Source organism: Rhododendron vialii, chromosome 1a, assembly GCF_030253575.1.
Source record: "Rhododendron vialii isolate Sample 1 chromosome 1a, ASM3025357v1".
NCBI lineage: Eukaryota > Viridiplantae > Streptophyta > Magnoliopsida > Ericales > Ericaceae > Rhododendron > Rhododendron vialii.
Genome location: NC_080557.1, coordinates 44,090,039 through 44,234,217, shown reverse-complemented (window position 1 = coordinate 44,234,217; position 144,179 = coordinate 44,090,039). Strand labels below are relative to the sequence as shown.

Below are 144,179 nucleotides of genomic sequence, written 5' to 3'. Positions count from 1 at the left end.
GGCCACCGACCCCGTGTGGGGTCCACTCCGGGCCCCGCACGAATGATCCGAGCCGCTCAATAATTTAAAAAAAAAAAACTGAGTGGGCCATGTGAGAAATAAGCTCAATCCAATGTGTGTACGTGCTCGATCCGAGCCGTTCCAAAATCAGATGATCCGAGCCGTTCAAAAATAAAAGTTTGGAACGAGCATGTACACACATCGGATTGAGCTTATTTCTCTCATGGCCCACTCGGTTTTTTTAAAAAAAATTATTGAGCGGCTCGGATCATTCGTGCGGGGCCCGGAGTGGACCCCACACGCGGTCGGTGACTGTAGCACTGCTGTTTACAAAAACCAAAATTACAGCCTACGCAGTCAACTAGTATTTGTGTACGCCCGCAGCTCCCCTACCGCAACACTCAATTTTACAGTCCGTCTCAGTAATTAATGAGGTATGAATTTTAAAAAAAAAATCTTTCCAGGAAGAGTTTCTTCTTCTTTAAAATTTAGATCATCCGAAACATTTTTGGATAGTGAGATTGATAGTGATGGAGAGAGGTAAACAGAGCAGATAGTAACCGGACAGTAAATTGGATATATTTTTCAATCAGTAATGCTTCAATAGATCTTGTTTGACAAATCTTGTTAGTATGATTGACATTTTCCGGATTTTGTCAAAACCATTGAAGTCTGTATTGTTCTTTTTTCATTTGGGTTTGGGAGAGAGTTTTTATTTTATCTTGTCTAGATACTCCGCCCGGTGAATGAAGAAATATTGAGAAGCTCTTGCTTTGAAGGATGCTCAGATTATGTTCGAAAGAGGTATATGCATTCATATGCATTTAGTGTAATATTTTCCATGCATCTCTTCTAAGTTTTATGCATAAACTTCAATACAGTAACCACGCCTTTTAATGCCATGGCATTAGTTTTCTCTGTTTGCATTGATGGGTGATGGAGAAAATTTTCTAAGGCATGAGAAAAGCTTTGCTGGCCTTGCTTGAACGAAGAAAATTTTTCTTAAGGCATTAAAGGGATCAGAACCGTGTGCCAGCGGGGCACTCTTGTAGCGCGGTAGCACTCGTTAGCGACCTAAGAGTGCTAGAGCTCTCCGGTGGCGCTATTCAAAGTGTTCTTGATTTTTTATTTAGTTTTAAATGCCAGATTTTGAAGGGCGCTCACGGAGCGCCTTGGTAGCGCGCTAGCGCTAGCTCGCGTGCTAAGAGCGCCGCTGGAGCGCGCTAGCACCAGCCGTGTCCATCCCTTATTGGCTAGCTCTAGGTTTTTGTTCCAACCATTATATATGCCGAATTTCTCTTCTGGTAGGGTAACCCACTCTTGCATTAGCCCACTTTAGAGAGAGAAAATCAATTTCACTCATATCTCTTGTGTGCTTATGCATTTGAGATGATCTAAATTGAGTATTTGATCATCCTTTGTCATCCTAGAGAAATACTCTAATATTCAATGTATTCTCTCTAGGTTGATTTGTTTTTTTCACAAAAACTTCATCTCCTTTTTAAATCCATACATTGTTGCCTATGACTCTATATGGCCGAATGATTCTGGAGCCGGCTTGACCCGGAGATCGAGGTGGTGAACTCGTGGTGGCACTACAACACACGAGAGACTTGTAGCGAGGATTTAGTTTCCTAGCTAAAAAACTGATTTCCTCGCAAAATGTATTTGCGAGAAAAAATTTCCTCACCCGTTTTCCTCGCAAAAAGAATTTGCGAGAAAAAAAATTTCCTCGCTTATTCTAACCCAATTAGCGAGGAAATTTTTCCTCGCTAGACTAATTTTTTCCTCGCCAATTATAGTTTAGGCGAGGAAATTTTTCCTTGCTAAAACTCTGGAAACTAAAAATAGATAGTTCTCCAGCTCATTTGCTTCCGCGCGAATTTGAACCGTGGCCTCCTGTATGGAGGCATTCACTCCATCCATCACACCAACTTCCTTTTCATCTCAAACCTTTGCCTTTTTTATATATAAACATTTTGTACATCTTTTCACCTCTCTAAATTTGTTTCTTTAAACATTTCTCTCTAATTTTAGTCCCTTCGTAGTGTTTCTTTAAACTTGTTTTTTTAAATCATTAACATTATTCACTTTTATTGAAATTTTTTATAATTTAATGTTTTGTTATACTCCCTCCGTCCCTTTTTAAGTGTCATGCTTCGTAACTCCAACTTATTAAAAAGACATCATCATTACACCTTTCACATCAACTTTTTCCTCCACTTTCCCTACTTACCCATCATCATTACACTTTTATTCACTAACTTTTCAAAATGAAATATACTTTTAGGGACAAAATAGACAATGCACCAACTTTTACCCCCTTAACTTTACAAAATGGACAATTATTAAGGAACAACCAAAAATAGAATACTGGACACAAAAAAATGGATGAATGGAGTATATCTTTAATAAATCTTTATACCTTTCTAAATTTGTTTATTTTATACTTCGTTTTAATTCTCTCTAAGTTTAGTAACCTTTTGTAGTGCCTAAATTAGTTTGAGCCCTTTAAATTTCTGCAAATACGATATTTTTTTTGGTGGGTTAATATGTTCTTACTGTGTATATGCGCCCATAACAATTTTAACTCAACTACAACATTACAATAGTAATAATTTTTTATGTTTCTTTTTAAATAGGGTTAACCTTACATATTTTGAAAATAGATTAGTGATATTTTGAAAATACATTTCGCAATTATTAAGTACTTTATCTTTTGTTTAGCTTTTCATTAATTTTTTTTTGTATGAATTAATAATCAGTTATCTCTACGAAAAGCAATCCATATATCCCATGCATTCTTTTTCTGAAAAACACATCATTCATCCACAAACTTATAATCCCTAGCTATGTCCAATCCTTTTTTTGGGTTTATAACAGTCAAAAGAACAATACGATGGAATTGATGAATGCACTCTGTTACCTAGAGTGTTCTATTCCTTGGGTATTTATATACAAATGCGGTTACAAGTGAAAAGCTTTACAAAATATATTGCAAATGATAAAATATAACCACTGAAATGGCTAACATTATTAGGACTTCTTTTCTTGATCAATTGATTTGCACTTATTGGTTGACATCCCCCCGCAAGCTGATGGTCGAGGCATGACCTTCAGATTGAAACGCAACGTCCGATGCGGGAAGACGCAAGTCCTTTTGTGTAAAAATATCGGCAATTTGATCCCTGGTGCTAATATATTGGACGGTTGAATCACCCCGAGCGACTTAAAAATCTTTGTATTCAAACAATAAATTTTAGTAGAATTTGAACATACTGACATTGTTAACAATTAATTTCAGTTGGGGAAAAGTGAATTCATATAATTCGTGTGAAACATATTTTTTATTTCATCAATTCAATGCGATTGGCGAGGAAACTATTTTTTTCCATTTATCACTTTTTTATTTTAATAAATTTGCTAATGATATAGAACTATGTAGTTGATTATCCCTTACCATCGTGATATTAAAGATACATGAACATAATTAATAATGACTTACATATAAAAAATTTAATGAGTCCTAAAAAAGGTGACAAAATATTTTTCGCCAAAAGGTTACATTTAGCAAGGAAAACAGATTTTCTCGCAAAAGGGTTACATTTGGCGAGGAAATTATTATTTCCTCGCTAAATGTAACTTTTTAGCGATGAAATTGAATTTCCTCGCAGATTGTGTACTTTTAGCGACGAAATCTCTTTTCCTCGCCATATTTTGTCGCAATAGGCCTTCCGTGTTGTAGTGTGGCTATGGAATCAAGAAGGGGCTCGGAGAGCTATATCAAAGAGCGGAGTTAGGTGTCATAAGAGGCTTGTGGGTAATTCCTAATGTGTATTCTCTTTGTAAACCTTTTGATTTATAGCATTTTGGTAGATTAGGCCGTGGTTTTATGCTTATGGTGAGTTTACCCTAAGTAGTTTCCACATATATCCTTGCGTTCGAGTTCTTTAGTTTTATTGCTATTGTCTTTAGTTGTTGAATTGATAGAATAGCATGAAACTTGATTAATGGATTAAGATAGGAGGTTACATGAATTTTAATCGATCGTCCTATTCACCCCCCCTCTAGGACTCTTTTGGTGCTTAGTATAATTTCAAATCTCAATTAGTATTACTCTATTAAACAAAATTTTCAAAATTACCTATAACATTACAGACTAGAAATATAATTAATTGAACAGTGGCACGAAGTCCGAAAAAGAACTAAAAAATTGGGACGGAGGGTTATTGAGCGGATATTAGAAAACTACTGAACTTGATATTTTGCCAAAATTTGATTTTCGAACCTGCCAAGTCTCTCAAACGAGTTCCTAGGGTAACCAGAGAAACTTAATTGATGAATCTACGGAATTCTTGCAAAGAAGAATTTCCACCAACAAAACTACTATAAAGTAGCTGTTACCCAAATTATGCAACCTAGAGGGGGGGTGAATAGGATTGCTAGTAATAATTACCAATAAAAATTTATCTCTAACAATATATGCAAACAATAAGTATGCAATCAAAATAGAGAGATAGAGAGATAAAACCCGTTTATAGTGGTTCGGTCCGGATTTGTCCACGGTCCGGCCCTACTCCACTTCTCCTCAAGCAATTACTTGAAGGTTAGACTAATCTTTAAAAGATTACAACTTGTAAGTCTTGCGGGTGCTTACAAGAACCGAATGCCTCTAGCTTTCCCGAGGAGCTAGCACAACCGCAAGAATTTTCTCCGAAAACTTCTCAAAAACAATAACACCCAAATTCCAACCCGAATTTGGTCTTCTAAGCTTTCAAGTGTTTGACTCAAACACTCACTTAGGAAATACAAGTATGTGAAGAAGGTATGAAAATTATCGCTCACGACTTGTACAAATTTTCTCTCAAGAATAATATGAAAGTGGAAGAACAATGAGAATTTTTGGCTTTGATCTTTTGAGAATTTGCTCTTGCAATAATATGGAATGTTGTAGCTTGTGTATGTACTCATTAATGAGTTCTTGATGCCTTATATAGCCATCCATATGCTTCCTAGCCGTTGGAAACTAGCCGTTGGAACTAGCCGTTGGAAACTAGCCGTTGGAAACTAGCCGTTTGAAACTAGCCGTTTGAAACTAGCCGTTGGAAACTAGCCGTTTGAAACTAGCCGTTGGAAACTAGCCGTTTGATAGAATGGTCATCCGGGTGGTCGTCCGGTTGTCACAGCTTTCTGTTCAGACAGCCGGCTTGTCAGCCGGTTCGTCAACCTGTGGCTCACAATTTCATCTAAATAAATCGTTAAAGCATGTATTGAGCTCAATAAAGTCTTTGTAAATATAAATCATGAATCCAAGAGACTTTATGCTATATTTCAAGGTCACGAAAATATTTAATTCGGGAATCGACTTTTCGATAATTTTGTATTTGCCGAATAAAAATATCATTGAATTAATCATCAAAATAATTAATAGAGATGCATATAAATTTTCACAAATTATAATGCATACATTTTTCAACAATCTCCCCCTTTTTGATGATGACACAAAATGATAGTTTTTATTCAAGTAGGAGTTATGCCAATCTCCCCCTTAATACATGCACCAAAGCAGTTATCTATGATCAACGAGTAATAGCAATAATCATCAGATCATAGCAAGCAATTTTTTAAATTTGCCCAAAATGGCAAGATAGATCAATTAAAACTTGGCTTTTTCTCCCCCTGTGACATCATAAAAAAAAAACTAAAAAGAGAAAAACAATAGGGCCATGGTTCCAGCACCATGCCGCTCTTGCCCTGTAGCACTCTATCTTCGTTCATTGAGAGCTTGGCGTCCTTGATTTTCGTATTCTCGAATAATGGCTGCTACAACGGCAGCTATAATGCCAATCCAATACCACAGAGTATCCACATTTACATTCCATCCGAACCATGGTGGTATTCTCATGGTAAGTAACGCACACAGCAGAATGAAGATAAAGAGTTGCATCCAAATGGTTTGGATAAACAACCTGAACTCTGCTCGTTCGGCATCTCTTTCGTAAAACTCAAACGGTAACCCTTGCGGTATGTTTGCCATTGCTTGATGAGAGATTTAGGCCGAGAGAGAAGGAAAGATAGATAGATGAAGAGATAGAGAGAGTGTTGTTGAATTTATAGAGTATGAGAGAAGTGTTTGAGGATAAGGGATAGAGATGCGGCGCCGAATAGAGATAGGATAGGGGCGGTGCCGAATAGAGATAGGATAGGGGTGGCGCCGAATAGAGATAGGATAGGGGTGGCGCCGAAAAGAACAAGAATAGGGGAAGAAAATTGTGTTCGGGTGTTTATTGTTGTGTCCCCTTAATACATGCTCCCCCTAAAAGAGAGCTTTTTAAAGAATGCGAGGGGTATTACCGAGAATGATTATCCCTGCAAGCTTAGAGACAAGAAATTCATATCGGCGAAGTATATAAGAGACAATTTAAGCACTAAGCCATGAAGTTCATACAAACTAAGTGTAACAGACTTAATAAATCAGAGTTAGCAACGCAAAAGCTTGAATAAGTCTCAACCTCACGGTTGTCCGGTTGGACATCCGCTTGGACATCCGACTGACAAATGCAGGTTAAGTCCAGAAAACGTTTAAGAGGAGTAGCATTAAAGACCATAAAACTGATTTTCTGCATACCAAACACAGGAAAATGAAACATATGATAAAATGTTTGGAGGGTGATTTCTTTATCAAGATCATTTGTACTCTCCATCAAGTATGATATTTACGAATTCAATCAACTCAACATTGAATCCAAAAAAAAACTTTTGACATCAAGAACACAACTTTTTCATAAATGATTAGACATGCCGAGTTCTCGTCGAATGAAACAAAATTGTTCTTCACCAAGGGGTTTTGTGAAAATGTCCGCCAATTGCTTGTCGGTACTAATAAAGTTAAGTTCAATATCCCCTTTTTGAACATGATCTCTTATAAAATGATGTCTAATCTCAATATGTTTTGTTCGAGAATGTTGAATTGGATTCTTGGTTAAGCTAATTGCACTAGTATTATCACATTTAATAGGAATATGATCATATTGCAAATTGAAATCCTCCATTTGTTGTTTGATCCACAATATTTGGGCACAACAACTTCCGGCCGCTACATATTCCGCCTCGGCGGTAGATAGAGCTACGGAATTTTGTTTCTTGCTATGCCAAGACACTAGAGAGTGCCCTAGAAATTGGCAAGTCCCACTTGTACTTTTACGATCAACTTTGAAACCTCCAAAATCCGCATCTGAATAACCAATTAAATCAAATGCAACTCCACGTGGATAAAACAATCCTAAGTCATGAGAACCGGCAACATATTTAAAAATACGTTTAATAGCTTTTAAATGCGATTCTTTAGGACATGATTGAAATCTAGCACACATGCAGACACTAAACATTATATCAGGTCTACTTGCCGTGAGATAAAGTAATGAGCCGATCATACCTCGATACATCTTTTCATTGACGGCCTTACCATTCTCATCTTTGTCTAGCTTAGTTGATGTGCTCATTGGTGTGCTCGTTGGCTTTGATCCTTCCATGCCAAACTTCTTAATAAGTTCTTTCGCATACTTGGCTTGGTTGATTAGGATCCCCTCATTAGTTTGCTTGATTTGAAGTCCGAGGAAGAAGTTAAGCTCCCCCATCATACTCATTTCAAATTCACCTTGCATACACTTAGCAAACTCTTTGCACATATTATCATTAGTGGCACCAAAGACAATATCATCAACATATATTTGAATAATGAGCATATCTTTACCTTTGGCTTTAATGAAAAGAGTAGTATCAATTTTTCCACGAGTAAAGCCATTGTCAAGCAAGAATGAACTAAGTCTATCATACCATGCACGTGGTGCTTGCTTCAAACCATATAAAGCTTTTGAGAGTTTAAAAACATGATCGGGGTATACATGATCTTCAAAGCCGGGAGGTTGTTTGACATAAACTTGTTCATTTATGAACCCATTCAAAAATGCACTTTTCACATCCATTTGATAAAGCTTGAAATTTTTGAAAGATGCAAAGGCAAGTAATATGCGAATAGCCTCTAATCTAGCTACCGGTGCAAAAGTTTCTTCAAAATCAATACCTTCTTCTTGATTATAACCTTGAGCAACAAGTCTAGCTTTATTCCTAACAATATTTCCGGATTCATCTAGCTTGTTACGAAAAACCCATTTAGTACCTATTATAGTGTGATCAAGAGGCTTAGGTACTAATGCCCAAACTTTATTCCTTTCAAATTGATTTAACTCATCTTGCATGGCCAAAATCCAATTTTCATCATCTTGAGCTTCCGGAAAGTTTTTAGGCTCAATTTGAGAAACAAAAGCTTGATTTTCACAAAAATTTCTATGAGACGAGCGAGTGGTTACCCCTTTCGAAACTTCTCCAAGAATCAAGTCCTTTGGATGGTTTTGCACGAATCTCCAATCCTTGGAAAGATCTTGGTTGTCTCCCATGGCATCTTGAGGTTGATTAATAACTTCATCTTCTTTGATTTGAGAGCTTTCTACTTGAGTATCACCATCAACTTTTTCTTGAATTTTCAAGTCATGAATCTTATGTGTAATCTCTAAGTCATCATTATCAACAACATCCTTAGTAGCACAAGGATTAGATTCATCAAAGGAAACGTGAATAGATTCTTCAACAAGATTAGTGCGCTTATTATAAATTCTATATGCTTTGCTAGTAAGAGAGTAACCAATAAAGATGCCTTCATCCGATTTTGAATCAAATTTACCCAAGTTATCTTTTCCATTGTTTAATACATAACATTTACAACCGAAGGCATGAAAGTAATTAATGTTGGGTATTCTACCATTCCAAAGCTCATAAGGAGTTTTCTTGAGGATAGGCCTAATTAAAACTCGATTCAAAATATAGCATGAGGTATTAACGGCTTCCGCCCAAAAATATTTTGGCAAAGAGTTTTCACAAAGCATAGTGCGGGCCATTTCTTCCAAAGTACGATTTTTTCTCTCTACTACTCCATTTTGTTGAGGAGTACGAGGTACGGAAAAGTTATGACCAATACCATGTTCATCACAAAACTTTTCATATAAAGAATTGTCAAGTTCTTTTCCATGATCCGTACGAATGTTAGAAATAACAAAGCCTTTTTCATTTTGAACTCTTCTACAAAGTTTAGTGAAATTAGGATAAGCCTCATTCTTATGAGCTAGGAACATCACCCATGTATATCTAGAGAAATCATCAACAACAACAAGACAATAATAGTTTCCACAAAGACTTGGAGAGCGAGTTGGTCCAAACAAATCCATATGAAGTAATTGCAAAGGTCTAGTAGTTGAGACAACATTTTTGGACTTAAAAGAAACCTTGGTTTGTTTTCCTTGTTGGCAAGGACCACAAAGTCTATCTTTTTCAAATTTGATTTTAGGAAGACCTTTTACCAAATTTTTTCTAGAGAGTTTTGAAATAGCATCCATACTTGCATGTCCTAGGCGCCTATGCCAAAGCCAACTATTTTCACTCAAAGCGGAAAAACATTTTATATCACAATTACTTAAATCATTGAGATTAAAAACATATACATTTTCAAATCTTTGTCCAACGAAGAGTGTCTTGTTGCTTTTGTCATTTTCAATGATACATTTGGATTTTTCAAAGATAACACGATTTCCTCTATCACATAATTGACTTATGCTAAGAAGATTGTGTTTTAAACCATTAACAAGTAAAACATCTTCAATAATAGGAGAATTACCTATATTGCCGATTCCTATGATTTTACCTTTGTTGTTGTCTCCAAATGTGACATGTCCACCATCTTTAGACGAAAGAGAATTGAAAGCCCTCTTGTCACCGGTCATGTGTCTTGAACATCCACTATCAAGGTACCAACTTCCTTCCTTGAGAGAACTTTTGAAGCATACCTACAATAGCACATCAATTCTTGACTTTTGGTACCCAAATCATCTTGGGTCCTTGAAGGTTAGCATTGATACGGTTCTTAGGAACCCAGACCTTTTTTGCATTAGAAGATGAGTATCCTTTCATAGGACAAGTAGGAGAAATATGACCAATTTTACCACAATAATGACATGTCAATTTAGAATGGCTAGAAGGAGGAACATCTTTTCCAAAAAGATTTTTGTGTTGAGTGGGATTATAACCAATTCCGGCCTTGTGAAAAGAAACCATTTGTTTTCCAAGAAGAATGTCTAAACTTTCTTTTCCATTAGTGAGTTTTGAAAGAGAATTAGTTAAATCATTAATTTGTTTTTCTAAAGATTCGTTTTTGGAAGTATCCTTCAAATACTCTTTTTCTTTTTCCAAAGAGGTTCTTAAACTTTCATTTTCTTCCTCCAAAATATCTTTCTCTTCAATTAAATCATCTATTTCTAGTGAAAGATCTTTAGCAACCTTTTTAAGAAATTTGTTTTTAGAAACAACCTTTTCAAATTCTACTTTCAACTCTTTATAGGCAATAAATAATTCATCAAAGGAATAGGATGAGTCGAGATCTACCTCGTTTTCTTCGATGGCCATGAAACACAAGTTAGCGACCTCTTGTTGCTCATCGTCCTCATCGGAGCTACTATCGTCACTATTGTCCCATGCGGCCATCATAGCTCTCTTTTTGTCCTTCTTTGAATATTTTTTTGCATATGGACATTCACTTTTGATGTGGCCGGGCTTCTTGCACTCGTAGCAAATGATTGGATCCTTTTTACTATTTTCTTCTTTGCCTCCATCTTTTCTTGAAAATCCTCTGCCTTTGTGAGATGATCTATTTTTGAGGAGTTTCTTGAACGTTTTTGTGATGAGCGCCATTTCATCATCCTCACTTTCGTTGCTTGAATCCTCATTGCTTTTTGATTTGCTTGTTGTACTTTTGAAGGCAAGATCCTTAACTTTCTTCTCTTTTTCACCCTTGAGGTTGTGATGCATTTCCTCCGTCATGAGAGATCCCATGAGCTTGTCCATCGTGTATGTTGAGAAATCTTTGGATTGTAGGATGATGGAGGTGGTAGTGTCCCAATTGGTTGGCATGGAACGGAGCACCTTCCTTGTCATTTCGGATTGACTGTAAATCTTTCCAAGAGCTTTTAAACCGTTAGTAATACTAGCAAATCTAGCAAACATTTGAGATATAGATTCATCCGGTTTCATTTTGAAGAGCTCATAGCTATGCACAAGAATATCAATTTTGGACTCCTTAACTTGACTATCTCCTTCATGTGACATTTCTAACTTATCCCATATTTCTTTAGCCGATTCACATGCGGAAACACAATCATATTCATTGGGAGTAATAGCACAAAAAAGAAGGTTCATAGCTCTATAGTTCTTTTCTATTGAAGCCTTTTCCAAATGACTCCACTCATAATCTAGTTTAGGCATAGTCTCTTCTCCAACTTTCTTAGTAGGAATAATGGGACCATTTTTGATAATTTTCCATAGATCATAATCCGTGGATTGAATAAAGATCATCATTCTATTTTTCCAATGAGAGTAATTTTCTCCGGTGAACAAGGGAGGTCTATTGGACGATTGACCTTCGATACAAGAAACATTACTAGTGGTTGCCATGGATCTTAACTCTTAGATGGTTAAATCTACAAACAAGAGCCGAGGCTCTGATACCAATTGTTACCCAAATTATGCAACCTAGAGGGGGGGTGAATAGGATTGCTAGTAATAATTACCAATAAAAATTTATCTCTAACAATATATGCAAACAATAAGTATGCAATCAAAATAGAGAGATAGAGAGATAAAACCCGTTTATAGTGGTTCGGTCCGGATTTGTCCACGGTCCGGCCCTACTCCACTTCTCCTCAAGCAATTACTTGAAGGTTAGACTAATCTTTAAAAGATTACAACTTGTAAGTCTTGCGGGTGCTTACAAGAACCGAATGCCTCTAGCTTTCCCGAGGAGCTAGCACAACCGCAAGAATTTTCTCCGAAAACTTCTCAAAAACAATAACACCCAAATTCCAACCCGAATTTGGTCTTCTAAGCTTTCAAGTGTTTGACTCAAACACTCACTTAGGAAATACAAGTATGTGAAGAAGGTATGAAAATTATCGCTCACGACTTGTACAAATTTTCTCTCAAGAATAATATGAAAGTGGAAGAACAATGAGAATTTTTGGCTTTGATCTTTTGAGAATTTGCTCTTGCAATAATATGGAATGTTGTAGCTTGTGTATGTACTCATTAATGAGTTCTTGATGCCTTATATAGCCATCCATATGCTTCCTAGCCGTTGGAAACTAGCCGTTGGAACTAGCCGTTGGAAACTAGCCGTTGGAAACTAGCCGTTTGAAACTAGCCGTTTGAAACTAGCCGTTGGAAACTAGCCGTTTGAAACTAGCCGTTGGAAACTAGCCGTTTGATAGAATGGTCATCCGGGTGGTCGTCCGGTTGTCACAGCTTTCTGTTCAGACAGCCGGCTTGTCAGCCGGTTCGTCAACCTGTGGCTCACAATTTCATCTAAATAAATCGTTAAAGCATGTATTGAGCTCAATAAAGTCTTTGTAAATATAAATCATGAATCCAAGAGACTTTATGCTATATTTCAAGGTCACGAAAATATTTAATTCGGGAATCGACTTTTCGATAATTTTGTATTTGCCGAATAAAAATATCATTGAATTAATCATCAAAATAATTAATAGAGATGCATATAAATTTTCACAAATTATAATGCATACATTTTTCAACAGTAGCCTTGGGAAGTAATTTTAATTCTCAATTGCCCTTATCCTTTTAATCTTTGTAATATTACGGAAATTAATAAAACTATCTTTTGCCGATAAAAAAAAAATTTTAAAACTACTATAACAAACACATTTGGACAAAGAAATTGTTTTTCTAAAATCCAAGTATGCAACTCCCTTTGCAGTGTTTTTCCTTTATGCTCCTATTTTTTAGTTAAGCCATTCAGCAACTCACAAACTCTAACAAGAAAACCCGAATTGACAGTCATTGCACATGAATACCAAGTCAGAAACTTATCCTTTCCTGTATTGATATATCAGAGGCTGGGGTTTCCCCTGAGCTAGCAGGATGTAGGCGAAAGCAAGATATTTCCTTTGACCACAAAAAAAAGATATTTCTACCTTCATAAAGCAAATAGTTAGATACTCAAAATCAGATTTGACCCAATTTGTCCTCGCTGTAGTATAGTGGAAGAATCAATTGCGCATGTCATTTTTTAGTGTGAGGCTACAATCAAAGTATGGATTCACTCTCCATTTCGGCTAAGACCTGAGAAGCTACTCGAGTGCAGGCACATGGTTGATTGGTGGGAATGCATCTACGATCATATCACGCAGTTTTGTCTGCCTTCTCCTTTTTTAGGTATAGTTTTACTTTACTGTTGGTGGATTTGGCGAGCAAGGAATGACTTTATTTTCAATGGAAAAATTTGGGCAACGGATGCTGTTAGTAGGAAAGCGCAAGGGGATTTTTATGAATTCAAGAACGCAAATATTAGGGTCCCCCATCCCCCCTCGAGTCCCTCTCCCCTGGGAACCTTGGTATGGCAGCGACCTGAGAGGAATGTGCTGAAGATAAACATCGATGCGGCGGTTTACAGGAGTTCAAGTACTATTGGCACAGGGGCAGTGGCTCGAAGGGATGATGGTCGAGTTATTGGTGTTTTTCTGGCTCTTCATGCTGGGATCAACTCGTCTAGAATTGCAGAGGTTTTGGCCATTCGGAATGGGTTGAATTTGGGGATTGCTCTAAAATGTCCTAAGGTGCTTATTGAATCGGACGCGGAGGCGATTGTGAGAAAATGCGATGATGGTCAAGACCCTCTCTCCGATATTGCAGTAGTCATTCATGATTGCTTAGTCTTGAAGAACTCATTCAGTTTATATGGTTAAACGTGATTATAACAGGGCTGCACATTATTGTGCTCAGAAAGCCCTCTCCGATGGCATATCCGGTCTGTGGACGTCCATTTTACCTCCATGAGGTTTGCATCTCTCTAATATTTAGGCTCTGCCTATCAGATGAATAAAATTATTCTCACCTTTTGTCAAAAAAAGAAGAAGAAGATATAATACGGTAATGCGAATATTTCTCAAATGCGCGTATTTTTATCTGAAGATCGAAAGTAAATTAAACGTCAACTTAAAGCCTATGCACCAATGAAATTGTGAGCTTTTGAATGAATTTGTATTTGATACGGTAATTAAAATGGCTACTGTTGAACTTCTTGATGGGCGTGACCTTTCAATCTCCAAAATGGCTACTGTTGAGCTTCAATATCGTGATCACATTGTTTTTTTCCCTGCAATTTGCAATAATCGCGACAAAAGAACGATATGGAGGAGCCAAACCAATCCCATCATCCTCTCATCCAGGTGGCTGAGATATGGAGGGGGACTTTTCCGATCCAGTCCCATCATCCTCTCATCCGGATGGGTGAGCCATGGAGGGGGCTATGTCTGCACGCAATTGGCAATCGGGACCTCGAGGATAAAACAAAAACATTACAATCTAAAAAAGTGGCTTCCAAATTAGGAAAATGGAGGCGTAGAGGAGAGCTTGGTGGTGAGACCGAAGCTTGCCAATTTTGGGACTAAAAGATAACTAACCAATCTCTATCCATTGCAAGAGTACAAAAGTAAAACAGCTAGCTTTTGCAGGGGCAAATTAAGGCCCCTTGCCACACAATATTATGTGGCCAAAACGGAGGCTAATATATGTGTGGTTGTAATTCGCATTGGGCCAGCCTGCCCCACAATTTGAGGTAGGGCCGAAAGGGTATGTAATATGGATGAGACATCACATCACTGGAATTGGTTTTTAGGGCTAATGTTTTTTTTTTTTTTAAAGTATTTGTTTTTTAATTTATGAGATATATTATTTTCTCATAATACATCACCTTTAATTCATGAAATAAATGCTTGTTTGAAAACAGTAGTGCTTCAGGTACAGCAAACTTCATACATCAGTCACGTACAGATTCATTTTGTGCCCGTCTTAGGTCCCATAAAGATGATCGGAGCCGCTCGTTTTTGTGGGACCCGAGACGGGTGCAAAATGATGAATCTGTGCGCAGCTGCTGTACAAGGTTTGCTGCACCCCTGACATTTCTGATTTAAACAAATAATTATTTATTTTCCTTAGCGAAACGAGGCCTTAGTATGAAAGGTTTGAATGTAATTGCATCCACGACTTTTGGAGGACCATATCACCCAAACGGGAGACCAAAGCTCTGCCAACTTTCAAGTTCGGACAATTACGTAGACCCCATGCGGACAACTACTCGTAACAATGAATTAGGTATACGTCAAGCACCTCGTTTAATTCTGAGGCTCTGAAGGTAATGATTGAACATAATTTCGAGTGGCCTCAAGATTTGGAATAGTTGACTTCCGAGAGATTCAAACATACTACCTCATGGTCGAACACTTATTACTTTCTCGTATTCACTTTGCCATATACATCTCATGTCCAAGTTGCCCTATTAATGCCCCAACCGTATGATGTGTGCAACTTAAACCTATTTATGGTCAAGAGTCATCAATCTCTATCATAAAATGTATACTAGGTTTTATTAATTACTTTGTTAACTGTAATCTATTTGAACCTGGATATATAGTTAAAAAAGAACGATATGATAAGCAATATGTTTTGTTAACCCCAAGAGGTTAGACAAGTGGTCATCTCACATCATGCCTAAGCGTGCGAAATAACTGTAAAAGAGGTGGTAGCGATTAGTCCGAGGTATGGACAAGAGACGCTGACTCCCTGCAGTGCCGAAAAGGCGCTGCAAACTGCAGCCCCCAAAATGACGTGGTTTTGGGGCAAGTTACACGCGGCCAAGCCGGAAGCTGGAAAAGTGGAAAGCGTCAGAGGGAGGAAAATTATTCAGTGCTTCTACCTTTCCAAATTCATAAGCCCGCATATTTTTCCCAACAATCCATAAATTTCTCTCTCTCTCTCAAACCCACTTCTCTTCTTTCTTTCTCCATTATTCTCTAATCTTCAATCCAATACTTTATTTGAAAGTATCAAAATACTTTATTTTATTAATAAAGTGATTTTAGAAGAAATTACTATTCCTATTTACTCAAACCACAAATCTTCTATTTTTCCCATAACTTCTCCTCTCTTTGATTTGCACCTTCAAGCCATGCACAACATAGAATTTTGTCCTCTTCCACTAGGAAAGCTCTGCCACATTGGGAAGATTTCCCATCAAGTTCCATACTTGGAAGAAAACTTGAGAGGGTAATTTTTACTAGACTTCAGCTCTTGGAGAGGAAGAACTCGGATTGTTTGATGAGAAAAAATCTGTTTTATAGATGAAAGTGTGGTATTGAAATAAATTCACCCATCAATGATGATGGTAGTTCATCTACCTGAAGTTAATAAGGATACAAATGTCATTTTAAAAGGTGAATAGTGTTATAGAAGGGATCCTCCATATTTTCTTTCATCCTCTAAATATGGAGGATCAAAATCTCATCCTCTCAAATAGAGGAGGTTTGAGAAGATGGGTTGGAAGAATTTCATACTCTCAAATGAAGGAATAAAGCATGGGTAAAAGCTCTCCCCTCCAGAAAATAACTCTCCTCTCCAAAAAATAGTTCACCGATTGTGTCTATTTTTAAGGCCTTGAAGACGACTTTCATCTTTTTTGCGAGATCAAGTTAGATTAACATTGGAATAAAGAACAAATTCGTCCATGATCAAAAAAAAAGAAGAACAAATTCGTCCAAAAAAACTAGGTTGTCCACATTTGAACAGTCAATAGTTGTCCACTCTTTTTTTGTGAGGTTCTTTTGTTGATACTGCACATGATTTGCGGAGAGAGAGATTGAGGTAATGGGTCTTCCACTCCGTTCCTAAGCTGCGATTCTTGAAACTTGAGAGTTGAGAAATTAAAAGAGGACCAGAGAGAGAGAGAGGAATGAGAAAGCAGAGCAATTTTTGTGGGTTTGGTGATTGGGTTTCAAGGGAAATGTGTTTGGAAGAGAGAGGGAAATTCGGATAAAAGAAGATGTGGACTTATAAAAATTTGGAAAAGGCAGAAGCACTAAATAATTTTTCTCCCCCCTTACGTTTTCCACTTTTCCAGCTTCTGGCTTGGCCGCGTAACTGGCCCCCAAAACAGCGTCGTTTTAGGGGCTGCAATTAGCAGCGACTTTTGGGCACTGTAGGGACTCGGCGTCCACATAAGGTGGCCCAAAATACTTTATATTAATTACAATTTAATTGAAAACACGTGCATATGGTGGCCGTAGAGAATAATAGAGCATTGTAAAAAAAAGTCCAGAACATACTCATGCAAATGATGCAAATAGCGAACACTAAAGTCATTTGATTTTGGTCCCTTTTCTAACTTTTTAAGGGTATATATATACACGTAAAAATAGCATTTCATACTCGAATGAAAAGGCATTGATCTACATCATTAGCCTTCAATGAATACATTCTTACGATTCATATTTAGACGATTTGTAAATTTTAGCAATTCATTATATGCTGACCTAATTTATAATTTTGGTTATTTTATTATTTTACAAGAAAAAAGAACGAGCAACGACTTAAAATAAACCAAATTAAATTGAGCCTTGCGTCCCAACCAAAATACTCGTCCCTGTGGACCATGTCGTCCATCACCATCTTCGTCCAAAAGCACTTGTCTTCTTATATATCCTCTTAATTTTTCTATCAATTTATTCTTACTCTTCGGCCTACTACAGGGAGCTTCGAAAGGGACTCTACGCATTGACCGTATTGTACGGTTGCGTTCGAGTTCATCGGTACCCTTCCCGTCGGTATCAGTAATGGATTCTCTCCCACTAAACACCGTTGGATAACAGTTCCAATTACGGGAGTGGATGGAGATAAGTAAATTTCCACGTGTCAGGAGACGATTGGCCGGGTGCTGATTCTTACGATACCTTGTGGTGGCCCGCTAGGTTATCCAGTCTTTGAACATGTCATGTGGTCGAGTGGGGCCCCTCTAGTTAGCGTGTTAAAAATTGGACGCGACTGACGTGGCGCTACGGGAGCCAAGATCATTTTTTGGTTTCTCGAGTTCCTCAACTACTACCAGCCACTCGTTTCTAGTTCCGCAACTACCAGCCAATATTGCTTTCAAGAGTTGGAGACCCTTTCACTCATTTGACTTTTCAACAGGGAATTCAGAATGAAAAGTTGTTTATTATTTACATTTATTTTAGGGAGACTTTCCAAAAAATCTCTTATATTTATATTTTTTGAGCTCAAAGATAAATACATTTTATAATCAAATATAAGAACAAATATGCCTATAAAAGTGCCTAAAACCCTAGGGTACCCTATGAAAGTGCTTAAAGCACTAAAACCCTGTAATAGGAAAATATACCCTAAAATCTTATAAAAGTACCTAAACATGTTTTGGCCTTATAGTTTAAAAGCTCAAAAAGTTGAAGAACATCCACTGAAAACTATTTTGCTGGCGTCCATCCCCTAAATGAAAACTATTTTACCGTTCTTATGCCTAATTTTTCTTTTATTTTTTGGAACTCATTTTTTACGGGGTTGGTTGAAAAAATTATTTTAAAATTAGTGAACATAATAAATTATTTGTGGGATACCAAAAATGGGTTCCACGAAAAAACTGTGTGTAAATCCTATGTGGGGGCAGCGGGTAGCAAATTAAAACTGTAAACAATAATGTTTGGGAGTCCTACTCATTCTAAATAGTGATTTTAGGGAGAAAATTGTTATTTGAAATAGGAATGAGATGCTCTAGTAGTCCCTTATAAGGGGCTGGACAGTCCTTTCTGGATCATTTTCAAATCTTTATTGGGATCGCGTTGATGATTGGGGCCGCTGATGTTTAATAACTTGGTCGAGAACATTAGGCACGCAATAAAACATGGTAATTGGACATCGGTTGATATATGTATTTTCAAAATATATTTGTCTTCAACAATATGGGTGTAGAAAATAGTGCAATGCTGGACAAAAATCTGTTTTTTTAGAGATAAATATTTTGAGAACTTTGTTTCGGAAAAATAAATGTGTTTTGAGAACTTGTGGGGGTTGTTTGTATAAAAATAGCACATAGTTTTGAAAGTTTAGAATTCAAGTTATGATTTCACTTATGTTTTGAGAACTTGTGGGGGTTGTTCGTATAGAAATGACGCATAGTTTTGAAAGTTTATAATTAAGTTATGATTTCACTAAGAATTCAAGATAATTAATGTGAGATTGTTTCAAATTGATTTTGGCAAAGCAAATGACTTTAAGATTGGAAATGCTTTTAAACCAAATATTTGGGAGGTAACCAAAAAAAGGATCCACGGGTGCACTACAGCATCCCCGTATAGTTATAAAATTATATGTTATAAATAAAATTGGGCCAAATAAGTAGTTGCACAGATCCAATCACACATCTTTTATATGCATGCAGGCCCTGTACATGGTGGAATCCACGTGTATGTAAGAGTTGTGTGGTTGGTCAAATGGGAACGTGCATTGAAACCTCATAAAGATGAGAAAATTTTGGGTACAGAAAGGGTATTGCCACATGGTGCCCGACACTCCATCCAAGCCATCCAATACACTTTTGAATTGCTCAAATTTAAAGAGGTAAATTTTAAATGCAAAATGTCCAAAACACCTCCCTCAAATCTGAATTGTCCAAAAATATATTGAACAACTCGAATGAAACGCCAGGCACCACGTGATAATATCCTCTCTGTGTCCAAAATTTTCTCAACAAAGATGGTTAAACCCATAAAGGACTAGAAAGCAACATGCCACATGGGTTAGATAGACTGACTTAGTCAGAGTCAAAAAGGTAAAAGAGTAAAAGCCAAAAGATTGTTAATCCATAAATAGATAATAATAAAAAAAGAAGAAGAGCAGAATCAAGATAAAAATAATCATTCTCATCTGAGTCATCTCTATAAAGCCCAAAACACACACTCCTATCACAAGCAGCGCTTTCTGCTTTGAAACCGAAGCAGCCATGGCCGCCGCCTCCATCAAAAGCAACAATAATAAGATCTCTCTTGCCATGGAGAGGACCGGCCAATGGTAATTCAAACATCAGATTTATATATATAGTACTATAAAAGAAACTCAGCCAAATCACGTTAAATTTCCTTCAAGTTTCAACAATTAACAAAATGATTAATGAAATGTTCTTTCACTAATCATTTGCAGGGTTTTCTCTCAAGATATTCCAACTGACGTCGTGGTCGAAGTGGGTGAAGTCGGTTTTAATCTTCACAAGGTAAGAGTCCTAGTTTGAATTTATCTTTCTCGGCAGTTTTTCAGATTCGAAACTATTCGACCGGCTTATTTCTGGAGATTCATATTCGAAATTGACAAGAATATTAAAAAAAGACAAATAAAATGAAACGGAAGAAGTATTTTCTCGTAAAAGAACCTGTTTTTTTTTTTTAATCCAAGCATTGAAGGGAGGAAGGATTTATCTTCTTTGAACGACTGTTTTATTTTCAAAATCAATTGTATAAAAAGTTTTTATGCCACCAAACAGAGCATAATCTCTGTTTCAAGATTTACGAACCGATCGCATAAATCCAAACAAGCGTTGACACGATTTAACGTTACGCAGTTCATGCTAGTAGCAAAGAGCAACTACGTAAGGAAACTGATACTCGAGTCCAAAGTACCGGATTTAGCAAGGATCGATCTCTCCGACATCCCCGGCGGAGTCGAAATCTTCGAGAAGGCAGCGAAATTCTGCTACGGAGTCAACTTCGAGATCACGGTACACAACGTCGCCGCCCTCCGTTGTGCTGCGGACTATCTGCAGATGACGGACAAATACTCCGACGGCAACCTTGCAGGACGAACCGAGGATTTTCTCACCCAAGCCGCCTTGACCAGCCTCTCCGGCGCTGTTGTCGTGTTGAAGTCGTGCGAAGATCTTCTTCCCGTTGCTGAAGATCTCAAAATTGTTCAGAGAAGTGTCGATGTTGCAACCGTTAAGGTAACCATTTATGTTGATTCGTTGAGGAGAGAAATACTTATTTCCGGAGCAGCCGGAAACAACTTGTTTACAGCAACAGTACATCGCGACCGTCCAAAACACTTTTGGATGATCCGGATTTTAACATCCAGGCCGTTCAAAATATTTTTAGACGGTCGCAATTGAGCGCTGTAAACTCTTGTTTATGGCTGCTCCGGAAATAAGATTTTCTCCGTTGAGGAATGATAGGAACTAGAATTCTTTCACATGTTTGGATAGCAAATGATGTGGGTAAGGTGAAAATAAGTGGTGAGATTCATTGAGTTTGTTGGGGGGAAAATGATGAGAAGCAGTGTACTCTAGAAATATACTACAGCATGATTTTAAACGCAAACACCACATGTAATGAATGTGCACATAAGTGGTGAGATTCATTGAGTTTGTTGGGGGAGGGGGAGGAAATGATGAGAAGCAGATTAGATTGGTTGACTCTAGAAATATACTACAGCATGATTTAAAAGCAAACACCACATGTAATGAATGTGCACAGATTTAGACACAAATATATGATTTGTGTATAACCGTCTGATGCATGAGGGCATATCATATGACTGAGCATTTGGCGAATTTGGTGAAATTTGTGTCTAGGTCTGCGCACATCTATCTCGTTCGTAGCATTTTCTACTTTTTAATCACACCAACCACGGGGAAATTGACTAGGACTTAGGATTTGTCTCTTTCTTTATATATCTCAAGTTCGAAACTTATTAATAGTTGTTATCAATCCATATAGAGACGTTCCACATAAAACTTCACTTCTGCTTCAACTCTTTTTCCAAGAATTAATCGAGATGCGTAAAAAGAGATGCTCTGAGTTACCAAAGAATAAACTTGTCTGCATGAAAACAGCTGCCTTTTGGTGCATGTCTTCTAAACTCTAAAGTATTCACGGCGATTGGTTGTGTACTCTAGAAATATACTACAGCATGATTTAAATGCAAACACCACATGTAATGAATGTGAATAAATTTAGACACAAATATATGATTTGTGTATAACCGTCTGATGCATGAGGGCATATCATACAACTGAGCATCTGGCGAATTTGGTGAAATTTGTGTCTAGATCTGCGCACATCTATCTCGTTTGTAGCATTTTCTACTTTTTTAATCGCACCAACCACGGGGAAATTGACTAGGACTTAGAATTTGTCTCTTTCTTTATATATCTCAAGTTCGAAACTTATTAATAGTTGTTATCAATCCATATAGAGACATTCCACATAAAACTTCAACTCTTTTTCTAAAAATTAATCGAGATGCGTAAAAAGAGAAGTTACCAAAGAATAAACTTGCCTGCATGAAAACAGCTGCCTTTTGGTGCATGTCTTCTAAACTCTAAAGTATTCACGGCGATTCCCACCAATTTTCCACTGATTGATTCCTTTCCACAGGCTTGTAACGAGGCCAACTTCCCAAGCCGATCGCCACCAAACTGGTGGACGGAAGAACTCTCGATCCTCCCCATGCCCTTCTTCGAAAAGATCATCCAAGCCATGAAATCGCGCGGCGCCAAGCCCCTAACTCTCGCCACCGCCATCATCACCTACGCCGAAAGATCCCTCGCGTCCCTATCCCCACAGCACCTCTCCTCCGCCCCGCTCCGCCAGCAATCCTCGAATCCCGCCCACAAACAACTCGTGGAATCCATCGTCAAACTCCTGCCCCCGGACAAAACCGCCCTCCCCATCAACTTCCTCTGCCGCCTCCTCCGCACCGGGACCCTCCTCCGAGCCTCGCCCGGATCGAAAGCCGAGCTCGAGAAGCGGGTCTCGGCGGTTATGGAGCACGCGACGGTCGACGACCTGCTGGTCCTGTCATTCACGAGCGACGGGGAGAGCTTGTTGGACTTGGAGAGCGTGAGGAGGGTCGTGTCGGGGTTCGTAGAGAAGGAGAAGAGCGTGGCGGTTTTTAACGCCGGGGATTTCGAGGAGGTGTGCTCGGCGGCGATGCAGAGGGTGGCGAAGACGGTGGATGCGTATCTGGGGGAGGTTGCGACGTGCGGGGAGCTGAGTATTTCGAAGTTTAACGGGATTGCGAATTTGGTGCCCAAGGCGGCGAGGAAGGTTGATGATGATCTTTACAGAGGCATTGATATCTATCTGAAGGTAAGCTAATCGAGTTAATAAGGTTTCTGCTCTCTGTCATTACTTCCCTATATATTGGTTTGCCTAATTTTATATCGGATATTGAAGTTTGAATTTTGGGAACTTTTTTACTTTTGGTAAAAAAGTTGGATCGTGCGCATTCAAAAGTATTTTGAATGGTCAAATTTTGAAACAATTTTTCCATGTTCTCCAAGAAAGTTTTTTTTTTAAATTAGGATTATTGATTGCCGAAACGAACGGGTGAGATTTGCCGCCGCCGTGAACTTATTTAAAAAAAAAAACCGTAAATAAAGTATCTCTTTTTTGTGTAGTTGTTGCTGTATAGTTTGTAAAGTAATTAAGAGGTTATGTAAAAACTCAAAGTCAAGTTTTCTATACCAAAAAATGCTTATACCTCTCTGTACTTGTGCAATTTGAGTCGCAAGATTACACAAAAGTATCAATTTCAGTTGGTGAGATATCTTTTGCAATTCTGCAGCTGAAATTGTACGGGAGTAGAGAAAGAAACACTTTTTGGTAGGAATGGTACGTGTAAGATTTTCAAGCTTTTAATTTTAGGATTAACTTGTTTTGAGATTTCTTAGCTCGTATTCGTTTAAGATTAACTATATTGGAGTTCAATAGAGAACAATTATCGATGGTTACTTACTTTGAAGTGATATATTTAGCCAGTCCCAGGCCCGCGTAAATACAAGAGCTGTACGTTTTTAGCAAATGAACTGTGAGATCTTATATTTGTTAGACACCGCGGGAGACGATGTCAAATCAATAACGATAGTAAAAATTTATGTACTCGATCATAATTGATGAGAGATTTTTTAGTGTCGAGTGGGTAAATTTGTTGAAATACGTATTCACGTTCATAATTCATTTGAGCTCATCCACACGAGGAATTGATCTTACTGCCGCAGGCCCATCCGAACCTAGACGAGATCGAGCGGGAAAAGGTCTGCAGCGCAATGGACCCACTCAAACTCTCCTACGAAGCAAGAGTCCACGCTTCACAAAACAAACGCCTACCCTTACAAATCACCCTCCACGCCCTCTACTACGACGAGCTCAAGCTGAGGAGCGGGTCTGATCTCGGTCACAACACCACGAAAGACGCTCCGACAACTCGAGCCCAGGTCCAGGCCGACGTGTCATTGATCAAAGAGAACGAGGACTTGCGCGCCGAGCTACTGAGGATGAAGATGTTGGTCACCGAGGTGCATCAGGGCAAGAACCAGCAGGGGAGCTCCTCCTCTGCCACCAAGGGCGGCGGCGGTGGCCCACGACGGTCGACGTTCTTTTCGTCGGTGTCGAAGAAGCTGGGGAAGTTGAATCCGTTCAAGAACGGGTCCAAAGATACGTCTAGCATTGAGGACGTCGTGGATATTACCAAGCCTAGAAAAAGGAGGTTCTCTATTTCTTAGGGGAGGGAAAAGTTTGTTGAATTTGTGTAAAAAAAAAAAAAAATTTGGATTTTCAGTTTTAATTTGTGTCAAAGTGTGTGATTTCTTTTTCATCCTTGCTTTGTGGGGTGTTTTGTGACATAGTACATCTTTTTCGAATAGTGTGTATAGGATCCATATATACTTAATTTTACGAGGCAAATTCTTGTTCGGTCATCGAGGTTAAAATTGGAAAACTCTCAATTTCTTCTCAGTTTTTTCCATTAAACATGGGTATTTGCAACAGTAGTTCATGAGTTGATTACTCTATTAGATACAGTCTAGGTAAAATCTGTGAGAAAATCCAGGTACACAGTTTAAAAATGATCAGTACTTCTCTCCAAACAATAAAAAAGGGATTAAAATTAGTATTTGCTAGCTGTGACATTCTAGCATTTTTCTTTATTACTGGGGTGATATACGAGCCGAAGCAAATAGTTGATCAAGTTTGAGATTTGATAACTTAACGAGTTTCAAAAATAAGTTCAAGCTAGCTTAGTTTGTTTATAAGACGAGCCAATCGCAAACAAGCTATAATCAAGCCAAACACAAGCCGATTCCAAGTAGCTTGAATTTTTGTTATACATAATAAGCTGAGTGAGCTGAGTAGTAGCTTGTTCAAGCTTGGATTGAAATCTTAACGAGCTTCAAAAAAATATTCAAGCTTGGTTTGTTTATATTCAAACTAATCTTGAACAAGCTTTTAACTAAGGAGCGAACACGAGCTCAGATTTGAGTAGCTTGATTAATTCGTTTAGAAGCCCTACTGGTGATTTTGTTCATAGTATCCGTTTACGTGTGTAAAATCAGCCCACAAGGCTCCATGTTCGCAACCATATGGCCCTAGACAAGGCCTGGAAAAGCCCACAACAGTTGGGCCGTTTTTTCATAACCTCCTACGATGCCAATTCCACCATTGAGTTTGTTCTAAATGTCACTTCCATTAATGGTAAATGTATTTTGTAAAAAATGGACCTAGTGGTAATTAAATATTCTATCTTACCTTAATAGGAAATACTTTTTATTTTCTGTACCTAATGGTAATAATCCCATTGTTCTTTTTAGCTAGTTCCTGAAGTTCTAATGGAATAATAGCTTCTTTCTACAAATACTATTTGAAGAGTAAAAACAAAAGCATAAACAAATCTCTGATTTCCGCCCCTTAACTAATAAATTTTCAATTCAAACAAAAAATGAATTCTAGAAAAGAAAAAAAAAACAGCCAGGAGGCCTGTGAGCGCGACACGTGTCCCTTGTGAGGAGGCCTACCAGCGCGACACTTGTCCCTCCATTCTATACGATTGATTGAAATGAAGAACTTTTTTTTCCCTCTTGTGCCAAATCAAGATATGGTAAAACTTTAATTATGATTGCTCTCACATAATGATTTCCCTCACGGTTATGGTAATCTATACGGCAAAATTTGAATTCAAAATCTACATGGTAATCTATAAGGAAGTCCTAAGAGCATCCGCAATGGTACTAATCAAAATCAATAATCAAAATGTGTCACGTCAGCATTTGATTATCTATGTAGTCCATAATCAAACTTAACAACATCTACCTCCACATTGGTTATTTTTGTATCCTAACAAAAAAAACCCCCACAATACACAATGCACATTTGTCGAATCGCAAACGAGTTTTAATCACGCACCTGACCACACCAAATTATTCGTCTCGATGAGACGATTCCAATATGGGGTGTTTTTGAGTTATTGAGTTTTGAGTTTAATTGTTGAGTTTGGTTATTGAGTTTTGGTTATTGATAAAAGTTGTTATGTTTGATTATGGAATGGGTGGAATTTGGTTATTTACTAAAAAACTTGTAACTTTGCTTATTACAATGTGGGGTATTTTTTGAGTATTGTTATTAAATTTGCTTATTTACATCCATTTGCTTATGACAAATGCGGATGCACTAATGCTATAATCTGGCAAAATTTGAATTCAAAATAATGAAGGCACGGTTACGGTAATCTGCTTATTATCTCCATAAGTAATGAGAGAGAAAGCGTTGTGGTGAGAGGAGAGAGAGGATTTCAATTCGAACCGTCCAAAAATATATTGGATTGCCCGGATGTGCCAAACGGGTATCACGTGAGAAATACCTACCCGGCACCAAAAAATCTCTCCACTTTATGTAATGCAATCACACCCAATATATATCCTTTCCCGGGATTCCTGATTGCCAACATTTCCATTACAGAAAGTCTAAGAAGCACGATACTGACCCACGACTCAAATCAGGACAGGCCAGAAAATAATTGGGTGTTGAAGGAACATCTACGTGTAAGGCATTAAGGTAATTACAGTGCAGACCAATATTTTCAAAGGTTTTAAGACTAATTGCAGTAGCTTATATATATTTCACCAGAATTTCTAGATATTCACAGTTAGAACCCCTTTGAATTTCTTTGTGTTTCCGATTTCTATTATTCATATTCCTGCCTTTTATTTACACAGTACCCCAGAGTAAAAATTGGTATCAAGTCAAAAGTATCCCACCATGATGGACAGCAACCCTGTCATCACATGGGTCAACACTTTAAGTGATTTGGATGTATTCACCGAAAGCAGAGAAATAATCAACCACTTTTACTGTTTCAACCACTCTTCACCAGCCAGAGAAATAATGAGTTCAGCTACTTTTGGATATCTGTCTTTGTAACAATAATAGAGAGACTTCTTTATTCAAAGGAAAGTTGAAGGATGTGACGATGCAAGCCAGTGATCACGCGACATCCACTATTCTCTTTGAAAAACCGGATCTCTTTTCTTAGAAGGTTAACGGTCATTCTATTTCTAAGTCTATAAATAGGGTTGAGTCTTTCAGTTGTACTCACGACTCTCCTAACACTTGAACACTTGCTATCTATAAGCATTTGTTGCATTTGTAATTGGTCGAGTCAATCTTCAACAGTAGAGCATTTGATCTTTGTAATTAGCAGTTTGCAGTAATAATATTGTAAGTTTCTTTTCAGTTCTTCATTGTTCTTTAGGGACTTCCGAAAGGGAACACCCCCATGATCATAAATAAGTTGAATATTGTATGAATTATATGTCTGTATTACCCAAAGATTTTAATCCAGTTTTGATTATCACCAGTATTTAAAATTCAAAATTTTAAAGAAGTAATGACTTCAGGCCTTTAAACCATAAAGCCTTCTTGAGTCTTAAACCCGTTTTACCAGAGAGTGGTGTTGAGGGAACATAGTATTCGGAGGTAGATTAAGAAGGAAAGTAAGGAATTCCTTTGAAAAGATTTTGACACACAAAATAAAGTGATAATGAAAAGAAAGATTAATTAATGGGTAATCAAATATATCATTCCATTTACAATATCCAGTCTATTTTAAACAGTTTATCTGAGTTTATCTGGATCATGTGGTGGTAAGTACCGAATAGGATTCACAAATATTTGGTTATAAGCTTATATCTTTGCATGCATGAACAAAGAAGAACATATCTTGATTTACATTCGTAGATTGGAAGAAGAAATATTTACTCAAAACCTTTTAATAAATAGGCTTCTAAATACAGCTTTATATACAAACAAACCTAGATCTAGTACCACTCTTACTAAATTCATAGGGAAAGAACAAGATAAGCTTAGAAATTTAGAGCAACAATTAGCTGAAGCACAAAGGCAATATCTTAGAGCAAAACCATTTCAGAATTAGGATTGAACTGTAATTATAAGAAGTAGTAGAGAAAAGAGTAATTAGTACATATAGATGCACCACGTGTAACTAAATTACACCACACAGAATAATAACTTGAACCGTGATCATGGATTGGAGCATGATCTGATGTCCTGGTCCGTTGCATCACTCTTTCCATTAAGCCATACTTGCTACCTAATGGAGTAAAGGGCCCCCCCTTTCTTTTTCTCGTTACTTTTCTTTTTAAAAAGGCAGAAGATGGGGATTGATAGCCGGGTCGATCCATCTTCGCCATAATACAACTTGCTGTAATCGATCTCCTTTTTTTTTTTCCTTTCCAAAACGCTCTCTCAATTACAAAAGATTTCGATTTCCTTCCCCTTCCTAAACAGACACTCTAGATATAAATTAAAAATAAATTACAACTCGATAGAAACGGATACTATTAAATATGTGTTTTGTTGTAAAATTTATCAACACATAGACACTATAGCCCGTGGTCCTAACAAGTATAAACGATCCTTCATAGGCAACCAAAATACCGGGCAGCAGCTACGATTTCAACAATGAAGAAGCCATCGATTGGATTGGATCGTAACGCATGAATGATCACAAACACAGGATTCTCAAGCTGGGCCCTGTATTACAATGAATGTCCCGTGTATAAAAAAAAAATTTAAAAATCATGAATTGGCAAGAGCAAGAACTACAGGGATCTTTATGCACAAAAACAGAAAAAGAGGCAACTACAAGAGATGCCAAAAAAAAAATTCGACGAAAGGAAATATAGAAAGAAATAGATTTAAAAAAAAAAGAAGAAGCTCAAATTGTGATCCTCGATGGACACCAATTAATAATAATATCCAACAAAACAACAATCAGAAAATAGCTTCACAGAAGAAGTAATACTATCTCAGACTCTACTAAAATAGAACCCAAATGAAAGAAAACCCAGTGAGCCCTACACTTCCTTGTTGGCACCCCCCCTGATGGGAATAATAACATGTGCACCATTACGTACGCAGCTCGACAGAAAATTAAATAAAAAAAATTTAAAAGGAATGGATTCAAATGACAAACTAAAAAATTTAAGATCCTTCATACACCAATAATACTGTAGTAACATCCCACAACATCAAAAATGGGTTCAGCACATATTCAACAATTAAAAATATTCAACCCATACAACCATAACAAACAAATGAAAATTGTTTCCCAGTGAAACAAAACAAAACCCTAATTAGAGAAAACCCCGTGAGCATCTCAGAAGGTGGATGCTTCATCCGTTCCCTTGTAATTGAGGATCATATCTTCAATATAGTCCATATATTGCTCCTTAAATTCTAGCTGTAAAATTCAACAAGAACACACGGTATTAAAAATCAAAGAAAATAAGGATAAACCTATCTTACACGAGTTTTGCATGATGCCAATACCATGCAAAACCACGTATCTTATACTAGTTTTTCAGATATTGCTCCTTTAATTTTTGTTGATGAATTAAAGGCGGAGAATAATGTGGCAGCAGGGTTCGATTTAGTAAATTGAACTCTTTTTAAGGTTTTGCAACTTCAAACCTATTTTATTTTTTTCTCGAGGATATTTTTGTTCCTGTGGCATATTAAGTTCTAATTTTGTGTGATGTGATGTCTGTTAAGGAGCGACTGGTGGACTATCTTGATGAGATGATCCTCAATTACGAGGGACCGGTGAGGAGCTCAAGGAATGTCGCTCAGCTTTCCTTTGGGAACAACCACAGATGTGTCTTTGGATGCTCAGAACTTGGTAAACAAAATGCTGATGTTGTAGCTGCATTGGCGACAGAGAATACAGGAGCTTTAAAATCAGAGGTCAAGCGGATTGAGTGGATGGTAAGGATTACATTTGGTGATTATGAACTCTCCTATTCTCAGTGAGTCCTCAACATGAGTGACATTGTGTTTTTATTTTCTTTGCTAAGGCCATCCACAGTGGTATAATCAAATGCCAATTATTTTTAAAGTTAACAATGTTGGTGCAAAAGATTACTCACAATGGTATAATCAAACTTAGCAACATTCTTAGAAATAATCAAATTTTGGGCTTTGAATAACCAAAACTAACAACCTTTTTCAATAATCAAATTTGTGGATCCTACACCACATAAGTTAACTAGTTCCAAAATTTGTATACATACGTGTTTCAACTAGTATTTTCTTCTTTCCTTCTTCGCCCACTCTTTTTTTTCTGGTTAAAAAAATAAAATTGAAGAATAAAATTTTTATGTAGCCAAGCTTTTTCGCTACTCTATATCTTTTTCACTTCGCCAACAAATTATTTCTCTTTCTTTTCCTCCAAAAGTGAAACTCATATCTCTCGATCATCTACAATTCAATCTATCGTCGTCGGATTAAGGTGTTTCACTCTTCTTTCCTGTTTCTACTACCCACCCAAAAAAAAAAAAAGAAAAAAATCATAATAGGAGGGAAGGAAGTCACCGATTTTTTTTTCAAAATTAAGAGAGGGAATCGATATATTTTAACTCATAAAAAACGTAAATGGAGGGAAGTGAATGACGGGAAACAGGGGGAGAGAGAATGAAATTGTAGTGGACCCCATATTTTGATTATGGACTGGAAGTGACCATAGTGAAGCTTAACATTGTTAAGCTTAGCAACCTCTTAAGTGAATAATCAAAAGCTGATGTATCAACTTTTGGTTATTCTTTTTTGATTATACCGCTGTGGATGGCCTAAGAGGACTGTATTTTACCCTCTTCCTCAATGGAGTATTTGAGGTGTATTCAACTGGGTTTAGGTATGTGAATTGTGAGGGGGGAAAACAAAGGAAGATAAATTAGTGTTTATGATATAATTCTTAGGGCTCTAAGGTACACAAATCGCGGTATTGAGATACATAACAGTATTGGTGATACGGCCATATATTGGCCGATATTTGGCAAACCCTTGAAATATCTTTAAGGCTCTTCTTGTTTATCCTTATTTCTTTCCTTTTTTCCTTTTTCAAATGTCGTATGGATGCGCTTCTTGTTTATCCTTATTTCTTTCCTTTTTGTGGAGAAGAAAAGTATTTGTATTACACTTGAACTCAAACTTCTTCTTTTTTTGAGCTTGGTACAAAATAGTTAGAACCATCCCTATTTATACTACATCATGGAAGGTTCTAGTACAAAGATATTTTCATACAAGATAAACTTTGAGATAATTCTAGAATTACACATGTGACTAAGTCTAAAAAAAAAACTCTTAGATATTTCATAATTCCCATGTATTTAATCACTTGCTTTCATAGTTTCCATTTTACGTGTGTAAGTTCAGCCGACAAGGCTCCATGTTCGCAACTACATGGCCCTAGACCAGGCTTGGAAAAGCCCACAATAGTTGGGCCATTTTTGTAGTCCCTGAAGTTCTGATGCAATAGCTTTTTTTTTTTTTTTTTGATCCTCGATGCAATAGCTTCTTTATACCAATATTTGAAGAGTAAAAACAAAAGCATAAACAACTCTCGGATTTCCTCCCCTTAACTAATAAATTTTCATTTTAAACGAAAAATGAATTCTTGAAAAGAAAAAGAAAAAGAAAACAGTAAGAGTACAAAGGTAATAAGTTTTTTTTTAAAACATAAGAAATGATTTATTATCACAAGCTAAACGGCACTAATACGATAATTCATCCCAATGACAAAATTCGACAAATCTAAGAAAAACAACCTACCTTTGGTAGATATACACTTCATAGTGAAATGTCAAAAGAACTAACTAGCGTCTATCATCTTGACATAAGCATTAAGGTCTCCAACACAAGTTACGAAACAGATCGAAAACAAGTTCGGCAATAATGTAAGTTGTAGAAAAACGCAATTAGCCCCCAAAGATCATCTGGGTTCAAAACAAAGTTTGAATCCCTGTAATGCACAAATAAATTGAGGCAAAGGGAGTACTTTTTTGCTCTTGTTGTGCAGTGTAAGTGAATTTGTGACAAAACTAAAATGAGTACTGGCAGATAGTATATGCTCAGTACGCGGCTCTTTCGTAAAGATAACGAAGAAAAGAAAGATTAGAAAGAAAGAAAAAAGAGTCAAGAAAAAGGCTTAAAAGATTAAATAAATAAATAAATAAAGTCTTAGCAAACCAATTTCAATTGATCGATACTCGGTCCACTCGACAGTGCATGTCTGACCAAAGAAAATCAATCCTTTTCAAAAAGAAAAGGTATAAATTTTCTGCCTTGCAATTGTACCATTCTTTGGTGAGCGAAATTTTTGCTTTTTATGTTTTTGAACAACTTTTGCTAGAAGAGCAAAAACACAAAAGTGTCACGCGTTGGGAAATTTTACAGTAGCCTATATTTAAGGAGAAGGGAATAAAATGTGAGACGTAAACCATCAAGGTATAAGAAATAATCAACTCCCAAAACACATTCTTCGCACCTGGCGAGATTCAAATCCTATGTCTCCTTACTTAGAAGGAGCTCAAATCATTGGTGCCGAAAATGTTTCTGTACCTCTATTCTTTTGTACGATTCACCCCCCGCAGCATTGCATAAAAATCTCTCATTAGTAAGAGAACTTCTGTGCGATTTTGCTTTCAACATTGGACAAGTACAGAGTTACAAATAGAAATTGGCGCAAGTTACCTGATGCCTAGGAGAGGTAGCAACTAGCAAGTGCCGCAAGTGGAGAACTTTACGAAGCACCAAAATAAAAAGTGTCAGGTGGAGTAAAGCACGGAATAAAGTTTGTGGAATGCTTACAACCCGGGAATCTTGTAGTGAGCAATTTTGTAGTGCGTAGTTTGAGTCGTTCATCTCGACAATCAATGGTTCAGATATGTTTGTTAACTCTTACCGGTAAGACTATACTTTGATAGGTAAAAGTTAATAACGAATCTGAACCATCAATTGGGGAAACGAATAGTCCGAATGATCACTGCACCACTATAATGACTTGCTCACTACAGAATCTCCGAGTCCCGGAATGTTTGAGTGAGACTGGGAAGTCTACATGGTTGGGTGGACCCCTTCCTTGGATGCCCAGAGTCATAGACACAAGGATTGACACTACACTAACAAACATTACTGGGAAATTTTGTGAGGAAAAGTCCAAGGCAATCAAAGAGCAATCTTTGACAATATGTCAACAAGGCTTCTCTCAGGTCAAATTTTGTGGCCTAACCTGATTGAATCGTTCATCTGTTAGGTTTTTAAATCACCCGTCAATTTTCAATTACCAAAAATTATAATCACCCTGAAAGAAAAATGAGTATTGTAAAAATCACACTTCTCTATTTTTGCATGTAATACATATGTGATCAGTTCATTGGCATTTAATGTTCATTTGGCAATTAGTGTGTTGGGTGATATGCCTGACAAGGACTTATCAAAGATGAACGATTCAAACCATCAAAAGGGACACGAGATGAAAGCTGTTCGACCATTACTCAAAATATAATTTGACAAATGGGGAAAAAAGATCGATTCATTGGTGTATATAATTTATTCTCTTAGAAATATAGATAAACAGAAAAAAAGGAAGGGAATTGGTTGACTCAACGTTACAATCGAAATTTAAATATGTGGATTCTTCCAGCTAGGAAATCAAAGACATGAGATTTGCTGCTTCATTTTTTCGGACTTTGGGTTGGTGCTGTGTACTGCACCGTGCTGCGCACTTCCGAGTCGTCGGATTGTGAATTCGACAGCTCAGATCTCATTTCGTCAACCAACGATCGAGAGCCATTCACTGCCGATATGAAATCTGAGCTGTCGGATGTACGATCCAACGGCTCGGAGGTGCGCAATATGGTGTTGCGCACACCACTGCACACCACTATTCCCAATTCCTTTTTTTCTGCTTATTAGACCATCATGGTGTACGAGATTTGTTAATTAGGATAGGAAAACAGGAGACCCAACTCCCGGAGATTGATTATTAGCTCAAGAAATTTCAAATAACAACACACTTTCTGACTTTCAGCATATAGTAATGGAAAAAATCTATGGTATCCCCTCTCACGGTATGACTCAAACATAACCATATTGTTGAAATTTGTCCCACATCGGTTAATTATCTCCTCCAAAACTAGTATATGAGACTGGGCAGCCTCTCCACTCTTTGCCAATTGGTTTGAAGTTGGATGTTGTTACATGGTATTAGAGCGGGGCCCGTTCCGCCCCACATTTATTTTGTATATACTTAATTTTAAATATTATTAATAATTATTTGTGTATAACTACTTATAATCTTAATAATTTTGATTTAATTTGATAAAAAAAAATAGGTAATTTTACATTCTTATTTTTCAATTTATTTCCTAAGTAAAAAATAAGCACGTGACAGTTGAAGTAACCTAAAAAAAAAAATTGATCGGTATATTTTAACTGCATTAGGCTAGAATCATTTCAATGTACAAATGTAAGATATTGAAAAGCAAAAAAACTTATGATATATTCAAATTAAAAATATATGTCTATTAACCCGACTCTCGAGACCAAAATTCTGACTCGCTGCCAGGTGTTGGTTCATTACAATTGCTCGGATACGGCGTTAAAAGTTGTTGGCTCATTTATTGCTGCGCTTTACCTACACTTGAGTACCGGTTTCGTCTTTTTTTTTTTTTGGTTACGGAATACTATTTCATTGAACGTTATGGATTAATCGTTTGAGGAGAAATTAAAAAAAATACTCCTTCCGTTGCAATTTAATTATTCCTCATTTTATTTTAACCGGCTAAAAAATGAGTTATATCTTTAAATTTGTAATGGATTTTATATCGGATATGGATCTTGTTTGATAGATCTTGATTAGTTCTATAATACTCCCTCCGTCCCTAAATAAGTGTTCGGGCCGCAAAACTAGGCTTTATAAAATATGCATATTTTTTATTAAAAAATTTAATTTTTTTTCACAATCTAATAAAACTCATTGTTATCTATTGATTTGTGAAAAAAATTAATTTTTTTAACGAAACAAATGCTTCTTTTTTAAGGCCTAGTTTTGCGCACCGGACACTTATTTAGGGACGGAGGGAGTACAATATTTTCGAAATCACATAAAAACATTACAAAATAATTAATTGAAAGTGACACGAACTCCCAAAAAGAACAATTAAATTGGGACGGAGGGAGTAAAATTTATGCCAAACAATAACATAAAAAAAAATTTCACAGAAGACTAAGACCCCGTTCCGAAAACCGAAATAAGTACTTAGGAGTATTTTTTAAGAAGGCAATTTCAAGTTCAAAAATCATGTGTTTACGTAAATAAATTTCCTATCAATATGGATCTTGTTTGATAGATCTCATTGAGATTTTTTATACGGTGAAAAAAAATTGAAAAATAATTTTTCATTTATATTCTTTTTGAGTTTGAAAATGTGAAATAAGTACTTATTTTTTAAAAAGATGTTCTGGAACGGAGCCTAAGACCATGTTTCCACTAACAAATTTGGACAACAAATTATGACATTTTAGCTTATTGTTTATACTAAGCAATAAGTTATTGCTTAGTGAAAAGAACTTGACATTTGGAAACAACTTTTTTGGCCCCGTTCCGGAAACCTTCTTAAAAAATAAGTACTTATTTTAGAACTTTTCAAAGAAAAATAAGAAGGATCATTTTACAAAACCCAAATAAAAAGTTTATTTCACATTTTCAAACTCAAAAATAACGTAAATGAAAAAAAAATTCAATTTTTTTTGCACCGTATTAAAGATCTCAATGAGATCTATCAAACAAGATCCATATTGATAAGAAAATTATTTGCATAAGCACGTGATTTTTGAGCTTGAAATTACCTTCTTAAAAAATAAGGAGTTGTGCTATGAGTAATGGGCACCGAGGAGGGAAATCGTACCGACGGCCGCTTCGGGCCGTCTCCGGCCACCAGACGGCCGATCCGAGCCATCCAAAAATTCTAAAAAAAAAATCGAGGGGGCCTATGCGGGAATTAACAGCATCCGAGATGTGTAGGATGCTTGATCCGAGCACCCATATTTCTTGTATCCTACACACCTCGGATGCCGTTAATTCCCGCGTAGGTCCCCTCGGTTTTTTTTTATAGAATTTTTGGACGGCTCGGATCGGCTGTCCCATCCAGTGGCCGGAGACGGCCCGGCGCAACTGTTGGTACGATTTCCCTCCCCGGTGCCCATTGGTACCTATATAAATTTTGAAAAAATAAGTACCTTCTTCCTATTTTTGTGGAACAAACCTTATTATTGAACAAAAAATAAGTTCTTATTCACGTTCTGGAACGAGCCTTTATTGGTCACTGGAAACAACTAACGACTTGTCAACAACAAGCTTTTTCTCAAAACTTATTGTTACAGGAAACACCCCCTTAAAGAAGCTGAAAAAGTATTTTATGGTCTTTTTGTTCTTTGTTTTTTTTTTTTTTGGGATTTCTTTTTTAATTTCGGCCTGTACTTTTTATACTTTTTGATTCCTCTCCTCAAGACAAATATTGATTTAAAACAATTTGGCCAAAAATGCTAACAAAATTTACTAAACATAAAAAATACTATATTGTATTTAAAAAATAATATAATCAATTAAGGAAAAAAAACCCTCTCCCTAAAAGAGCTTGGGCTTGGCAATGGGTAATGTGAACCTTGGGTCCATTCTCCCCAAAAAGATGCTCTAAAAATGTTCAGTATATAAATGTAATTTATGAGTTTAAATTCTATCCACCTCAAGTGGTTTCCAACACCACCCTTTGTGGGCCCCGTCGTGCATATATTGCAGTAATCTGAACCGTTCATATTGTTGGACCCGCAGAGCAATTTATATCAAAAAAATTCAGGTTTTATCAGACATTGATAGATATATAAAAAATTGAAGTTTGGTTTATAAAATAGACAATAGATAAGTTTAAAGGTAAATTATCTATGACAGCCTATTTTATAAACTAAAACTTAAATTTTTGATGTACTGATCGATGTTGGATCAATCTGATTTTTTGTTCGGATGTATCATTCTACAGGGCCCTACAAAATAAATGATTCAGATTATTGCAAAAAATGCACAATGGGACCCGCTATACTAAAAACTTTTATACTATAAATAAATTATAAGTTCTACATGATTGATTTATGTGATAAATATGTTCTACACAAAGCGTCAGTTACCATTTTGAGATTTTTTTTCTCTATTTTTTATGATAAAAAGCAACGTTTATATAGAGATACGTTGCCCTAAAAGTGAAGATAAATAGGAATAGATTTATTATAAGAAATGATCTGATGGCCAAAAATTTAACAGAAATTAATCTAACGACTGTAAAAATTACTTTCACTTATATGTCTAAACATTTTTAACAGAAATCGTTGTGTTTTATAATATAGATATTGGTTGGTCGATGAGAATGAGAATCTGGCGCAAACGTCCAAGGAACAAACAGCCAACAGGATGAAAGGGAAACATATGCTAGTGTGCAAAACAGCAAACTTGAAGAATGAGACCGATTGAAAGAAACAAGGCATTTACTATTACTCTAAATTACTGTTTGAAAATTTAAAAAAAAAATCTACAGTACACACTCAAATAGGATCGTCTGTACCACTTTCCTTACAGAATATTAATTAGTAAATGTCATTGAACAGCTAGGGTTGAGCAGCTTCAGACTCAGCTCGTGTCAACTCATTTAGTAATTGAGTTGAGTTTGAGACTTTGAGTTTAAGTTTTCGGCATTCGTTTATGAATAGAACCGGCTCGACTTATTTAAACATGGAGCTGATCACTCAAATAATACAAAGCCCGGCTCGGCCGGGCCAACAACTAAAACTCTCGATAAAGCACCAATCACTAATTATCTTTCTTAGACTGCGGGATCAATTTTCTGTGCCGTTTGTGTCAATGGTAGAGGGACTATATACTGGGCAAAGTGAAGGTTACTTATGTTCAACAATTTTAAACACAAGGCAAGTCCGAGGGCAGTGGAAACTGTAGAGTTGGGCCCACCGTGCATTTAAAATTGTAATCTGAACCGTTTATCTCGTATAGTTCACAGAACAGTAAATTTCGAAAAAAAATATTAATTTGATTAAACATTGATAACTATATGAAAAATTGAACTTTGAGTTTATATGATGGACGGTTTGTTTCTGTTAATTATTTTAAAGCTAAATTGTCATGTCCATTTTATAAGCGGTCTTTCTATATTGTCAGCCCACAAAGCTGACAATAAGCACACAAGAAAACAAGAAAAACACGTATTTTGTGTACTTTTTACACATTTGTTATTGTCGGCACGAAAAGAACAATAAGGTTAGTTTTTGGCATGAGATCGACTAATGAATAATTGAGGCAACATCTAACAAATTTTACCAATAATAATTATCCTTTGGATCGCCAAATCTTTAATTACCTTTTAGTCATGCATGTTATTGGAAAACATTTTCCAATCCAAATAAACTACAGGAAATAGTACTTAACGCTATTTAAATATCAGTTATCCTATCATGTTATTCTCTTTTATTTTTTTGGTAACTTATGTTTTCTGGGTCAATTTACGTGCAATTTTTTTTTTTGGGTAAACGTTGTGCGTTAAATCGTATTTAAGATGTACTTTGCCCCATTTGAATCATCATCTAAGAAAGATAAAATTGGAATTTACAAATAAATATGTAGGCCATCAGCTACACATGAGTGATCTTGCGCTAGAGCATTCACGCATTTGATTTCATCGTCCGCGCCTCAAATGTCACCAATATGCACCTGCAATCCTTCATGAAGCTGGTAAGAGTGTCATTTTCTGTGATTGGTGGCTCCAACAATTGAATAGCAGCTAGCGAATCCAGCACAAGTTATAGATTACGCTCGATCCAGAGGAATCAATTGCACCGTCTATCAAGCTAGAGGGATCAATTGCACCGTCTATCAAGTGATTCTGGTAAAAATTCAGGACGAACTACCAATATAATTGGACCCAAGAATACTTGATGTTGCTTTTAATGTTGCCTTCAAGAAGAAAAAAAGCTACGAGAATTATGAAGTCATAGAAAAGGATAATGACAGCTGATGACTTTGCTTCTTTGAGTTTCACACAAGAGCTAGTTTTATTTCCGGGGATCCTGCACCTCTGCACTGCAAGGTTTGTAGTGCAACACGCCACTCTGAGTACCGTTCATTTTAACAATCAACGATTCAGATTTAAAATAAAACTCTTCCACTCTTCCTGTCTTCCATAGAATATATAGTTTTTTTTTTTTTTAAATCAGACCATTAAAAATACTTTAGAACTGCTTCAATATGCCTTGCAAGTCTCCAACCTTGTAGTGCACCTCTTTCACTACAGGTTTCCGATTCCCGTTGAGGATGGGTTTGAATTAAAAAGTCAAGTGACTTACTCCCTTTGTCCCAAATTCTTGGTCCCATACAGTCTTATGTGTAATTTTCAATTGCCTATATCTCTCAATGTATATTATTTTTTATGTTTTTGAAAATATTGTTTTATAGAAATAATTGAAATTTATAAACAAGATTCATATTGCATATTTTAAACAATATACATTGAAAGATATAAGCCATTGAAAATTGCACGTAAAATCGTAGAAGACCAAGAATTTGGGACGGAGGGAGTATTTTTTTGTCTCTATTCTTTTTTTTTTGCCTGTTTGTTTTACGTCAAATTTATTTGACTTATTGATTTGTTTCAACAAGAGGAAGTTGAAAAATAAAAAATTATGATCGAAACTCATATGTTTTTGAATAAAGACAAAAATAAGTCAAAAAGATAACTTTTTTTTAATTCTTATTTTTGTCTTTTTTTAAAAAAATTATGAGTTTAATTAATTTTTTATAATTTTTCAATTCCTCTCGCCAAGATGAATCAATAAGTCACAAAAATTTAACGCAAAACTAACAAATGCGATTTAAAAAAAAAAAAAACAAAAAATAATTAAGTTACTATTTAACCTTTTAAAGCCAAATCCACCCTTAGTTCAAGAGTCGAGCTTCGTGGAAGATTTGAAAAGGGGAAATCATGATTAATCGAAAGACAGTATCATTGAGAGAGGGCACTACTGCAGCTTTAGCATGGAGACATCTCTCTCTTCCTGAGGTCCACGACATGCCTAAAAAAATCGAAAATAACACTTTGGTGGACTGCTTTCTGTAAAGTCGAATTGGAGTTCTTTTTATCATAAATTTTTTTATTTTTTATTTTTTATGTAAAAGTGTGTTAGCCAAAAAGTTGTTCCACTTTACGTGGGGTAGAAAGATTTGTAATTTACACTACGCAAAAAAAGAAAAGAAAAGAAAGATTAGTAATTTGGGTTCCAGAAAAGGGAGTGGTTGGGAAATTTGTGAGGGTGGTTTGTCAAATTTCTTGGAGAGTTCCAACCTAGTAAAATCAAATGACAACAGGTGGAGTACCTTTTAGATTTTATTAACCAAGTTCGGGTGGCTTGAATGAGCGATGTGAGATAAAGTCTAACACTCACCCTCACGTGCAGTCCGAATGCACGTGGAGGTATCAGGTATGAATTGAGGAGACCAGGAGATTTGCTCAGGCGCCGAAGACTCGATCACGTGAGATGAGGCCACCTAAGACCCAACTGTGATGCCATGTTAGATTTCTTGGAAGGTTTCAACCTTAAACCAATTGGCTATAGCCTATAGGTAGAGTTGCCTCTAGATTTTATTAACCAAGCTCGGGTGACTTAGATGAGTGATGTGTAATAAAGTCTAGCAGTGGTTAAACTTATTTTTCTTATTAATTTCTTGAATTTACACACTTTTATTGCACATAAATGAAGTTTTATTTTATTTGTCCAAAAAAGGTCAAAGTCAACAGCAAAGAAAGAATGAAATGTGAGGAAAACCATTTGTACTCCGTATCTTCTGCGCACGTGCTCATGCGGTCGTTTCACTCGAAGATCATCACGAGAGAGGGGTCTTTTTTTTTTTTTTTCCAAAACGGATAACACCTGATCAAGGTTGATTTGTTACGCATGCAAGCCCAAGTTTGAACATTTTTTGAAGCTCAGCAAGTTTTACCTCGAACAACCTATTACTCGACTTGTTCTACTTATATTGTCTAAATAATTTAAGATACTCGAGATTAGTTCGTATTCGGCTTGATTAATGCTCCTTTGAAATCGGCCCACCTCATAATTAAACTATGCTCGAACATTTTGTTAAAGCTGTATTCAAATAATTAGATTAACCACCTACTTGGCTCGTTTATCACGTTTACTCCCAAGGGCATATTAAGCATGTACTACTTTGTATGGTTTTTGTGTACAAATACACAACAACAACAACAACAACAACAACAAAAAAGCAAAGAATTCAGGTAGGAGAAAAGTCAAAGAAAATAGAGTGCTGGACATTCATTGACTAGTTGGAGGGGAAGTACTCCCTCCGTCTCCATTCTCTTGTTCATTGTCCTATCTCAACCGAATAAAAAATTAATTATAATTTTTAATTGATAATATTGTTTATATGTAATATGAATCTTGTTTGATAGATTTTATTAAGCTCTTTTAAACGATATTTTCAAAATCACCTAAAAGATTATACATTGCAAAATATATTCAATTGAAAAGTGGCACGAACTTCCAAAAGTGACTAAACAATTGGGACAGAGCGAGTAATTTGATCTTGGATTTTCGCGGAATCAGAAACCCTGTAGTGCAGGGCATGTAGGGCGTATCACAGCCATCCGCTTTTTCTCGAAAAAAGTTTCGCTTGAATCCGAACCGTTGAAAACACTCACGGACGGCTAAGATTGCCCTGCAGGATCCCGGGTCCAATTTTTTGCACCCTCTTCTATCATTTGATTTAAATTTTTGCTAACATAAACCTATAAAATTTTCTCCTCAAATACGAAAATTGAATTCAGGATAATTTGATAATTTTTGTAACAAAGTTACCCTTTAGACTTTAACGTAGTAGTTTCCTAGTTTGAACTTTGATGGGATTTTGATGACAGATGACAGAGGAACTTTTCAAATAGGGTCAAACATAAAGAATTATTGAGCTTTAAAGAAGTCTCGTTGAAAGAGATTCAAAGTTTAAAATTTTGAATCTTTTATAATGTCTTGTTCTTTTTCATTTTCAAAAAGAATTTTTTTAAAAATTCCTCCTAAATTTTTTTTACTTTTAATATTTCTCTTTTTATCTCTCTCTACTTATTACTCCTACTATTTTTCAAATTTTTTTTCAAAACACAAACCAATCAAAGCATACGCAAACACTAAATATTACTCCTTCCTAGTAGTAGTAATAAATAACATAGAATAAATTAAACTTAAGGTTAAATAAACCAAAGTTTGGAGAAATCGCAACCCCCCGCCGGCACGCCTCTCTATCTAATGTGACAATGGTTTTTCAACTCTAATTCATTACTTTGAATAAATTTTACTATAAAGAATTGCGATAAGATATCTTCGTGATCTTATTCATATCTCTCCATAGATACATGACGATTTTATATCAGTACTATATTTTTCACTTTTCACATGTTTTAATAGTATATTCGAAACAAGTACTTTTAACGGTCCACGCGTTACGGTAAAAAAATTAACTTGATCGAATCAACCAAATATAATTAGTCGACTGGATTTTGTACAGTATATGTAATGCTGTCCGTGATGCATTTGAAATTGTTTTTTTGTTTTCCTTTTGCTGTCGCATTTGAAATTGTAAGCCTTTCGAAAAAGAAAAATTCTAAAATCAGCCCAATGGGCTGACAATAATGAGTGTGTGAATGTGTATTAAAGAGTATAAAAAATACATAGAAATACGTATTTTTATTGCCTTCTAGTGTGATTATGCTATGTGGTTACTTTAAACTTTAATATCATAACTCTTAAAAAAGAAAAGAAAAATCTAAAATCAGCTCACTGGGCTGACAATAAAAAGTGTGAGTGTATATTAAAAAGTGTAAAAAAAATATAAAAATATATGTTTTCCTTATTCTATTGTGTGCTTATTGTCAATCTACTGGGCTGACAATACAACGACCGAAAAAGAAAAAAAGGAAAAAAGATAGATCATCTCTCTCTCTCTCTCTACAACACTCACTCCATGGTCCCTCCGTTCATCTCTCTTGGTTTTTGTCTCAAACTCACCTTCGCCTTGCCCTTTTTCCCTTGGAAAATTATCCTTCATCTTCTTCCTTAACTGATTCTTCCTTAACAGACAGACAGGTCTCTATATGCTTAGATATTTGCGTTTTGTTACTGTATGCTGGGAATCCTTACTTCTGACGCAAACGAAGTAGCCAGTTTTCAGCGGGAATGTAGGGTTATTATTATACTTTCGGATCCGCAGACGCATTTTTTAAAGAAAATGTGGATTGGGTTTTAATTGAGGAAGTAGCTTCAATGGCGACTCCGTAGCTCAGCATTTCGACGGTTTCAAAGCAATCTATAAGGAAGGCTAAGCCGCTGGACATGGTCGGGATTTTTCAAGGTTTGCTTGCTTCAATACTGCATTTCCCTCTTTGCTAGGTTTATGAATCTGTGTTTGTTTGTGCACTTGAATGCTAAGTACAAGTTTATTTGTATGGTAGAGCATCTCCAGCACTTGGACTTTTGTTTTCTCAAATTTGTGCAAAATTTTTTACGAAAGCTTCATATGGTAAATACCTTTATTAATTGAAAAGTTGAAAATTTCAAATTTTTTTTCCTTCAAAATTTGGGTAATATTTTTTTTGAATTTTCCTTGATTTCAGTAAAATTCAATCTGGTATAGGTTTGAATCAAGGATTTGAGTGGATTTTGAGAGGTTTCTACTAGAGTGTTTTTAGAGGGCTAAAGATGGTCCATGAAGTAGTTAAAGTGTGTGTAAGCTGATTTAGGAATTATTCGAGATCCGCGTAAGTTGGCCCATGCAACCAAGATTTTTGTAAGGGTTGGGGTCCTTGGGGATGCTCTTTTATAGAGTTTTAAAGCTTTGTTTGGACAGATCTGAACTAGGGACATTTTCCGCCCATATTGTTCTTAACAGCTCAATTGATAGGAATGAAAGGATTAAAAGATGATTCTGAATTGATGTTTAGGGAATTGATTTTCTTAGACTAGTGTCTGGAAAAATGTTGGTTTGTAGGAGTTAGATAGGATATAGAGGTTGAAGTAATACAGAGAATTCTATCATGCAATTTGCACTTCTTGATTGCTTTTGCATAATGCAACTATCCCACTATGGTTGTTGTTCAACTGCTTGAACCAATCCGAAATTTAAGATGCATCTTGAAGTTTTGATTCGGTAAAATTGTCTATCCTCTATAGATATTAATGGTTCGGGATGTAAGAGCAATCATCTGCTGTTTTGGTTATGGAGAATTTGAATTAGTCCTTCTCTCTAGATTGAGCAGAGGGTTATTTTTATTTTTTTTTGAACAACTTCAGGATGACATGGTATTTGGTGGTTGTTTTCAGAAACTTTGTCTAATCGACGGACTTCGAAACATGTTTTCTATAATTGTTTTGAGAATAGCCTACCTGGAGAACACACATCAAAAAGTTGTTTCCAAATTTCCGAAAGTTATTTTGCTACAAATAAATATGAAAACGTCGATTTTTAAATTAAAAACAGTTAGCTTATAAGTGTTCTAAAAAAATGATTCTGAAACATCAATCGGAAACAAGGACAACTGGCACAAACCAATAAGTTATTGGTAATCAGTCTCTCAATTTTCAATAGCAATATCAGAGAATTGTGAAAGTGTCGTGTCATGTATTTCACTTAAAATTGTATGTAGAGCTGTCCTGTTTATTTTATTTCTTTCATTTCTGCGGGGGAAGGGTTTGCTTGGAAGGTGATAAGAAAAGATTTTGTGCCTTAGCCTTTTCCTTCTGAGATGCCTTTGCCTCTTGCTTTTGGGTTTGATTGCTGTCTTTTCCTTTTCAAACTTTTTTTTAAGTTAATGGATACCACGGAAAGAGAGATAAAATGTGCTGCCTTATCTTAGAAAAAAGATGAGAAAATACTTCATTAAAGTAAAAGATGGTTCAGCACTCTCACTGCTTTTATTAATTCCATTTTTCAGCCCTGCCCTGCCCTGCTAATCTGACGCATGTTACACTAGTGCCCATTTCGATAGGGATTCAAATTCATATTCTACAAATAGATATATACACATACTAAATATTCTATATCCTCTTTTTTTAAGTGCAATTGTCCATCTATGAGAACCTAACTTTTTGTATATTATAGTTGTTCAGAAGCCTGGAGCTGTATAAAGTCCTAGAGGTATATGAATATACTAATTTTGTGTCATTGTTGGGCGGCTGTCTTAACGGTTTTCTGTAGTTGTCTTCCAAACGCGGACTAGTCTCTGGCATTGACTAAACTGCTAACTTAAAAGAATAAAGCTGGATATACTAGTATAATATGTTAAACAATTAAACATACATGAAACTTGGTTTTTTAAGATTCTATTTTCTGTTTCCATTGTGTGGCTAATGTGAAGCAGACTGATATGCATTAACTAAGATATCAACAGCTATAGATCTTTGGCAAGTATGACCATATTTTGATGGCGTAGTCCCTTTGAAGAGAAAGCTGATTTTTTCACATTTACATTCATAAGAGGTTGCTTGTATAAAAATGTTTCCAGTTCTGCCCTCCTTGAAATCCGTACTAGAGCATTGTCAGGAACCTTTGTGGTTTTACTTCTGATTCTGGACATTAAGAGGTTGTTATTGCTACAATTCATGCTTGTGAGAGAATAAGTAGAAGCTAATTTTTCATTTCCTCAAGATCAATACTAATTTATTCCTTTTCTATTCGAGTATCTCATTTTGTTTTATGTTAGTCACTGAACCAGGAAAAAAGCAAGGCCCACACCAAGTCCAGTCGCCAAAGCCTCGTTGTGAACAACCCCAGATGAAAATCTGCGTTGCTTTTCCTCTTCTCAGTTCCATATTCGTCATTGTTACTCTTCTTCCTTTAACTCTTGCCGACCTCAAGTCAGATAAAAAAGCTCTTCTTGCCTTTGCTGCTACTGTCCCTCATGGACGGAATTTCCACTGGAATCCTGCTAGAAATGTTTGCTTTTGGTTTGGCATCACTTGCAATTCAAATGGTACCCGTGTGATTTTCGTTCGACTTCCTGGTTGTGGACTAATGGGTCCTCTCCAAGAAAACACTCTTGGAAAGTTAGATGCCTTACAGGTTCTCAGTCTTCGTTCCAATGCTCTCAATGGAGGTATTCCTTTTGATATTTCCTCCCTCCCTTCCCTAAAGCGCTTGTTCCTTCAACATAACAACTTCTCTGCTGCTATGCCAACCTCCTTTTCTCCCGAACTTAATGTGTTGGATCTCTCGTTCAATTCCTTCACGGGCAGCATTCCGCTAACAATTCAGAATCTGACCCGGCTCACTGTATTGAACCTTCAAAACAACTCCCTTTCTGGACCCATTCCCAATGTCACCCTGCCACTCAAAACTTTGAATTTAAGCTACAATCATCTTAATGGCTCAATTCCATCTTCCCTCAAGAATTTCCCCATTTCTTCATTTGTTGGAAACTCTTTCTTATGCGGCCTGCCTCTAAATCCTTGCTCTCCTGTACTGCCTCCAACTTCTCCTTCTCCTTCTCCTTCCCCAGCAAACTTTTCTCCACCCCCATTCCCTTCAGAGTCTCGAAAGAAACTCTCTAAAGTAGCTATTATTGCCATTATAGCTGGAGGGTCTGTGGTTCTGTTACTTATTGCTCTAATCTTATTATTATGCTGTTTGAAGAAAAATGATAATGGGGCCAGCAGTGTGTTGAAAGGAAAGGCCTCTGTTGGTGGAAGGAGTGAGAAGCCCATGGATTTTGGTAGTGGGGTGCAGGAGCCTGAAAAAAACAAGCTAGTTTTCTTTGAAGGGTCGCCTTATAGTTTTGATCTTGAGGATTTATTGAGGGCTTCAGCTGAGGTACTTGGTAAGGGAAGTTATGGGACTGCCTATAAGGCTGTCTTGGAGGAGTCAACCACAGTGGTGGTAAAACGGTTGAAAGAAGTTGCAGTGGGGAAGAAGGAGTTTGAACAACAGATGGAGATTATAGGGAGCGTTGGGCAGCACCCAAATGTTCTGCCGCTCCAGGCTTATTATTACTCGAAAGATGAGAAGCTCTTGGTTTCTGATTACGTCCAGGGTGGCAACTTGTATACGCTCTTGCATGGTATGCACTTTCTCCTCTTCTTCCTTTTTCTGAACTTTATAAAATTTTATGTTTCACTTAGTGTAAGCATGGGCTGCCAAGATGATAATGCAAGTTGAGGATTGGGAGTAGTTACTCTGTAAATTAGCATCGTATCTAGCCTTAACCGTTCGAGTAAATTGATAGCAGGGACCTTACCTTATAATATGGTTTTTTGAGTTGGCTGGGTGAGAATGTAGCTCCAAGCAAGGCTTGCATTTTTTTTTTCCCGTTGCATTACAATCGGATTCCGCTTGATTGTATTTAATTGCATTAAATAATATTTCATACAATAGAATCAAATAAAAAACGGGTTTTTAAGTATAAACAGAACTTCTTTTAATTATTCAGATGCACCAACTCGACGAGTTAGGAATCACATCGGTATCTTCAACTCGTGTCCTAGCTCATCTGAGAGCTAGATTTGCTTCAACTATTTGTCTCTTGCCTTCAGATATTTTTTTATTTTTTTTTCTAGTTAACCCCTCATCACCCCTAATTGGTAATAGCACGGGATTCATCCTCAGTGATAGCTTTATTCTCCCCAACCCCCAATGCCCCCCTATAGGAAAACACTTGCATCTTTTTCTAAAGGCTGCGATTTGATCCCTCTGGTGTGGTATTCAAATGAGAACATGGTAAAGGATATAGGGATCGTACATTCAAGACATGTATTTCGTAATGCTTTGCTGGTCTATATCTTGTTACTTGTACTCCAGAGTCAGGACCCTGATACACATAAATTCTGACGTGCATATCAGAGCAAAACATTTAACTAGACTGATCGAGCTAAGACTAAATATTTTTGTGTTGGGAAGGAACAACTGCATTTGGAAACCTCAGAAGGTTGTAGGTTAGTGGAGTAGTGAAATCATCTTGCACTTTTGCATTGACACATACATAGAATTAAAATAAGATTTACCGTCAGTCTGCCTGAATCTGCAATATTACTCGGGTAAAAGTTTATTTCCCAATAATCTGTTATGCTAAATTGATCCATCCTATAAAACCACAGGAAATAGGGATGATGCCAGAAGAACTCCCCTAGATTGGGAATCAAGAGTCAAGATTTCCCTTGGGGTCGCCAAGGGAATTGCCCACATCCATTCTGTCGGCGGTCCAAAATTCAGTCATGGAAATATCAAGTCCTCAAACATCCTCCTCAACCAAGACACCAACGCTTATGTCTCCGATTTCGGCCTTTCCCCATTAATGAACTTCCTGCCCACTCCATCACGACACGCTGGTTATCGTGCTCCTGAAGTAGCTGAAACACGAAAACAAACTCACAAATCTGACGTGTACAGTTTCGGAGTCCTACTGCTTGAGATGTTGACTGGAAAACAACCGATCCAATCTCCCGCGCGCGACGACATGGTGGACCTACCTAGGTGGGTCCAGTCAGTCGTGAGGGAGGAGTGGACGGCTGAGGTTTTCGACATGGAGTTGATGAGGTACCAGAATATTGAAGAGGATATGGTGCAGATGTTGCAGATTGGGATGTCTTGTATAGCGAAGGCCCCGGATAACCGACCAAGTATGGAAGAGGTTGTTAGGATGATTGAAGAGATCCGGCTATCCGACTCGGAGAATCGGCCATCTTCAGAAGAGAACAAATCCAAGGACTCTAATGTGCAGACCCCTTGATTATCTGAGTGTTGTTCCTTTCATTCTTACCCAGTCGTCAGAATTTTTTTTCAGGTAAGCCCAGAAGCTGGAATAAGCCTACATGGTGAGTAAAGTAAGGTTTCTTCACTCCAAAGCCTACATACATGTTTGGCTTCAGACAGTGATTCTGTTCAAATTGTGTTATTTTTCTTAGCAATTTTTGGTGAATATCTATTTCACAGCCATCCTGATTTGATGATGTAAACACTTTTCCCCCCCAAAAGTTAATACCGATGCAATGCTCATTTTAAGCTGTCTTTCAAAGTTAAGCTATTGAGAAGTTTGATTGCTTAGATATTGCGCTTCAATTGCGGACTTGTAGTGTAGGACTCAAAAAACAAAACAATGACAAGCATCTATTTTCAGAGAGATTATTTCGTACTCCAGCAGCAATGCTCCTCCCTCTCACAAAATCTAGACCAAGTGCCGGCCTGCCTGCCGGGTAAATAGGTATGTCCACGGAGTGACGCAATGTCGATTGGTAGCCTCAGAGCATATACTAATTCTCGAAGAAACAGAAAGACAACCTTAGATAATCCTATGTGGTGGTGTTGATGCTAAAAGAGAATCTTGTATGATGTTATTATGATCGGCAGATACGACACGGATAAGGACACTTAACCTAAACTATTAACTATTTACCTCTTCAAAACCACAACCCGAAAATCGTTTTATTTAATCCATGATTTGAAAAGAAATAGTTTTACATCCTGCCGTTGTCTCGCATAAACTCATGTGAGTCTTTTACTCAATGGTGACCTAATTTTTTTAAAATTATATATACATGGGTAGAAATCAAATCGTAACTTCCACTACATTTTATTTGAAAACTTTTCAAACTTATATTAGAATAAAAAAAATATTATACGGTTTTACAAACTATCCAGATAGAGGTAACGTGATATTTCTAGAAAACTGGTCGAGAGAATGGACCTGAACACAATTAAAATGTGTAACAATCTTTTCTTTAATTAATTTATCATTTCATTATGATTGGCAGAATAATGTAAAATTAACAAAAGTCAAATCAGAGTTAATAAACGGATTAGTTATAGGAGAGACGCGCGTGAGTTATTTTGGAGAGGACCTAGTGGGACATTGCACTTTGGCAACAAAGACTTGGTGGGCTATAGACTTCAAAAGTAGGACCGGCCCGTCATTTTCTCTTAGTTATATTATATATATATTATCAACCGAATAGAGGATCCGAATTTGGCCCGAACCTCTTGGAGTCGGGTTGGGGGTAACGTATATATAAAGGCAGGGTTGCCGTTAATCCTACGTCAATTGCTTTACTTTATTATCTAGAACCAGGCTGGCCTGCCCTCTCTCAATGATAATCTATTATACTTGCCTCTGAATCATCTCTCTCTCTCTCTCTCTCTCTCTCTCCATCGCCAAAAATCAATCATCAGCTATCCTTGCCCTCTCTCCATCAGGTATCCTCCTCTGACCTCTCTTTTTCTCTCTCTCTATATACCTATTTTCGTTAAAGATATGCACAGCCTGTACTTTTTATTTACTGTATGCTTATATGGATTAGTTTTTTTTTTCCCCCCCCTCTGACGAGATAACGAGATCTCGGAAATTGTTGTTGACTGTTTACCTGATCATCCTCTGTTTGTGACCTACGGTTTTTGGATCGATTGGTATCGGTGTGTTTCTGCAGAGCAGTTAGTTCTACCAAGCAGAGGCGGAGCCAGAATTATTGATTAATGAAGTTAAATTTCTTGTAGTGTATAACATATTTTACCAATGTAATATATGTGTGTATGTTTGTATTAAAGCGGTATAAGATTACAAGTATTTGAATTACATTGACCAGGACATAAGCCCACAATCATACTGAGCCCAACTGAAAGTCTATTAAGGGAACAAATAATTAAACAAATAACCTAATTCAGGGAAAAAATTGTTGGGAAAAATTCGGCATATACAGAAAATCCAGAGAACAATTTCATTGATAATGTAACAATTACATAATTGAAACAAAATACAAATACAAAACAGATTGAAACAGTCGAGATAAAATGTAAGTACGAGATACAAACAAATTTCTGAACATCGAACCGAGTCCTGTGTAATACCACAGTCTCCTTAAGAAAGATTCGCCGCCTACCTTGGGTGTTGTAGGAACTTGCTTGACGTCTTCCTCCCAGGGTTGGCTCAGCTAAACCGCAAGCTGTCGGAACACCACCGTCGACCGCCTTGGCGAACTGAACGACTGTCTGCCTTTCTCTCTCAAAGAACAATTATCAGACTATCTCAGGAATGTTGTGAATTTGCTTGTGTTCCTCCAAAACGTGATGCATCAATTTATAGGCAAATGGAGATCTTCACAAATGTTGGTATTGAATGGACCCATTCAATATGAGTAACCCCCAAATGAAATCAGCCATCAATAGGAGGAATATTGCAGCCATCAAGGAGAAGAATAATGCTGCCATCAAGGTGGAGGGATTACGGGAGTTACAGCTGCACACATCAATACGTCTATTGATTGTGGTGTGTCATACAACGAACCCGGGACTGGTTGCCTTGGGAGGCCCTCCAAAAATCCCGATTTCATTCATCCGAAATTCTATAAATTTCCAACAAAAATAATTAATGTTTGCTTTAGCAAGAATTAATCTTGACCTCTCCTAAGATGGAGTGTACAAGGGTGGCCAGCTGAGCTAGCTCCAGTTGATTTACCAATGAAATATTTGAGAGCCTTATTTTTTCGAACTAGTTATGTATAGTAGTCATTGATATGGTATCACTTGGGGCTTGTTCGTTTTGGGTACTCAAAACTACTGCGCACGGTCCCCAATAAATATTTTCTATCGATCTCTCTCCCGTCATTACACTTTAAAACTTCCCTCAAAACACAAACTGAACAGGTTTTGACTTCGCCCTAATGTAACAAAATATGTATACATGCATAAGATAAGCGATGCACGTATATATATAGACATATGTGTGTTTATAACTTTATACGTGTCATTGTGTGTGGTAATTTGATGTATAAAAGACAAGAAATGGTTTCACAATATACACAGGCAAGGTATCATTCAGTCCATTCGGTTGCAAAGTTGGTTCTTCACAATTTGCATGGCCACAAATGCTATCTGTATCACATTAAGTAAAAAAGACTGGGAAAGACTTGAAATGTATGGAGCATAAGTATTTTTATTTGAATGGGGGCGCGTAGGGCAATTTGGCAGTTTTTTTTTTTTTTAAACTTTTGTGAGTGTGTCTGGGCAACATTATTAATTTGTGGGGGTTTATTTTGCAAATTAATGCTGAACCTAAAGAACCAACAATGAATCTGAAAGAGACTCATTGTTGATTTCCAAGATCTCCGGAGTGTATTGGACCTTGTTTCCTCTCATATCTCCTCCTTGTGTAGGCATTTCAGTGAGGTAGATCACATCTTTGATTGAGCTCATAGGAGTGTATTGTATTTATGGCATCGAAACGTATATCGAAGGAGCTCAAGGATTTACAGAAGGACCCTCCTACATCATGCAGTGCCGGTATATTATTTGAACAACTTGTATTATTTGGGTGTCTTCTTTTGCTGATACTCTTTGTGGTTTGTGAGGAAGTGATTTGGAGATATAACTTTCTTGTCTAATTTTCACAGGTCCTGTGGCTGAAGACATGTTCCATTGGCAAGCAACGATTATGGGACCTTCTGAGAGCCCGTACGCTGGAGGCGTGTTTCTGGTTTCTATTCACTTTCCTCCTGACTATCCTTTTAAGCCCCCTAAGGTATATTTTTTCCACTCATTTGGTGTTTTATCACATTTAGTAGTTTAGCATTTGTGCAGTTAATGCTACTTGCCTTTACATGTTTGAAGTGTAATAGGTGTTAAGGATCACCATTGTGTCTGTAATCATTTTACACTGCCGACATTATCGCCTTCGTATTGCAAGTTAAGATTTCCCATCCTAATGATCCCATTACCCTGTCTATATCATCTTTGAGACAAAGTAAGCTGCCCCTGACAAAGGAGTAAGATCCAGAGTGAAAGCCAAGCCTTGGACTGCCTGATTTCAACATTTTTGTCAACCCTGTGATTGCGATTCTGTTTCTCATTTTTGAAGTTATTGTGACAAAAGAAAGACTCTGGTATGGAAAGCATTTTGTGCATTATACTAGTAGAGAAACTGAGATTTACAAAAGAATTAAAGACCTTTTCTTTTTAAAGTAAAGAATTGCAGACCTTGTACAAAGAAAGGTTGTTTCTTCTTTTGGTTGAACAATTTTTGCCTCACATGTTTTGATGAGAAGATTGGAATTTCCTATTTCTATCAAGTGCCAGGATAATCAAAGGATATGCCCATCCCAGTTTAACACTCCAACTCTTTTGCAAGCTGTGCATTGTAGAAGGCATGCATATGTCGTGCAAATGATACTTCTACTTTATGTGGAATATATATGGGTCCAGGATGATAATGCTTGTGACATTATATGTCGCTCAATTAAAAGCTACACATATAATCTGTTCAATTTTTGTGAGATTTGAGAAGGATGATGAAGTTAATATGACAGGTGGCATTCAGGACAAAGGTCTTCCACCCAAACGTTAATAGTAATGGAAGTATTTGTCTCGATATTCTGAAAGAACAATGGAGTCCAGCATTAACCATATCCAAGGTTTGGTCCATCTACCATCTAGTATTTTGAAAATTCCATATGTTTTGTTTTCACTTCTTTATGCCATTAATAATTATAGAAACTTTAGTCATTGCATATTGTAGTACATAGCTTGAAATAGTTGCATGGGCCTCGTATGTATGAAACACCAGTATTTGCTAAATCAAACTGCAAAATCATTTTTTGCCCAGGAACTACAATATCATTGACACAAGTAGTTAGGAAGAGCACTTGGGCCCTTGCTAGTGGATGGTGAGATTAGTCCCCAAAGATTAGTAGAGGTGTGCGCAAACTGGTATGGGCACTCTAAGTTATCAAAACACTAACTGTTAAATTATGCTTACCGTCGGGCTTAGAGATGCCCATATTCCTTTAGTCTCTTAATGTTCTTCTAACAATATTTCGTTTTATGCGTCGTTTTGTTGAGTTTAGGTCCCTCAACTGACCATTGGAATGAGGAGTTAGGGTAGCATAAAGCAAAATCTGATCTATATGTGTTTGTTGGTTAGGCACCCTTCGTGTAGCTCTCGTCTACTATACACTGCATTTGACTTACACTTCAACGATTTTTGTAATGATTGTGGATAGCTTTCCCATTACCGGGGATAGACAGTCATAAGAAGGGATTAAAGGAATCCTTGCCAGTGGGGTGAGTGCTGTAGGAGCAACTCCACAATGCTCCTTCCATGTGTACGTGCATGTAAGAACCCAACCAACTAGACAGTGGTGTGGCCAGGATTATGTATCAAATGGGGGCACTATGAAACAAGAACTCCAACAATAGCCAAGCTCCGACAACAATTGGCGAGGCGACGTTGGCTTGTGTTTTGTGGCACGGCGTTATAAACAAATGGAACTTTCAGGCTTGTGTGGATAGTTATTTTTTCACCCACCTAAAGAGTAGGTGAATATTACTCAAATTTGCTTAGTCCACCCTTGGTCTTTACTTTGATAATCACAAACATTTGTTTTTCTAGGACTTGATTTTTAAATAGTTCAAGCAAAAATTAGTTAATTTGTATATCACGAAGTATTTGATCGAATAACACTTGTCTTACTTTAGAATTTTGGTTAAAATTTCACACAAAAAATTGGATGATTTGATCATGCATTTACAAATGTGCTATTAATAGGATTTTTTGGAGGAGTGATTAAAAACTTAAGGCTTATAAAATAACGGTTCAGATAATTGAAGTGGAATTCGGTATGAATCCCAAATAAAGTAGGCATTGTTCATCCTATTTTTAAGTGAGTGAACAAAACATCATTGGGTATGGAGTGTTTGTGCGAGTGAATTTGCCTAAATAATAAGTTTAATTAAAGTAAAAACAAAAACGAAAAAATCAAAAACTGCAGTGGGGGCACGTGCCCCCACTAGTCTCATATTACCTCCACCGCTGCAACTAGAGGCGAGAAAATTGGGTGTTCTAGCTCCTTCCATGTATGATCCCGACCAACTAGAGGCGGGAAAATTGGGTGTTCTAGCACGAGGTCCTGTTTGAATGCCAACTACGCTTTGGTCATGGGTCCTATTCCCTTGCTGGAGTGTGTTGGGGTATCCAACATGACACAGGTACTTCATACCCGTTGAAGAGGCCACGTAAATGGCCGCCATTTCATTCCTTTTCTAAAAGTTGATATTTATTCTGTAAGGAGAATTCTGTTAAACTGAACTTTCTGCAGGTCCTGTTGTCCATATGTTCCCTATTGACGGACCCCAACCCCGATGACCCACTCGTGCCTGAAATAGCTCACATGTACAAGACAGACAGGAACAAATATGAGGCCACTGCTCGCAGCTGGACACAAAAGTATGCCATGGGATAATGATGGTAAAATGAACCACCCTTGCTCTTCTAAAGATTATGCAACCATTGTGCTTCGGCTGATAGAATAAAAAGTGTTCGTAAGGACGTTTGTTTAACTAACCTCGTAGACTTAAAACTCTCCAAGCAAGTTGGATCCCTTAATTTGTGAATATTGATTCTTGGATATTGGAAATGAGGGCAAAGAAAAATACGCCGTAATGATGCTTCTGCTTGTTGTTTTAAAGTGAACTTCTGCTTGTTTGAAATTTTTCTGGATGCTTGTAATGATGAAACAACCGCTGTGTCTCATGAGTACTAGGCACACCTAGGTAGCAGATACTATCAACCTAGGTGAAGCCTGCCTAAGTTGGCTGGCTCATCAATTTTCGAGTACGTCTGTGAAATAATATGGGATCTACGATCGAAAGATTGAATAAGGGGTTGTTCAGATAAAGAAATAAGCCTAGCTGTCCTGCCAAAAATGAGCCAACTTAAGCTACAGTGGTTCGGCTAAAAAGGCAACCGAAAAAAGGCAAGTGAAATTACCAAAATGCCCTGCCTATTTGTCTTCCTCTGGCTTCCCAACAGCGGGGGTATTTTTGGAACACCAGGATGGGGTCCGGGGAGGGTGAGTGTGTCAGACAAAGAAAAGCAAATGCCACTTTGGGAAAGAAGCCATTAAAGCCAACCTTGAGCCTTAGAGGTTGGCGGGAAAGCCAAGTTGGCTCATTTTCGGTAGGACAGCCAGGCTTATTTCTTTATCCGAACAACCCCTAATACTTCTTGTCTCGGACTCTATGAGGAAATTATAGATTCTCTCCGATAACCCGAATTTTTCAACCCGAGTTAAGAAAGATTTCCGTAATTTTGTGTTGCGGGTAAAGTACTTGCAAGTAAAAAGGCGTACATTTATGTGGATCTCTTGAGCTTATGGGCAAAAAATGAGCATTCGGACTGTTTTTGCCACTTATGAGCAGTGTTCACAAGAGCAAGACGGGTTCCATGTCTTACAATGTTCAAGCAACATTCTTGTCGGAAGGATTTTTTAGGAGGCTCGGACACCTACGGAACATCCCTGTAGGCTCAGTTTCTTTTTATCGCGATTAGGGAAAATGACGGCTAATGACGTATTTTGATAATTAATGCCTACCGATAACAACACAAGAGAGTCTGACACCGTGTCGAAAAACAGTCATGATTCACCAGAATGCACATAGAGCTGTGTTTGGAGGTTTATGTTTCCTTTCACGGGAATGATGAGTTTTGTATACTGATTCTCCAAATGATCGCATGGATGGTCTGGAAGTTGAGGCGGTTTCGCCTTTTACAGTGATCTATGCTCGAGGGTTCAATCCCGTCCTAACGAGACCTGTTACCGGTATTGTGTCATTTGTTCTCCCTCCCTATGATATTGAAATCACACCCTTTTCAGGGTATATATCAGACTGGAATACCATTGAGTTTTCCATTCGTACGTAACAAATGCTTCGAATATGTGGTTCATTTATGCTAATCTACATGTGTGAACTTAACGGGGTGGGGGGGGGGGGGGGAAATATATCGACATGTATGGTTGGATAAGAAGAGCGCGAAACCAAAGGGCAGCTTTTGAGACACTGCAGAGTGGCTCCTGTTGTTACCTTGGTATCTGATTTTATTGGTTTAAGAGCATCCACGGCCCCGTTTGATAACAGTGATAGATGTATGGGATTCGTAAGGAGATAAGATTAAGATTGGAATTGGCAATGAGAAGGGATTGTTAATGAGAAATGATTGATAATGAGTATGTTTGTTTGAGATGAGATTATTAATATCATGTTTGTTTGAGATGGGATTAGATGATAGGATTGGATTGATAGAAGGAATTGATAATGAGAAGGAGTTGAGATTGAACTACGAATACCAAATCCCACGGGGTATTGCTAATATCCCCTATGGAGCTCACTACTCATCCCAACGAAGTAATAATCTGGTTATCAAACAGGGATTTGGGAAGCTCTTGAAATTGATAGTCCAATCCTAAGGCATAGTCCGGTTATAAAACGGGGCCGGATCGCTTCTTCTCATCTGGGGTTACAATAGCGAGCAAATGTCCAAAACTCTGAGTTCATCAGTCACGCTACGGATTTGTACCAAAATAAAATTGCTACAGTCACTAGGCTATTCCAACGAGGCACTATTCATGGTCTAAATAGTATTTTATTATTTTTTTACTCCATGAGGCACTATTCATGTCAACTGGATCTGATTTGGCTTTGATTGGAGCTCCGTTGAAGGTCTTGATTTCGTTCACCAACGGCATGGCCTTCACAGCCTTCGACGCCGGCAAAGGGTCTTCTTTGATCGATTGGTCAGACAACGGGGGGATTTCTTCGGACGAGTACATCGTTGGTATTGATCGATCGATGCCTTTGACGTCGGCAACGGGCCTTCTTTAATTGACGGCATCGTTGGGGTTTGTTTGTTGGTCTTCCGTCGTGAGAGAGAGTGTGGAATAGATTTTGTTGGTTTTGTTTTTTTAGAATAAAGAAATAATTTATTTAGCGGGATAACTTTAATATAGAGAGTCTGATGCAGTTGACATTTTAAAAGTGAGTAGCTAAAGTAATAAAATGAATTTTTAAAGCGTAATATTGTCCAAAATTTAGAAAGACCGGTGCGAATGCTCTAAATGAAAAGTTTTTGGCCAGTGCTAGTAGGTTCATATCGTTGATCTTTTGGGTCAGTTGAGGTCACTTGCGGGAAGATCCTAACCTGTGCAACTCAACCGTTAAATTAGAGTAACTGTACGTTAGTAGATTACTACGGCTCCGGGTCGTGCACAACTAAGGGTCATCATTTGGCCCGAAGGCCCGCGGCCCGCCTTAAGCCCGCCCGGCCCATAGGGTTTTTATCCGGCCTGAGCCCGTGAAACGGACGGGCCGGCCCAGTCCATAGTTTGTCATGGGCGGGCTCGGGCCTATGAATTTGTACTCGGCCCGCCCGTAGGCCGGGCCTGTGAGCCCGCCCGGTAGCCCGCCCGTGGTACCCGTCCAAAAGCCCGCCCACGGGCCCGCCCAGTAGCCCCAAATCCCACAAAATCCTTTCTTTTTTCCCTTGCCCAAGAAAATTTAAGCCCGCCCGGTGGCCCGCCCGCTTTTTGGCCCGCTAGCCCGGCAATTGGGTTAGCTCGTGGGCCGGGCTTGGGCTTCAATTTATAGTAGGTAGCCCGGCCCGCTCGGCCCGGAAAAAAGAAAAAGCCCGATCGGTCCGGCCCGTGGGCGGGCTTGGGTAGTGCCTTGGCAAACTGGGCCGGCCCGGCCGGGCCCGATGATGACCCTTATGCACAACCTCTTTACGTGTTGTGTGAGTATTATTTTTGTTGGTCCAAGTTTTCACTCATCTTTCTATTCGGACACGGTGTAAATTCTTTAGTTGTAGCACCAGCGAATCCACGGTCCACCGAAGGACAAGGGGGCATGTGACCCCTGAAATTTCTGACACTTACACTCTTACCCCTATTTAATAGTATCGCCCATTTAACGCCCCAAAACTTTGTGCTTGCTTAAATTCTCGTACATTGTTTAAGACTTTCTAAACCAAACCAAATCGAGCCTTATGTCCCAATCACTTAAAGTTGGCTATATAAATCATTTTCCTCCATTGAGCTCTGTCAATGGCCACTTGTTCACACAAACCCATTATATTCATATATTTGCACACCACAATATATAATGTCAATTTAGGTCTACTTCTCCTCGTAGCATTGTTACCCAACAATATCCTATCATCTCTCTTAACTGCTGTATCTCCTGGTCTACAATAGACAAGGCTAACCCATCTTAGCTCCCTCAACTTCTCCTCTACAGGTGTTATACCTACTATCTCACAAACCGTTTCATTTCTAATCTTGTCTCTTCTAGTCTTATTTCCGCTGTACTCATTTTGCTCACATGTTATTTCTTAATAAGCCAAGATTCTGTCTCGTAAAATATCACTGGTCTGATGACAGTTCTATAGAATTTTTCCTTCAATTTTGTAAGTACCATTTTATCATATAGTACATTAGTAGCGCTCTTTCACTTGAGTCACCTCACTTAGATCCTATGGGCCACATCATCGGCAATCTCTCCATTTCCACTAATAATCGGGCCTAAGTGCCTAAAATGATCACTCGTTGGTATCTCCTGGTCTTAAATCATCATTTTTTTTCATGCGTACTGCTAGTACCACTAAATTTGCACATCATATACTCAATCTTACTCCTACTTATCTGAAAACCCTTTGACTCTCATGCTTCCTCCAAATTTCTAGTTTCGTATTAACACGTCTAGTGATTTTATCAACGAGTACAATGTAATCTACAAACACCATACACCATGAGATATCATCCTGAAATTATCTAGCCAATTCATCTGTAACTAAGTTAAAACAACCCCAAAATTTAAATTCTCTTGTCAGTGAGGATACTGAGGCCCCGTTCCAGAAACCTTCTTAAAAAATAAGAAACTTATTTCACATTTTCAAACTCAAAAATAAAGTAAATAAAAAATATTTTTTTAATTTTTTTTGCATCGTATAAAATATCTCATCGAGATCTTCCAAACAAGATCCATATTGAATATTTTTAGATTTCAATAAGCCCATAATTTTTAAGCTTGAAATTGCCTTTTTAAAAAATAAAGACTTATTTTTTGTTCCGGAACGGAGCCTGACTCTCCTCTCTCTCATTATGTCTCCCTCTTTAATTTCCAAGTAAAAGCAACGATTTTGGATTTCGGTTGATACATGATGAATTTGCTCCTTTTCAAAACGAGTAACCTAAGATTAGGCTTTTGATCAGTCACTTTGTGAGTTTAGGCTCCGTTTCGGAAACGAAAATAAATATTTATTTTTTAAGAAGGTAATTTCAAGCACAAAAATTATGTGCTTATGTAAATAATTTTCTTATCAATATGGATCTTATTTAATAGATCTCATTGAGATCTTTAATACGGTGCAAAAAAATTTGAAAAATTATTTTTCATTTACATTATTTTTGAATTTAAAAATATAAAATAAATACTTATTTTTTAAAAAGGTGTTCTGGAACGGGGTCTTAATCTACTTCTTACATGCTTTTGATGAGCATATCATGTCACGACGGTCCTGTTCAGTTTTTGGAGTTTGAGAGAGATTTTTGAAAACAATAAACAAAAAGAGAGGGAAAAAAAATTACGCTTACTCTAATGGGTGCCATTACGCGTCGGATAAAGACCGAATAAAGCAACAACAATTGAGCAAGAAATGTCAGTCGGGGCTACTTTTGGAAGAAAAGTACCCTCATGTGTCGGTGTTGCACCAAATTTGTGGGGAAAACGCCAATTACCCCTCCACTTTTCTTACTATTACATAACCTTCTTCTTTTTCATAAAACCTTGTCCTTTTCACCTTTTCCAAGTACTGCACGAACTGCTTCTCCTTTTTCCAGGAATTTTTTTTGAAAACTAGTAGTACTAATACTTAAGTCGAGTTTGGCCCAAATTATTCATTGTATATGAGTACCTATTTTATGCGGATATCTGGTTAATTTTACATCAAATTTACTCATTATTTATTTATTTCGAATAGATTGATCTAAAATATTAAGAACGCGGCTTGCAAACAAATTTTTACTCCCTCTTTCATATCTCACTTTATATAGTTTTAGTGATCCAATGTTTGGTTAGTTTAGGCACACCTCAACTAATACCAGGACAAATCCCACTGTCCAATAGCAGAAGCCCCAATTACAGCAGGAGTAAATGCCTTGTATGACCTAATCTCAAAAGAATTGATAACATCTGAGAGATTTTGAACTTGAGATCTTAAAGGGAGTAAATTCTACGTCTCAAGCATTGACCACCAGGCCAGTCCCTTGGGATTTGCTATTTGGCACTTTTACTCTTATGATGTTTGTATGAATAATAATTATATATATAAATGAATAATTTTATGTTCGTCTCAACTATGCTTGTTTGTTATTTCCTATTTTCACCGTCATATAAAGATTGGGGTATATGGCAACTCTTATTCTTTTTCAAACCAAAAAGAAAGGCAGTGATAAGCTCAAGCAATATTAAAAAAGAATATTTTAGAATGCATACATGGTAATGAGAGAGAGCTTCATTACACTTTTACTTATTAAATTTTTTTAAATGGAATCTATTTTTGGGGCAAAATGAAAAATGTATCAAATTTTACCCACTAATTTTATAAAATGGATACTTATAAAGAGACAATTCAAAATAGAATACTGGACTCTAAAAGAGAGATGGAAAGAGTATTTTAGATTGGTCTACTTGAAAAAAATTAAATAAAAAAGTATTTGTTTAGCTTTTTGGTATCTTTACTTTTCAAAACTATTTGTTTAGCTTTTCGTTGTAACTTTTAGGGTTAATGAACTAAAAAAAAAGTATAAAAAATTGGATCGATATTGAAAAATTCAAATAAGACGGCATTTTAGATAAATAAGACAACTTTTTGATTATACTTTTTCGTCTTTAGTAAACTTTTTTTTGCTTTTGGTTTGGTCACAATTTTGTACTTTTTAGACTCCTTTCATCTAGACGAATGATTAGTCCAAAAAATATAATGTAAATCTAACAAAATTTTAAAAATGAACATAATACACAAAATGAAAAAAATAATTAAGTTTACAAGAGCGCAACCTAAGGCCTCATTTCCACCAACAAAAAATACTAAAAATTTAACTCATTTTATCATCTCGTTTCCACTAACAAAAAAGTTTTAGCATTTTATTATTTCGTTTTCACTTACAAAAAAGTTGTCAACAAAAATTGTTTTTGCTACAGTAACTCAACTCACAAACTTATCAACAATTTATTCACTATCGAAAATACCTCACAATTTTTCAACCACAAATAAAAATCTATAAATTTTTCACTACTAGAAACACCCAAGTATAATACAAAAACTCTTTTCCTGAGTATAGGAGAAGTTCGTGCCGTATTTGGAAAGGGTGAAAAGGACAAGGTTTTATGAAAAAAGAGGAAGGTTATGTAATAGTTAGAAAAGTGGAGGGGTTATTGACGTTTTTCCTACAAATTTGCAGCAACCCCTGATGAGTAGACTTTTCCTCCGATGGTAGCTCTGACCGACATTTCCTGCACAATTGTTTTGGCCTTATTTGGCCTTTACCCGATGCATCATGGCACCCGTTAGAATTAGAGTTGGACAACATATACGAAACACGATAATAAGATATTAATCAGACACGAAGTTAGCGGGTTATGATTGAATATTTCTGACACAAAACACAAAAATGACACGACTAGAGAACACGAATTCTAAAATAGGTCGGGTTCGGGTTAAACGCGCGAGACACGACATTAACAAAACCAACACGGTTATTAATTTATGTCACCTATTAACACAAACATATATATATATATATGGTATATCTGTAATTCTATATAGAGTTGGGCAACGGACACGATAATGCAACACCAATCGGACACGAAAGTTAACCGGTTAGGATTGAGCATTTCTGACACGAAAATGACACGACTCGAGAAATACGAATTTAAATGATTCGGGTTCGGGTCGGTGGTTTGCGACACGAACCCGATTGGCACGACCCGACACAACGTGTTACCTGGTCTAGCTAGAATAACCTGTTTTGGCTTTATTCGGCCTTTACCCGGTGCATCATGGCACCCGCGAGGACAAAAACAAAAATATACGGAGAGAATTGATGGGTGGATAAAATTCTCTTCTGCTAATGAATATCTTCCTTTAGCTAAACTTGAGTATTTTGTGACTGAATATTAACGTGCTTCAGCGTGGAAAAATATAGTCTAAATTACGATGAGTATGTTCTCCTCTCCTGAGTGAAATTTCTGAATCCGCCAATACAGGTATCTGTTCAGATATTCGTATGACTATCTTGATCTGTTTGATTTTACGATCATTGAAGTTGTCCCTATATTGGAAAAAGGAGAAATATAAAAACCCACGAGAAAAATCCAAGGAAATATCTGTGGAAATCAGATTCCGTCTTCTTGCATCCTCTCTGCCACAAATTTCCGAGCAGAAAAGTCTGACTTGGATATTTTCCTTTCCTGGATACTGTTGGTGTACCGTGAAATGGGATTTTCAGAGAATTTAGGCCCCGTTCCGCAACACAAAATAAGAACTTATTTTTTAAGAAGGTAATTTCAAGTTCAAAAATGATAAGTTTATTAAAATCTAAAAATATGCAATATGGATCTTGTTTGAAAGATCTCAATGAGATCTTTAATATGGTGCAAAAAAAATTAAAAAATTATTTTTCATTTGCATTATTTTTTAGTTTGAAAATGTGAAATAAGTACTTATTTTTTAAGAAAGTGTTCTGGAACGGGCTCTTATTGTGCGTGGCTGGAATCATCGCCATGTGTCTATCGTGTACTCCTATCTTGGATGAGAAACATATTTGTTTGATGTTGGAGTTGGACCCATTATATATAAAGGCTGGTACATAGTATCCAACTCTCTATTTTCTGGGATGGATCCGGGATCCTGTAACGAGCAAGTCATTATTAGGGTGCAGTAATCATCCGGGCTGTTTATTTTCTCAATCGGTGGTTTGGATTCATTGTTAATTTTTACCAATCAAATAATACTTTTACTGATAATAAATAAACAAACATATATGATATCTGTATTATTGATTGTTGAATGAACGACTCGGATTGCGCAGAGTCGATTTGCAGCTTAGCAATATACGTACTGTGTTTACCAAAAAAAAAAAAAAAAAAAAAATATACGTACTGTTATATGAAGGCTGGCAACTTGGCAAGTTTAGTGGGGGGTTTGATATCTTTCTTCTCATTATAAAATCTGACAATGACAGTTGAGTTTGAATGGCTATATACAGCTTGTGAGGTTTGTCTTTAATTAAAGTGGGTCCAGCCCCAGTTTTTTTTTTTTTTCCACGGCGATATACATCAGCGGGAGCAGTGGGGGTGTTAGAGTTAGCACGGAGAGAACAAAAGCTATCTATAGCCCTGATTCCTTAAAGGATTTGCCCTCTGTGGGGCTCGAACCCAAAATCTTCCACAAAAGAAAAACAATGATTGATCAACTGCACTAAGCAGTGGTTGTCAGGTCCAGGCTGTCCAGCCCCAGTTTGATTGACAAATATGTTTATTACGTGATTAGTTAAAGTTATAGGACACGTGTTGCTAAAGAGGGCGGTGGTGAATGGTGATACTCGGAAAGTTTTGCAAGTTGCAAAGGGTGTTACTAAAATACTTCGCGACTTTTTCGCTAATCAAAAAGTTATGAATTATTCTTTGTACTCCAAAAGTATCAATTTATTTCAAAGAATTCACAAGTTGTAGATGGTAGGGCGGGTCAAAGGGAAAAATATGGAGAGTAGGAAGTTTATGCATTAGTATGAACAACTTAACAAAAGAACCCAAGTTGTAGTCAAGAATTGTCAGCGGAAGCGCCCCGCTTGGGTAGCGGTGCCCAAGCGACCCATCGGCCGCTCATCTCGTCAATCGACAACTCGGATCTTAATCCGAGCAACGGATGGTCTAGATTTTAATATACTCGAATTAGATCTAAACCGTCGATGCCGAGATGAGCGGCCAGATGGACCGCTCGGCACCGTTGCCAAGCACGGGCCCGTGCTTGGCAACATCTCCCATTCCGGAAAGGGGCCCTATTAAGATTTAATTAGTGATAATTATCATTATCAATTACTAATTACTACCATCGTTATGTTCACTTAGTTGACAAGCAAAGATTGGGAGTCCTTATCCAGTCCTCCTTAAATAATTGCCTAACCAAAATGCAGACCCCACCGGCCGGGGTCCCTTTCCTTTGCTTCTTCTTCAAGCTCAAAAAATCCCACTACGAATCTCTTACTTTTCAAAGCCTTTCTGGGTGTCCTGTTTTTTTGCCTAGCTAGCTTTTCATACGGGAAAAGCTAACCTAAATTGTTCCACTGGATCGAGTTCATGATGCGTTTATTATTATAATATTATACGATTATATTGAACGAGCAAGCTGATTTTTTACGGATGTACTTTTCTTTGTGAATCCTGCAAAGTTAACGGTCGAAATCATCTTTGATAAACTTAATTGGTTCACTAAATAAGAGAAAGAAAGTTTGATGGTTTGAGAATGAGAATGTAATTTTGAGTTCTTATAATTCCAACACTGGAGTACTTGAATTAGAAAGCTACGGGGAATTACATACTAAGTCTTCGTCTCTATATGGTTTTTAATACTGTAGGTTTTTTCTCTAATTATTACTCTCTCTATCTATCTATCTCAATGAGAGAAACTTATTTACGGAACCTCCGTGAACATCTTGTTCGCTCAATCTCGCCCGTTCATTTCGACTTTGAACGGTTCAAATTTTAATGAAACTTTTTAAGATTTTAATGAAACTTTTTTCCAAAAAAACTTGTTTAAAATCTAGACCGTTCAAAACCGGAACGGACAATCCAGATCGTGCGCCTTTGTGAATATCTTATTCATGGCTCCAACGTGAAGAAGACAATCTCTTCTCAAAATCTTTACCAAACACAACTTGTATTGTAAAAGATTGAAAAGAAAGAGTGCAAACTTCATTTTCCAAAAAAATAAAATATAATTGTGCACAGAAAAAAACAACCAAACACGTACGGCAAATTGAAAATTCCAAGCTCCCCTCTCTATATTTTCCTAATTTCCTCCATTACCTTCTCCCACCATCTCTCTCTCTATATATAGACATGCACAACTGTATCTCTACATGCTGGCAAAGCTTTGCTACTGCAGTATTGACACTCTCTCTCTCTCTCTCTCTCCCCCTCTGTATTGGGCTAAAAGATCTGATAATATTATAAGAAACGGTTTTTTGGGGGCAAACGGAGATCCATGTCCACCGGCAATTGTCCGACACCTATCCGTCGAAAAGTCGTGAGAATCATACTAACCGACGCCGACGCCACCGACTCCTCCGGTGACGACGATGACGTAAAAAGAGTAAAAAGACATGTCAAAGAGATTATATTCAAACAAACGCCCAAAAACTCAGTCACGAAGCCAAAGCAAAGCAAGAAGCGAAGTACACCAACGAGACATGACGTCACTCGCCGGCACAAGTTCAGGGGCGTGCGCCAGCGGCCCTGGGGGCGTTGGGCGGCGGAGATCCGGGACCCGACCCGGGGGAAACGGGTCTGGCTCGGGACTTACGACACGCCCGAGGAGGCGGCGACGGTGTACGACGAAGCCGCCGTTATGTTAAAGGGCAGTGACGCCGTTATCAACTTTCCCAAGGTTGACGTGACGGAGGCGGCATCTGACGTTAAGGTTGAGGGGGAAGGAATGAAGAGTGTGAAGGCCTCGTCGCCCACGTCGGTTATTTTTTACGAGGAGTTAACGCCGTTTCATGACGATATCAGTTACGGTGACGTTGATGTTTTCGGGTTTGACATCGAGACGGCTTTAAGTCTGCCGGATTCGTCGGTGTTGGAGAATACTGCGTATTACGGCGACGAGGATCTAGGCGAGTTTGACCTCGACGTCGCCGATTTCCTCGTTGAAGGCAGATAAATACGTCACGTGGGAGGTGTATTTGTGTGATGAATACAGAATACATATGCAATTATGTACACAATTATTTGCCACAACCTCGAACAGAACTGTCCATGTGGCACTGCACGATTGATAATAAAAAAACAACCATTTTGAAATTAATTTGTAACCATCAATTATGCAGTGCCACATTAGCAGTTGTGATCGGGTTATGGCTGATTGTCGTGTCCCGAGCATTATTGATACCGAATGAAACTATGCATATATGTATTGGATCCTAAGGAGGGTGGGGCCCACCTACCAAGTACCAACCAATCATGGAATGACAAGTGTGGCTTTAGAATCTGTCAAACAATGTGTACAAGTTCTGTTGTGGAGTAACGTCAGTAAAAGTGACCGATTTATAAGGCCATTTTTGTCTTTGTGTTTGGTATTTAAACGGAGGATTCATAATGGTATTTCAATGGGGAGGAGGAGACCTGATCAGAAGATGTGGACGTACTGAGAAGAGTAGGTTTTGAGACTTTGAAAAAGGAGATACTAGTAATTAATTGATGCATGATTAGCCGAAAAAAGAGTGGACCTAGTCACAGCAATTAATTATGATATACTCCATTCGTTACAAAATAAGGGATTTTTTTTGAAAAACCGTATCATTTTTAATTGTTTATATTTTTCAATGTGAGTGTAAAAAAATATGTGATATGAATCTTGTTTGACATATTTTAATTAGTTCTATTAAATAAAGTTTTTAAAATAACATAAAACTTCATAAATCGGAAGATATAAGCATTTTAAAATGACACAAAATCTAAAAAAGGTCAGTCATTTTGAAACGGAATGAGTATCTCAAGTAGATGGGGGAGGGATGGACCTAGTCACAAATGCAAATGACACGTATGATTTGGAGGGATATTGGACTAATGGGGTTATATAGTTGGGAGATTTTTTAGCACACACGAGATAGAATGATACTAGTATGTCAATGAGTTGAATTAGTACAGAATCAGATGAGAGTTGATGATCTCCATCAACTCATCTGTGTTGTATCATTTCTCACACAGCTTGTTGCTGATAATAAAAAAAAAATTTCTCACAGCTTCATATCTCTTTTATATTTGAGCGATCACGAGTGCAAGACTCAAAAGGACCAATTTTGAGGAACGCAAACATATATACATATATAAGAAAACCCGAAAGAGATCAGAACAACAAGAAAAAACAACACAACAAAATACGAATCTGTCGAAAATCTACAGCCGCAATGTTGGGGATCAATTCGTAAGCGTTGAGTTTGCACCCTCTCAACTCTATTCTCAGAGTTTGGATAAAGAATGGAAGATGCATGTACTACTAATACATACATACATGCATGTTATATTGTGAGACAGCAGGAACCAGGCATATCCCATTAATCCGACAGAGCCTAATTAAACATGTTCAAGGAAAAAGTGAATTAATTAAATAGTAAGGGATTACTAATTTGGAGAGAAGAAGGGTCAAAGAAAATTGGAGTGGTTTTTAGAAAGGAGAAAGGGATTTGGTGGGTCCTGCGGTTGGTGCCAAACCAAACAGACATGAAAAATATCAACAGAAGAAGCCTGTCTAGAAGCGCCAGCCGCTTTCCACTACTAACAATCTAGCTAACTGACTTTCAAAAAAAAAATAAAAAATCTAAGCTAGTAGTTTACAGTCCTTGTCATGTTTACTAGACTAGGTAGAAATGGTCATGAGGATGAAAAGTAATCTCTCATGGCTTTATTGGTGCTGCACTTCTTTTTCTTGGCAGGAACCAGTTATGATGGTAGAATCAGTCTCGCTTATCTCGACGAAATAGGCTGAATAGCGTGATGAAGGGACAAGTCATCCTCCAAAATAGGTTAGATATATGTTGATAATCGTCCACTGGGACTGGGGCCTGGGGGGTAATAGTACTGGTGGGTGAGTGTGATCCCCACGGCAAGGGACCAATTATTGTCTCTAATCCAAATTTACAGCCCCCACACCCTTTGGAGTTGAGCACGACTCCTGATGAGACATTTCAAAACAATGAAACATGAGACATTTCAAAACAATGAAACATATCTCCTCGATCTGTTTCATATAAGTGAGATTTTTATGTTGAAAGATGATGAAACGCTCTAGTTCAAGTGGCCCGAGGTTTGATTCGAATCGCAAAGGCAGGTCAACGGTTAAATTCCATTTCTCCGCTACTAAAATTTCGTACTACTACGTATGTCCAGTTATTACTTATGCGAACTACATGTACACAATTGACGGATTGGAAACATCAAAGAAGCGTATCGGATACGGGTACGTGTTGGATACGAGTGAATACGATTCCCTAACTAATTGAAATTTGCCAACTCGGTATCGTGAGAGCTGAGATGAACTCAGGGTCGTAGAGGTACAGGAGTGTTAGAGCAACGACGGACAGAGGCGCGCTCGAAGGATCAATTGTCAAAGATCTTAAGTTCCGGACGGTGAGCATGGGAACAAATGATATGAAAGAAAATTACTGAAAAGATAGTACATCAAATTAGCATGCTTTGATCTGTGTTCCAAACTTCCAACACCAGTACAGTTGGAATCTAGATCATGTTGACAAAACATTAGGAGATACGCTGAAAGAATCGAAAGCATTCTGACAATTTCTTCACACCCATTCAAATTGCAAGGCTCAAGTAATTTTTGAAGACCAATAACAGCTAAGTACGTAGTACTCTCTTCGTCCGATAACGATGGTAGTAGTGGAAATCAATACTCATTTTGAAAAGAGACATGCATTTATATAAAATTAAAATATTGTCCCTTTAAAAAAGTTGGAATCCCTACAAGGGACCAACATTGAGGGATCGAGGGAGTACGTTATAGTTTAGAATTCTTAGCAGTTAGTTGCGAAAAATATGTTAGCCACTACGAAAACAGATTCTATGACAGTCGTCCCATCTTGCTGAAAAGCCGCACAACACATCTGAGCATCAATTCGAAGAAACAATCACTGTGTTTGGTTCACAGTTTTAGAGTGAAAATTTTGAGTTAAAATGTAAAAACATGTGATTGGATGCCTTATCTCAAAGATGAGTGGGTCCTCCTCTTAGAAGGAAAAAAAGAGTTTGTGTATCTCTCTGTGTGCAAAGCTTCCAAAGGAAACGAAACGACTCAGAAAAAAGAAGGGGAAAAGGAAAAAGCCATATCCGTTTCTCACTCCAATCTGACCTATGATTTGCTTCTTGCCGCCGACCTCAAGTTGGTTCGAAACCAGATACGGAGGACGTTCAAAACCAGATCCGGATAGTTGAATCTCTGTCCGTTCGTCATCTTCTCCAACTCAAAGAATCTCTCATTTATTCATTTCGAAACCCAAAAGATTGTTGTTGGAGCGATTTTGTGGAATTGTTAATCTAGATTGTGAAATTTGAAATTGTATAGTGCACAGTGCAAGTGAAAGATTTGCTATAGTGCACAGTGCAAGTGAAATCGTAAATTATTTCGGATTTCAGTTGTTGTTGGTATCAATTATGAAGTCAAGACCAAGCCTTCTCAATCAATTGAAGAATTCACAAAAATAACTATAGAAAGATCCTGATTTTAAGTGTGAAAGTTCTGGGCCTTTGCTAACACTCTAAAATGGGTTTTGATCACTGTGAAAAAAGGAGTTTGGCTCCTCTCCAATCCATGAGGAACTGGAAGATCCTCCAATTCTAATCTAACAGCTAATAATATAACATTGAAGACAATCTATGTAAAGGATATGAGGATGAGCACACATAATTATTTACCCCCCACACACTTTCTCTCTCTCACCCCTCCCTCCCTCCCCCATTCACCGCCATTGACAATTTTTTTTTATGCATCAACTATTTCAACTACTGCTTCATCAGTACTCCATCTATTCCAAAATGTTTGTTTAAACCGTAAAACAACTTAAAAATTAGTAGATTTTTTTTGAAAAAAAATTCATACTTTTTAAACAAATCAAAAGATTTCATTGTACATAGTAAATTATTGAAAAAAATTGGAATTTTTATTGAAAAAGGTGTATTATTTTTAAGATCCCCTTTTAAGGATCGGACAAACATTTTGGGACAAGATGAGTAGTTCACAATTTTGCCTTCGGAAAACATGGTTGCTAACTGGTTTTTGTTGACCGTGATGATTAAAGATTTGAGAGTTAGGGTTGGGCTATCGCGGGGAAGGGGTAATGGGCATTAGCGAGGGATTTGTCCAAGGAGAGAAAAGGCGGAAAACAGTGGTGATGGCTAGTGGAGGGTTGGACGGAAATGGAGGGAAGGGGCGGTGATGTTGTCTGGAATAATGGAAGGGAAGTGAAATTATTCGATGTTTCGCTCGATGACAAAGATTAAGTGGCCATTAATAATCTTGGCCGTTAGATTTTATAGTTGCCATGTGTTGCTTTATTAATAGGACTTGAAGATCCTCCAATTCCCCTAAGATTGGAGAGGAGCTGAACTCTCAAGATGGTCCCCCTTCCCTTTGGAAGCTTTGCACAGAGAGAGAGAGAGAGAGAGAGAGAGAGAGAGGAGTAGTACTTTGAGGTGAGGGGCTTGGCCCGAGAACAAGAAACAAACGAGTTGGGTGGGTCCCATGTGAGATGATGTCATCTTTAAAGGTGTTTTTATAACTCTTTAAAATAAAAGTTAAAAAAGTTAAACCAAACACGGTGAATATTATGTGAAAAAACCGCAAACAATGAGAAGAGAAATTATTTGGAGAAAGTGTACTCGAAGAAACAAGAAATCTAAGCATGAGGCATAGGTCCACCAGCAATCCATGACTACTAAACGACGTGACTCCAATTACCAGAGCCCATAATCACCCAAATAGTTCATTATCGAAACTTTTATCCCCCAAAGTCCCAAACCCACCCATTCACCCCACAGATCGAACAACCAAAAATTGAAGAAGAAAAAAACACACACACACACATTTGAATCGAATCTACCCTCAAGGCTCGCAAAAGCTCGTTAAGATTCAATAGCAATCGACATCATGACATAGGATTATAGGAATGTTACATGACAGAGGAGAGAGGGAGAAGCTCCGTATTACTACTGATTAAGAGGTAATGAAACACAACCCTGTAACACAAGGTTTAAATAGAGGAAACCTAACCCTAAAGAATCTATGCCTTGAATAGAAAATACGATGTGATACGATTATGATACCCTAGAGAATCTCTGCACCTAATCTAAGCCCTAAATAGTAGTAAGATACAATAAGATACGATTACGATAGGAAAAGATACTTTCACAAGGAAGTCCAAACAGGAGCAATGCATGAAATGGCAATCCGTAAGAAGTGTGATATTGTGGCCCAAACACAGTTAGAACCTAGAAGGGAAAAAATGGGAGGGGATAAGGCGAGCCTAAGCCCTCACGCTCGAATTCTAAACCAGCTATTCAGGAGAGGTAAGGAAAGAAAATAGTGTATCGGGTTGCCATTCTTCGGAAGCAAGGGCTTCGAGAGAAGGCTACAAATGCTGTAAAATGAGCAGCAAGAGCTTTTGGTTCACGCTCCTTCACAGGCGATCGACCGGCTCAATACTCTAACTATGTGGACGCTGGCAAGGCTATGGAACTAACAGCTGCAGGTGCAACCAATGTGTATGGGGCCGAAATATCCGAAGGATCACAGGGTTCACAAAGTCCAGAAGGGGGAATAAAGGTTCACACGCTGTTTGATCCGTCGTCTAGCTGTCTCAGTTCATCTGTAAATAAATCTGGGCTTCGGCCTGATGTGCCATTGGTTATCCGAAGGATAGACGGATGCCCGTGTACGTCACCGAACGTTGCGTTCCTTAACCGAACGTAAAATGTATTTGAGTTCGCTTGGTGATCTTTCCAAACGCTCGGGATGCCCTCTTGTTCGGCTACGTTATTCTTCGGAAAAAACACCAGATGCTCGGAGATATATCATATGTCAGAAGTGGGCTCCACCGAGTACAGGCGATTATGGAACCTTCCAGAAATATCTTTTGATAAGTAAGCTGTCCGATCTGATATTCGAAGTGACATCTCTGAGTGAAGTGACCTTTCTGACGTCGACCCATGTCACGCCCCGCCCGCAAACGACACCCAAAGTGGGCCCGAGTCGGCGCGGCCACGTGGCGTTCCACACAAAAGACCACACCACACTCTACAACCAATCAGAATACAACTTAGCGGAAGACTTCTCACTTAAAATACAACCAAGTCAACGCCAAAACCTCAACTCACAAGTTATAAAAAATATCCCTCTCTCCAATTAATTACAAAACATGTAGTTAACTTCTAGACGAATCAGCTACACAACAATCTAACCAAGGACGTCACGCCCCGCCCGCAAACGACACCCAAAGTGGGCCCGAGTCGGCGCGGCCACGTGGCGTTCCACACAAAAGACCACACCACACTCTACAACCAATCAGAATACAACTTAGCGGAAGACTTCTCACTTAAAATACAACCAAGTCAACGCCAAAACCTCAACTCACAAGTTATAAAAAATATCCCTCTCTCCAATTAATTACAAAACATGTAGTTAACTTCTAGACGAATCAGCTACACAACAATCTAACCAAGGACATCACCCCACACGAGTCTCAGCACTCTCCAAGGCGTTGACCAGTAGTGGACCCACTCTAAGCCACCTGCTACCTGGCAGTCCAAAAAGGAAAGCCAGAGTGTGTGAGATATAGAAATGCTCAATAAAATGTCACAATACCCAAAAGAATATCAATAAGAATATTCACCACCAACATAACTGCAATACCCATATGAGTACATTAGTTATAACCACCACATCCGCCAAAACATAGCAATATTATTCAATAAACAACCACATAACAATAACGGCATGAACGTAAATCACACGAAACTCAACATAAGTACTCAATCGTATAACCACATGTATAAACACCAACATACAGTGGCACGTCTGCCACATCCCATGTACCCAAGGAATTGTGTCCCGCACACCACACTCCCATTCACCGTTAATTAGACGGCACGGCCCACGATATGGTGTGACTCACTCCACAATCCTTTCGCGGGTACAATCAACATACAACAAGCATGCATACCATTAGCTAAAACAACATATAGCATGGTATACAAATTTCCATCACATATATCCATATCAATAGCTAAACCTCGATTAGCATGATATCATTGATATATAATCACCTCCACTGCATTATTTACATATCAATAATCATATTGAAAGCTAAAACACCATTAGCAAGATATATACATACCACCATAGCAATATCTTATTGAGAAGAACCATATCAGACATACTCACCTTTCATTCGACTGGAGTATGCCAAACTTACGGTTTCGGCACCTCCTAAAAGACCGGCTCGTTACCTAGCCACAAGTTAACCCATATTAGCATATGAACATCTAGGAATGTTAAACCAAATGCTAGACTAACAAATCATAACATGCCTTCTACATTAGCTAATGGGCAAACACTACACAAAGTCACCAAAATCTCTAGAGGTGTCCGGGAGTACCCACGTATCCGGGAGACCTCATACATCTTTTCCATACTCCAAGGTACTCCAACACACCCAAATATATCAAATATAAAGACCCATAAGTGTACAATCTCAACCAAACAGCCCAACGCAACAAAACAGTAAAAACTGGTGCAAAGGCAGAATTTATGTCAACTTTAGATGCAAATCTGTTATCGCTCGGACATACCCATGATGCATGGGATGTATCGTTGGAAAGCTCTATGTGTCTAGTTTCTAACAAAACAAACGGTGTGTCATTTTGAGTCCCGAGCTAGGAGTTATGGCCATTATACCAAAGTCTGTCGCTGCTGCCAGATTCTACACGGGAATAAGTAAAATTGATTGAAAAATCATAACTCTTTCATCCTAAACCCAAAAATATTGAAACCAACACCCAAAGTTGCACCACTACAAGCCCTACGCTCAGTTAAAATCCCAGGTTCAGAAACGAGAGGAAATTAACCCAACAATCCAAAGAAAACAGTTTCGCAACCATTTTCGCACCTATCAACCAACCCAGCCTTAGAAATTCACCAAAAATTGTATACTTAACCAAATTACTTGATTCCAACGCCAATCTCTTCTTAACTTAAATATGCAGCTCCTGTAAAAGACCCAAAGCCACCCAAAATGTTCATCATGCCCAGAAAGTTAAAAGAAGACAGCCACGCACAAAATCGCACATCCAGCAAACAGCCAGTATTCAAAAATTCATAACTAATTGTGTGATTATTGGTTTTGCATGATCTTGGTACCGAAATCTTCGTATTGAAACGTACTTTTACAGTTATGAAGACACCAAAAATTGATTCCTAACAGAAAGGCCCCCAAAAGGCAGATTACCAGAACCCACGAAATTTGACCCAAAACCAAGAACTTTGTCAATTTCCTTCCAAAACTCAATCCATTGAGAATCTAACCACACAAATATAAAATTAAACATAGATTACACTTCTAGAGTACAAGAACTTACTTGTCACCGAGTTGGATCGTCGAAAACGGACCTCTCCTTCCTCCCTCCCCTTAGCCGAGACCTCCTCCTCCCTTTCTCTCCCCCTCTCTCTCTCTCTCTATGTCGGCAGAATGAGGAAATATCCTCCTGATGACTATTTAGTCACTTAGGAAGAAATCCCATATGGTCACCTCTCCTCTCAACTTATGCTCCAAACCAATAACAATTCTCCATGTAAATCACACCAAAGCCCCTCATAGAATCCAACAAATACAAATTAAACCCTAAACCTCAAAATTAAATCGAAACCCTAAATATCCTGGGACGGGTGTTACAACTCTCCCCCACTTGGAATATTTCGTCCCCGAAATAATACCCGCCACAAAGTCAACAAAAACCAACCTCACAGAGTTACCAACACCATCCCCAAAACAAACACCTTCACCAACTTACACAACTCATCCACATGTAAACAAAAACCAAACTTCAAAAAGAATAAATCCAACCTCTACCGAAATCTCACCTCAAAGAAAATAATCTCAAACATGCATACACTCAAAATTACTCAGCAACCACACAACACCCAACCTCAAACTCAATAACACCACCAAAAACAAATCTCCAACTCTTGTCAAAGCTCCACATATCCCAACACCAGTAACTTCCTTAGCAAGGACAATTCATACTTCGCACCAGCCCTATCAATCACTTCTCTCAACAACAACTAACACACAACACGGTACCCAACACACCTACATGCCAAAACCACTTTCATCATTTCACACAATTCCACCGTAGGAAATTTATAAGCTTATCCTTTAATAGGGTAAATTCCAACCAAAACTCTCAAACTCTCGTTAAAATCAATATAACGCAATCTCAACATCAGCACCAACTTAATAAACTCTCATGACTCCTATACCACCACACACTCTCAAAACATGAGTATAAACTTTCTAGGAAAATTAAGTTTTAACCTCATACTATCAATTAGCATAATCACACTACTTGATACACCAACAAACATTGATCTTGAAACAATATTATATGCATATTATATGATCATGGTCCATTAACCATTTTATCACTTAAGTACACCAAACAAGTACATCCATCACACACAAACAACACCTCAAGAAATTTGTATATACTAGTATACGATCCATCCCAACACATACTAACACGAATCAACAACCCACCTAATCTTCCTAACCTTCAACTCATCACAAAACTTACTACCATCGTATCTCAACTATCACTTAAAATTTCACATCTGACCGTAACAATCATCTATGCTTCACTTAATCTACTTCCTCTATGCATTTCCTCATAAACCCCAACGCCCTTTCCATCATTCCATCACAACCGAAATTTCAACACTGTTCCACGTCTCATTGTCAACCCAGTGCCACTCTCGAATTCTGTTCCAGAAATCCAAACTCAGTTCTGTTGTAACATGTCCCTTCAAAACAAGGTTAGTCCACAACATATATATCATTGATGGCATGCGAATATGACAATATGCAAGACATGTCGTGATTTAATAGACACATTGTCTATTTCCTCACAACACCACTGACACTCCAGTCGACTGGACTGACTTTGACACGAAGCCATAATGCATGAACATGTTATCAAATCAAACAACAATAAAGTTATACCTGTTCCATTCTCTCCGAATGGTTTTCAATAACACCAACACTCTGCCCCAGTTTCACTTCTGCGAAGTTATCCCATTTCCCATCTGACCACTGCAACTGCTTATAGGCATTGCCCATTCTCTCAACACAATTCAATCCCGACCTGATTTGTATTTCCCCAGACTTGTATCATTTCAACTTGTTAACCGAACAATCCCAACCATAGCTCACCCTTGTAGCATCCCGACATTCACAGTTACCGTTTGTAGCTGATTTCCCCCTTCTGTTTGATCTCATTCGCCCAACATGCGATTTCCAACTCACAAATTCAACCATTAAACACACTATCGCCCCTACCTACTCCACCTCCAACAACTAATACCCCAATTTTCTCATCTCATTCCTTATCGCTACATTTGACAACTAACTCATTAAAGTTTTCCAACTCATCTGTACATGGAATAAGACATAGAAATACTCACCAATACTTATCTCCCCAAAGATAACCACAATCACATACTAGTTCATATAGAACCAATAAAACCATCTTCACGTAACACTAAACCATTATGTTTCACATGTACATATACATTCATTTCGGTCATCTCCAACACCAAATATGAATTTATTTTCTATGACTATCAAATGTAGTTTCTAACATTTTCCAAAGAATATGAAACCCTTCCGTACGTGCTTTTAACTTTTCAACGATATACCACATACCACATCCATAATACCATACTAGCCATGTACGCATACACAACCAGATGCAAGTAGTATATAGATACATACTCACTACTTATTCAAATTTTCATAAGTAATGTTATAACCAAATACACCAAGCTCAACGCAACACGAAACCACTATCTGTAAGATTTTTAACTTCCACCGTATTTGATCTTTTCAACTAAACAGAAGTATTCATATCCCCTTAACATTTCTTTAGGCGTTATGCCCAGAATATTACCACACTAGATGTGTACATACCCAATAAATCCACTTCATTTAGAAAGTTTAACATTCTCTACACACGTTTAACACATTCCAAAAGTTTTCAGTTTTTACACATTTAACACTTTCCACACCATGAACGGATAACAATCATTTTAAACTTCTAGCAATACATATATCTCTATGTGAGTATCATCCTCTTAGCATGCACAAATCATACACGTACCCAATCACACACCAATGAAGCCATGCTACTGCCATACACACACACACACACCCCCTTTTTTTTTTTTTCAATATCTTTCAAAATTCACCACAAAACCCACAACTTTGACACTAACCTTCCAAATTCAAAATGAACCATCTCTAGCGCGTACCTCTCAAACTCTTAAGAATCTTCCCACCGCCAACTTACGATAACTTACGATATAGCAAGATTGACATACTACATAACAATACAACCAAGTGCATATTATGCATTGATAATACAGTAAATAAGTTTAACACAACATCTACTGTTACTTACACCCAACGTAATTCAATATTGAAAATACCTCATAACCATATCCGACAAAGTCTGAGTTCCTTGACATGCATAAGCACATACTCTCCATAACGTCATGAACCCTCCAATCCCTTTACTTCTAACACACAAAACACGGCCCACATAAGACACCGCCAGTGCCAGCACAATCTGCCATGGAAGAATTACCATTTGCTGCTCCATGAACTGAGCCATATCAATAACCTGCTTTAACAACTCAAACCACCAACAACAAACATAGTGCTAAGTATTAAATACTCCCACGATAGCCACCCACTAACTCCTTCTCGACAGTAACAACAACCTATGGTCCACTACCAACATTCCCAATCGACTCTCAACACAGAGACTAGAACGTACTAGCTTTGATACCAACCTGTCACGCCCCGCCCGCAAACGACACCCAAAGTGGGCCCGAGTCGGCGCGGCCACGTGGCGTTCCACACAAAAGACCACACCACACTCTACAACCAATCAGAATACAACTTAGCGGAAGACTTCTCACTTAAAATACAACCAAGTCAACGCCAAAACCTCAACTCACAAGTTATAAAAAATATCCCTCTCTCCAATTAATTACAAAACATGTAGTTAACTTCTAGACGAATCAGCTACACAACAATCTAACCAAGGACATCACCCAACACGAGTCTCAGCACTCTCCAAGGCGTTGACCAGTAGTGGACCCACTCTAAGCCACCTGCTACCTGGCAGTCCAAAAAGGAAAGCCAGAGTGTGTGAGATATAGAAATGCTCAATAAAATGTCACAATACCCAAAAGAATATCAATAAGAATATTCACCACCAACATAACTGCAATACCCATATGAGTACATTAGTTATAACCACCACATCCGCCAAAACATAGCAATATTATTCAATAAACAACCACATAACAATAACGGCATGAACGTAAATCACACGAAACTCAACATAAGTACTCAATCGTATAACCACATGTATAAACACCAACATACAGTGGCACGTCTGCCACATCCCATGTACCCAAGGAATTGTGTCCCGCACACCACACTCCCATTCACCGTTAATTAGACGGCACGGCCCACGATATGGTGTGACTCACTCCACAATCCTTTCGCGGGTACAATCAACATACAACAAGCATGCATACCATTAGCTAAAACAACATATAGCATGGTATACAAATTTCCATCACATATATCCATATCAATAGCTAAACCTCGATTAGCATGATATCATTGATATATAATCACCTCCACTGCATTATTTACATATCAATAATCATATTGAAAGCTAAAACACCATTAGCAAGATATATACATACCACCATAGCAATATCTTATTGAGAAGAACCATATCAGACATACTCACCTTTCATTCGACTGGAGTATGCCAAACTTACGGTTTCGGCACCTCCTAAAAGACCGGCTCGTTACCTAGCCACAAGTTAACCCATATTAGCATATGAACATCTAGGAATGTTAAACCAAATGCTAGACTAACAAATCATAACATGCCTTCTACATTAGCTAATGGGCAAACACTACACAAAGTCACCAAAATCTCTAGAGGTGTCCGGGAGTACCCACGTATCCGGGAGACCTCATACATCTTTTCCATACTCCAAGGTACTCCAACACACCCAAATATATCAAATATAAAGACCCATAAGTGTACAATCTCAACCAAACAGCCCAACGCAACAAAACAGTAAAAACTGGTGCAAAGGCAGAATTTATGTCAACTTTAGATGCAAATCTGTTATCGCTCGGACATACCCATGATGCATGGGATGTATCGTTGGAAAGCTCTATGTGTCTAGTTTCTAACAAAACAAACGGTGTGTCATTTTGAGTCCCGAGCTAGGAGTTATGGCCATTATACCAAAGTCTGTCGCTGCTGCCAGATTCTACACGGGAATAAGTAAAATTGATTGAAAAATCATAACTCTTTCATCCTAAACCCAAAAATATTGAAACCAACACCCAAAGTTGCACCACTACAAGCCCTACGCTCAGTTAAAATCCCAGGTTCAGAAACGAGAGGAAATTAACCCAACAATCCAAAGAAAACAGTTTCGCAACCATTTTCGCACCTATCAACCAACCCAGCCTTAGAAATTCACCAAAAATTGTATACTTAACCAAATTACTTGATTCCAACGCCAATCTCTTCTTAACTTAAATATGCAGCTCCTGTAAAAGACCCAAAGCCACCCAAAATGTTCATCATGCCCAGAAAGTTAAAAGAAGACAGCCACGCACAAAATCGCACATCCAGCAAACAGCCAGTATTCAAAAATTCATAACTAATTGTGTGATTATTGGTTTTGCATGATCTTGGTACCGAAATCTTCGTATTGAAACGTACTTTTACAGTTATGAAGACACCAAAAATTGATTCCTAACAGAAAGGCCCCCAAAAGGCAGATTACCAGAACCCACGAAATTTGACCCAAAACCAAGAACTTTGTCAATTTCCTTCCAAAACTCAATCCATTGAGAATCTAACCACACAAATATAAAATTAAACATAGATTACACTTCTAGAGTACAAGAACTTACTTGTCACCGAGTTGGATCGTCGAAAACGGACCTCTCCTTCCTCCCTCCCCTTAGCCGAGACCTCCTCCTCCCTTTCTCTCCCCCTCTCTCTCTCTCTCTATGTCGGCAGAATGAGGAAATATCCTCCTGATGACTATTTAGTCACTTAGGAAGAAATCCCATATGGTCACCTCTCCTCTCAACTTATGCTCCAAACCAATAACAATTCTCCATGTAAATCACACCAAAGCCCCTCATAGAATCCAACAAATACAAATTAAACCCTAAACCTCAAAATTAAATCGAAACCCTAAATATCCTGGGACGGGTGTTACAACTTCTTAAGAGTTTGAGAGGTACGCGCTAGAGATGGTTCATTTTGAATTTGGAAGGTTAGTGTCAAAGTTGTGGGTTTTGTGGTGAATTTTGAAAGATATTGAAAAAAAAAAAAAAGGGGGTGTGTGTGTGTGTGTATGGCAGTAGCATGGCTTCATTGGTGTGTGATTGGGTACGTGTATGATTTGTGCATGCTAAGAGGATGATACTCACATAGAGATATATGTATTGCTAGAAGTTTAAAATGATTGTTATCCGTTCATGGTGTGGAAAGTGTTAAATGTGTAAAAACTGAAAACTTTTGGAATGTGTTAAACGTGTGTAGAGAATGTTAAACTTTCTAAATGAAGTGGATTTATTGGGTATGTACACATCTAGTGTGGTAATATTCTGGGCATAACGCCTAAAGAAATGTTAAGGGGATATGAATACTTCTGTTTAGTTGAAAAGATCAAATACGGTGGAAGTTAAAAATCTTACAGATAGTGGTTTCGTGTTGCGTTGAGCTTGGTGTATTTGGTTATACCATTACTTATGAAAATTTGAATAAGTAGTGAGTATGTATCTATATACTACTTGCATCTGGTTGTGTATGCGTACATGGCTAGTATGGTATTATGGATGTGGTATGTGGTATATCGTTGAAAAGTTAAAAGCACGTACGGAAGGGTTTCATATTCTTTGGAAAATGTTAGAAACTACATTTGATAGTCATAGAAAATAAATTCATATTTGGTGTTGGAGATGACCGAAATGAATGTATATGTACATGTGAAACATAATGGTTTAGTGTTACGTGAAGATGGTTTTATTGGTTCTATATGAACTAGTATGTGATTGTGGTTATCTTTGGGGAGATAAGTATTGGTGAGTATTTCTATGTCTTATTCCATGTACAGATGAGTTGGAAAACTTTAATGAGTTAGTTGTCAAATGTAGCGATAAGGAATGAGATGAGAAAATTGGGGTATTAGTTGTTGGAGGTGGAGTAGGTAGGGGCGATAGTGTGTTTAATGGTTGAATTTGTGAGTTGGAAATCGCATGTTGGGCGAATGAGATCAAACAGAAGGGGGAAATCAGCTACAAACGGTAACTGTGAATGTCGGGATGCTACAAGGGTGAGCTATGGTTGGGATTGTTCGGTTAACAAGTTGAAATGATACAAGTCTGGGGAAATACAAATCAGGTCGGGATTGAATTGTGTTGAGAGAATGGGCAATGCCTATAAGCAGTTGCAGTGGTCAGATGGGAAATGGGATAACTTCGCAGAAGTGAAACTGGGGCAGAGTGTTGGTGTTATTGAAAACCATTCGGAGAGAATGGAACAGGTATAACTTTATTGTTGTTTGATTTGATAACATGTTCATGCATTATGGCTTCGTGTCAAAGTCAGTCCAGTCGACTGGAGTGTCAGTGGTGTTGTGAGGAAATAGACAATGTGTCTATTAAATCACGACATGTCTTGCATATTGTCATATTCGCATGCCATCAATGATATATATGTTGTGGACTAACCTTGTTTTGAAGGGACATGTTACAACAGAACTGAGTTTGGATTTCTGGAACAGAATTCGAGAGTGGCACTGGGTTGACAATGAGACGTGGAACAGTGTTGAAATTTCGGTTGTGATGGAATGATGGAAAGGGCGTTGGGGTTTATGAGGAAATGCATAGAGGAAGTAGATTAAGTGAAGCATAGATGATTGTTACGGTCAGATGTGAAATTTTAAGTGATAGTTGAGATACGATGGTAGTAAGTTTTGTGATGAGTTGAAGGTTAGGAAGATTAGGTGGGTTGTTGATTCGTGTTAGTATGTGTTGGGATGGATCGTATACTAGTATATACAAATTTCTTGAGGTGTTGTTTGTGTGTGATGGATGTACTTGTTTGGTGTACTTAAGTGATAAAATGGTTAATGGACCATGATCATATAATATGCATATAATATTGTTTCAAGATCAATGTTTGTTGGTGTATCAAGTAGTGTGATTATGCTAATTGATAGTATGAGGTTAAAACTTAATTTTCCTAGAAAGTTTATACTCATGTTTTGAGAGTGTGTGGTGGTATAGGAGTCATGAGAGTTTATTAAGTTGGTGCTGATGTTGAGATTGCGTTATATTGATTTTAACGAGAGTTTGAGAGTTTTGGTTGGAATTTACCCTATTAAAGGATAAGCTTATAAATTTCCTACGGTGGAATTGTGTGAAATGATGAAAGTGGTTTTGGCATGTAGGTGTGTTGGGTACCGTGTTGTGTGTTAGTTGTTGTTGAGAGAAGTGATTGATAGGGCTGGTGCGAAGTATGAATTGTCCTTGCTAAGGAAGTTACTGGTGTTGGGATATGTGGAGCTTTGACAAGAGTTGGAGATTTGTTTTTGGTGGTGTTATTGAGTTTGAGGTTGGGTGTTGTGTGGTTGCTGAGTAATTTTGAGTGTATGCATGTTTGAGATTATTTTCTTTGAGGTGAGATTTCGGTAGAGGTTGGATTTATTCTTTTTGAAGTTTGGTTTTTGTTTACATGTGGATGAGTTGTGTAAGTTGGTGAAGGTGTTTGTTTTGGGGATGGTGTTGGTAACTCTGTGAGGTTGGTTTTTGTTGACTTTGTGGCGGGTATTATTTCGGGGACGAAATATTCCAAGTGGGGGAGAGTTGTAACACCCGTCCCAGGATATTTAGGGTTTCGATTTAATTTTGAGGTTTAGGGTTTAATTTGTATTTGTTGGATTCTATGAGGGGCTTTGGTGTGATTTACATGGAGAATTGTTATTGGTTTGGAGCATAAGTTGAGAGGAGAGGTGACCATATGGGATTTCTTCCTAAGTGACTAAATAGTCATCAGGAGGATATTTCCTCATTCTGCCGACATAGAGAGAGAGAGAGAGGGGGAGAGAAAGGGAGGAGGAGGTCTCGGCTAAGGGGAGGGAGGAAGGAGAGGTCCGTTTTCGACGATCCAACTCGGTGACAAGTAAGTTCTTGTACTCTAGAAGTGTAATCTATGTTTAATTTTATATTTGTGTGGTTAGATTCTCAATGGATTGAGTTTTGGAAGGAAATTGACAAAGTTCTTGGTTTTGGGTCAAATTTCGTGGGTTCTGGTAATCTGCCTTTTGGGGGCCTTTCTGTTAGGAATCAATTTTTGGTGTCTTCATAACTGTAAAAGTACGTTTCAATACGAAGATTTCGGTACCAAGATCATGCAAAACCAATAATCACACAATTAGTTATGAATTTTTGAATACTGGCTGTTTGCTGGATGTGCGATTTTGTGCGTGGCTGTCTTCTTTTAACTTTCTGGGCATGATGAACATTTTGGGTGGCTTTGGGTCTTTTACAGGAGCTGCATATTTAAGTTAAGAAGAGATTGGCGTTGGAATCAAGTAATTTGGTTAAGTATACAATTTTTGGTGAATTTCTAAGGCTGGGTTGGTTGATAGGTGCGAAAATGGTTGCGAAACTGTTTTCTTTGGATTGTTGGGTTAATTTCCTCTCGTTTCTGAACCTGGGATTTTAACTGAGCGTAGGGCTTGTAGTGGTGCAACTTTGGGTGTTGGTTTCAATATTTTTGGGTTTAGGATGAAAGAGTTATGATTTTTCAATCAATTTTACTTATTCCCGTGTAGAATCTGGCAGCAGCGACAGACTTTGGTATAATGGCCATAACTCCTAGCTCGGGACTCAAAATGACACACCGTTTGTTTTGTTAGAAACTAGACACATAGAGCTTTCCAACGATACATCCCATGCATCATGGGTATGTCCGAGCGATAACAGATTTGCATCTAAAGTTGACATAAATTCTGCCTTTGCACCAGTTTTTACTGTTTTGTTGCGTTGGGCTGTTTGGTTGAGATTGTACACTTATGGGTCTTTATATTTGATATATTTGGGTGTGTTGGAGTACCTTGGAGTATGGAAAAGATGTATGAGGTCTCCCGGATACGTGGGTACTCCCGGACACCTCTAGAGATTTTGGTGACTTTGTGTAGTGTTTGCCCATTAGCTAATGTAGAAGGCATGTTATGATTTGTTAGTCTAGCATTTGGTTTAACATTCCTAGATGTTCATATGCTAATATGGGTTAACTTGTGGCTAGGTAACGAGCCGGTCTTTTAGGAGGTGCCGAAACCGTAAGTTTGGCATACTCCAGTCGAATGAAAGGTGAGTATGTCTGATATGGTTCTTCTCAATAAGATATTGCTATGGTGGTATGTATATATCTTGCTAATGGTGTTTTAGCTTTCAATATGATTATTGATATGTAAATAATGCAGTGGAGGTGATTATATATCAATGATATCATGCTAATCGAGGTTTAGCTATTGATATGGATATATGTGATGGAAATTTGTATACCATGCTATATGTTGTTTTAGCTAATGGTATGCATGCTTGTTGTATGTTGATTGTACCCGCGAAAGGATTGTGGAGTGAGTCACACCATATCGTGGGCCGTGCCGTCTAATTAACGGTGAATGGGAGTGTGGTGTGCGGGACACAATTCCTTGGGTACATGGGATGTGGCAGACGTGCCACTGTATGTTGGTGTTTATACATGTGGTTATACGATTGAGTACTTATGTTGAGTTTCGTGTGATTTACGTTCATGCCGTTATTGTTATGTGGTTGTTTATTGAATAATATTGCTATGTTTTGGCGGATGTGGTGGTTATAACTAATGTACTCATATGGGTATTGCAGTTATGTTGGTGGTGAATATTCTTATTGATATTCTTTTGGGTATTGTGACATTTTATTGAGCATTTCTATATCTCACACACTCTGGCTTTCCTTTTTGGACTGCCAGGTAGCAGGTGGCTTAGAGTGGGTCCACTACTGGTCGGCGCGGCCACGTGGCGTTCCACACAAAAGACCACACCACACTCTACAACCAATCAGAATACAACTTAGCGGAAGACTTCTCACTTAAAATACAACCAAGTCAACGCCAAAACCTCAACTCACAAGTTATAAAAAATATCCCTCTCTCCAATTAATTACAAAACATGTAGTTAACTTCTAGACGAATCAGCTACACAACAATCTAACCAAGGACATCACCCCACACGAGTCTCAGCACTCTCCAAGGCGTTGACCAGTAGTGGACCCACTCTAAGCCACCTGCTACCTGGCAGTCCAAAAAGGAAAGCCAGAGTGTGTGAGATATAGAAATGCTCAATAAAATGTCACAATACCCAAAAGAATATCAATAAGAATATTCACCACCAACATAACTGCAATACCCATATGAGTACATTAGTTATAACCACCACATCCGCCAAAACATAGCAATATTATTCAATAAACAACCACATAACAATAACGGCATGAACGTAAATCACACGAAACTCAACATAAGTACTCAATCGTATAACCACATGTATAAACACCAACATACAGTGGCACGTCTGCCACATCCCATGTACCCAAGGAATTGTGTCCCGCACACCACACTCCCATTCACCGTTAATTAGACGGCACGGCCCACGATATGGTGTGACTCACTCCACAATCCTTTCGCGGGTACAATCAACATACAACAAGCATGCATACCATTAGCTAAAACAACATATAGCATGGTATACAAATTTCCATCACATATATCCATATCAATAGCTAAACCTCGATTAGCATGATATCATTGATATATAATCACCTCCACTGCATTATTTACATATCAATAATCATATTGAAAGCTAAAACACCATTAGCAAGATATATACATACCACCATAGCAATATCTTATTGAGAAGAACCATATCAGACATACTCACCTTTCATTCGACTGGAGTATGCCAAACTTACGGTTTCGGCACCTCCTAAAAGACCGGCTCGTTACCTAGCCACAAGTTAACCCATATTAGCATATGAACATCTAGGAATGTTAAACCAAATGCTAGACTAACAAATCATAACATGCCTTCTACATTAGCTAATGGGCAAACACTACACAAAGTCACCAAAATCTCTAGAGGTGTCCGGGAGTACCCACGTATCCGGGAGACCTCATACATCTTTTCCATACTCCAAGGTACTCCAACACACCCAAATATATCAAATATAAAGACCCATAAGTGTACAATCTCAACCAAACAGCCCAACGCAACAAAACAGTAAAAACTGGTGCAAAGGCAGAATTTATGTCAACTTTAGATGCAAATCTGTTATCGCTCGGACATACCCATGATGCATGGGATGTATCGTTGGAAAGCTCTATGTGTCTAGTTTCTAACAAAACAAACGGTGTGTCATTTTGAGTCCCGAGCTAGGAGTTATGGCCATTATACCAAAGTCTGTCGCTGCTGCCAGATTCTACACGGGAATAAGTAAAATTGATTGAAAAATCATAACTCTTTCATCCTAAACCCAAAAATATTGAAACCAACACCCAAAGTTGCACCACTACAAGCCCTACGCTCAGTTAAAATCCCAGGTTCAGAAACGAGAGGAAATTAACCCAACAATCCAAAGAAAACAGTTTCGCAACCATTTTCGCACCTATCAACCAACCCAGCCTTAGAAATTCACCAAAAATTGTATACTTAACCAAATTACTTGATTCCAACGCCAATCTCTTCTTAACTTAAATATGCAGCTCCTGTAAAAGACCCAAAGCCACCCAAAATGTTCATCATGCCCAGAAAGTTAAAAGAAGACAGCCACGCACAAAATCGCACATCCAGCAAACAGCCAGTATTCAAAAATTCATAACTAATTGTGTGATTATTGGTTTTGCATGATCTTGGTACCGAAATCTTCGTATTGAAACGTACTTTTACAGTTATGAAGACACCAAAAATTGATTCCTAACAGAAAGGCCCCCAAAAGGCAGATTACCAGAACCCACGAAATTTGACCCAAAACCAAGAACTTTGTCAATTTCCTTCCAAAACTCAATCCATTGAGAATCTAACCACACAAATATAAAATTAAACATAGATTACACTTCTAGAGTACAAGAACTTACTTGTCACCGAGTTGGATCGTCGAAAACGGACCTCTCCTTCCTCCCTCCCCTTAGCCGAGACCTCCTCCTCCCTTTCTCTCCCCCTCTCTCTCTCTCTCTATGTCGGCAGAATGAGGAAATATCCTCCTGATGACTATTTAGTCACTTAGGAAGAAATCCCATATGGTCACCTCTCCTCTCAACTTATGCTCCAAACCAATAACAATTCTCCATGTAAATCACACCAAAGCCCCTCATAGAATCCAACAAATACAAATTAAACCCTAAACCTCAAAATTAAATCGAAACCCTAAATATCCTGGGACGGGTGTTACAACTCTCCCCCACTTGGAATATTTCGTCCCCGAAATAATACCCGCCACAAAGTCAACAAAAACCAACCTCACAAAGTTACCAACACCATCCCCAAAACAAACACCTTCACCAACTTACACAACTCATCCACATGTAAACAAAAACCAAACTTCAAAAAGAATAAATCCAACCTCTACCGAAATCTCACCTCAAAGAAAATAATCTCAAACATGCATACACTCAAAATTACTCAGCAACCACACAACACCCAACCTCAAACTCAATAACACCACCAAAAACAAATCTCCAACTCTTGTCAAAGCTCCACATATCCCAACACCAGTAACTTCCTTAGCAAGGACAATTCATACTTCGCACCAGCCCTATCAATCACTTCTCTCAACAACAACTAACACACAACACGGTACCCAACACACCTACATGCCAAAACCACTTTCATCATTTCACACAATTCCACCGTAGGAAATTTATAAGCTTATCCTTTAATAGGGTAAATTCCAACCAAAACTCTCAAACTCTCGTTAAAATCAATATAACGCAATCTCAACATCAGCACCAACTTAATAAACTCTCATGACTCCTATACCACCACACACTCTCAAAACATGAGTATAAACTTTCTAGGAAAATTAAGTTTTAACCTCATACTATCAATTAGCATAATCACACTACTTGATACACCAACAAACATTGATCTTGAAACAATATTATATGCATATTATATGATCATGGTCCATTAACCATTTTATCACTTAAGTACACCAAACAAGTACATCCATCACACACAAACAACACCTCAAGAAATTTGTATATACTAGTATACGATCCATCCCAACACATACTAACACGAATCAACAACCCACCTAATCTTCCTAACCTTCAACTCATCACAAAACTTACTACCATCGTATCTCAACTATCACTTAAAATTTCACATCTGACCGTAACAATCATCTATGCTTCACTTAATCTACTTCCTCTATGCATTTCCTCATAAACCCCAACGCCCTTTCCATCATTCCATCACAACCGAAATTTCAACACTGTTCCACGTCTCATTGTCAACCCAGTGCCACTCTCGAATTCTGTTCCAGAAATCCAAACTCAGTTCTGTTGTAACATGTCCCTTCAAAACAAGGTTAGTCCACAACATATATATCATTGATGGCATGCGAATATGACAATATGCAAGACATGTCGTGATTTAATAGACACATTGTCTATTTCCTCACAACACCACTGACACTCCAGTCGACTGGACTGACTTTGACACGAAGCCATAATGCATGAACATGTTATCAAATCAAACAACAATAAAGTTATACCTGTTCCATTCTCTCCGAATGGTTTTCAATAACACCAACACTCTGCCCCAGTTTCACTTCTGCGAAGTTATCCCATTTCCCATCTGACCACTGCAACTGCTTATAGGCATTGCCCATTCTCTCAACACAATTCAATCCCGACCTGATTTGTATTTCCCCAGACTTGTATCATTTCAACTTGTTAACCGAACAATCCCAACCATAGCTCACCCTTGTAGCATCCCGACATTCACAGTTACCGTTTGTAGCTGATTTCCCCCTTCTGTTTGATCTCATTCGCCCAACATGCGATTTCCAACTCACAAATTCAACCATTAAACACACTATCGCCCCTACCTACTCCACCTCCAACAACTAATACCCCAATTTTCTCATCTCATTCCTTATCGCTACATTTGACAACTAACTCATTAAAGTTTTCCAACTCATCTGTACATGGAATAAGACATAGAAATACTCACCAATACTTATCTCCCCAAAGATAACCACAATCACATACTAGTTCATATAGAACCAATAAAACCATCTTCACGTAACACTAAACCATTATGTTTCACATGTACATATACATTCATTTCGGTCATCTCCAACACCAAATATGAATTTATTTTCTATGACTATCAAATGTAGTTTCTAACATTTTCCAAAGAATATGAAACCCTTCCGTACGTGCTTTTAACTTTTCAACGATATACCACATACCACATCCATAATACCATACTAGCCATGTACGCATACACAACCAGATGCAAGTAGTATATAGATACATACTCACTACTTATTCAAATTTTCATAAGTAATGTTATAACCAAATACACCAAGCTCAACGCAACACGAAACCACTATCTGTAAGATTTTTAACTTCCACCGTATTTGATCTTTTCAACTAAACAGAAGTATTCATATCCCCTTAACATTTCTTTAGGCGTTATGCCCAGAATATTACCACACTAGATGTGTACATACCCAATAAATCCACTTCATTTAGAAAGTTTAACATTCTCTACACACGTTTAACACATTCCAAAAGTTTTCAGTTTTTACACATTTAACACTTTCCACACCATGAACGGATAACAATCATTTTAAACTTCTAGCAATACATATATCTCTATGTGAGTATCATCCTCTTAGCATGCACAAATCATACACGTACCCAATCACACACCAATGAAGCCATGCTACTGCCATACACACACACACACACCCCCTTTTTTTTTTTTCAATATCTTTCAAAATTCACCACAAAACCCACAACTTTGACACTAACCTTCCAAATTCAAAATGAACCATCTCTAGCGCGTACCTCTCAAACTCTTAAGAATCTTCCCACCGCCAACTTACGATAACTTACGATATAGCAAGATTGACATACTACATAACAATACAACCAAGTGCATATTATGCATTGATAATACAGTAAATAAGTTTAACACAACATCTACTGTTACTTACACCCAACGTAATTCAATATTGAAAATACCTCATAACCATATCCGACAAAGTCTGAGTTCCTTGACATGCATAAGCACATACTCTCCATAACGTCATGAACCCTCCAATCCCTTTACTTCTAACACACAAAACACGGCCCACATAAGACACCGCCAGTGCCAGCACAATCTGCCATGGAAGAATTACCATTTGCTGCTCCATGAACTGAGCCATATCAATAACCTGCTTTAACAACTCAAACCACCAACAACAAACATAGTGCTAAGTATTAAATACTCCCACGATAGCCACCCACTAACTCCTTCTCGACAGTAACAACAACCTATGGTCCACTACCAACATTCCCAATCGACTCTCAACACAGAGACTAGAACGTACTAGCTCTGATACCAACCTGTCACGCCCCGCCCGCAAACGACACCCAAAGTGGGCCCGAGTCGGCGCGGCCACGTGGCGTTCCACACAAAAGACCACACCACACTCTACAACCAATCAGAATACAACTTAGCGGAAGACTTCTCACTTAAAATACAACCAAGTCAACGCCAAAACCTCAACTCACAAGTTATAAAAAATATCCCTCTCTCCAATTAATTACAAAACATGTAGTTAACTTCTAGACGAATCAGCTACACAACAATCTAACCAAGGACATCACCCAACACGAGTCTCAGCACTCTCCAAGGCGTTGACCAGTAGTGGACCCACTCTAAGCCACCTGCTACCTGGCAGTCCAAAAAGGAAAGCCAGAGTGTGTGAGATATAGAAATGCTCAATAAAATGTCACAATACCCAAAAGAATATCAATAAGAATATTCACCACCAACATAACTGCAATACCCATATGAGTACATTAGTTATAACCACCACATCCGCCAAAACATAGCAATATTATTCAATAAACAACCACATAACAATAACGGCATGAATGTAAATCACACGAAACTCAACATAAGTACTCAATCGTATAACCACATGTATAAACACCAACATACAGTGGCACGTCTGCCACATCCCATGTACCCAAGGAATTGTGTCCCGCACACCACACTCCCATTCACCGTTAATTAGACGGCACGGCCCACGATATGGTGTGACTCACTCCACAATCCTTTCGCGGGTACAATCAACATACAACAAGCATGCATACCATTAGCTAAAACAACATATAGCATGGTATACAAATTTCCATCACATATATCCATATCAATAGCTAAACCTCGATTAGCATGATATCATTGATATATAATCACCTCCACTGCATTATTTACATATCAATAATCATATTGAAAGCTAAAACACCATTAGCAAGATATATACATACCACCATAGCAATATCTTATTGAGAAGAACCATATCAGACATACTCACCTTTCATTCGACTGGAGTATGCCAAACTTACGGTTTCGGCACCTCCTAAAAGACCGGCTCGTTACCTAGCCACAAGTTAACCCATATTAGCATATGAACATCTAGGAATGTTAAACCAAATGCTAGACTAACAAATCATAACATGCCTTCTACATTAGCTAATGGGCAAACACTACACAAAGTCACCAAAATCTCTAGAGGTGTCCGGGAGTACCCACGTATCCGGGAGACCTCATACATCTTTTCCATACTCCAAGGTACTCCAACACACCCAAATATATCAAATATAAAGACCCATAAGTGTACAATCTCAACCAAACAGCCCAACGCAACAAAACAGTAAAAACTGGTGCAAAGGCAGAATTTATGTCAACTTTAGATGCAAATCTGTTATCGCTCGGACATACCCATGATGCATGGGATGTATCGTTGGAAAGCTCTATGTGTCTAGTTTCTAACAAAACAAACGGTGTGTCATTTTGAGTCCCGAGCTAGGAGTTATGGCCATTATACCAAAGTCTGTCGCTGCTGCCAGATTCTACACGGGAATAAGTAAAATTGATTGAAAAATCATAACTCTTTCATCCTAAACCCAAAAATATTGAAACCAACACCCAAAGTTGCACCACTACAAGCCCTACGCTCAGTTAAAATCCCAGGTTCAGAAACGAGAGGAAATTAACCCAACAATCCAAAGAAAACAGTTTCGCAACCATTTTCGCACCTATCAACCAACCCAGCCTTAGAAATTCACCAAAAATTGTATACTTAACCAAATTACTTGATTCCAACGCCAATCTCTTCTTAACTTAAATATGCAGCTCCTGTAAAAGACCCAAAGCCACCCAAAATGTTCATCATGCCCAGAAAGTTAAAAGAAGACAGCCACGCACAAAATCGCACATCCAGCAAACAGCCAGTATTCAAAAATTCATAACTAATTGTGTGATTATTGGTTTTGCATGATCTTGGTACCGAAATCTTCGTATTGAAACGTACTTTTACAGTTATGAAGACACCAAAAATTGATTCCTAACAGAAAGGCCCCCAAAAGGCAGATTACCAGAACCCACGAAATTTGACCCAAAACCAAGAACTTTGTCAATTTCCTTCCAAAACTCAATCCATTGAGAATCTAACCACACAAATATAAAATTAAACATAGATTACACTTCTAGAGTACAAGAACTTACTTGTCACCGAGTTGGATCGTCGAAAACGGACCTCTCCTTCCTCCCTCCCCTTAGCCGAGACCTCCTCCTCCCTTTCTCTCCCCCTCTCTCTCTCTCTCTATGTCGGCAGAATGAGGAAATATCCTCCTGATGACTATTTAGTCACTTAGGAAGAAATCCCATATGGTCACCTCTCCTCTCAACTTATGCTCCAAACCAATAACAATTCTCCATGTAAATCACACCAAAGCCCCTCATAGAATCCAACAAATACAAATTAAACCCTAAACCTCAAAATTAAATCGAAACCCTAAATATCCTGGGACGGGTGTTACAACCCATGTGACTCTGTAAGATCTGAAAAGTGGTGCTCATTAAATGGCCCTGCTACAGGACGCTATCGGAGCATTACGCGACACGTGGAAAGTAGAGCCAACTTGCTTGCCAACTTGCTCGCCAACTTGCTCAACACTCTACTCCCTCACTTATAAATAGAAGGGTACCACCATCAAGAAGGGGGATCAAAAAAACTTCTTCAGGACCATATTCTCACCTCTTTTAGCATATTTCCGACAAAACTTCTTCTTCTTTCCCCACCTACTGACTAGTTCGTCGGAGCTTCTCCCCGGAAGAACACCCCCCTCCGGTTGTGCAGGTACATCAAGACCAACATCATCACTCACGGCTCTATACACGAAGACAGCTACACAGGAAAGATCACAAAGAAATCCTCCCCCACACAATGCATCCACAGTTTTAGGAGCTCTTGTTTTATCCGCTCTTTGGTTGTAGCTAGTACAAACCACTCACAGTTTCAGAAAGCGAAAGACAATAGAAAACAACCTGATCAAGAACGAACTTGTGAGCAGATTGGTCGCTGAGTACGCTGTCATGTAAACGAACTCAATGCAGATGAAAATTGAGTAGTTGCTTTAAAGTACAAAGTTTAGATCATTCTGCATCGTATATATGCGTAACATATCTAACCATCCCGAACTATATCTTTTGAGACACGCGACGATACAAGTCTGTGCAACGATTAGCAGTAGGATTTGCCACTGAAATTCAATGTGAAAAAACGCAAGGGCAGGGGACGCCAAACATGAACTACGAAAAAATAAAGACATAAGGCGTTTAATATTATTGCTGGCGGTACAGGTGCTCCCGTTAAAGTGTATCATGTCATTCGAAATAAAATTGAGATAAACATGAAATTCAATAGTGTCTCGAGAAGGAGTTTAAATTCGTTGTTGATCGCGCGCGTTTTCATCTTTGTCATCAATTCACACATAAACAGCAGATCAAACGTCACCAACAGGACCACGAGAGTAAACTACAGGACTGCAAGATGGGACAGAGAAATTTCATAACCACTGTTCATACGGTGGTCATGTTCATGGGTCGTAGGCTAAATTGGAGGGCTTTGACGTAGAAAAAACCAGAGTTTCCTTTCTAATTGTTTTTCTTTCCTCGTCTCGGATATAAGTTTCATGAAATTAAATTTAAAAACTTTTTCATGTTTGATTTGGGTTTTGAGATAGGCTTTTGAGAATAATGAGTGGAGAGAGAGAGAAAATTATTAAGAACTATGCGCAGAGGTTTTGAGACCCAAAACGAACAAACAATTGGATAATAGAGAGTGTACAATAGTGATCAACTGAACTAGTATTGTTGTTCGTAAAACACATTGAGTATAATGTGCACAATTGCAAAAGAATTGTGGAAAGAGGTTATGTAAAAAAAACTTGTCAATCTACAGTTTTTTTTTTTTTTACGGCAAAAGTAACATTTTATTACGGAGAAGGAGAAAGGAAAATCCAAATACACCCGAAGGCCTAAAGCTCATATATAACAAATAAAGCTCAAACACCAAATGGCCAAAAAACTGAATATTACAATTAAGCACAAGAGAAAAACTAGCCCACTTTTGTGGGCTAGGCCCAGCCTAAGAAGACCCAAAACCTAGTCCTAGTTTTCTACATATCTTCAAACGTGGCCACCATATCTCCGTCGATAACCACCCTCTGAACAGCACCACCAATAAAATGAACAGACGCCACCGGTCCAACCACACCATCAGCGGCCACCCACCGGCAAAACGACTTGTTCATGTTGGGAAGAATAGAGCAGTGAAAAAGGAGAAGAAGAGAGAAAAAAAAGGGGGGCAAATTTCACTCATACCCCCTAAGGTATTTGACAATGACAGAAAGTACCCCTCAATTTTCAAAAATGACAGAAACCTCCCCTATTTCACAGTTTGGGTTTCATTCTGTTAGTGAAATGGACGGAAAACGTACGGAAAATGAATTTTTTTATTTTATTTAGTTCTACAGCTATCTTAGGGCTCTTATTGAACGTCCTAGAGCAAAAAATTAATTATGACCCTTTTGGATAAAATGATCAGAAAAATAAGATATTCGCACCGATTCAAACGGATTAAAAATTGGAGCACTTATGTATCTTCTCTTCATTTGGTTCTATGGCTCTCTCAGGGCTCTCATTGAAAGCCTTGGGGCCAAAAATTAATTATAACCATTTTAGGATAAAATGATAAAAAAATAAAAATCTTTGCACCGATTCAAACGAATTAAAAATTGGAGCACTTAAGTATCTCCTCTTCGTTTAGTTCTACGGCTATCTTAAGGCTCTCATTGAAAATCTTAGAACTAAAAATTAATTATTGCACTTTAGGATAAAATAATCAGAAAAATAAGATTTTCGCACTGATTCAAATGGATTGAAAATTGGAGCACTTTAAGTATTTGCTCTTCATTGAAAGCCCTAAAATCAAATAAAGAGCAAAATTTTAAATGCTCCAAATTTTAATTTGTTTGAATCGGTACGAAGATTTTATTTTTTAAATTATTTTATCCTAAATGGTCATAATTAATTTTTGGCTCTAGGACTTTCAATGAGAGTCCTAAGATAGCTGTAGAACTAAATAAAATTGAAGATTTCATTTTCTGTACATTTTCCGTCCACTTTACGAACGGAACTAACGGAATGAAACCCAAACTGTGAAATAGGGGAGGTTTCTGTTATTTTTGAAAATTGAGGGGTACTTTCTGTCATTGTCAGATACCACAGGGGGTCTGAGTGAAATTTGCCCAAAAAAAAATAGAATGAATGAAAATCATCTAAATAAAAGGAAAATTTTAATCAACTAAAGACTTGATTAAAAATTTTAAAAAAAGGTTTTTATTTAATCTCTTTATAATGTATATTCTTGTTTTATCTATACTGAATATCATAAATTGGTATTTCGTGGGTAGAAAGTAAACAAGGAGAAGAGCAATACTCCCTCCGTCCTATTTTCATTGTCCATTTTTGAATTGCGTGTCATTTTTGAACTGCTTATATCTTTCAGTCTATAATATTTTTCAGAATTTTGAAAACTTTGTATTATAGAACTAATCAAGATCTATTAAACAAGATCTATATTACATAATTTTCAAGATCCACAAAAAGATATAGACAAAAAACATAAAACAGAAAAATAGAATAATGGATAATGAAAATGAGACAGAGGGAGTAATATAAATTATACCCCCGTTCCCCAAAAAATATTCAAAATGATTATTCATGCATCTAAGAAATTATCTATATCTTGTAATTTACAATGTTTTCATGATTTTAAAAATTTTGTTGAACAAAATCAAGTTAGATCTATCAAATTAGATATGCATATTGTACATAGAAAACATTAGACATTAATATATACAGTCAGGTTCCGGTGAGGGATCCTGTATTTTAACTCCCCTTCCCGATTGAATTTCGATGATTCGAGCCGCTCAAAGTGATCAGAACGTGATTTTAAGGGTCCCTCTAAGAAATCAGCAAAAAAAATGACCGGGAAGGGCTTCATCCGAGCAGTTTTCATTGAGCGGTTCAAAAAAACTGCTCGGATAAAGCCCTTCCCGGCCATTTTTTTGCTGATTTATCGCTGGGACCCTTAAAATCACGTTCTGCACACATTGAACGGTTCAGATTTTCAAAATTTGATCGAAAAATGAAAGTTCCGTATTTTAACAAAGTGATGGATCCCTCACTTGATCCGTGGTGTGGTGCATATATATATATATATCTATATAATAAAATAGAGCTGTGTTTGAATCCAAAAGATAACCAACGCTCCAGATTTATCTCTTCCTCCTGCATAAATCTCTACCCTCCATTCTACAAAATGGCATGTCCGTAAATTGATAACTTTTTTTGACCATTTTCTAATCACACATTCCCCTTCTATTTTCTATTTTGGAAGAGAATTGGGGAGTAAACGTAGGGGGTGTTCCAGATAACCTTCTTTTTTTTAAACTTCTTTTTTTTCAATTTTCAAACTCAAATATAATGAAAATGAAAAATATTTTTTTGATTTTTCTTACACCGTATAAAAGATCTCAATGAAATCTATCAAACAAGATCCATATTGGTAGAAAAATTATTTGCGTATACAGATAATTTTTGGGCTTGAAATTATTTTCCTTTTTCTAAAACCTTCCTTTTGTTTAGTTGGAACACCACCGTAATTGCTTAATTAGTGGCAAAAGCTAATTGGCCAAGACAATTGCTTAATTACAGTAGATTTTTGTTAAATCTTTCAACGAATTCTTTTAGTTATTAAATCTTTGATTTGGTGGGTAAATATTTCATCCCTTGAATCCGTATATTTTGGACCATTAGATTAGTACATATTTTTTAAACGGAATTAGTTTTTGAATTCGTATATACGGATAGTATAGCCAGCGACATATTTGAAAAGAATTAATGAAATGAAACCTAAAATACTCCTTCCGATTAAAAAGAAAACATTTGGCCCTTCTAATTAAAATTCAATTTTTATGTATCTCCAAACATTTGAAATCCCATGATTTATGGGATCGATTATAAACTGAAAAGGAGAATACGTACATATATGGAATTGATTTAGTCTATTTTAAATCCATAGATCAATAATTGAAAAGGAATCCATAGGTAATTGATTTAGCCTTTTTAAAAGGAGAATTACGTACATATCACTTGGGATATAGACAAAACTGTATATAAGGAGTTATTTCCGCCTCCTATTTAGGCATTAGGTAAAATATATAAGAAGTCCACAACTTAAAAGGAATATACCTTCTATTTAGGAATGTGTGAGTGATTGGTTCCCTGTGATTTCCTTATCACATAAGATTTAAATTTTAGAAGATTTAAACTTATCACTACGTTTTAGAAGTCCCCGTTTCTTAGAAGACCAACCTATTGTGTGCAATTGATACCTTCTATTTAGAAGTCCACATTTTTTGGGTTTGTTTGTCACATGCATAGATTTTCTATGTCCTCCAACTTCTGAACGCCCATTACCTATAGTGAGGTAAGTTCGATTTTTTTTAGTACTCACTAAAGTTCGATTTCTTTCTTGAACGATTTTTAATCATATTGGGTTTCTTTTGCCAAAAACAACTTCCTGAGCGACCATTACCGATAGTGATATAAGTTTGATTTTTTCAGTTCTCATGCAAGTTTGATTTTTTTCATGGACGAGTTTTACTCATATTGGGTTTCTTTTGCCGTAAATTAGGAGTTTCTTGACTAATTTTTTTTAGTTTTATTGCAAGGGATTCAAACATCAAAGGATTTTTTTCATTTCTCATGCAAGTTCAATTTTCATATTGGGTTTCTTTTGCCGAAAATTGGAAGGAAAAATATGAGTGTGCGAGAATTGTTTTTTTTTGACAACCTTGCATGGGTCTTTTGCGTTAATCCTAACTTTGTTGTTTATTCTACCATCTTCTTACTTTCTTTTGTTGTTTATTCTACCATCTTCTTACTTTCTATTATTTTACTATAGGAAAGATCACAAGAAATATATTTAGAGAATTCTTGCGTTGAGTTTAAATTCAAGGTACTGCAATTTTTTTTTGGATTGCTATCCTTTTTCATGTAGAGTACTCACAATGATTTTGTTGTTAAACTTATAAACGTTTTAATTAGGTTCATGGCCAATTTTATTTGTCGTTTGGAACATGCATGCTGACTCCTTCATCATTCTTTACAAAATCGATAAGGGAGGACTGGGTTTGAATCCAAAAGACAACCAACGGACCAGAATGTCCCTTCTATAAATCTAGACTGTTGGTTGTTCAAGGGTTATCATCATCACATTTTGGTAACCAGCTAATCAAAAAAAAAAAAGGATCCTTGAGATTGATTCCCTGTGATTCAGGGATTTAATTTTTTACCACATTTAAAAGGATGCATGAGATTGATTCCCTATGATTCAGGGATTTAATTTTTTACCATATTTACCAAATATTGACATTTAAACTTCTATTGATTATCACATAAATTGGAAAATAATGCTTACAGCCACATTTCCGAGTAAGAATGGATCCCTGTGATTCAGGAAATTAATGCCGAAAATTAGGGTGGTTTTCAAACGTTTTTTTTAACAGTAAGATCAAACGTTTGCTACTTCAAACTTTTCATATATATATATATTTTTTGACATAGAAAAAGAAAGAGTGTAAAACTAATTAACGCCCTATTCTTTTCTTTTTTTTTAACAGCAACACCCTATTCTTTTTTCCCTTGATAGTTGTCAAAACAACATTTTTTTGCAAGATTAACAAATGGAGTAATTGTAAACTTTTTTCTCATTTTTTTAAACTTCGTTTCATTAGAACATGTGTTGTTATTTACACTCCTTTAAACATTACCATATATGCATCGATGAAAATATTATGATGTTAACCAAACACATCGCAAACTGGAGTTTTGTGTTCCTTTTTTTTTTTGTCACTCATTTAATATTATGGGAGTCTATATATATCTTTAAAATGCTTTATGTTGTTATTTCCATGATAACTTTTGACTATTACTCTCTTTCAAATTTCAGATAACTTCTTGCGACTTAACTAATCATGGACAATCTAAGCGTCTATGGCCATGTGAGTTGACCCGTTTCATTTTATACCTTGGTCATAATAATCAAATTAATTGTTTCCTATGCGCGGATCAAAAAAAAAATTTGTTTCCTATGCATTCGGTGAATTCTTCAATTTCTTATGCAGCTCGACGGTAACTTGCAGAAAATGTAAGAACTATTTACTCAATTGCATTGCTTAATCTGATTTTATATATTTGATTCATATTTGCTTTGTTTTATTTTTTCAGTACAAAGGTTACGTGTCTTCGAGAAAAAAATGTAATTGTGGTGATTCATGATGAGTAAGAAGTTAATCGTATTTTTATGTATGGGGTATGCCTACCAATGCCATTATTACTTTACTCCCTTTATACTGTAAGGGGTCAACGAATTGATAAAAGGGATGTGGTGTCATACAATACCTTTCGAGAAAATATAATTCTCATATCAATGTGGAAGTTTGTCCTGGAATAAAATATGTTAAGTATATTCACAAGTACATCTACAAAGGTTATGATCGTACCATGATGGTGTTGAGAGATGAATAAACAAGATATAGAATTAAGGTAACTATTATTAGTCATCATTTTACTTTTACAAGAAGAAATTCTTGCTCATTAATTATTTTTTTAGGCTGTTATTCATGTTTCTAATTGTGCTTTTTGGATGAAGTAGATATGTGTTGGTACAAAAACTCTTGGGAGGCAGATGGAGAGACAAATTTCAAGACAATAAGATCTATGTTGAACACCTTTTTTTTCCCCTACGTAGTGTATCATATTTGACTCTATATAAATTTTTAGATTTTTTATGCATGTTAAAATTGGATTCTATGAATGCAATATGGTATTGGTTTTGAGTTTTGTGGTTTGGATTAATATAGTTCAGTGTGTATCCTATCAATGCAATTAACTCGGTATATGTGATTAGGATTATCATTGGTAGTGATGTACACACAGGCAGAGGCTTAACAAATAAAACTTTTTGTTGCGGAGTGCTGCAGGCATAGGTAATTAGCATATTAAAGTTTTGCAACAACAAAAATATACCGTATTTTACTTTGTTCCTACCCATTTTTTTCAACATGTCATCCATTCGCTCATTGCTCGACCCGTAGCTTTAGTTGTCTTCAAAATGTGAAGGCACGGGCATTCACTAGTATATATATTTTAGAGTTGTGAATAGTAATTTTGGACATTCTTTGTGGGATGGAGTGAATAATATAATACGGATATCAATTAGAGGTGTGAAATCACAAGGGTTTGGCTAAATAAGTCTAAAAGTGTTTTGGACAATCTCTATTTTAAAAGAACTATTTCTTGAAAGAATTTTTTTAAAATTCGGACCATTAATTATTGAGACGGACGGTAAAATTGAGTGTGGCGAAAATCCTACTGTTTTTTTAATTATCCTGTTCAATTTAATTCTAGACTATCAATTAGGGCTGTCAAAAAAAACCTGCCCGCCCGCCCCGAAAATTCAGTCTCGGACAGTTTCAAAACAGACAGTCGGTCGGGTTCGGGTTGATTATTAAGACCCGACAACTTGTCGGTCGGGTTTCAGATTAGAGGTTAGGAATATTTGATGTCGGGTCACTCCACCCGACCGAAGTTTACCCCTATAAAAGCAAAACATTAGGCATTTTGCCATTTAGGGTTCAGTGGTTCACTTCAGTCTCTCGAAGTCTCTTCTCCTCTCGACTATCGGTCTCGCCGCCGACGGCCCGACGCCCACCCCACCCTCTCATTCTCTCCGACCGGCGACCAGATCTCCGGCCATCCTCTCCTCTCCTGCTCTCGACAGTCCACTCTCCACCCAATCTCGCAGCCGATCGACAACGGCTAACTCTGCCACTCTGGTACGTCTCTCTCTCTCTGGTACGGCTAACCACTCTCTGTCTCTCTCGTTCTCTTCGATATATATATATATATATATATATATTTTTTTTTTTTTTTTGATTTAAAGATTGTCGACTGATGTAGTTTTGAACTTTTGATGATTTCATATGAACATTATGAACCCATTTGCAGTGCAATTGAACATAATAGGCTGTCTTGCTTGTGGTTAATGATTATATCTTCTGTCCTCTAGTTGCTGTTTTTTTATTTTTTATATTTTTTATTTTTTTGGGGGGGGGGGGGGGGGGGGGGGGGCCGGGTTGGAAAGTTTATGTTTGGGTAATCTGGTTTGACCATTTCTCACTCAGTACTTTGGACCACCCAAACATATGTAGTCGACAGTAGCAGTTCTTGACCATTTTTCTCACGGTTTCAATTCATGAATAATTTGATCTGTTTAAGTTAGAGCATGTCTGAATAAACGGTCTAAGAAGTTATTATGGTTCTACAGTTGGATATCTTTGAAGGAATAACATTCTTGGCATTTGTATGATTAGTCTTGTTGTCATTGTAGTTTTAATCATTTTGGACTTGTAATTGCTTGCCTAGTAGACAGTAGTGGACTGGAAATGTTATGACTGTTTGTATGGCTGCTGAAAAAACAGGGGAGGAGAGAGGCTGGTCACTGGTATGTGGCTGTGTGCCGTGTGTTTGGTCTGTTTTTTTTGCCATGTGGTTGTGTTTGGCGTCTTTTTTTTTTTGTGGCTTAATCTTGGTTGGATGTCAGTACTAGTAGTAGTAGTGGACTGGAAACCTCTTGGCATTGTTGGAAATGTCTATTTTTTTTTTTTTGCTGATGATTGAATGATGATTGCTGGAAAATTGGGCATTGAGCCATTTGTGGCTTAATCTTGGTTGGATGTCAGTACTAGTAGTAGTAGCAGACTGGAAATCTCTTGGCATTGCTGGAAATGTCTAAATTTTTTTTTGCTGATGATGAATGATGATTGCTGGAAAATTGGGCATTGAGCCTTTTGTGGCTTAATCTTGCTTGGATGTCAGCACTAGTAGTAGTAGTGGACTGGAAATCCCTTGTCATTGCATCGAATTTTTTTTTTTGCTGATGATGAATGATGATTGCTGGAAAATTGGGCATTGAGCCATTTGGCTCAATATAATTAATGAACTTTTTTTGATATGGCTTGGTGGAAGCCCAAAGGTTAATAAGGGCATTGGGCCTTGCGGCCTGCTATGGAACTTGCAAAATTAGGAGATTAACAGCCCAAAATATTTAAGGAAATGGAAAAAAATAGCCCAGAAAAATGAATACGGCCCACTGAAATGCCCCAACCTGAAGATCCGACCGAACCCGATCAAACCCGTCCGAACCCTGACCAGAAGTTCAGTATGCGTGTATACTCTTTTATGCTTCTGTATTTGTTTACAAATTTCGATATAGTTCACTGTTTCACCACGCTGAAAACATCTGTTTAATCAATGCGGCGAGTTTTTTTTTGGGTTTATCATGTTCATGGCCTGGTTATGGGTTACAATTGATAAACGATATTAGGGTTTTACATTCTTTTTTGGTTGAATTAAAGTATGAGTGCTAATGGTTAAACATAGTGTAGGTTTGGTCAAAATAATGAATCGTTGATGGGAAAAAGGGACTTTGACCAACCACCCACGGAATGACACATGGAAATGGCATGGGAGCAACACATATGTGTTCGCTGCTATAAAGAGAGCTTTAGTGCCAAATGGCGCGAGGTGGGGCCCTCGCGTTGACATGACATGCGAAGGAGGGCTTCCAAAAGATATAAATAAAATTATAACAGAAGGATAAGCGAGAACCATCGGCAGAAGGGATTGGCCCGCGTGGCGCCGGGAAGCCAAAGAGCGCGAGAGGGGCCATGATATGCAAAGATTACTTAGATATCTAGTGTGCGCCCTGGTCAAAAGGCAGGACCAAACGGTGTTTTAGCGAAGATATGATTGCCGCGGGTCACGACCTTGCTCCTACGGGAATTGAGGGAAATCTAGTGGTTTGGTGGCTAAGGAAAGGGGTCCGTCGCGGGGTGGCGCGCACCAAGCGTGCGCGAGGTGTCGTCATCCTTGCGACCTCGGGAACAGAAGGGACATGTGTCGGGATTTGATTAGGCCGCTCTGGGAACCGACTTAAGCCTAGGAGCCTATATATATAGGTCCGACATTCCCATAGAGACAGAGATAGACAGAGACAGAGACAGGCTTTTTCTAGAGATAGAATGGAGCCAAAGGAAGAATAACATTCTCCTTGGACTGATCTCACCCAATCCATCTACGAAAATCTGTCTGTGCCCCACAATGAGATAGAGACGCGCTGCCTTTGTCTCCTCTGTTCCCCTGCCCTTTCCTTCACCTCATTAGATTGTCCCTCTCTTCCCCTCTCCTTTCTAACCACCAACTAATCACACCTCTCCAGCTCACACGGGATTTATACGTCAGCTACCTAGCGCAAAACACGAACCTACGCATAGCTTTGTATAGTTTGTTTATTTGATGCTGTGGGTGGTTATGATGTCAGAATCTTCATTAACTTTTACCTTTTGATTCTCTAAATTGAAGCTGCTAGGTTTTATCGTGCTTCCCTTTATTCGGTTTTTTGGTTATTGTTTCGTCATTGTAGATTTAGAAACAATCATGGCTGATTCAGAAGGTCCAAGTGAGGTGAAGGAGGATGTGGCAGATGTAAGTTTATTTTTATTTCACTTATCCTAATTTATTCTGTTCCTTGCTCTTTTTTGGGTATGTATTTCAGTATTTGATCACAAGGTTGAAAGTGTTTTTGTGGTTTTGGTCATGCAAGAATGCACTTTTATGTGTTTCCACTGCTGCTTGCGTCCTTTTATTGCAATTAAAAAAAGGGGGCTGATTGGAATAAAATAATACGGTGTCATGTTCAGATGTTCCAAATCTAGCTTTCGAGGGTAGTTTGGTAGGATTGTTACGTGATTGTAGTTAAGATGTCTAGGTTATATCTTAACACATTATGGTCAAACATTGAATTTGAATGCTGAAAAGTTAGGATGACAGCTATTTATGTGTCATTTGAACTATATACCTCGTTGAATGTTTTCCGAGGCCGTACCCCGTGGCCTACCTGCTGGCAAGTAGAGATAGTGGAGAAGAAAGAGTTTGGATACCAAAAAGTAGTGCCAAATCAAAGATGATCAGAACAATTTTAATTACGTGAAATAGTTTATTCTCGGTGTAATCATCAAATTTAGGTACCAATGGTTTCCATTTTGTGCTGCTTGACGCACATAAATCTCTAGAATGCCTTGAACACATGCAGTTAGCCTTGTGAAACTTCCTGTATTACTTGAGTACAATGTTTCGTCATTGGTTTTAATATATGGTTATATTGCAGATTGCCCCATTTGATCCTTCTAAAAAGAAGAAAAAGAAGAAGGTTGTAATTCCGGACCCTGCAGATGACGACGTGGACAAGTTGGTTGAGAAAACTGAGAATTTGTCGGGTATATGAACTTCATGCTCTTGCATTACGGTCGAAGTTATTTACCTACCTTGTTTTACGAGCTTTAATTTGTATGCGGATCTTTAAATATAACTCATGCTTGCAGTTGCTGACGGTGTCGAGAATACCTTTTCTGGTCTGAAAAAGAAGAAGAAAAAACCTGTAAGTGCCATGTTGTCTATGTTGATCAAACTGTATCATGCGAAATGTTTGCTGATGGGCTGGTGGCCATCTTAATGTTTTTCAGGTGCAAACTGAGGTATTGAGTGATGAGAATGAAAATGTGGGGGATGATTTGGATGGTAAGAAGCTATGGTATTACCATTTGCAGTTCATTATCTGTGGGTTAAGTGGTACGTAGTGTAATGTTGTCATTGTTAAACGGAACATAACATTCTTTGTAGATCATATTGGAGAGGATGAAGAAGGAGAAGGAATTGTCTTGCAACCACAGCTACCGTGGGAAGGGAGTGACCGAGATTACGAATACGAGGAGGTAACACACCCCTTGCTTTTAGAGTTTTAGTGATAGAAATATTACTGCAGTTACATCTGTGTTCTCTTCTTTCTGAAAATCGAAGTACATTCATCTGTCTTAACTTCTTGATGTAAAATGTATAAATGGCTGGTTGCCAAGGATGATTTCTGTTACGTTCTTTTTGAGACTCGGATATAACTTGCTGGATTTGTGGGAGTTTGACAATATTCATATAACCTAACATTAGATTGGAGGAGCTCTATCTCAAGACTGATTTAATTCTGTTCACTTGTAATGCATGCAGCTTCTAGGTCGTGTGTTCAACATTCTTCGTGAGAATAATCCTGAACTTGCTGGAGATAGGCGTAGGACGGTCATGCGGCCGCCACAAGTTCTTCGTGAAGGCACAAAGAAAACTGTGTTCGTGAACTTTATGGATCTCTGCAAGACGTATGGCCGAGAACTTCTAGATTCTCATATATGTTATTCCTTTTCTAATAGTGCTTGGACTTGATGGATGTTGTGTTGTTACTTTGTCTGCGGCTAGCTCCTTTTGTCCCATGCTTGCGCAGGCGTGTTCTAATTTGAGGATTCTACTTCTCTGTCCTATAGCATACCAAACCCCTGCAAGTAAAGAGTTTGCTTTAAGAACTCACTTTTTGAGGATTACATTGTTATCATACTAGTTAAATGGTGTATTAGAACTACCAAACAGTGATGTCATACTAGCAATCCTTAAGAGAGAAAAATAAGCAGGACTGAATTAATTGTAAAATGCAATTTTGGGTTGTGAACCATAGTTTTATTAATGTTAGACAAGGAATTAAGAAAAGCTTACTCGATCATATAAGTTGAGTTGCATTCAACTGTGTTTACTGATATAGATGTTTTAAATTTTAATTTTTGCTGCTTCTTGGGCTCTGTAGGTCTCGTGGTTGCGAATGCAACTTTCCGCCATTTACTTGCCCAAAAACAGAAATAAAAAAGTGTCCTCTTCTATATCTAAGGGGATGCTGTTTCTCTAACCTCACAGATGTCCTTAACTCTAGTGGTTATTTGTGTCCTTTTTTTTGAGGGAGGGCAAGAGGGTAATTTCACCTACCAAACTCACCTAGGCAATTGCTGACTAGGGAGAGGTAGAGTGAACCCTTTAAACACACACACACAAACCCAAACTCCCGATGTGGGAGCCAGCCCATCTGACGCAGGCCCAAGAGGCTCGCCGCGAAACGCAGCACAACCTAGGTTATTTGTGTCCTTCTGGTTGTTCCTGGAATGGGTTTCTTATTACTGTACTTTTTGCTTCTGCTGGTACTCCAGGATGCATAGGCAGCCAGAACATGCCATGACATTCTTGCTGGCTGAGATGGGGACAAGCGGATCACTTGATGGACAACAAAGATTGGTTGTGAAGGGAAGATTTGCACCCAAAAATTTTGAGGGTATCCTGAGGAGATATGTCAGTAAGTTCCATCTGCGTAAATACTATGTGCGATTAAATGGTAAGATAATGCAAATTTGGGTGTAGGTTATAAGAACCAGGCCCATTTCTTGCTCAATTGGCATCTAACATTCAGCTAATCAGTGATCGCTGTGGGATTCTGTTGTGCATTCACAGTACAAAATTGTGTTTGTCGGGAGTCCTGGGATCCTTTAATTTGACAAAGTGTGTTGATTTATTGTGCAGATGAGTATGTCATTTGCAATGGTTGCAAGAGTCCAGACACCATTCTCTCAAAGGAGAACCGTCTCTTCTTCCTGAGATGCGAGAAGGTAATACAAATTATCCTTTTTCATCATGTGTAGTTTGAGCATGTGGATGGATGGAAGGCTTTGTTACTGCATTGGCTTTCTTCTTGCCCTTTTACTTGAAATGATAGCAATTTTTAGAACATGTTATTGAAGTATAAAAACTTAATTCAATTCCCTTGCCTATTTCCAGAATAACGTAGTAGTGCTAATATCCTCTTTGCTCTGACATTCCTCTCGTCCAAGTGCAATGGTGATTATATTGCTTAGTTTCTAGAATTATGTTAATAAAAGGAAAAGTGAGTTATGTTTCACGGTGTATCCAACCTTTTGTTTGGCAGTTTCCAATATTTTCAGTGTTCTTCCAGGTTGGATTTATTCGTTCAAACGGTTGGATTTGATCAATGCAACTTCTAGGTTGTTGTCTTGTTACCATGTATCCAATTGACCTTCATAGAATTGGGATGCAAAAATTTTGTTATATACCTTGTGTGCCACCCGGTTGGGTTAATCTTGCCGTGTGACATTTATCTGGATATTATATCAAAATTGCAACATGTTGAGGTGTAGCAAGTCTATTAAATCCCCCTTTTCTCAGCTAGAGTAGTGATATCTTCTTATTACTGGCATTTCTGAGGCCAATGATGTTCTAAAGATTTGCCTACATTGTCCGACTGTTAATGAACATGGTGGAGGAAAATCTGACTGTTCTGAGGCCCACGCAAAATACAACTCACTAAATCATACTTGTTGTGGTCTAAACTAAAGAGAAAGGTTGTGCTTCCGTTTGGTCTGATTTTATTCATTCCTTTCATTTGGGGTAATGGTTACCCGACTACCGGGTTGACACTCCGTTGCGATTAAGAAAATATAAACTATAGCTCATTTATGCTATCTTTTCATTGTTCTATTTCTATTGTCTTGTAGTGTGGGTCTGGGCGATCAGTTGCTCCAATCAAGGCCGGTTTTGTGGCGCGTGTGGGCCGCCGGAAGACTGGAACATGATCTGGCAGGTTATATTTCTTTTGTCATCCGAAGGTTTTTCAGACTGTTTGAGATGTCAACAACCATTGTGTTCAGCAGTGTTCATCGAAGTTGTTACTTAATTTTGGTGTTTTTGCTATGTGATGATATTCCCTTTTGTTACACTCTGCTAATGCTATGGTCGTAATTGTGCATGTGATGGTAGGTTCTTTTTGCCCAAATTTTTCGGGCTATGTTTCTTCTCTCTTTTTTTTTGTACTGTGGGCTATGTTTATTCTTGTTATTGAAAACATGGGATAAATCTGCCAAAGAAATCCTGTTCACCAAAATGAGGGATAATTGTGCCCCATGGGAATGGGAATGGTTCCACTGGTCAGTTTTATGTAGCACCTCATCAAAATTTGAGCGGGGAAAAATTCTTGTTACTCACGACAATGCTTACTGGACGAATGCAACTTCCATATATAATCCTTTTAGGGTTCCACCTGCAATTTCCCTTCTCTATTACTCCCTCTGTCCCAAAAGATGATAGCTTTTGAAATTTGTGCTATTTTTTTATTACTTATCTTTCATTTTATAATAATTTTCATGAGTTTGAAAATTTTGTATAATAGAATGAAAAACTATCAAACAAGATTCATATTTTACATATTTTTTGAAACTTATGCTGAAAGATATAAGGAATTGAAATTGACACAATTTCAAAAATTGGCATCCAATATTGAACAGAGGGGGACTATTTTTATATCTCGTGATGAAATTTCGAATCATGCTCTATTCACTTAGATTGTGCTTGGATTTTGGATTTAGGCTAATACAAATAGGAAAGAAAAGTAAAAGGTAAAGGGTCGAAAAACGGGATTGGGGTTTCTTGTAGTGCACAATTGCACTACAGCCGATTCGACCATTCATTTCGGCACAGAAGGCTTAGATTTAATCTGAGCTCCTATTGATTTGAATTGTCCATTGCCGAAATGGACCTATTCTGTAGGGCAGGCTGCCCTACAGGATACCCGGATCTGGAAAAAAGTATCCTCACAAAAACCTATTCTCTTTGTTTTTGTCCGAACAAAGCCCTATATATCCAAAATTAAAACGCAAGGTGAGCTTTCACTTTACTAGATAAAAACCCTTGGCATACATCAGGATTTTTGCACAAAAAAAGGTTCTCCGCAAAACTAGCTTCTTTTTTCAGCATCTGGCAGCTACAATATTGTATCCAAAGCCTACAAGACTTAAAAAAAAAAAAAAAAACGTTGTGCCTAGTCCTCCTTTAATGTATCCTCCTTTAATGTAAACTCACAAGCAAGCCACCTTCAGCTCGTTTTATACAATGAGAGAGTGAAATGTAAACTCACAAGCAAGCCACCTTCAGCTCGTTTTGCACTTCAAGCCCGAACCCACAAGCGATACACCTATAAATTGCAATGTTTCCTTCATCAAAATTGAGGTGAACAGAGCACATATGAGAGAGAGAGAGAGAGAGAGCATATCTTACCAATGTCATTCTTTGGGTCCTTGACCATGAGGAAGCCAGTTAATGCTCAACACAGAACTTCATCAGTCATCCCAAGCACCATCGGCCGATCCTTCAGCCTTGACCAGTGACGGAGTTATCATGTATCTATACTTGTCCTCTACCTTGATTGACGTGGGTCCCATCGAAGAGAGTCTAGACACTGCAATTGCCTCTTTCTGTGCAGCAGCTGCTTCTCTCTCCTTCCTTCTAGCAACCTAAGAATCAATAGCAGTAACGGCTTTTGAAACACATGAAAGAGAAAGAAGCATGTAACGGGAAGATGAAAAGGGCGATAACAAATAAAAAATTCACAAAAATAAACAGAAAATTGGTACAACAACAAACCAGCTCCACCCCCTCCGGAAAAACTAGAAGAACAATTAAAATGTGTCAATGAAGAGAAGTTGCACTATGGAAATTTTCAGGTGAAAAACCAAGGCAATGACTATACCTTGCCGGTTGCGAAGGCCACAGTGTTACCAGATTCAACATCTGCAATTGCTTTCTTTATTTGTGCCACAAGGAACTATAAGATGAACCAGGCCAAACAACACCACAAAAATGAATATACTAACGGAATACAAAATGAATCGGGAAAAAAGAAGAAGAAGAAGGAACTAAAAGGTGGATAAGGAAGACACCATATCACGATCAGTGCAAAATGAAGTAGCTCGTCCTGTTGATCCTGCACGCCCTGTCCTTCCAATACGGTGTACATAGTCCTCCATGGCCTGTAATTGAGGTAACCAGTGACATTTCAACAAAGTGAATCAATGGGACTCAAAGAACAGCAACAGGAAGCCAAGAAATGGATAGCAGAAAAGATTTATGACAGCGGTTTCACACTTATTTAGTTGGGGGAAAAAAAAGATCATATACAGTCTATATAACCAAGGATTTTCATGTTGGATCAGTTATTTTGTTAAATTCTTCTGATTATATTTTTTAGAGACAAGTGAATTGCTAAAATAAAATCCAAGAACCAAAAAGAACTCCAAGATCTTCAAAGAAATGGTTAGGTCCTCTTATTTTCGTATGGACTTTTGTTTGAATTCCATTTCAGGTTGGCAGATATCAAATGAGATTCGGTGAGAAGAAGATGCCCACTTGCAGCCAGATATACCTTGGGAAGATCAAGATTCAAAACATGAGCAACTCCAGTCACATCCAAACCACGAGATGCAACATCTGTGGCAACCTGCACCAAAATGAAAAAAGAAACAAAACAGAAAGAAAGAAAAAAAAAACATTAGAGATCTTTCCTTAGTCAGGTCCAAGTATTAATAAGGCGGAAAACGTGACAAGCACGACATGATACAGAAGGCTTTCAAAAAGTCAAGGAGATAGCAACTAATGATAGGATGAATGGGCAAGGTAAAACTCAAACATAGCTCAATTAGGGAAAAAGCATACAGTACAAGATTTCAAATTACCCTCGTAAGGCCTCCATTTAAACCTGCTCATTCCTCAGTGTCAAGTGCAAATGTTTATTACACTGAGATATCAAGTGTCTCCACACAATATCCCCTAGTGTCAAACATAGAAGTTCATGTCAACGCCACTATTTAAAAACTAAAAGTAACAAACCAATAATGAAATACCCATTTTGAGAAAAACTAAAATCTTATCGAAATAGTATTGGAGTTGACAGTGCTCAGGTTATGAAAACGAGGCTTAGTTTAGTTTAGTTTAGTTTGGTTATGGTGCTAAAGTTATGGCCATAATTCTGTTTGGTGAAAAATACCTTAGTTGCACGAAGCGGGGGCGGGGTGGGTGCGGGGGAATATAGAAGCTCCCAAGGTTGGGAGCGTGAGAGTAGCGTGTACATATATTATAAAAATAATATAGCATAGAGTATTCACTTTGAAAGTACAATCATTTTAAGAAGTAAAAATATGGGCCAAGTCCGCCATAAATGTAAGAAATGGGCTAGTGTTACAATATTTGATTTTCTTTTCAAGATATCATGACTTGGGCTAGATATCATGTGTTCATTGAAGATCAAATTGATCAATGAATAAAGCCAAGTGACAAATCCCTGTTTTCCTATACAAAGATCATACAAAAGCTCCCATTTTTGTAAGGTGCGAGCTCTTATCTCAATGGGAGCGGGTTCCCGCCAAGCTCCTTAGTTGGGAGTGCAAAAGCGGGCTCCCAAGGAGGGAGCGGCTCCACTTTAGGAGTTTCCTGCAACTAAGAAAAATACTAACGGAATTCTTTATATGGCCGCAATTTTCTAAGATTGGACAACTAAATGTCAAGGAAATCTGAAGCAAGTTTCCCATGGGTGCTGGCACAGCATTACGTTGATAGTGAGAAATAGCAACTGATACATCAAAAAGGGCCATCTAAGTATCTAACCAACAATCGGAATGTATTGGTGCAGCTATATGGAATACAAACTGTCAGATGCAAACCCAAGCAGTAAAGCTATTGACACTTCCAGCAATATTATAGGGGAATACCAAAATGTTTGTAGAGCCATTCCTAAAATCACGAAGGGCAGCCTCTCTTTCGCTTTGACTGCGGCCCCCGTGAAGAGCAACTGCATGCAAACCTTGTGCTACCAATGCGTCTGCAACTTCATCACACCTCGTCTGAAATAAAAACCAGATTCAAGTAATAAAACATTGAGCAAACAACTTAGAACAACAGACCACTAGATTACAAAGTTAATGACATAAAAAAAATTGAAGCAAAGACAATAAGTGCAGCCACATCGATTGCAATCAATTTGAAGCTTGAGAAACTGGTTTTTGGGAACCCAATTTTGGAGCATAGAAACCAAAAACTCAGAGAGAGAGAGAGAGAGAGAGAGAGTTATGGAGGTGCTCAGAAGGCAGTTAAAGAGTAAAGACTGTCAGAATGTTCCATAGGTGCATAGTTTGTCGGGTAAATAAACAGTAGGGAGAAAAATCTTGGGAAGAAAACAACTCCTAAAGCCAGCAAAGGAACACGCCCGTCCTATCTTATTCTAGAATTGTTAATATAAAAGTTTAGAGACCTCCGAATGTCAGTCTAGCCATAAAATTGGAACTGAACACTCGGAAATCAGAACAGATACTAAGCACGGGCTGCAATAAAGAATGCATGCTTGTATATTAAAACGAAACCATGTGGCTGCATGAACCTCTATGCAAGCAAAGAGGCTGAGTGGTGTACTGTGCTTAAACAAATTAAGGCCAAAACCATGATATTCCTATTCATGAACCTACATAGTTGATAAATATTCATTGATGAATCTACAATACCTTCCTCTCGACAAAAACAATGGTCAAAGGAAATGGGTGGCCCGATCTTTCAGCTTGAGTGGACTCCTGAACAAGAAGCGTTAGGAGCCGGTCCATCTACAAAACACCAAACAGTGACTTCGTTATAAGCTAACACTGAAGCTAATCATTCCATCTATACCAATGCTAGTATTTGGGCTATTACTTGTATCCGATATCCAAGCTTATAAATGAGCAATAATTCCCATAACCATCTAAAACTAAAATAACTAAAGCCAACTCACATTTCCAAACGCTCACCTAAATAACAAACTATTGATATGACGAGTTGAGGCTATTTTGACTAAAGTTGAACCAGCTATTCCTTAGTTTTGTAATCAATATAGTTCTTCAAAGCTCGTATACTGAAGGCCCAATTATATGGTTTTAAGCTAGCAATCTAAGACTATTTTACTTCTGAGATGCATAAAGTTGTGCGTCAAAAGAGTCAAGTACAAGTTTCCTTTCACCTTATGTAAACATCAACAGCGCAAAGACTTCAACAAAACTAAGGTCTACTGGCTAATCCACTCTGTAAAGGGAATATTTGTTAGACTAACAAAGAAACAAGATAATTCGCTACAACAACCCGGTCACTAGGGAACTTTACATGGACAGGTCCCTTTCTTAAAATGAAGTGTCCCCCTTCTGAACTGTGAAAACACAACTGCACAAGGAAACAACATAATCCAACTCGAAAACAGTAAAATATAAGAGAATAAATTCAAGTATACTAAACAAAACAAGATATATGCAGAAACAGCTAAGATGATTTCTGCAGAACACTCACTTCCTACACAAGGAAGTGGGAATGTAGTGAGTTTCAAAACTCTTAGCTTCCTTTCTGGTGTCTCCTCTCATCTTAGATTCTTAGCAACTAGATTCCCTACTATCTTCTTCTTCGCCTTGTAAATCTTCATGTTGACCAGAAAATGTCCTCATTGGTGCAGCTGTTGATCCTAATTATCAGAATTACAATGATTTCTCCAATCAAGACACGAGTTCCCAACTTCGAAGTCTACTATTTGCAGGTTAACTTGCATTTACCATTGCATGTGTGCTCCCTATATACACTCTATGACCAGTTTGTTGATGGCTTGAAATATTATCTAATTATTTTTGTTTGGAACTCTATCACCTTACTTAATCCATCGGAGTGCATTTTGTAAGCAACATGTCTGCAATTTCCGAATTTCTTAGTGTACAAACTGTCAGGCTTCTTATATATGGTATACTGTCAAGCCAAACAAAAAAACAGCAGGGGAGGGGGTGGAGTTAATAAGGTTATTCAAGATTTTCGACCAAGCAGGACTACAAGGATACACCTTTCAGACATAAACACGTGGAACACTTCTACAGAGGAGAAAGAAAAATGTACAACACCCTCTCCCCATCACACAGAATTTAAATACCAATAACGAGGATCAATGGAAACACAAAACTCGAAAGATCCAGGCATTGATTCTAAAGCGATAGAAGTATAGACAGTTTCAACATGCCCAGTAAAAACTCGAATGATGAAACTAAGATTCAGAATTTTCAACAAGGAACTATTTTCTGCTCAAGTGTCAACTGCCAAGGCACACCTTCTCATTCTCAGAAACCTTCTCCAAAAATTGGGCTACATTTGCTGTTGGGCTGCTCACCTTTCCCACCTTTACTCGCACTGGATCAGTCAGGTACTCCTGATAAATCACAAAGTAAAAGGAAGGATGAATGTGAAAAAGGCTCCTCATCATAACATCATAACACAATATAACCAAAACATTATTTAATGATGTGTTCTCAAAATGATTCCTAAAGTTGCATTACCAGAGATCATATGAATACACTTTGATGGTTCTTATCATGAAGGTTGGACCCAGTGGATAAGGCTCCCAACAGCATCTAGGAGAGATTATAAGTAGGAAGCCTTACCCTGACCATTTTCTTTTCTTCTTCTTTTTGGGTAATCTGATTCCTGCGACAAGCATCCGGGCAACAGCAATGTGGCAGATGGCACTTGCCATCGCACCAGGTCATGACCTCTTGAGAAGGGCTTGCTCATTCTAATACTAAATGCATGCAACCAATGCCCTTTACTAGTCCCTAGGTAATATACAACAAAAGATTCATGATTCAAGGGACTCCACCTGTGCAAGTGATTCAATCTCCACTGGCATGGTTGCACTAAACAACAAAGTTTGATGCTTTTCTGGAAGATTACGCATAACCTGAAACAAATTGAAATAGGAAACTAAATTTCTTCCAAAATTTCCACAACCCAACTCTAGGTAATGGGATGAGGACAAGTTGCTACTGAATATGAATCAACTCATTGGTTGCTGTTTCTTCCCGCAGATGACGGGCCTCCAACACACCATGAATTATGTAACAAAGGTGACCAGTAAAAACTATGATCATGTTGAAGAAAACAATTTCAGAAAAACAATTGAGATACCACTTACCTCTTTAATTTGTGGTTCAAAACCCATATCCAGCATTCTATCAGCCTCATCTAAAACAACATATGAAATTCTAGATAGAGAAGTGTTCCCTTGCTGTAAGTGGTCAATAAATCTTCCAGGGGTAGCAACCACTATATTCACTCCTGCTCGTAGCTCAGACCTCTATCCACGCATGCAAAACAGAAGCCCAAAAAAGAAATTAGGAGAAGTTCATTTATGGAAAAAAAAAACAATACTTGCATTAGAGATAGGAAAATAGTTGACAAAGCACAGTCAACGCGAGTGGTGCCTTGGTGAATCCCAGCTAAGCAGGCCTCACCAGGGAAATTGCATTCCATTTAGGCACTAGTGTACACAATATCTTCCCGCTTTACAGCTCGAACGTAAGAGTAAATGCGTTGTTTCACTAAATTCATGTCATCATTTCAATAATTAAATAAATTTTCTGTTCATATATCCAACGTTGCAATATAACTTTAAGCAGTTCTTATCTATTTACCGAACTCCACCACAAGATCAGTGCATGTTCCTTCAAGTGTCTGTTGATCTCTTAAGAACAAGAGAAAACCTGGCAATCTAACTAACTAACTAACTCCAAATGAGAGTGAATTCATATTTAGTTGGCTGGGCGATGGATTGCCTGGATGCTTTTAACAACTATGGACCAATTAAGAAAGGGAGAAAAAATGCGAAAAGCCATCCACTAATGTCCTTACAGCTATATGCCTAGAGCATTCTTTCCTAGATACAACAACAAAAAGTTTGCTGAAGCCATAATAATATGCACGCAAGAATATCAACTTCAATAATACTTAAGCATTTACTCTCGTGTCAAGAGAATTAAACACCAACTAAAACAAAATTATCACCAAATCAGCACCTGCTCAGCAATGTTTGTTCCACCCACAACTATTGCAGTTTTGAAGGACTCCAGAGATCTGCTAAAAGCTTTAACCTGTAAATAGAAGAGGGTATTCAAAGAGAATTCATGTCATTTTTAACCTACGAAACAGCAAATAAATGTCCATAAAGGTCCTTTCATCCATAAATGCAGAAACCAATCTGAAATGATAAGGAAGGGAAAGGATTATCAGAAAGTTATAAGGAACATCAACAACATTTGTAGACCATAAAACATAGAATCCAGAGAAAATCACGAACAGAAGCACCTGAATTTCTTTACTTGTGCCATGGAACATGATGTCCATCAATCATTTCCTTCTCAAACAAAATAATACAAGGTTGATGCAAGGATGTTTCTTTGGGACAAAAGTTACTAAACCAGGAAAAAAATAACTACTCTCTGAGGAAAACAGGTAAACAGAATCGGATGAGTTCGTATTCTCTAAATGCCCAATATTTTGGCATTACTTTCATGCTCTTAACAAACGGAGAATCCAACGGCCCAGAATCCAACGTTCAGCTAAACTTAAACAGATAATCGGGGCTATCTTAGACAAATGCTCCTAAAAAGAAAAGGAAAAGAACAAAACTCACACAATAAGGTATTGAAAACAAACTAAAATAATAGAATATGAAGGCTGAACAACTATTCACAAGACATCAACAAGAACCAAAAGATGATAGAATTAAACTATACACAGTCCGTACAACAAGAAAGAAATGGCAATTATCTTTTGTTGTTGCATGCTCTACTCGGTAAATCAGGCAAGTGATAGCGTCCAAGGCAAGGCTTATACAGACAAGACAAACCTGTCAATCCTCAAAAACTAAATAAAAAAACTAACACACCTCTTTCTCTATCTGTTGGGCAAGCTCTCTCGTTGGAGCCAATACCAATGCCAAAGGCCCATCACCACGGCGAACAGGTGGCTGAGCCAAGCAATGCTGCAACAGAGAAGACGAACTTCCTAAATTATAAGGGTATAGAACTGCCAGACATTTATATATAATAATACCAGGTAGAATATGATCAAAAGGAAATACAAGGTTCATAACTCATAAGCATTAAAGAATCGTGCAAAAACCTGTATCATAGGAATGGCGAATGCAGCAGTTTTACCACTACCAGTTTCTGCGCAACCCAGAAGATCCCTACCAGCAAGAGCAACTGGCATGGCTTGGGCCTGAATAGAAGTGGGTGTACTGTACTCATGAAAGGCAATATCCTTCATGATGCTTGAGTCCAAGCACTGAGAACCAATGGAAAAAATACCATTGTAAATAACTACGACAACAAGTAATTAATCTTATTGTCGGTGAGTTCATTATTGCCAAAAAGCAAAAGTTTACCATGTCTGTAAAGGATTCAATTGGTGGTGGTGCAGGAGAGGATTCTGAAGGTACAGCAACATCGACATTAAGCCGTAGCCGGACCTCTTGAGTCTGTAGTAAAAGGAAAAACCACAGGATAACTAACAAAACTTGTAAAATTAGATATTATAGTGAACGTCAAAACTGACCAGCGTCAGCACTCCAAAACTAGAAACAAAGCATGAAAGCAGAATATACCACTAGAAAGTATGAGCAACACTGCCAACTTCATCACTATAACAAAGATTCTACAAAACCAAACACCACTTCAGCAAGACCATTTAGTAAGGCTACCCAAATATAAAGAGAACCTCCCACTTTAACTCTGAACATAAAGAGAACAAGTATCTGTGTTTGATAGACTTCTCAAAAAAATATTAAAAAGCTATACTTATTTCAGAACACATCGAAAATTGAAAAAGAAATTCTTACATCGTATAATGTATGTCCAGAGTAAACTTATACTACTTGTTTCCGCGAACACATCATGCATTGAAACAACTCCTCCAGAGAGAATCCTATCCTTACTTCACTTTAGATCACATTTCCTACAGTCAAACTACTTTGAGCATCATTTAACTCTCTCAGATCCAAATGCCAGCCACATTCTTCCAGACAACAGCTAAAAACAATTCATACGTGTAATTTAGTTGCAAAACAATTCTGTTCGTCTAGATTAGAAACGGAATAACACTAGAACTTCTTGCTGGCACACCAACGCCAATCACTGTCACGATCATCCTGGCTCTCAATTCACTTCTCACTGCATCTTCCACACTAATCAGAACCGACAACGAATTTTCTTACAAAGAAGTAAACAGATGATTCTGATAACGAAGTTTTGTCCAACAAATAAGTAAACAGGACAGTAACAATCCAATAGCTATCGAATCAAACAGCTAGTGGAAAAAATTTAAGCACAAAACAAGGCGTAATTTTGATAACAGAATCCGTAAACCGAAGAACTCCGAGGTGCAGCAACAACTACGAATTCAACCGAAACCTACAACGAACGGATCCTCAGAGAGAACTAATAGGAAGTTGAAAGCAACGGTGAGAAGTCAATCGAACCTGTTCAGGAGTGAGAGCGAGGACGCGTTCGGAGGGCTTCCACTGCGACAAGACGGGGTCGGGCACGAGATTGACGGAGCTCCGGCGAGCCGCATTGGAGAAGACGGAAGCTGAGTTGTTGCTGTTGCTGCTGTTGTTGTTTCTGCTACTTCCGTTGGCGGCGGCGGCGGTTTTGAATTGATGAAGCTGAGAGGAGTGAGAGTTGAAACTCTGGTACTGAGTAGTGGAAGGTTCTAGGGTTGTGGAGGTGGTGGTTTTGGTGGTAGTACAGTTCCTGAGATGGGGGGGCACATAAGACATTGTTTAGAGAGAGAGAGAGAGAGAGTTGAAGATTTTTTGAGTGAAAGTTGAGTGATGAGCGAAGAAGAAGAGAAATGAGAGAGTAGTATTTGGGAAGGCAACCAGGGGATAGATGGTAGACTGGATGAAGCCTGCTAAACAGCGCCTTCCCGCAAGGGGATTGCGTAGTTTAGTAGCATATGTTCGCTCGGAATTTTTCCCATTTAGAACACGGTCCCTCGGATCTCTTCGGGTGTAACACACACAAAAAAACCGGTTCTGGTTTAAATATCAGGGCCCCGTACCGATTGAGCCCCGTGCTATAGACACAAATTCGAATACGGAAGTGTTTAATATTCTCGATCATGAATCTTGTAAAATCTACGCGCACTTGAGTGAATGTATCTGAAGTTGCGCCGGCATATTTGTGTGCAGAACAATTTTCTTTTCTTGTAAGTTATAGTCATTATTACTTCTCTTTTGTCTAAAGAGTGAAGGTGACATTTGCAAAATGAAAATGAAAATGTTGAAATTGTTTTTTTTAATGTTAATATTTTAGCGCACAAAAAGCCTTGTACCCTGCGCAACGTTCGAGTATTTGGTAAACAAAGTGTTTTGTCATTGTGCATTTTGATTTAACATAGAAATTAATAACACGCGGATGAAAACCGAAGAGAGTAATAAGAGAGATTTTCTTGCTTTTGTCTTCTATGGGTTATGAACTTTTAATGAAGTAATTAGCAAGAGACAAGTTTGTACAGTGATGTTAACGACAATCCAAATTAGGATTGACAGATTAACATCACTCGGCGTTCTCAGTGGTGTTGTTAGTAGTGAAAAATTTGTAGATTTTTATTTATGATTGAAAAGTTATTAGGTGTTTTCGGTAGCGAATAAGCAGTGGCGGCTCTAGGACTTCTCGAGAGAGTGTTAAAAAAACTTACAATATACTACCCAGTATTCTAAATGGCGCTCGTAGTTAGTCGGGCGGCGATCCATCGCTAAGCACCAAGAACACCTAGGTGCCGCCTAGCAATTCAGCATTTTTTAAAAAAATCAGAAGATTATTTTTAAGGCAATATGGACTGAAATAAAAAAGTAAAACAGACAAACACTATTATATATATATATATATATATATATATATATTAAAAATATAATTAAAAAATTAAATACTCCAATTTTCAATCCATTTAAATCGGTGTGAAGATCTTATTTTTATAATCATTTTATTGTATTACGGTCATAATTAATATATGTCTCTAGAGCTCTCATAATTAAATAAAGAGAGCCCCAGAGACAAACATTAATTATGATTCTTTAGGATAAAATGATAATAAAAAAAAAAAAATCTTCGCACCGGTTCAAATAAATTAAAAATTAGAGAACTTAATTTTTGTAGACTGTTTATACACTAAAAAATATGGTCAAAATATACATAAACAGTCTCAAATAAAGAGCATAAAGAGCCATAATTATAACATTGACCAGTGATCATTGATGTATGGATTGGGTGTTCAAAATTTGGTGAACTATATGTTCATTAATGTATGAACTAGGTGTTCAAACTATTTTAAAGCATGTGTTATCTTAAAAATTCAATATGTATTATAACAAAAATAATTTGTTTGGGGGTGGTCATGTGATCACTATGTTCAAGCTGTGGCGCCGTCACTGTGAATAAGTTATTGAAAAATGTCAAGTTGTTTCCGGCAGTGAATAAGTTGTTGATGGTTTATGAATAGAGTTACTGTAGCAAAAACAGTTTTTGTTGACAAATTTTTTGTTAGTGGAAACGAAATGTGAAAATGCTGAAAGATTTTTGTTAATAAAAACGAAATAAAAAAATACGTTAAATTTTTTATAATTTTTATTAGTGGAAACATCCCCTTTAGAACGTCCTATTGTGGGAGAAGGGCACAAACTTCCCTCCATCTTGATTAGTATTTCCCTTTTGTAGGTCACTGATAGAGTATTGAATACACTCACTTCGACCTAAACTCATTGAAGGGCCAGCCATTTGGGCCGCTCAATGGACCCATTGGCAACATTCTACTAAACAAAACAATATTTTAGACCCATGGATGTTTAGGGCTTTGTTCATCTTGGTGTGCTTGGGCTTGTTCCCATTGGACTGTAATTTTCAACCCTAGGTTGGAATCCTTCTTCCCTTTCCCCCATTAATAGTAAGTTATTTTGCTGATAAAAAACAAAAAAAAGGGCTTTCGGCTTCGAAACCCCATAAGAACCCGTGATAAAGCTCGGCTTGACTCGTTTAGTACAAAAATTTGAGCTTGAATTCGGCTCGAGCCTTAACGAGTCGAGCTTAGTTATTTATTAAAGGAGCCTCTTTAATCGACTCAAGCCTCCCTTAACAAGCCGATCTTTTTGTCGAACGAATCGAGCTCGTTTACTAAACAAGCTGAACACTCGAGCTCAAGCTCGGCTTGTTTACTAAACGAGTCGAGCTAAACGTTAATGAGTTGAGCTCGCGAGCTGCTCAGTTCATTTACAGTCTTACCCATAACCAAAGAAACCGACCCCCAAAAAAGTCGATCATATCCTTATTTGATAATGGCGATCATACGCTAAGAGCATTCGCAGGGGAATAATCAAAAGTAGATAATCAAAAGTTGTCACATCATCTTTTGATTATCTATTTAAGGAGTTGCTAAGATTAGCAATATAAAGATTCACAATGGTATAATCAAAAGAATAACCAAAACTTGCCACATCACCTTTTTAACTTATAAAAATCTGGAAATTGTGACAAAGAAAACAATTTTTTTAAAATAATTTTTAAACTAATAAAATAAGGTTATTAGAAAAAGAGAAAATAGTTTGTTGAAAACTTTGATTAAAAAAAAATAGTTTTCGGGAAAGTTAAAAAAAAAAAATTTCTGAATAGAAAAAGGTTTTTCTTTCAAAAGAATAGTTTTGAAAAAAAAAATTTTAATAAAAAAACTGTTTAAAAAAATTTGGGAAAAACAGTTTTAATAAAAAAACATGTAAAAAACTGTTTTTGCAAAAAAATAAAAACTGTTTTTAAAAGTATTTTTGTTATAAACATGTTGAAAATGAAAAAAAAATAAGGTTTTTGTGTAATAATGGTATACTTGATTGAGGAAATGTGAAGAAAATTAAATTTGATTATTTACAAAAAGTTGATAGTTTTGATTATCCAAGGGCCAAAATTTGATGAGTTGCTAAGATGTTTCTAAGTTTGGTTATTTCAATGTGAGCTCTTTTTGAGCAAATGCTGCTAACTTTATAAACTTTTTTATTTTGATTATATTAATGTGGATGCTCTAAGGAGTAGTATTATACATAATTTTAGGCCCATAGGAGGCCCTGCGAAAAGTTGAGTCCATCGTGTATCGATAACACACTGCGCGAATCATTTTTGTTCAGCGAATACGATTTCAAAGGTGCAATCAACTTCAAGCTGCCGATGTCAGATGTCTCATCAACTTGATTTTTAATTCACAATTCGACATATGCCAACACCTACAATGATAAGATAAATCTCGAGATGCCACCGAACCAAAGGTAGCGGATGTCACTTGACGCGATCAAGCCACACGCTTGATTATAGGAGAAATCACTCACTCCAAGCAATGACACACTTGCAAATACAATAAGTCTAGGGATCATGAATCCCACCCATGACGCTGACGTGGCAGGTAGGTTCCATGCCACGTCAGCAACTACCCTATTTTATTTTATTTTTTAAAAAAAAGGCTGAATTTTTTTTGTTCCCCACCTCAGATTTGATTTAGAGAGAGAGGGGAGGAGGTCACCCACCACTGACGACCCCCACCACCGCCAGGTTCACCTTCAGCGACCAACTCTTCGCCTAAATCGACGCACCACCACCGACAACAATCTCTCTCTCTCTCTCTCTCTCTCTCTCTCTCTCTCTCTCGTTGTTGTTACCCTTGGAGAAGGGAAACTTGGGGCAAGAGTTCACGACGGTTCTGTCGAGGTCGCCGACGCCGTTTTGGTCATCGTTGGAGTTGTCATGCGAGGGAGGGGTATGCCGTTGTCGATTGGGGAGGTGCGGGGGTTGTTAGGGGTTTAGGTGGAGGCAGCGACGGAGGTAGGAGGAGGAGAGGAGGGTGGACCGACAGTGGTTGTGGTAGTGGTGACGGGCGGCAACGACGTCGGATGTGGGGGTGATGGGCGGAGGGTTGGTCGCTAGTGGTGTTGGGCGTTGCCGATGGTGAGTGACCTCCTCCTCATCTCTCTCTGAATCAGATCCAGTGGCGGGAAAAAAAATTTCAGCTTTTTTTTTTTTTTTAATTTGGGTAATTGACGTGGCGTGGGACCCACCCGCCACATCAGCATCATGGGTTGGGTCATGGGTGGGATTGATGGTCCATAGACTTATTGTTGCAAATAATTCAGTAATCTACTGAACTCCCCTTCTCATTTTATTAGATCATTTATAAGCATTAAATAGATGAGATTCTTCAAGACTAATACTTCTTGACAGTGAACTCCCCTTCTCATTTTATTAGATCATTTATAAGCATTAAATAGATGAGATTCTTCAAGACTAATACTTCTTGACAGTTTTTAACAAGACTTACCACTATTAAAACAAAGACACTTCATTTGGACATTCGAAACACAACTTAGACGGTCACAACAAAAATACCAGAGGGTAACTAATACTAACACCCAGTAATGGTCTTGAATAGAAACTTGATAGACATTTTTACTAGAAACCAAAAAAGGAAATTGATATTCGCGCTCCACTTTTTACTGATGGCGCTCCACTTATTCATGAAGTTACTAATAACTTCACGTTAAAATTAGAGCGCCATCAGTAAAAGTGAAGCACGAAAATCAATTTTCTTAAAAAACACTTTTACATTAGTAAGGTAACCATTCATTTTCACATTAGCATTATTATGCTCCTGCATCACTATTCTACATAAAATTATTCAATAGTCCGGAAGGACCGCCACGTGGTGCTCCAGACCACTTCACAACCATATTTTTTTGTGGGGCTCCATGACTAAATATATGAGTTCCACGTAAATGTACGGTACTGGAGTAGTCCGGAGCACCACGTAACGGTGCTCTCGGACTACGGAATAATTACTCCTATTCTACTCATGGAACTCTAAAAATAAAAAACCCGAATTATATATTTTCTGGGTTATTAAAAAAAAAACCATTTGGAGTAACTCGTGAGCTTGACTCGACTCGTTAACGTTCGGCTCGGCTCGTTTAGTAAACGAGCTTAGCTCAAGGTAGAGCTAGCCTTGTTCGATAAAAGCTCAGTTCGTTAAGTGAGGCTCGTTTAGTAAATGACTAAGCTGGAGCTCAAATTTTTGGCTAAAGCTTGACAAAGTTCGGGTCGGGCCGTTTACCGCCCTAGTCGGACCTTTGACCTTTCCAATTAAGAATGGATAAGACAGACATAAAAGTGGTCGTGGGCGTACTTAGGTCACCATGAGTAGTCATGAGATCATGTTAATTAGCTTAAAGCCTTGGACGTGGTCCGTTTAATTATTTGTGGGAGGTAGGTGGATGGGAAGCACGCACTAGCAGCAACCAGTATTCGAGTCTCAATCCTTGGTAGTAGGTGAACCTTAGAACTGGTCTCACGTCTTTCATCTCACGCGCCCTCCGTCTCCCTTTTTCAACTCATTTAACTGAGACAAGTCGCCACCATGAAATCCACTGTCTAACCCACAGTGCAAAGGTCGGCTTCCTTCCAGTATCAGCTTCATTTGGACCCCACAGTGCCCCCGCCATTGTAAGTTCGTAACCTATTCTGTATCACCGCCATCAAACCCCACAAAAGTTTTATAGACAATCAGTTCGGTCCAATTAGATCTTTTTTACCTAAAAATCGAAACTTGATCGGCATGTACTTTTTGTAAAAAATTAAAACCTAACCAAACTAAGGTATTATTAAAACTGGCTGAATTTGTAAAAAAATGATTTGGTTCGGTCGGTCGATTCGGTTATTCGGTTAAAACTTTCATCCCTACATTGTAAGGGTTGGTAATTTGAGTGTAACTTACATATTGACCCATATAGACATGTGTTTGTCTTTTGTAGATGTGGGTTTAATTCTAAGGGATCGAATTTCAATAACTTTGATAGGTGTTTTAACAGAGTTTAACGGCATTTTCCGGCAGGAATGACAGTGTGATTTCAGAGAGTAAATGGGGCAACAGTGTGATTCGGATTGAATGTCAGGGGTGCCAGTGAAATTTACCTTAAATAATCTTATGGCTACTACTAATGTCAATTTTCGTCATTTGTTTAGCCGAGAAAATTCGCCACGTTAGCCTGCAACTATGGTATATATTTTATCTGGATTTGACGATTTGTCATCTTAGAATAAACCAACTTGAGTGGGTAGTTTAGTAGGTTACTATGACTCAAAAATTATGTTACATCGGCCCCTATAAGGGGCAGTTGAGCCAATGATTATTTAACTTCAATTAAAACCTCAATGAATTTGTTTTAATGTTAGTAGTAATATTCTACGTTTGTTTTGATTAACAAGTCGGACTGATCGATATTACACGAAATATGATCCAGAGGAACACAACTTTGTATTTATAAAATTCCAGAGAGTTGGCCCGGTGGTGAACTTAGAGGTTTTCTCCCTTCTAAGTTTCAAATTCGAAATCTTTTAGATATTATCAACTTTCGTGGAATCAAACCAAACATATAGTGCTTTGTTTCGCTTTTAATCAGGCCCCCACTAGTACACAATGAAATTAGGTTTTTCAAAATTAGTCATCATGCAAGCAAGCATCTATATATCTTATGAGTTTAATTTGAAAAATAATTTTGTAAGGTTATACTTATAAACCGTATATACACTTATCAAGTTGGTAGTGGGTTACTCAATGGGGATTTTTTAATTTAAGAAACTTGAATTTAATTTGGTCATTCAATGTTACACGCATTGCACTGATGTCAAAAACAAAACAAAAAATTAATTCACGAGACGAATATAAAATAAAACACAAATAGTAGCTTAGTACAACATGCAAAGCCCAATGCAAAATAAAATAGGTGGGTGACGGTGGTAGATAGCACGAGGGAGAGGAAAATTTACTGATTTCGAAAACAATTTTTATGCTTTGATGTCGTCAAGTCTAATGGTCGTTAACCCTAAAGGGTTGGCCTAGTAGTCAAAGACTTGAGACTTAGAAGTTTGCTTCTTTCTAAGGTTTTATATTCAAAAAATTTCATGTGCTATCAACTTATTTGGGGTCAGTTCATACAAAACTTTGTTTCACCTTTAATTGGGTTCGCGCATCAGTTGGCTCAGACACTCGAGTTATCAAAAAATAAATGTAAAAGTCTAACGGAAGTTTAGAAGGCCAAAAGTTGGGTATGGTCTCATTAGTCTTACCTTGTGCTGCGACTTTTGTACCGGTCGGTAAATGGTGTAGTTTAATTCTAGAGCAATTCTGTGAGTATAGCCCAATTGCAATGGTTCTCCATGTTCTCTGCCCGAACTTTTGAAAATGAGAGAGAGAGAGAGAGAGAGAGAGAGAGAGAGAGAGAGAGAGAGAGAGAGCAATCCATCATTCCATCTTTGATCGATCCTTGTTTACTCACATTCCATTTATAAAGAGAAAAAAGAATTAATTAGATTTAAAAAGGACAAAAATTATTGCTTTTTATGGCTGTAATTTTGGGTCAATGAGGTGGGTAAGTTTTTTGTCAAAGCCGTTGAATCTAAGAACCGAAAAAGGAAAACGTGAAAAGATCATGCAGAAATCATTTTTCGTAGTCTCACATTTAAGAACTCCCAAACTAACATACTGGATGGATACTCTGAAACTAATTAACATTGTAGGATTATTGGATGGGAAAGTCTACAATACACACCCCTTAAAATAGTGTACCATATGCACCTATTTTATGGTTCATTCATAACATTTTAACATGTTTTGTAACTTTTGTTCTAGAATTTATAACTTTTCAGCAGTACAATTCGTAACATTTTCATTATGATTTATAACATTTTGGTGTATCTCGTAACCTTTATACAATTCGTAATTTTTTAGCAATATGATTCGTAATATTTTCTGTATAATTCATAACATTTTTGGGAGTGCATATGATACACACCCAAATAAGAGGGGTGTATTGTAGCATTTCCTTGGATGTATATGGCAAATAAGTATTTAGTAGGAGTATTTAAATTTAAATTTTTTTATATGTTCAGATAATACTCTCTGGATACAACATGAGTTGAGATAGTTGTTTTTAAAGTAGCATTTTAGAAGAGTCAAACTGTAAACATATAAGGCATCTGATGTATATATGTTTTATGTGAAGGATAATTAGAAGTATATAGATTCTAGTTTTTGGAGTCGATATATCATCGTTATGTTCTTGGTTTTGACATCAATCAGCAGGACCATCTCTCTCCTCAATATTTTCAAATCATTAGCTGATTTTAAAATTTTATTTCCTACAAGAGCTACATCTTTTTATTTGTGAATGTTTGTCACAAAAGAATTTTTTTTTGGGTCACAAAAGTTTATTACTTGCTGAATAAAAGAGTAGAAAGAAAGGACTGGAGTATGAAGTAACTAGACCTCCAATTGAGTCCCTAAAATCCATGGAGTGACCTCGATCACTTCCTTACTCTTTTCATGGGCCAAAATTTGAGGATCAATCGTTGACAAAGACAAGGACTCGTGCATTATGGTGCTTCTCCATCTTTCTCCATGTTATTGCCGTTTTTGTTGGTTGACGTGCATCGTGTGGAGTCCAAATGCGTACGGTTTCGCTCGTAGTTTTTTCTGCTTTATTTCTGAGGCTACATTCTGTCGATACGGAAGTCCGTGAAGACATGAAATAATACTGTCGTTCTTATTGTCTCCTCTTCCGCGTGCCATTGCTTTAAGGGGTCGTTTGGATGGAGTATTAGCAAGGGGCATTAGTTATGCCCACTTATAAGGCCGTGGGCCCAGGGCTATGCCCTTGTTTGGGAAGCCAAATGGCTGCCGGCATTAGTTAGTCGCCCCTTTTTCAATACCGGCCAAGGGGGCATGCGGGGGTATTAGTTATCGATTGGGTTTGAGGTGTTATTAAGTTATACCCCCCAATACCCCTTGAAATTGGACAATTTTATCCCTCCTTATCCCCCTTCCCCAACCCCCTATTTGCTGGATTTTTCGATTTAACAAGAAAACAAAGAAGAAGAAGAAGAAGAAGAAATCGGAAAGAGGAAAGATGAAGTGTTCCAAATTTTAATCCGTTTGAATCGGTGGAAAGATTTTAGTTTTTTGATCATTTTATCCTAAATGACCATAATTAAATTTTGACTTTAGGGCTCTCGTTGATTAACCCTAAGAAAGTCGTAGAATCAAATATCTTTTAGAGTTAATCAACGAGAGCCATAGAGTTAAAATTTAATTATGGTCATTTAGGATAAAATGATCAGAAAACTAAAATCTTTCTACCTGTTCAAACAGATTGAAATTCGGAACACTTAATTTTTCAACCTCCTTAGACAGTTTATATATTAAAAAATATAGTTAAAAAATTAAGTTTTTCAAATTTCAATCCATTTGAACCAGTTAAAAGATTTTAGTTTTCTAATCATTTTATCCTAAATGATCATAATTAAATTTTTGACTTTAGGGCTCTCGTTGATTAGCCCTAAGAAATTCGTAGAATCAAATATCTCTTAGGGCTAATCAACGAGAGTCATAGAATCCAAATTTAATTATGACCATTTAGGATAAAATAATCAGAAAACTAAAATCTTTCCACCCGTTCAAACGGATTGAAATTTGGAACACTTAATTTTTTTAATACAAACCGAATTTTATATATAAAAAAATGTTTAATAATAATAATACTAAATTCATTAATTTAGGGACTGCACAAGGGCAATATGGTCATTTGACAGTTTTTACATCATCCACCCTTCTTTATAAACGAAGTACTATTTAATCCCCATTCTCTAATACCTCATCCAAACAACTTACTATTTAATCCTCCTCCATAAACATCACATCAATGTGGGCTCTCACTTATTAACTAATACCCCCTACTATCTTATCCCCCTTATTAACTAATACCTCCAATTCTTTACCCGCATCCAAACGGGCCGTAAATTCTAGACGTTTGCTCTTCCAATACCTTACTTTTGAATTGTAATCCCATTTGTTACCAAAATACCCCCGCTTATGTTAAAGGAATTATTCCACATTCAAGCGAGAAAATTCACATCTTTCTCTAACTTTCTTCCCCATGCGAAAGATTGTACGGGAGGAAGTCAAAATATCAGATTACCCTTACCAATTTATGACTCCAAATGTCAAAGGAAATTATTACTTTGTTTGATCAATATTGGAAACATAGGCGACTCGCAATCCTTTGTTCAAAAATATTTAGCTGCATCATGCTTCAGAATCTGTGCAATTTGAAATTCTCAAAACAATGTGGGGCTAGAAAATAGGATTTCTTAAATTAAAGTTCGGATCGAATTGTTAACCAATCTAATCCGGTATAATCCCATCTGATCCGATTAGTATTAGAATTATCTTATTAACGTTGTCAAATTCGGAACGAATTCTTTTGATTGAACCGGATTGGATCCGGTCCGTTGACCTGCCACCATTTTTCGTGCGCCGCCTGTATTTCAGATGGCAAATCCGTGTGCTGTTGCAAATCCTGGTAAGACGGAGGATGAACTTGCATTCTTATGACGTGGCAGCAACGTATTGGCCAGACGGAAGTAGTTGCCCGTTCACTCCGAACACCGAATAACAACCACGGAAGCTTGAAAGAGTATTATCAATTGCTCACTCACCAACCCGCTTACCTACTCCCATCCACCAAAATCTTTCTCCTACCTCCAACTCTCGTCGTCAAACCTAACGCCGTCAAGTACTGCCCCCCCACGCACAATCGCACACGACCACCCACTTCCCACATGCCCACACGCCACCTAACGGCGTCTCCCCGTTCAACAGAACCACTGCTCTATTGGCTAAATTTCATTTTTACTCCCTCAACTATTTAAATTTTGTTCTATTTGATCATTAATCTATCAATTAAACTCATGGAGTCCTTCAACTTTTTTTTTTTTGGGTTAGTGTACCATTTTATAACCAACCAAACTAGAAAACAAAGGGAATAAATCCCAATACAAGTACTTATACACAGAAGTATAACCTCACTACAATCTACATATGTATAAACAAAGAGAAAACAAAATTACGGGGTAGCATTCCCAAGGACTCTACTTGAGATATTCCACTAGTTACAAAGCCTTTGATTCTTAAGTGAGTTTGGGAAGTGCTTCCAAGTACAGACCCTTACCCTTATATTTTCATCAAGATGAACTAGCACTTCATTGGCACTTCTAGGCCTTCCACCAAATGCTATGGAATTCCTTTCAGTCTAGATGAAATACACTCCTTCAACTTGTCACAATGATATCCCTTTAGTACAATTGTGCATTTCCCGTATATCTATTAGACAAAAGCCACTTTTCTTGTTAAACTGTAAACAATTTGTTATTCTCGATTGTAAACATCTATTTGAGAACCCATATTTTTCCTAGTAACAACATTCATCTAGTTGCTTTTTAAAATTAACCAACGATGTTCATAACTGTATTGTTAGAAGGAAAAGAATAAAATTATGTCTAACATCATGCATGTCCATATGTATGTAGGGGTGATAAATGAGCCGAACAAGTCAAACAACTATTTGTTCAAGTTTAGTATGAAAGCTTAACGAGTTTTAAAAAATATTCAAGCTTTTGACTATGTAACAAATTGGTCTTGAATGACTTTTAGTTAAGAAATGAACACGAACTCGAACTTGAGTAGCTTGGATTGTTTATCAGTCCTACAAGAATACGGTGTAGCTTCACCTTATAGTTGGCAACGAATTTTTGAATTAACCACCAAAGCCTCAATGTCAACCTGAGTAACGGAACAGTCATCGTCGTTCAGACAGCGAATCCAAAATTTGACTAAGTGGGTATAGATTTGAAAAGTTTTAAGGACTCAATATATTTATTTGATAAACTAAGGATGAAATAGAAATAAATTGAATAGTTGAGGGAGTAAAAGCGAAATTTAGCCCATCCGTTAACCACCAGTTCCTCTTCCTACTCTCTCTATAAAATCCCCCCCTCTATCTCCGCCTAACTCAATCAACACCCGCCAGCCCTCTATCATACGCCACTCCGCCGTGCCGTGACAAACTCACGCCCCAAAATGGACCTCCTCCTACTGGAGAAAGCCCTCCTGGCCCTCTTCATAGCCATAGTCCTCGCCATCACCATTTCCAAATTCCGCGGCAAGCGGTTCAAACTCCCGCCCGGACCCATACCCGTGCCCGTATTCGGGAACTGGCTCCAGGTCGGCGACGACCTGAACCACCGCAACCTGACCGACCTAGCCAAGAAGTACGGCGAAATCCTCCTCCTCCGCATGGGCCAGCGCAACCTCGTCGTGGTCTCCTCCCCGGACCTGTCCAAGGAGGTGCTCCACACCCAAGGGGTCGAGTTCGGGTCCCGCACCCGGAACGTTGTGTTCGACATCTTCACGGGCAAGGGCCAGGACATGGTGTTCACCGTCTACGGCGAGCACTGGCGCAAGATGAGGCGGATCATGACCGTCCCGTTCTTCACCAACAAGGTGGTCCAGCAGTACCGGGCCGGGTGGGAGGACGAGGCGGGCCGGGTCGTGGAGGACGTGAGGAAGAAGCCGGAGGCGGCCACGACCGGGATCGTGCTGCGGCGGCGGTTGCAGCTGATGATGTACAACAACATGTACCGGATTATGTTCGACCGGAGGTTCGAGAGCGAGGAGGACCCACTGTTCGTGAAGCTCAAGGCGTTGAACGGGGAGAGGAGCAGGTTGGCCCAGAGCTTCGAGTATAATTACGGGGATTTTATTCCGATTCTGAGGCCGTTCCTGAGAGGATATTTGAAGATTTGCAAGGAGCTTCAGGAGAGGAGGCTGCAGCTGTTCAAGGATTACTTCGTCGATGAAAGAAAGTGAGTCTTTAATTCTTTTCCATTTATGTGCGAAATTACTTTATAAGCTGGATTATGTGGTACTAACACGGATAATGTCAAGCCGAAATACATTAACGAGGATTAGTGGAGTGTTAGTACATTGGTCAACAGGCTGTCCATAGCTCTAATCCCAAACCCGTCTCTTGTGGGACTCGAACACCGACCTCCACCGGGGAGATGAGACAAACCAATTGAGCTAGCTTGGTTTTCTCATCCAGAATTTTTTTGTTTACCGTGGCGATATTTATATGCAAATTAGACTTTCTTATTTGTTTAGGACCATATATGAATTGCAAATCAAGTCTTGTTTTGTTGTTCAGGTTTTTTTAATATATATATTTAAAATATTGCAAAGACTGAAAAGAGAATAGAGAGAGGGTTTAAGATGGAACAAAAAGGATGGAGAAGAAAGAGAAAATATATTCCAAAAAGTCGGGAAAATAGTCTCTTTAATGAGAAGACAAATTAGATAGAGATGTCTTAAATTTTGTGGGGACAAACTATTTAATTAGTAGCCAAAATCTTTTGGTGGAATAAGTTAAAATTGAAGGACATTGCAAGGGAAATTTTGGTAAACCCCGTTCTACAGTGATGACCCACGTGTACGTTTTTTACTAATGCTATTGCTTTAGCACAAAAAGACATATTTATCATGCGCATTAAAATATATTAATATCTGTAAAAACTAAAAAAGTGAGGAAGAGGAAGACCCTTTATTTTGTCAAACTTTGTGCTTTGTTTGACAATTCCATGGCAGGAGAGGTAATTGAATATTAAAACAATGGTTGACCTTATGGGAAGCCCCTAATTTTGACCTTTGTAATGGTTGTTTGTGTACAGGAAGCTAGCAAGCACCAAGAGGATGGACAACAACAGTCTGAAATGTGCCATGGATCATATTCTGGATGCACAACAGAAGGGAGAGATTAACGAAGACAACGTTCTTTACATTGTTGAGAACATTAACGTTGCTGGTAATTTTCTTGCCTGCTAATGTGCGTACGCTATTATAACGGGATCGACAAATTGAGTGTTTTGACGCTGTAGCATACCGAACTATGGCATTAACAAGATTGAATTAAAAATGATTTGCTAAAGATGGTCCATCGCCCGGGCCTGGGCCTGGTCATTGCGACCCCCTCACAGAAGGTGAGGGGGCACCCCTTCTCCCGAAGTAATGGGGCTATTTTGGATATAATTTGGTCTGTGTGAGTACTATAGGTTGTCATCTCTGTTACTACTATATGATGTCTATCTAGTCTGAATTGGGATGAATTGAGGCTGAAATACATAGGAGTACTAAACTTGGTGTCCTCTAAAATAATATGTATAAAGAACAATGTTATGTAGTTGGAACAAAAACAGAGTAAATATTCACAAATCAAGGGTATGAGGTTTATTTAGGAGGAAAGTCCACTTTCACCCCCTGTGGTTATTGTCATGTGCGGATACCCCTTTATGGTTCAAAACTGACCACATAACCTACCTGTGGTTTTGAAAATGTGCGGATAAACACCATGCCGTCATGTTTTCCATCCATATTAATGGAAGTGTATTTCACACACCTCTAGAATGTAATCTGAGTCGTTCATAATGTATTAAATAAATAATAGAGTATCTCTGTAAAAAATCATCTCGATCAGGTATTAATAACCCAGTGATCTAATTTTTAGTAAATTCAAATTTGAAATTTTAATTTCATAACAAAATCGATTTGACCATGAGCTTTTCATTTTTTGGTTGACTTGAATTTTGGCATAGACGTAGTACGCGTCAAAATTTACAATATCAACGGTTTGGATTCAATTGTTGGTATACGGGATGGTGTGGTTAGATTTAAAAAAGAAGAAGAATTAAGGGACGTGATGGGGGTATAACGGACTTTTAGTATTGTGTCCGTTAATATGGATGGAAAACATGACGGCAAGGGATCTATCCGCACATTTTCAAAACCACGGGTAGGTTATGTGGTCAATTTTGAACCATAAGGAGGGTATTTACACATGGCGATAACCACAGGGGTGAAAGTGGACTTTCCTCTTTATTTAGCTTTAGCGTTACCTTTTTCAAATGGCGGTCATGGGTTTGAGTTGAAAAACAGAATTTTCGTTAGGCTCAGATATTCAATCTTGAAAAATGGGAGCCTCGTGTATTAGGTGGCCATGGTAGTGGCGACTCATTGTGTGGATGACACCATGCGTGGACTTTTTCTTGTAAGCTTCCGAATACTTTTAGTTTACCAAATTAAGTTCCCTTCGAATTGTCAACGACTTCTTCGACCCCAAGTTGAAGCGGAGGGATCATTTAGTGCTTCTAAATTAATCCTTCATTCTTTGAAGCGTGTGGATGAGTGGGGTTTGAGCTGTCAGTCCAAACAATTTATTCATTCATATGTAGTTGCCCTGTTTTGGAAGCCAGAAACTTAAGCATAAGATAGCGTAGACGTTACTAAGTAATTCAGATATCTGGATCCTTCCATTGCTGATTAAATATTATTCTTAGGATTATGAATTAAATATTATTCTTAGGATTAAATATTATGAGGTGCATTTTTCGTATGCAGTCGTTGTAACGTAAATAATCGGGGTAAGGTACATGTACTTTTTAATCTAATTAGGGAAGAAAAGATCCGAGTCACATGTTTGGTGAATATTATCTAAGATTCATATCGTCTATACTTGATGAAAAAATTAATACAGTCCGAAAATTGGTCTTTTGCTTTGGTACTTGGGGTTCCTGAATCACTAAAAAATGCAGATATTTGTATTTCTTTAAATAGATTTGATAGAAGAGAAAGAATCACGTGTTTTGTCAATCTAACATTTATATTTCTTGTATCAGAAGAGAAAATCCATATTCAGTTAAAACTATTCTTTGTGCTTCGATCCAATGTAGGCGTCGGGTTTTGTGAGTGATTGATGCATATTCGCTTTGCGAAAAGTGACAATAAGACACAATTTACGTGATAGAAACTGCCTCTTTCGGTCCGTATCAGAAATGGAAAATAACCTAACCCAAGTCAGAAATAGGAAAGTTAGTCATAGACTTCTACTATCTATCTAGTAACTTGTATTTTTCTCACTCTTTATACGAGTTCTTGGTATTTAGGCCTAGATGGGTGGTGTTGGGACGTATGGGGGTAGGTAGACTATAAAAGATGGTTAAATTGGTGGAGCTCCACCATCCAATTGACAAATGTTGGTTGGCAAAACATCACATGTCCAACTAGTAAGATTAGGTGACGCCTAATTTATTCATGGAAAGCACATTGTCAACCAACCCATCTATCTACCCGTTTCAGCAATATTTATTTTGAACCCTGCTATTGGTACCGATCACCCATACCAATGCGATACCTACGGGTACGCGGGGTCCACTTTGGGTTTCGCATGGATGACCAGATTAATAACTTTAAAAAAAAATTCAAGTGGACTCAAGAAAAATCAACTTAATTCGATATGTGCTCGATCCACTGTATTTTCATTCAAATTTTAGAAATATGAGATAAAGTATACTATTTTTTAGTTGTGAGTTGTCCTAAGAAGTTTAAAAGGGTATTGGATGGAAAGACTTAACACCTTTATCCACCACACATTTTTGTGGGTCCAGTACTAAATGTATGGAACCCACGAGAAGGTATGGTGAAAAAGGATCCAATGTGATTTCGCATTGTTGGGTATGCTGCTAATTTTGCACTAGCAACATGTTTATTGTTCATTATAGTTATCATTGTTTTTATTTTGACATTGTTTGCGGTTATGCTAATGATCTAAATTATTTCCGATGCTGCAGCAATTGAAACGACTCTATGGTCAATAGAATGGGGCATTGCAGAGCTGGTGAACCACCCTGAAATCCAGAAGAAGCTCCGGCACGAGCTCGACAATGTGTTGGGCGGCGCCCAAATCACGGAGCCCGACATCCCAAGGCTGCCCTATCTCCAAGCCGTAGTCAAAGAGACCCTCCGCCTCCGGATGGCGATTCCACTTCTAGTTCCTCACATGAACCTCAACGATGCCAAGTTAGGTGGCTACGATATCCCAGCGGAGAGCAAAATCTTGGTTAATGCATGGTGGCTCGCCAATAACCCCGACTCCTGGAAGAAGCCTGAGGAGTTCAGGCCGGAGAGGTTCTTGGAAGAGGATGCTAAGGTTGAGGCCAATGGGAACGACTTTAGGTATGCAGATAACCTTCTTGCTCTGTAGCACTCCATACATTTGGTTTGTCTATTTGTGATAGCCATGCGTTTAACTAACTTCAACTGAATCAACAAACAGTTTAATTTCACAATTCATTATTTAAAAATTTTGAAACAAAAAAATGTAAATAAATATGAAACAGTATTATCGGAATGCACAATCAATATGAGACGGGGTTCATGTTAGTAATTAATATATTTCCGCAATTTTTTTTTTGGAAAACCATATACTACCTCCATTCTTTTTTGAAACATTAGGACTCAGTTAAGTATGCGTTGGTTGACATTTTGGGTCCCTCCACGTTTAGGTACCTTCCGTTTGGTGTTGGACGGAGAAGTTGCCCTGGAATTATCCTTGCTTTGCCGATTCTCAGCATCACTATTGGGCGTTTGGTTCAGAATTTCGAACTCTTGCCTCCCCCGGGGCAGTCTAAGCTTGATACTGCAGAGAAGGGAGGACAGTTCAGCTTGCACATTTTGAAGCACTCGACGATTGTTATGAAACCAAGATCGTTTTGAGTCTCGTCTCGTTTCTTTTGTTTCTTTTTTTTTTTTTTTGGTAATTTCTGAAGCGGGGTTTGTGGAGGAATTGGGTTGATGTGATATTATTGTTCTCTCTGTGGATCTGAAAGGATGTTTCTTGAATTTGCAATAAGTAATTGGTTGTATCTCTGTTATTATCTGTGTGTAGTCTTGTGAGTGAGAGATGAAATTCAAAGGGACTACTAGCCACAAAAGTACATGGTTCGAAACTGAAACTTGAAATATGATGGAGAGAAGAATTTAAAGTAACTAATGCCTTTATCATTGTATAGATTAACTTCATTTTGCCCACAAATTGTTTCATTAATACAGCATCCAAACACAACCTTGCTTAGACTTTGTTTTTAAAATATATAAAGAAAGAATCTGTTTTAGTTGTCCTGATTACCTTAGAAGAAACGAGAATACTCTCGAATTCTTTTTTTCTCCTTGTGAACTCGAACTCACGAGGTTGAGCAAATGTACCTGTCTTCTTGTACTTATTAAAAAAAAACCCGGTACCAGATGGGTACCACGTGGCCGTGTCCATGTGATATCCGCTCGGCATATTCGGGCCGTTAAAAAATGTATTAGAAGGTCCAGATTGAAATCCTCTCTCTTCTCTCACCTCACCACTCTCTCTCTCTCTCTCTTTTTTCTCTCCAAATCCGAGTCGTCCAAAATCGAAATGAACGGCCCGAATGTGTTGGGCCGAGCTGGAACCACATGGTACTCACTTAACACTGAAAAATTACGATGTGCTAGTCCTGGGCAATGATAATGAATAAAATATTTAGGAGTTCGCCAAATTGACTTTGTTTGATTGTCAGTTTTGAGATAAAAAAGTAATATATGTTAGCGTATTTTTTCATCTCTAGTCAAATAATAATAATTTTTTTAACATTTTAGCAACCTTTTTTACTTTTTCAATAGAGGTGCGCTATATCCATCCAAAAATAAAAAAAAAAGTTAGAAATTTACTAAAGACAAAAAATCACGAATGAGTAAACAATCAAAATATTTGGAAAGAATATTAAGGAGAGAAAACCAAAGAAAGTGAAAATTCTGGGTTTCCTAATTAAACTTTGGGATCGTTGAAACCTTTTTCCCTTGTACACTTGGCGCCCACTTCATCTTAGCATAGTCTTTACCTCCGCAGCTCACTCGTCCGTCGTTCAACCGTCTTCTCCAAATTTGAGATTCTATTAGGCTCTCGCGTTAGTTGTACTCTGTTCTCCTCTCTGTCTAAAACTCTTTCTCGATCATCTGTCGCATAATTTTACCAAAAACCAAAGGCGGTGGAGCTCTACAGCGCGAATCTCTCTCTCTCTCTCTCTCTCTCTCTCTCTCTCTCTCCGCTGAGGCTTCTGGACTGGAAAGAAAGATAAATTTCAGCATTAACTTCCACTGGTAAACAATTTCTTCGATTTTTTAACTGATGAAAACCCTAACATTGTGATTTCAATGAGATTGGTTGCTCAAGACTTGTTCTGCTTAAACTTTTCCTCGACTTAGAACACGAATTCCAATTTTCCTTTCCTCTGAGCATGTCAAAATTCAGAAACGTAGTTTAATTCTTCTGCCGTCGTGGTGCATAGGTCTGGAAATCGACCAGAGGTCTCTGAAGCGTTTGTTACTCCGCTTGGAGATTCTACAAAAAAAGAAGAAGAATGTGGTACACGTTCTTCTCCATTTGCGTTATACGAATTTCCAGTATAAAATTGAAGAAAATTCACGGCTAAAGTAACGAGGAAGTGTGCTGAACTTGTAATTATTTGTTTACTTATCTGTAATTTGTTTTTACCTTTCATGCCTTGGATTAATTTATGGCTAGATTCTCAGGTAGTGTGGAAAAAAGGTTTTACCTGTCACAATGTTACAGTGGATGGGCGGATCAAGGCGGAAAGTGACAGCTGTAAGTTTGATGTTTACTTACAAGCTATTGCTTTGGTCATTTGTGCGACTTTTTGATAATTGATCATCTGGTGAAATTGAAGAGTAATTATAAAACATGCATTCTGTTTGTTGATCGTGTGGATGTACGTCGTAAGTGGCTCGTTTCATCACTACCGTAGTTATTATAGCACTAGTAGTTATCAAAAAATCAACATATTACTATTTTCATTGGTACTTGTCTTCAAAATTTTAAAGCATTAGCATTCTTCCTTAATAATGAAACGTGTTGACCTGATAAGTTATGGCATGTTGTGGTGCTGCTGCACTTTCTTGTCTTCTTCTCGTGTAACCAAGAATGAAGAACTCCATAGTTTTATGTTTTTAAATTCAGGTTCATGTTTCATTTTTCCATCAGCAACTTAGGCTCTATGTGTTAAGTCAAGTTGTTATACCTTGTAGATTGCATTTAGTGTGATGTTGTTGAGTTTCTTACATATGAGCACCGCCTTTTTGTCTTTTGGCTTGCATGATATTCCTTGATTGTGCTGAGATGGAGAAAATTTCAGTCAAGAAAGTCGACACAGAAGAGGTACATAAGCTTGAGTTATTTTTTCTTTCTTGTAAACAATAAAGCTAACTGTGATTTACAAAAGTATTCGTTATGGCTGAAACGTTACGTCAGAATTCAGCGAAAAGTTAGATGTCATAAATTACTCCTAATTAAACTTTCAATCTACTAGGCAAAGGCAATACTTTGAGCAAAGAAAACGACAACAGCAGCAGCAGCAGGCAACTGCGTTGGAGACCTTTTCTGATGGAGTGAATATTAGTCAACATCTAGATAACAATAGATCGCTGGACATTCTTAGTTTGCTGAACTTGTCAACAGTTGTTCAATATCGCAAGTCCAGCTGCCACAGTTGTACGTCTGACTAAAATCTCTCTCTCTCTCTCTCTCTCTCTCTCTCTCTCTCTCTCTCTCACACACACACACACACACACACACACACACACGTTTAGTTTCTGTGATGTCGATTAATGTCATGGATGATTAATTGCATCTGCCGGAGATATGATATTTATTTTGCCCTCTCTTCAATTGATTCGTATCTCTCTTTTCACATTGTTTATGGGCAAATATAATGAAAAATGTCTGGATGTGATGAAACTGAAGAATGAATTGTCTTTATGCTCTAATTGTTATTAGGCAACTAAATTCAAAAATAGTACTCGTAATTGTACCTTAAGATTCCTAGGTTTTTTTTAGCAAACTTGCTCTATTTTCTTTATGTCACTGACTAAATGTTACCTTTCAAGGTTTTTTCGTGTGTAAAACCTCAACTTAGTTTGATAGTTCATTTGCCGTGTAGTAGTATGTGCGATCGTAATGTACTTAGCTTGTGGCCACTAATTGCTTATAATGAGTCCATATTTTCTAAATTTCATTAGAAATGGTAGTTCTTATACACTAAAGTCAAAGTGAAAGTAATACAAATATACAACTTAAGTAGGGATCCTTTTCTTCTTTTAGGTAGGGTTCATAAGTGTCATTCTATGTAAATATTTCCTGTTCGATGTGTTGACATCGGGCGACCTATCTAACTTTGTAAATATTTCCTATGCATTTTCATTTTAAAATAAAATAAGCAAGGGAAAACTCGAGCGGCAATGCAATGACAGAGAACTATCACATCACAACATGTCAACCAACAGTCCAAGCTGACAAAGTCACACCAGCTGACCCTGTTGAATTTGAAGAAGCAAGTAGGTCTTTCCTAACTTAAACCATTCTGTAGCTTTTACTTGGTAGCTATATCTGAACTTCGTTAGTTGATGGTATGCATGATGCTTTATGCTGAAGCAGGAAATCCACCAGTCAGTCAAGTGCAGACTGTATACCAAAAGAAGTAAGCTTCTAGGAGCCTGGACATCAAATAATTCAATACATGTACCCCTTTTCACTTATCAAGCTCAGTTCCAGTCAACAATCATTTTCCTAGCGGTTTTTTTTTTTTTTGGGATTGTATTGATTACATTACTCTTAAGATTGTATTATGTTTGTTTTGGGCTCATAAGTTGATTGAGAGTTGCCTTTCTGCATTGACTATAATATGTATAATGTAGACCCTGTTAAATTTATTGGTCTTATTGGACGCTTGAACTTTCGTTTTTGCAATTCCCTCAGGTTTCACAGGGTTTTATCTAGCGCTCCTGCCACTGAAAACAGACATTTAAATGGACATGGTGACAGAACAGATCAATTGAAGACGACTAGTGACCGCCGTAAGTAGCAACTACTCATCGATACAAGTTTTCATGTTCCCATCTTATTTGAAGTTTGTGGACTGATTAAGTCACATTTTATTGTTTCTGGTTCATTCTAAGTCATTGCAGCCTTCTATTCTATACTTCTACTTTTTTTCGCCGGTTATGGATAAATTGGAAAATTGAATTTTCTTAGTTTTCAGTGCTGTTCAATTTCTGCTTTGTTCAGAGCTATCTGTTTTTGATTTACTTGGTGATGATGGACCAAATGAAAGTCTGCAAGAAAATCCCAAACCTGAAGCCCATGTTGCATTTGCAATTGAAGGTACGGTCTTCTGATTGCATTTAATTTTTTACATTCGGATATGTTGTTTAAGTTAGCATACTTGATTTTGGAAAGTGAAAACTGATTGTTAACCACTAAAAACAATTTCCCCAACTGGCGAAACTAAACCTTCGAAACAGGGAAGTTCCATAACCTGGAAATTAGATTATTCAACTTTATGTTCAAGCCTTAATAACTTTTGATCATACCGACATGATTATCTGTACCGATTAGGCTTTCCATATTTCTTTTTTATCATGCATAAGATTGTTAAATGCCTGCTCTTCGCTCATTAGGTTTGGGTAAAGTGGAGACAGAAACACCTGTTCATTCCCCACAGCAGCCTGGCAGGTACCACTTCAAGACATTAGGAGATTGGATTCATTTTGGTCTTGAACTCATGACACTGACCTGCTCAAACTGCACTTTAGAAACTTCATGACTTCTTATACAATGGCTTGGAAAAGTTCATATACTCTTTAAGCTAGTTACAGTTGCTTCAAATGTCTCAGGTCAATGCCATACAATTTGTCTTGTTTGTGTTATCACAGATTGCCACTCTCTTATGCATAAGATGTGTTGTAGTCCTGTATCATGTCTCCAACTGCGAATCGCTAGAACCGGTTTTTCTGAAAGGCCAAAATGTTTGGATTTGATTGAATGTTCAGAACATGAGATAGCAAATGAATACCAGATGAAAAAAAAGAGTTACTTTTCTATTCCCTAGTTTATCCTTGGCATGTTCTCCTGCTGTCTTGCATCTTCTGTGATACTACGGTTGGCCATGTATAATTATCCTTGTTTGCCTAGGTCTGTGAGAGGCCATCTTGTTTAAGTATGATGCTTTGTTTGGTGAATTTGGTTTTTTCGAAACTTTTGTCTTCCCAACTCAGCATCTTACACGTATTTTGTGGTTCTTAACATGACTGTTTTATTCAGTTCTCTGGCCTTCCATGCTTCATGAAGTTTTAAGTGACTTAGCTGCAGTGTATTTTTAATAATATGAGGGCTTTAGATAGATGGCTGAATTTTACTGAAATGTGGCTTTCATTTTGGATTAACATAGAATGTTTTCATATGGTTCCTCCTCGCCTTTGGAGGTTGCAAGGCAACGTCAGTCGTCCAAGAACTTTGACGATCTGCTGTATGATCTTGAACTTGATGTGGTGAGCCTAGTACCTATAGTTGGTTTGCATAAAATTTCTGCGTGAAAATGTTTCAACAACCCAGTACATGTAGGCCTAGGTGTCTTATATGCGTGTTGAAGTGTCTGATAGGTGTGTCTAAGTGTCCTATAGGTGTAACAGTGATCTCCATTCAGTTTGCTTCCGTTTTTCTTCTGAGGGAATATTTGTCAAGACTTCTTTGAATTTGATCATTGATATGTCTTCAATAAATAAACTAGATTCAGGAACGTGAGAGTTTGAAAAAAAGTGTTGATACATAAAACTTAGAAGGAATGGCTCCATAACGGGAATTATGAAAAGTGCTGGATACAATCACCTTTTCTATCGAAGTGGATGGAAATGT

The 144,179-nt window shown here is 37.8% G+C and overlaps 8 protein-coding genes and 3 long non-coding RNA genes across 16 annotated transcripts in view; 8 read left to right on the top strand and 3 right to left on the bottom strand.

Annotated features, from left to right (window-relative positions):
- Positions 1–19,860: 19,860 nt before the first annotated feature.
- Positions 19,861–24,718, top strand: LOC131319134 (root phototropism protein 2-like). The gene is made up of 5 exons (XM_058349277.1): positions 19,861–20,028; positions 20,158–20,227; positions 20,573–20,950; positions 22,383–23,096; positions 24,008–24,718. The coding sequence occupies exons 1-5, from the start codon at positions 19,961–19,963 to the stop codon at positions 24,509–24,511; spliced, it is 1,734 nt and encodes a 577-aa protein (XP_058205260.1). The 5' UTR covers positions 19,861–19,960; the 3' UTR covers positions 24,512–24,718.
- An 18,492-nt stretch (positions 24,719–43,210) lies between these two features.
- LOC131319117 (probable inactive receptor kinase At5g58300) lies at positions 43,211–49,261 on the top strand. Of its 4 annotated transcripts, XR_009197900.1 has the most exons (4): positions 43,225–43,611; positions 45,959–47,311; positions 48,345–49,054; positions 49,094–49,261. XR_009197900.1 is itself a non-coding variant. In XM_058349256.1 (3 exons), the coding sequence occupies exons 1-3, from the start codon at positions 43,593–43,595 to the stop codon at positions 48,974–48,976; spliced, it is 1,992 nt and encodes a 663-aa protein (XP_058205239.1). In that variant the 5' UTR covers positions 43,211–43,592; the 3' UTR covers positions 48,977–49,261. The 4 variants fall into 4 exon arrangements, 3 of the variants coding, with proteins under 3 accessions (XP_058205239.1, XP_058205227.1, XP_058205249.1); XM_058349256.1 differs by having other exon boundaries at positions 43,211–43,611; positions 45,971–47,311; positions 48,345–49,261; XM_058349244.1 differs by having other exon boundaries at positions 43,211–43,611; positions 48,345–49,261.
- Positions 49,262–50,264: 1,003 nt separating this feature from the next.
- On the top strand, positions 50,265–55,669 carry LOC131319108 (ubiquitin-conjugating enzyme E2 10-like). Its single transcript, XM_058349231.1, has 5 exons — positions 50,265–50,436; positions 52,389–52,515; positions 52,626–52,753; positions 53,538–53,642; positions 55,326–55,669. Exons 2-5 carry the CDS (start codon positions 52,446–52,448, stop codon positions 55,467–55,469), a joined length of 447 nt encoding a protein of 148 aa, XP_058205214.1. The 5' UTR covers positions 50,265–50,436; positions 52,389–52,445; the 3' UTR covers positions 55,470–55,669.
- Positions 55,670–66,092: 10,423 nt separating this feature from the next.
- On the top strand, positions 66,093–67,474 carry LOC131319099 (pathogenesis-related genes transcriptional activator PTI6-like). The gene has a single exon (XM_058349221.1). It carries the CDS (start codon positions 66,326–66,328, stop codon positions 67,001–67,003), a length of 678 nt encoding a protein of 225 aa, XP_058205204.1. The 5' UTR covers positions 66,093–66,325; the 3' UTR covers positions 67,004–67,474.
- Positions 67,475–73,157: 5,683 nt separating this feature from the next.
- On the bottom strand, positions 73,158–81,370 carry LOC131319094 (uncharacterized). Its single transcript, XR_009197889.1, has 3 exons — positions 81,144–81,370; positions 75,484–80,015; positions 73,158–74,355 (listed from the first exon to the last, which is right to left on the bottom strand). It is a non-coding gene; the product is annotated as an uncharacterized LOC131319094 (long non-coding RNA).
- Positions 81,371–82,683: 1,313 nt separating this feature from the next.
- Positions 82,684–86,017, top strand: LOC131319089 (uncharacterized). The gene is made up of 2 exons (XR_009197883.1): positions 82,684–84,426; positions 85,555–86,017. It is a non-coding gene; the product is annotated as an uncharacterized LOC131319089 (long non-coding RNA).
- A 348-nt stretch (positions 86,018–86,365) lies between these two features.
- On the bottom strand, positions 86,366–94,311 carry LOC131319084 (uncharacterized). Of its 2 annotated transcripts, XR_009197880.1 has the most exons (5): positions 94,085–94,311; positions 92,892–92,956; positions 88,426–92,245; positions 87,233–87,297; positions 86,366–86,586 (listed from the first exon to the last, which is right to left on the bottom strand). It is a non-coding gene; the product is annotated as an uncharacterized LOC131319084 (long non-coding RNA). The 2 variants fall into 2 exon arrangements; XR_009197881.1 differs by having other exon boundaries at positions 86,366–87,297; positions 88,426–92,956.
- Positions 94,312–102,621: 8,310 nt separating this feature from the next.
- On the top strand, positions 102,622–109,733 carry LOC131334144 (eukaryotic translation initiation factor 2 subunit beta). 2 transcript variants are annotated; one of them, XM_058369025.1, is made up of 10 exons: positions 102,622–102,828; positions 105,477–105,538; positions 106,221–106,329; positions 106,435–106,490; positions 106,576–106,630; positions 106,733–106,824; positions 107,111–107,256; positions 108,127–108,269; positions 108,494–108,579; positions 109,483–109,733. In XM_058369025.1, the coding sequence occupies exons 2-10, from the start codon at positions 105,491–105,493 to the stop codon at positions 109,558–109,560; spliced, it is 813 nt and encodes a 270-aa protein (XP_058225008.1). In that variant the 5' UTR covers positions 102,622–102,828; positions 105,477–105,490; the 3' UTR covers positions 109,561–109,733. The 2 variants fall into 2 exon arrangements, with proteins under 2 accessions (XP_058225008.1, XP_058225016.1); XM_058369033.1 differs by having other exon boundaries at positions 102,629–102,847.
- LOC131334123 (DEAD-box ATP-dependent RNA helicase 20-like) lies at positions 109,486–120,616 on the bottom strand. Its single transcript, XM_058369006.1, has 15 exons — positions 120,120–120,616; positions 119,028–119,120; positions 118,763–118,927; positions 118,527–118,622; positions 117,655–117,729; positions 116,775–116,936; positions 116,460–116,540; positions 115,914–116,012; positions 114,310–114,405; positions 113,524–113,655; positions 112,182–112,256; positions 111,700–111,789; positions 111,510–111,584; positions 111,038–111,273; positions 109,486–110,954 (listed from the first exon to the last, which is right to left on the bottom strand). Exons 1-14 carry the CDS (start codon positions 120,417–120,419, stop codon positions 111,100–111,102), a joined length of 1,713 nt encoding a protein of 570 aa, XP_058224989.1. The 5' UTR covers positions 120,420–120,616; the 3' UTR covers positions 109,486–110,954; positions 111,038–111,099.
- Positions 120,617–132,561: 11,945 nt separating this feature from the next.
- LOC131334135 (trans-cinnamate 4-monooxygenase) lies at positions 132,562–138,318 on the top strand. Its single transcript, XM_058369013.1, has 4 exons — positions 132,562–133,422; positions 134,284–134,417; positions 137,236–137,620; positions 137,950–138,318. Exons 1-4 carry the CDS (start codon positions 132,638–132,640, stop codon positions 138,158–138,160), a joined length of 1,515 nt encoding a protein of 504 aa, XP_058224996.1. The 5' UTR covers positions 132,562–132,637; the 3' UTR covers positions 138,161–138,318.
- A 956-nt stretch (positions 138,319–139,274) lies between these two features.
- LOC131332045 (uncharacterized) overlaps positions 139,275–144,179 on the top strand; it is a 9,549-nt gene continuing 4,644 nt past the window's right edge. Inside the window, exons 1-10 of the mRNA XM_058366081.1 lie at positions 139,275–139,573; positions 139,762–140,078; positions 140,626–140,648; positions 140,800–140,981; positions 141,707–141,823; positions 141,924–141,966; positions 142,245–142,342; positions 142,554–142,649; positions 142,946–143,000; positions 143,716–143,815. Of these exons, the coding sequence (XP_058222064.1) occupies positions 140,037–140,078; positions 140,626–140,648; positions 140,800–140,981; positions 141,707–141,823; positions 141,924–141,966; positions 142,245–142,342; positions 142,554–142,649; positions 142,946–143,000; positions 143,716–143,815 (756 nt within the window). The 5' untranslated portion in view covers positions 139,275–139,573; positions 139,762–140,036. The remainder of the gene's footprint in view (positions 139,574–139,761; positions 140,079–140,625; positions 140,649–140,799; positions 140,982–141,706; positions 141,824–141,923; positions 141,967–142,244; positions 142,343–142,553; positions 142,650–142,945; positions 143,001–143,715; positions 143,816–144,179) is intronic.

Bases quoted from the DNA above. Each gene is read 5' to 3' on its own strand.
- LOC131319134 (XM_058349277.1), top strand. From the start codon at position 19,961: ATGGCCGCCGCCTCCATCAAAAGCAACAATAATAAGATCTCTCTTGCC. The intron at 20,228-20,572 runs GTAAGAGTCCTA...AACGTTACGCAG, and splicing joins TCGGTTTTAATCTTCACAAG to TTCATGCTAGTAGCAAAGAG. The intron at 20,951-22,382 runs GTAACCATTTAT...TCCTTTCCACAG, and splicing joins TCGATGTTGCAACCGTTAAG to GCTTGTAACGAGGCCAACTT.
- LOC131319117 (XM_058349244.1), top strand. The intron at 47,312-48,344 runs GTATGCACTTTC...ATAAAACCACAG, and splicing joins CTTGTATACGCTCTTGCATG to GAAATAGGGATGATGCCAGA.
- LOC131319108 (XM_058349231.1), top strand. From the start codon at position 52,446: ATGGCATCGAAACGTATATCGAAGGAGCTCAAGGATTTACAGAAGGAC. The intron at 52,516-52,625 runs GTATATTATTTG...TAATTTTCACAG, and splicing joins TCCTACATCATGCAGTGCCG to GTCCTGTGGCTGAAGACATG. The intron at 52,754-53,537 runs GTATATTTTTTC...TTAATATGACAG, and splicing joins ATCCTTTTAAGCCCCCTAAG to GTGGCATTCAGGACAAAGGT.
- LOC131319099 (XM_058349221.1), top strand. From the start codon at position 66,326: ATGTCCACCGGCAATTGTCCGACACCTATCCGTCGAAAAGTCGTGAGA.
- LOC131334144 (XM_058369025.1), top strand. From the start codon at position 105,491: ATGGCTGATTCAGAAGGTCCAAGTGAGGTGAAGGAGGATGTGGCAGAT. The intron at 106,330-106,434 runs GTATATGAACTT...TCATGCTTGCAG, and splicing joins GAAAACTGAGAATTTGTCGG to TTGCTGACGGTGTCGAGAAT. The intron at 108,270-108,493 runs GTAAGTTCCATC...TTTATTGTGCAG, and splicing joins TATCCTGAGGAGATATGTCA to ATGAGTATGTCATTTGCAAT.
- LOC131334123 (XM_058369006.1), bottom strand. From the start codon at position 120,419: ATGTCTTATGTGCCCCCCCATCTCAGGAACTGTACTACCACCAAAACC. The intron at 119,121-120,119 runs GTTCGATTGACT...CTTTTACTACAG, and splicing joins TCGCTCTCACTCCTGAACAG to ACTCAAGAGGTCCGGCTACG. The intron at 111,274-111,509 runs GTATAGTCATTG...ATTGATTCTTAG, and splicing joins TGGCCTTCGCAACCGGCAAG to GTTGCTAGAAGGAAGGAGAG.
- LOC131334135 (XM_058369013.1), top strand. From the start codon at position 132,638: ATGGACCTCCTCCTACTGGAGAAAGCCCTCCTGGCCCTCTTCATAGCC. The intron at 133,423-134,283 runs GTGAGTCTTTAA...GTTTGTGTACAG, and splicing joins TACTTCGTCGATGAAAGAAA to GAAGCTAGCAAGCACCAAGA. The intron at 137,621-137,949 runs GTATGCAGATAA...CTCCACGTTTAG, and splicing joins GCCAATGGGAACGACTTTAG to GTACCTTCCGTTTGGTGTTG.